The sequence below is a fragment of the Megalobrama amblycephala genome, linkage group LG10 (assembly GCF_018812025.1).
Source record: "Megalobrama amblycephala isolate DHTTF-2021 linkage group LG10, ASM1881202v1, whole genome shotgun sequence".
In the NCBI taxonomy this organism is placed as follows: domain Eukaryota; kingdom Metazoa; phylum Chordata; class Actinopteri; order Cypriniformes; family Xenocyprididae; genus Megalobrama; species Megalobrama amblycephala.
The window spans coordinates 1,979,979-2,124,157 of record NC_063053.1 but is presented as its reverse complement, the minus strand read 5'-3'; the positions used below and the strand labels follow the sequence as shown (position 1 = coordinate 2,124,157).

The 144,179-nt window shown below is 36.0% G+C and overlaps 3 protein-coding genes and 1 long non-coding RNA gene across 9 annotated transcripts in view; 2 read left to right on the top strand and 2 right to left on the bottom strand.

Annotated features, from left to right (window-relative positions):
- foxn2a (forkhead box N2a) overlaps positions 1 to 49,788 on the bottom strand; it is a 73,492-nt gene extending 23,704 nt beyond the window's left edge. For 2 of the 5 annotated variants that reach the window (XM_048203917.1, XM_048203918.1), the window contains exon 1: positions 17,093 to 17,266. The gene's annotated coding sequence lies outside the window, so the exon portion shown is untranslated. Of the gene's footprint in view, positions 1 to 5,957; positions 6,140 to 17,092; positions 17,267 to 49,661 lie in introns of those variants that run through there. The other 3 variants (XM_048203919.1, XM_048203920.1, XM_048203921.1) reach the window with 2 other exon arrangements.
- A 6,420-nt stretch (positions 49,789 to 56,208) lies between these two features.
- fbxo11a (F-box protein 11a) lies at positions 56,209 to 97,799 on the top strand. Its single transcript, XM_048203916.1, has 22 exons — positions 56,209 to 56,533; positions 78,252 to 78,379; positions 80,865 to 80,946; positions 81,032 to 81,176; positions 81,534 to 81,663; positions 81,996 to 82,079; positions 82,337 to 82,469; positions 83,000 to 83,106; positions 83,257 to 83,368; positions 85,204 to 85,310; positions 85,390 to 85,527; positions 88,336 to 88,553; positions 88,642 to 88,822; positions 89,992 to 90,114; positions 90,305 to 90,390; positions 91,210 to 91,286; positions 91,376 to 91,519; positions 92,073 to 92,183; positions 93,580 to 93,687; positions 93,766 to 93,874; positions 93,959 to 94,057; positions 96,483 to 97,799. Exons 1-22 carry the CDS (start codon positions 56,446 to 56,448, stop codon positions 96,610 to 96,612), a joined length of 2,640 nt encoding a protein of 879 aa, XP_048059873.1. The 5' UTR covers positions 56,209 to 56,445; the 3' UTR covers positions 96,613 to 97,799.
- Positions 97,768 to 114,794, bottom strand: msh6 (mutS homolog 6 (E. coli)). Of its 2 annotated transcripts, none has more exons than XM_048203914.1 (10): positions 114,388 to 114,794; positions 113,050 to 113,255; positions 112,782 to 112,957; positions 109,815 to 112,374; positions 107,600 to 107,892; positions 104,457 to 104,574; positions 104,286 to 104,375; positions 104,047 to 104,201; positions 100,753 to 100,952; positions 97,768 to 97,993 (listed from the first exon to the last, which is right to left on the bottom strand). In XM_048203914.1, the coding sequence occupies exons 1-10, from the start codon at positions 114,618 to 114,620 to the stop codon at positions 97,912 to 97,914; spliced, it is 4,113 nt and encodes a 1,370-aa protein (XP_048059871.1). In that variant the 5' UTR covers positions 114,621 to 114,794; the 3' UTR covers positions 97,768 to 97,911. The 2 variants fall into 2 exon arrangements, with proteins under 2 accessions (XP_048059871.1, XP_048059872.1); XM_048203915.1 differs by lacking the exon at positions 114,388 to 114,794 and adding an exon at positions 113,815 to 113,899.
- Positions 114,795 to 127,968: 13,174 nt separating this feature from the next.
- Positions 127,969 to 142,702, top strand: LOC125277645. The gene is made up of 3 exons (XR_007186956.1): positions 127,969 to 128,251; positions 128,773 to 128,849; positions 141,407 to 142,702. It is a non-coding gene; the product is annotated as an uncharacterized LOC125277645 (long non-coding RNA).
- Positions 142,703 to 144,179: the final 1,477 nt, after the last annotated feature.

The window sequence follows — 144,179 nt, the reverse complement described above, 5'->3', positions numbered from 1 at the left end:
TATTTATTTATTTACTTATTTATTTATTCCCCCCCCCCCCCCCCCCTAAGATTTATTTTGAGAATTGGGATGTACATCTTCAAAACATTTTTTTATTTTAATTGATTTTTTACATTTTTTCCTCAAAATAATTTAACTCAATTCTCAAAATAAATCTTAGGGAAAAAAAATAGAAAATGTAAAAAATAAAATAACATAAAATATAATGTATATTCTGAGGATGCACATCCCAATTCTTAAAAAAAAATAAAATAAAATAAAATAAAATTACAATTACAAAAAAATTACAAAAAAAATACTATATTGTTAAATAATAAATAATAAAATGGAACAAAATAAAGTAAGTAAAACAACTTTAAAAAATGAATTAAAAAATAATATAAAATAATACATTAAAAAAAAATACATAAAAAAAGAACATTTATTTTATTTTGTACGTTTCTTCTTTTTTTTCCCCTAAGATTTATTTTGAGAATTGGGATTTGCATCTTCAGAACATATTTATTTTCTTTTGAGGATAGAAAATAAAAAAGTAAAAAATAAAAGTAAAATACAAGGTATATGTTCTAAAGGAAGCACATCCTGAAAAAATAAAACAAAAGAAATACAAAATGCAATAAAAAAAAATAAAAACAAAATATAAAAAAATAAAATATTTAAAATAAAAATACAATTAATAAAATTGCAAAACAAACAAAAATATACTACATTAAATTAAATTTAAAACAAATGATAAAACTGAACAAAAAAATATCTAAAACAAATAAAAAAAAATAAAATATGAAATAAAAAAATTATATAAAACAGAACACTGAGAAATACAACGCAGCTCAGAGTCAAACCTGTGTGTGTGTGTGTGTGTGTGTGTGTGTGTGTGTGTGTGTGTGTGTGTGTGTTTCACCTTTAGGACACGCAGACAGTCAAGCATGCATTACGGTTCAGTTTACTAGACATGTTGATGTGACTCGTTGCCTTCACTGTGTTGTAATTGTGTAAGTACCCTTAACTCACCGCAGTCATTACCATACACACAAGACTGCTCCTGTTAACCCATTAACTTCAATCGCGCTCCGCTCTATAGCCTCTGGGTAGTTCATTAACCCCTATTAGCAACACAAACTCTGACCTAAACCGAGCAGCACAGCCCTAATAATTCCCAGGTGCTGCTGGGTAGTAGCGGGGGAGCCGGTGGCCCATAAAAGCGCAGCACACTTCCTCTACGTTTGAGCACCGCTGTCGAGCAACAAGGGGAAGTGGTTTTTATGTGATTAGCTCATAGTCGATTATCATTGCCGTTGTGATTATCATAATTATCGGTGCTCTTATCAAACGGCATCAAAGCGGCGGTCGGTAATGGCACACTTGTGAGGGAGGGAGAGCGAGCGCTAATGAGGGATGGTTGTAGCGGGGAAGACGACACCGGGGTCTGATCACAGAGATGCCACCGGCTCATCTGCAAGTTAAAATTCCCATTCAGTGCCAAGCCTTTCATTCATGAGAGAGGGAGGCAGGTGCCGGCGACGGGTGCCTTTCAATCTCTTCCATCCTTAAAGCAGCAGCTTGTTTTCTGCAGTGACAGTCTTCAGGAAAATCTTAAAAATTCTATTTTCTTAAAAATAAAGGTTCCAAAAGGGTGTTTTCACAGTGATGTCATAAAAAGAACCTTTCAGTCAACAGTTCTAAAAAGAACCTTTTTTTTCTTGGTGGTGTTAAAAACATTTTTAAAATCTAAAGAATATTTTTCCACTATAAAGAATGTTTTTTTGTGGAATGGAAAGATTCCATGGATGTTAAAGATGTGGGATATTCCCAGTGATGGGGATAACGGCGTTAATTTTTTCAGTAACGAGTAATCAAACTAATTACTTTTTCCACCATTACCGTTACTGACAAAAAAAGTAATGATTATGAATGTGACAAAAACAGTAAGGAGACATTTTAATTGTTTATTAATAAAGTAATGTTTTCTGAATCAGTGTCGGCTGCAAAGATGAAGTTCTCATTGCTGACTCTCATCATCTCCGAGAGAAAATGCATTTTGAGCATTTATTTTCGTTTTGAATTATTTTGTTTAAAAGCTTTCTATAGATATATTTCTCATGTAGTGAGGCAAGTTTCGGTTCATTTAGCCTGTAAGACATGCTCCATTGCACGTGCAAGTGATCGCGCCGGCGCCATGATTATATTTTCTGCTATATTTGCTTCTTATTTATTAAATCCAGACAATTGGTTGATGAAACACTGATTAAAATTAAGATACAATTTTTCAAAAACGAAATTCACTTTAAAGAAAGGCTTTCTACAAAAACAAACGTAATGAAGTGTTTAAAATCATGTCTGACCCACTTCTTGACTCCCGATATATTGCGCATCTTATGATGTTTTCTATCTTACTCATGCTGTTCAGTTTTCATAATCAAATAGATTAATTTAAAACATAACATTAAACAATTTAATTTTAGACATATTTAATATTGGGGGCATCCAAGTTAATTGACATATTTGATTTTTTTTTTTTTTTTTTAAGTAATGCAATAGTTACTTTCCCTGGTAATTAGTTACTTTTATAATGATGTTTTGTGAGAAGTAACTAGTAACTATAACTAATTACTTTTTTAAAGTAACGTGCCCAACACTGGATATTCCTGCATGATATCTCCGACTTGAGGCCATAAAGGTAGGCGCCTATGAAATCAGTTTTATTTTTTCCCAAATTCCATTTTATGTTTAAAATTTTATTTATAGATGTTCTTATTTAAAATATTATTCATATTTTGATGAATTAAGTCAATAGTAAATTTATGACAGATTAAGTTGGAAATTTCATTTTCAGGTCTACGTTAAAAAAGTGAATACATGGATTATAACTACACCGTGAATATAATTTAGTACGATAAAATACAAAATATTAAATAAAAAAAATGATCAATCTAAAATATTTAAAATATTCTGACTGTATTCACTCTTAGAAGAAAAGGTTCTAGAACCTTCAAGGGTTCCGTCAGGTGCTTCATATATAGAACCTTTATGACATAAAGCATTCTTAAAGCTCTATATAGAACCTCACTGAACCTTTTTTATTTCTAATGTGCTTCTAATGAAAATGTTTCAGATATTTCCTTCTATCTTAATGATTGAAGGCATCTCTTGCAATATTTAAAGCCAAACCAAGCCAGCTTTTCCCTCCAATCTGGGAGCATGAGAACAGAACAGATTTTACACAGGAGGAAAACTGATAGCCTGCTCCATAATTCATGAAGGTCCAGCCTTTCTACCCTCTTAATAGCTCGTATATCCTGCGTAAACTGCATTATGTAATTGTTAATTATTGATAACTTGCAATTGAGTAATCAAACAGGTTGGCAGGTGTGTACATTACCACCGAAAACCATTTCTGACCCATGAAAACTCCTGAAGGGCTTCAGTCTGACACATAAATCCAGCTGGCTTTTCCCGCAATGAAACAAGCGCGGGTCACCATCCTGTGACCGCTGTGAAGAATGTGAAAATGAAGCCGATGACCTAAAAAGCCATCAGAAGGAGACCGTTTTATACCTCAGCATCAGGTGGGGTGATGTTTCGCCGAGTAAGATGGAGAGTCTAATGGACAGAGATCAATACGTCCTGGAAACGCTGAGGCCAGCATTACGAGACATCACTGCGCCTCAGTTCTGAGCCCTAAAATAAACTGCATGGGCAAAGAAAGAGGGAAAATATCAACATCTGCAATGGCAAAAGCAAAGGAAAAAGACTTTGCAAGGACAGCAACATACATTTAGAAGACGAGAGTTGTGCCGTTGTGCCCTAGAGGGTGTCACCACACCCTTCATCAGCCGTTTGGACGTGTTAAACCATGTGTCACAATCATGCCTCATTCATGGTTGTCCGTTGACTTGAAGACAAGGCCGTCCCACCTCTATGTCAAACACACACAGGTGTGTCTTAAAGCCCTGTGTAAACACCACTGATGACTTTCAATGTGCTGAAAGTCACAAAGACGTTTCGTTAAGAACATGGACTAATACTCCAGGTATTATGACAAGCGTTCCCACGCCGCTCCGCTGGGAAGCAAAAGTCTTTCACAGAAGTAGGCTAATAAGTTCAGAGAGAGAAAAGCGCTACGGAGGCGAGACTAAAAATACAGCCGTGCATGGAAAATAGTTTGACACTCATTTAACTCTGCCGACAGTGTAAGAGCTGTTGAGGTCAGGTGATGTATTGTCCATACTTATGTCTTAATATAGCATCACACTATCAGCCGCTGATATCAGGGTGACAATTTCCAGGAATTCCATGACTAGAGCAAGACGTGTTGGGGATAAAAAGAAGGAAATCGATCTTTTTTTTTTTTATCTAACACCAACTGTGCTGATTACGATGTTCCTTTATCAGAGAAATTACATGCTTTTTTTTGCCTGTTAACATGATTTCTTGATAATTTACTCACCTCCATGTCATCCAAGATGTTTATGTCTGTCTTTCTTCAGTGGAAAAGAAATGAAGGTTTTTGAGGAAAACATTCCAGGATTTTTCTCCATATAGTGGACTTCACTGGGGTTCAACGGGTTCAAATGTCAGTTTCAGTGCAGCTCTACATGATCCCAGACGAGGAATAAGAGTCTGATCTAGAGAAACCATCGAACATTTTATTAAAAAAAATAAAAATTATACACTTTTTAACCACAAATGCTCGTCTTGCACTGCTCTGTGATGCTCCACGTGCAAGTGATCGCGCCGGCGCCATGATTATATTTTCTGCTATATTTGCTTCTTATTTATTAAATCCAGACAATTGGTTGATGAAACACTGATTAAAATTAAGATGCAATTTTTCCAAAACGAAATTCATTTTAAAGAAAGGCTTTCTACAAAAAAAAAAAAACTTAATGAAGTGTTCAAAATCATGTCTGACCCACTCCATGACTCCCGATATATTGCGCATCTTATTATGTTTTTTATCTTACTCATGCTGTTCAGTTTTCATAATCATAAGAGTCTGATCTAGAGAAACCATCGGACATTTTATTAAAAAAAATAAAAATTATACACTTTTTAACCACAAATGCTCGTCTTGCACTGCTCTGTGATGCTCCACGCATGACGTAATCATGTTGGAAAGGTCACGCGTGACGTAGGGCGTAAAAACACCATCTCATTTTCTCCTCCAACTTCAAAATCGTCCGATATCATTGTTTTAACTTTTTTGTAAAGGCCGTTTGACTTAGTCTTTGCATGTTCGCTTTGTAAACACTTGTGACGTCTACGTCACGCGTGACCTTTCCAACATGATTACGTCATGCGTGGAGCATCACAGAGCAGTGCAAGATGAGCATTTGTGGTTAAAAAGTATATAATTTTTATTTTTTTAGAAAATGAGCAATGGTTTCTCTAGATAAGACTCTTATTCCTCGTCTGGGATCATGTAGAGCTCTTTGAAGCTGCACTGAAACTGACATTTGGACCTTCAACCCGTTGAACCCCAGTGAAGTCCACTATATGGAGAAAAATCCTGGAATGTTTTCCTCAAAAACCTTCATTTCTTTTCCACTGAAGACATAAAAACATCTTGGATGACATGGAGGAGAGTAAATTATCAGGAAATTTTAATTCTGAAGTGAAGCTCTTGTTGATTTTTTATTAGTCATCAGTATTTTGTTGAACATGAACAATGAAACATTTGATTTGTAATGATGCAGAAATTACCTAGTTCAACAGGGAATTTCCAGGAAAATCATAAAATGCAATGTAAATCGCTTTGAATAAAAGCATCTGCTAAATGTAAATGCTGTCAATACTGAAATGAAACCTAACAAAAGCACAGATTCATTGAGTCCTACAATAAGTGAAGAGTGTTCAAAGTCTCTCTAGAAATGAGCCATTTCTTCTAACCGATTGTTTCTCAATCTCAATGTGTTCAGTCGAGAGATGAATCAAGAGGAAATATTATATGATCTCACCTGGTATGAGCCCACTTAAGTTCAATCACAGCAAAACAGCTTTTCTTTTCCCCACAAAGAACGCTCTTACACAGTCATATAATGTGGCGTTTTTTTAATTTAACAAGGTTCAAGTAACTTCCTGAATCTTGTGTGCCATCTATCAGTCGACTTTGTTTTGGAAACATGAATCTACATGTGACTGCACTGTCAAGACAAGCTTCAGTGCAACTACAAGAGGAAGTGACTGTATGTGAACCATTTCACAAACATAATTCTGCTTTGACAGAAGTGAACGTCCACGGCTAAAAGAGTGTGAACTTTATACCATACTTTTCACCCTAGTAGGCAAGATGACCTTAAAATCACCTCAGTGCTCACTTAAATTATCCAGTTTGGCTCAAATTTTTGATTTTTAAAATATTTTTCTGTAGAAAGACAAACATAAATAGTGATGAAAGCCAAAATATTAAATGTCACAGATGTATATTTACTGAGTAATCCACTATATTGTAGAGGGGGGTCAAAATGACCATTGATTTGACTGAGATTTGGAGCCAAATTAGAGGGGTGTAAAAATGACTTTAGAAAGATGGTAGTGTCTTTATTTTGTTTTTACACAGAGATTGGTAGGTCTATCAGTAAAATCTGTCGACTTTATCAATCTTTGTTTTATTATATGTCAACAGTGACAATTCAAAAATGGCAAAATGCACTTCTTGCATGCCTGTAATTTAAGAAGTATTAAAGATATCTTAATATCTTTTTAGATTCTGTTTCTAAACAAACTTTCCTTTTAGTATTTTCATTTTAAAGGCCCTCGATGGTTCATTGCCAGAGAAATGGAGATCTTAATGTGGCTCCATGAGTAAATTGGTCAATTGTACACATTTTCAGTGGTCAAAAACCAAATGTGGGTCACTTTGCATACAGCTGATACTTACTTCTTTTTAGGGTTGTTCCGATTCCGATACTAGTATCGGAAATACCACCGATACCACACAAATTTCTGGCATCGGTATCGGCGAGTATTTAAACTCACGTACCGATCCGATACCATTTTCTTAAACAATACCTAGTTTTGCCCGCTATCTTTGCTTAACGCAGCAAATCGGAAATCAATTCTTCTTCGCGGCTCAGAATGCAAACACAGGAAGTTGTGCTGTGTTGCCACAAGCAACCACTGTTTAGAGCAGCGGAGAAGTGAAAACGCGCTAGCAGTATGTCTGCTGTTTGGCAGTATTTCAGACCAGTAAAACGGCGACATGTCTCATATGCAATGCTGCAATTTCGAGTGGCACAAGTATTGGCAACTTTAACACAAATAACTTAATAAAGCATTTGAAGACGCGTCACCCCGCGCAACACGATGGTTACATAAAGGCTAATGCTGCGTTCACACCAGACGCGAATGAAGCGATAAGCGCGAGTGATTTACATGTTAAGTCAATGCAAAGACGTGAATTGACTCCCTGCGGCGCGATTTGCGTGAATGACGCGGTGCGAATTGAGCGATTCGGGCGTTTGACGCGCTTAAGATGGAGAAGGATGAGGCGTGCCAGCTTCATTCAAACAAAGAGAAAAGCTTTCAAAAGACAATAAAGATAACCGACAAAATTGTCGGGTTTATTGTTCTGGATGACCAGCTGCTGTCAGTCGTCGAAAACGTGAGATTTTTATTTAACAAAATTGTTTCTGGACTTCAAGTTTTAAAGAGATTATTTTCTTATATAGCCTAATTATATTCCTAGATTTATTTGTTGCACTGTTTTTATAGTTATATTGTAAAACTAATATACCTTTTTCAGTTTACAGTGTTAGATTTGTGGCTGCATTTGAAGTTCTTTTTCACTTAAAATAAATAAATAATACTATAACTGACAAATGTAGCCTATGTCAGATAATAAAAATACTCTAGTTCGCTGTATGTTTTTGTTCTTGTTTTATTAAGGGATAAGTCTGAAGCACACCATAAATAATTCTATCAATTCATACAGGGCTAGTAGTATATATATATACAGATACACACCCAGGTATTGGATCGGTACTCGGTATCGGCCGATACCCTGAGCTCAGGTATCGGAATCGGTATCGGGAATTGAAAAGGGGTATCGGAACATCTCTACTTCTTTTAAAGAGGAACATCTGAAGAACAAATAATGTTCTATAACTAGAAATGTATCTCATGTTTTTCTATCAACTCAATTGCATAGAACATACCTGTGCAAAGTGAACCACATTTGGTTTTCGATCACTGAAAATGGGTAAAATTCAATAATTTTTAACATGGAGCTGCTTTGAGATCCCCATATCTATGGAACTGAACTATACAGGGTCTTCAAAATGAAGATTTCAAAAGGAAAGTTTATTAAGAATGAGAATCTAGAAGGATATTAAGATATCTTGAATACTTTTAGAGTTACAGGGATGCATTTATGGCACTCAGAAGGGTATGTTCTATGCAATAGAGTTGATAGAAAAACACAAGATACATTTCTAGTTTTAACATTATTTGTTCTTCAGATATTCCTCTTTAAAAGCAAAAAAATATCAGCTGTTTGCAAAGTGATCCACATTTGGTTTTTGACCACTGAAAATGTGTACAATTGACCAATTTACTCATTAAGATCTCCATTTCTCTGGCATTGAACCATCGAGGGCCTTTAAAATGAAGATACTAAAAGAAAAGTTTGTTAAGAACCAGAATCTAAAAGGATATTAAGCTATCTTTAATACTTCTTGAGTTACAGACATGCAAACTTGAGGCAAAAACACAAGAAGTGCCACTTTTTAGACTTAAAACAGCATAATTATTGACTGGTTGATTGTGACATTTAAGTAAGAACAATTCCTTATGAATCCCATCCCTAAAACTCAGCTCAAACAGCCTGTTTTCTTGCACTGTCGCACAGATAATAAAAACTGTCATCTGCCAATCCGGTAGTTCTTGTTTTTGCGCTGGTGTGTGTGTAATCTAGTCTTGTCCGAGGGTAACATTGCTGTCCTATTGCTATCTCAATTAAACAAACCCCATGTATTGAGCAAGGAGTGACCTACACAAAGGGCCATTGTTACCAGTGACACAAGGCACGTCCAGATCCTCACTTTCTCCCTCGCAATCAGGCCAACGGTCACATTAGCATCGCTTTCAATGGGAGAACAGCCACTAATGGCAGCATGTATCAAATCCCCTGTGCGGAGCCGCGACAGACGCGGAGATCGAAGGGGGAGGGAAACGCGCGACGAGGGCCCGCCACGTGGGATTCTTCGCAAACAACGCCGTTTGCAACCAACTGACGGATGCAGGACGACGAAAGCATCTCTCATCCCAGATAAACAGTCTTAGGAAATTAATGAGCCATGGATGACTCGTCCTAAACCTGCTGGTTAATCCATCAAATGCACTTGTGCTTCCTTCAAGTCATGTCGGAATTATCGCATTTATGAGACGAGCTCACTGAGTGCCACCACAATGTCATAATTATCAGCGGAAAAACTCATTAAGCCCAGACTTTGAGTAAAGGGCGTCAATTAAGGAAAATTATTAATTATAATAAATTATAACTGTGAATATTTACAGGGCCCTATGATATCTGTTTTAATTTTGCTGGATTCCATTTTTTTTTTACTTTTAGTAATCAAAAAGCATGTCTTAGCGATGCTAATGTGAGCATGTCTAACCTAATTAATTGAAATCATTAAACTTATACAATTCAACATCAATTTATTAAAATTTTAACAAAAAATAAATTTTTAGGGCCCTATTAAATACTATGTCTTTATGCTTTATTTTTTACCAAATTCTGTGTTTTCTGTTTTAAGCTTTCTGGACTCCATTTTAATTGTTTAATTAAAATGTAATCATCAAAAAGCATGTCTAATTAATTGAATTCACAAAAACACATTTTTAGGGCCCTTTTTTTCCAGAAATTCTGTTGTGCATTTTCATTTTTCTTGCAATCAAATTAAGAAAACATAAAACATTAATTTATATTTTAATTATGTGAAATTAAACAATTTTTGTCAAAGTGCAGCACAACAGAGCTTTAATGTTAAAATTAAAACATGGAAAAATGATTCCTTAAAAAATAGCTACATTCTACTGTACAATAGTAATATATTTGTCACAATTTCTTCAAGTTGAACCGAACTTTTATTTTGACGGGTTGCCGTGAAGACCTTGTGTGTTTATGATATGACGATAGTTTTTCACAAATGAAACGGTAAAATGCTCACAAAGTGACTCTCAGAGTCTTTTTGCGGCTTAATATTCACAGACACTAGTCTATATCGCGATTTGATTTAAATGCTGACCTACTTTTTATTTATCAAACAATTTGACGAATTCCGTGACATTCTATGTTATACAGTAAATTCTTTTTTTATGACTGGATTCCGCGATTCCGTCCGCGTTTTATGTATTTTCTTGCCTGAAAAGACTTCTTGTTCCATCCATGGACATAGGTTTGTGTGACCAAACTATCATTTTTGGGGATGCACAAAAAAAATAAAAAAAAATAAAATACTTGCACTGTAAATGTATGTTATTAAAAATATGCTAAATAATTAACAAAATTAATATTCACGTAGAAAAGCAATAAAAAATTATTGTAGCCAGAATGCAACAATGCATTGCGTGAATGACTTTTAACAAAACTCAACTGTAAAATGGATTGCTGTGGATTATGGACTATACACTAAAAAATAACCCAAGTTGGGTTAATTACAGACAAACCCAGCAATTGGGTTAAATTTTTGCCCAAATTGCTGGGTAGTTTTATTTAACTGAACTATTGTTTAAAAATTACAGTATTTCTTGCTCAAAATGAACCAAAATAGCATGGAAATTAACATTTATTAATATGTTTTTAACATTTAATAAATAATAATTAAATTATAAACATTTATTAAATTGCATATTAATAAATGTTCACCTTTTGATTATTATTGTTGCCTCTAGTAATTATGTGTCTGATTTTTAATTTCCAACCTATTTTAGGTTCATTTTAAACCAAACATATAGTCATTTTTTAACAACAGTTGAGTTAAACAAAACCGAGTTGCGCAAACATTTAACCCAACCACTGGGTCATAATCAGCCAATCAATGCATTTGTCCATATTTAACCCAACTTAGGTTGTTTTTAGCATTTTTTTTAGAGTGTATGTTCAATGATATGGAGATAAAACAATTTATACTGACTTTAAAGAAAGTTTTGTCTATTCAATGTTTTACTCATTTGGGAACTTTTTAGCTAATAATATTGATATGCAATTAATCTGAATAAATAATTGGCATATTATGAAATTCAGTTATCGATTGACAGCCCTGTGAAATATATAATACGCATGAAGTGTCAACAACATCATTTGCTGTTGCACTACTGTTAAAACGCTTCCTGTCTTTGTCAGGAAGTGAAAACAGAGAGAAAGAAATATGGAACTGCCCCAAGTACCCAATGCATTCTGGCAAAAATCACATCATAATTAATATTTCCAAACTTCTAAATAAGAAACTGCCTTTCTGATGGAGCTCAAGGAAGGTCTGCTCAAGAGGAAAGCACTATTTTTACATTTGCAACCCAGTTTTGGAGCATCCACCTATATTGGATTAGTGCGCATGAGTAACCAAGACAACTGCGGCCTTTGGAGATCTTGGGGTATGTCCCTCCTCCTGATCGGGTGGAAAGAAGAAAACAGATAATAGGGAGGCGGAGGACGAGGAGGGAGGCAACGTCTATCTGATGAGTGACGTGCAGCTGCAGTTGTTACAGACAGTCACCTGCAAACAAAGGCCAGATACTATCAACAGACGAGCGTCAACACGGGCCGTGACTGATTCCAGAAACTGGGCGGATGAGGTGTGACTAGTGATGGTAATTATACATGGAATTCAATGATTTAATGAATCTTTTAATGCTTTTGATGAAGTAAATAATGGAAAACACTCCCAGAAAATTCAGGGTCGTGCACAGGTCTCAAGGTGAAGGACATCTGCTCAATAAACCCACATCAACAATTCAATGTCCATCACTTCTGATGTTGTCAAGTGAGCCACAGCAAAGCTTTCCTGCATCGCTGACTAAACATGCAACCAACATATTCTAGTTTTCAATCATCTTCCGGCTAATTCGTCATTGTTTCAGAGTTAGTTCTCAACATGCATGACATAATTCGCCTGTGGTGAAACATGTCGGACCCAGAGTTTCCCTTGAGTGTTTAGTTCCACGTCTAAGACAGGACATCCCACAATGTCTGCAACACCCATCCGGAGAAATATCCATTCAGCCAATTCACATCCTCATCAGTGAACACTTCCGTTCTCTACAGGCATTCCGGGACGCTTCCAAAGCATTTCAAAAGTGTTTTGCCTCAGTGATGTAGGCGACTGAAAGAAATGAAAGGAGTACTAACTTGAGTGGTCCATTAAAACACACCAGTGAGGGGGTTTATTCACCATTCCCTTGAGTAAGAGGCTCTCAATGGGACAGTAACTTGACATGACGTGAAAAAAAATTCCCAGAATTTATAGATCAGCCCGAGGGCGGACTTCTATCACCAGGTTATCTTATCTCAAAATTTCTGCAGAGGTATTTACAATCAAAACAATCGTAATAGAAGAATGTATTGAATCTATAGAATTACTTCCAAGAAATGAACATGAAACTGTGTTTACTTCTATAAAATGACGTTTTGAGTGAATGGGGGGGGGGATTATGCATCTTAAAGGGATAGTTCACCCAAAAATGAAAATTATCCCATGATTTACTCACTCTCAAGCCATCCAAGGTGTATATGACTATCTTCTTTCAGAGATATATTTAAGAAAAATTCAGGTTCTTCCAAGCTTTATAATGGGAGTGAATGGGGGGCGAGATTTTGAAGCCCAAAAAATGTATCCATCAATCATAAATATAATCCATACGACTTGTCTGGCAGAAGCTAGTTATTATAGTTAACAAAGTTTTAAATATGGATATTTTTCTTACAAAAACCCATCGCTTCTCTTCAGAAGGTCTTTATTAACCCCCTGGAGTCGTATGGATTATATTTATGATGGATGGATGCATCTTTTTGGGCTTCAAAATCTCGCCACTACCATTATAAAGCTTGGAAGAGCCAGAATATTTTTAAATATATCTCCGATTGTGTTCGTCTGAAAGAAGATAGTCACCTAGGATGGCTTGAGGGTGAGTAAATCATGAGATCATTTTGATTTCATGGGTAAACAATCCCTTTAAATTTATGCATAAAGAATTGATCGGATGGTGTCTAATCTCTATGACAGGTGGTTGGAGGGGAGGGGGTCAAAAAATTAGAGGGCTTGGTAATGTCAGCGGAAAAGGAAAGCCGTTTCAGAGGCAGCGCAAATTATTATATTTTAACAAAAGATCATGAAGACAAATTTTTTTTATAATGTGCACTTAGACTCTAAAAAATGCTGAGTTTAAAACAACCCAAGTTGGGTTAAAAATGGACAAACCCAGTGATTGGGTTAAATGTTTGCCAAACCTGCTGGGTAGTTTAATTTAACCCAACTATTGTTTAAAAATTACTGTATTGATCGCTTAAAATGAACCCAAAATAGGTTGGAAATTAACATTTATGAATATGTTTAATAAATAAACAGTTTAATGAATACATTTTTAATTCCCAACCTATTTTGGGTTCATTTTAAGCAATGAATACAGTCATTTTTAAACAATATTTGAGTTAAATAAAACTACCCAGCAGCTTGAGCGAACACTTAACCCAACAACTGGGTTTGTCCAAATTTAACCCAACTTGGGTTGTTTTTAACCCAGCATTTTTTAGAGTGTATGAATCTTTCACATTGAGACCAAAAATGTGTGTTAAGAAAGTAAAAATGTCCATTTTGGTTTCATGTTGACCGAAAACAACGATTTTTTCAGTATTCTTTGCGATTTTTCCATACAGTTTTGAGCTTAATGTCTCTTATGTCTGACTAAATCTTGATGTTACATTAAAGTGCATTGGTTCCTGGCTTCTTTAAAGCACTGGTAGATAAAACTACACAAATAAAAAGTTTTTTTAGGAACTTAAACAGATTTATATACAACCTTTTAGGGTTCTAACTGAAACGTTTAACTTTCAAAAGACTCATTGCAAATTTACAAACTCCTGGGAGTCCGTTCAACTGGCAGTTAAACAACAGGTTGTATCTTTTATCTTCTTGTCGTCTTTGTGTGCTGTTTATCTTGGGTCTTGCTGTCAACAAACAACATCTGTTGAAATTCAAGAATTGACCAACCCTCCACCCTCTTAATAATCTGACTTTAACTCAATTAATAATCTATTTAACATCTAGTGAGGCACTTCTTAAATAGGGCTGAGCTTTATGATAGTACCGTTCAATGAGCAACCAAAAACATTTCATTTGTGGCAAATCTTACATAATATTTTAGGGTTTCTAACATTTCCAGCCGACAATATTTTGCAATTACTACTGGTGTCAAACATTAACCTCTACACAATACATGTGACCACGGCAGGCATCATAAAAACATCTTCTGATAAGATTAGAAGAGAATTCCCACAGCTGTTGACTTTCTTGTGAAGTGATGCCATGCCAAGATTTAAGCTTCAGCATTTAAGGGATTCAAAATCAAGGCTATGAATTGGAGATGTAATCATTGGCATAATAACTTATTGTGACTTGAGCCTTGGGGAAAAGTAGCAAAGGATATTCAATCAATGAGCAGACTTGATCTGAAAGTGATTATCCTGTGAACAGATTGCATCATGTCAATGAGGTCAAGCTTTCAGTGAATGGAGCTCATATGGACGCCACAGCAGGCAACGGACAGGCTGCGAGAATGGCTGGATGTTTCTACCAAGACCTGAGAGGAACTAAGTTATTTATCGAGTAAAGTTAAGTGTCAAAAACATCCCTGACACAGGTGGTATGGCAAGCATGCATGTCGACAGATTTCTGGCAAGTCAAGTGTAGGTGTTATGACTCATATAACCCATGACAGTGACTTACAATGTTTGTAACACATTTTAGTTTCATTTACATTAAAACAGCAATGATCAAACAATATGTTTTTTTAAATAACCAATGCCAATAGCAATATCTAGAAAGGAGGATGGCCAATGCGGATTCACTTATTTACTCATCTAATTCACAAAACAATATTTGACAACAGAAAAGAACCACTGTTAATCTATCATAATTATCGGCCAATGGTGATAATCACAAAATAGCCAAATAATAGTCTTAATCCATCCATCAGTAATAAAATAACTTGTGTCAATAACGTCAATAACGTCTTTGTGTAAACCAATGAAAACCACAAAACATTTCAATTTATTCCAATTAAAAAGATTTAGATATTGGCAAATATCAAACTTTAATACTTCAGTCATGAATGTGGGTAGTTGACATGCTCCATCCAATACTATTTTTTAACATTTCCCGTAAGTATTAGAGCTGGGTAAAAAAATATCAATTTATCGATTCTCATTTTTACGAATCGATATCGATTTTTAAATCACAAAAATCGTTTAGTCTAGTCTGCAGAATAGCAGAATATGTAGCGCCTCTCATCCAATAAATCGCAATAATCTTTGTGCTTTGTTACTTTTGATATGAAGCAAAGTCTCCGATTTCAAATGACGTCCATCTTATTATGAGATTCAAAAAATAAATACCGTTTTGGCGCTGTTTAATGTGGCGTGACAGATCGCTTTAGCGCCTCAGTTAAAGAGAAGCATGTGATCATCCTCTCCTCCGCTTTAATACCAGTTACAGCGCGAAATAAACGTGCATGAACATCTGAAGGTATGTTAAAATATACAGTACAACTTACTGAAATCCGTATCATGTCTCGTGTAATCGCTCAATCAGTGCTTCAACCTCGGAAAGACGTCAATAAAACAGCTTCAATGTCACGAAACGTCACATTTACCTCAGAAAAACATATTCAGTGACCATAAACTCATTAGTCAGCTAGAAAAGTGAACTCTAGAGAGCAGCATTCTGATAAATATAGCTATGCACCATTTTACATTATAATTTTTTAATGTTTTTCAATATTTAATGCATGTTTGAATAAATCCGTTATGACAGCCACGATTTAAATGTTTATATTTCAAAAAACAAATTGGAGTAGAAATATGATTATTTAATTCTAAACTTTATTTATAATAAAAACATCATTGAGTGTAATTTAAGTGTTTGTATATAAATAAGTTCATTTAATCTTCAATATTATTATAGTAGTGCTGACTCTCATGTGTAGTTTACAGCATTAGTTGAGAGATTTTTTTCCTCTAGAAAATTTGTCATGTACTGAAACTGAAATACTACATCCAAAACAATCAAAATCGAATCGAAAGCATGTGAATAGTAATCGAATCGAATCGTGAAAATTGTGTCAATACCCAGCCCTAGTAAGTATTATACATTTTTGACCTCTATTAATTGAGAGACATGAGGTTTAAATGGTCTGACTGAAGTCACTTAAACTAAAAATAAAATAAAAAAATAAACAAAATGGTGACTGGTTATAGCATCTAAAACATACACTTTCCCTCATAAATTCAAATAAATGTAACGTTATGATGTGAACTAGAAAATATATGATCTTTTAGTATGATTAATAATAAAAAGAAACATGTTAAAAAGTTCATATTCAGGTTATTAATCAAATACCCACATACACAAATGTGAACAGACAATAGAATCCAATCACAATCGAATGGAACGTTGAAACATTTTTGGAATCGATTTGTTCACTCAAAGAGTTTCGCGCGAATTCGCTTTCAGTAAGACAAAAGAGTGACGCTCAAAATAATGTACAATATCGGTATTCCACTCAGAAGTGCGCGAGAACACTTGAGCAAGTGTCCTCGATCACAAAAGAAGTTGTTTGCTGGATTCGAGCACATGGCAGAAGCGAAGGAATGCGCGCGTTTAAATGATTCCGATCGCAAGAATGCCGTGAAATTCGACATCTGAACGACAACAAACAAGAGCACTTGAGAAACAATACAGGAACCGAAGCTCAGCCTGATATCCGCCCATGCTTTTCACGTGAACTTGCATGTAGAATGTTAACTTTCTAAGCCAGTCACACGAATATAAACTCCATCGACACCACAGAAAGCGGCAAACTGGATTTCGTTACTCACATTCAAGCACGCGGACCCGTTTTCCGCTGAAGCGCGTCAGTAGTCGGAGTGTTCTGCCTCAAACTGTTTCCTCCATCCGCGCTGCGCACAGATCACGCCGCACAGCAACGCTACCAAACCCCTTTGCCGTTGCCAAGGCAACAGACCCACTTCAGCCAATCATAACCCCTCCCCTTCGATATCCCCTGGCAACTGCTGCAGCGCGCGCGAGCGCTGGTGGTGAATCTTCTTGGCGCGCGCCATTCCACTCTATTTAATGTGTTTTCACCTTAATGTGAATTCTCTTCATATTCTCTGGTGAATCTCAACGGATATGTTTTCTGGTTTTTCCCCATTTAGTTTGTAGTTAAACCTAAATATTTCCAAACTTGGCACTGAGTTTGATACAAAATTAGGTTCTTTTTGGCATAAATTCGAATCTTTCCATTGCACAAAAGCTTCTTTATAGTGGAAAAGGTTCTTCAGATTATTAAAATATTCTTTACACTAAGAAAAAATGGTTATTTTAAAAACTGACTGAGTGAAGGGTTCTTTGGGGAACTAAAAATAGTGGCATCAATCCACTGATATCGATTATTCAGAGTATCAGGGGTTCTGCCTGTTATACCTTCTTTTAAATTAATGATAATTTCATTATAATTAATGATTATATTTTTAATTATTATATTTTGAAAGAAATTCAAATAAAAACTTTATTCTCTCCATTTCATCAACTTGTTTCAGAGTAACTGATATCAGTTATAAATATAAACACTACTCAATATTAACACACATTAACTAAATTCTGAAGATTAAATTAATATTTCTTAACTCTGAATGTTTTTAATTCATATGTTTACTATTAATATTGAACATCAAACTGATTTCTTAGCATTTTCTTTACAAAAAGCACAAATTCAGTCCTTTTTTACAGCCCTCTTTTGATTGACAGGATATATCAACCCTGACTATCGGCTGTTTTTAAACTATACTGATTATTGGCTGATATATCGGTGCATCTCTAATACATATATTATTGGCTGATATATCGGTGCATCTCTAATATATATATTATTGGCAGATATACTGGTGCATCTCTAATATATATATTATTGGCAGATATACCAGTGCATCTCTAATACATATACTATTGGCCGATATATCGGTGCATCTCTAATACATATATTATTGGCTGATATATCGGTGCATCTCTAATATATATATTATTGGCAGATATACTGGTGCATCTCTAATATATATATTATTGGCCGATATATCGGTGCATCTCTAATATATATATTATTGGCCGATATATCGGTGCATCTCTAATACATATATTATTGGCCGATATATCGGTGCATCTCTAATACATATATTATTGGCCGATATATCGGTGCATCTCTAATACATATATTATTGGCCGATATATCGGTGCATCTCTAATACATATATTATTGGCCGATATATCGGTGCATCTCTAATACATATATTATTGGCCGATATATCGGTGCATCTCTAATACATATATTATTGGCCGATATATCGGTGCATCTCTAATACATATATTATTGGCCGATATATCGGTGCATCTCTAATATATATATTATTGGCCGATATATCGGTGTATCTCTAACATATATATATATTATTGGCCGATATATCGGTGCATCTCTAATACATATATTATTGGCCAATATATCGGTGCATCTCTAATACATATATTATTGGCCGATATATCGGTGCATCTCTAATACATATATTATTGGCCGATATATCGGTGCATCTCTAATATATATATTATTGGCCGATATATCGGTGTATCTCTAACATATATATATATTATTGGCCGATATATCGGTGCATCTCTAATACATATATTATTGGCAGATATATCGGTGCATCTCTAATATATATATTATTGGCCGATATATCGGTGTATCTCTAACATATATATATATTATTGGCCGATATATCGGTGCATCTCTAATACATATATTATTGGCCGATATATCGGTGCATCTCTAATACATATATTATTGGCCGATATATCGGTGCATCTCTAATATATATATTATTGGCCGATATATCGGTGTATCTCTAACATATATATATATTATTGGCCGATATATCGGTGCATCTCTAATACATATATTATTGGCCAATATATCGGTGCATCTCTAATATATATATTATTGGCCGATATATCGGTGCATCTCTAATACGTATATTATTGGCCGATATATCGGTGCATCTCTAATACATATATTATTGGCCGATATATCGGTGCATCTCTAATACATATATTATTGGCCGATATATCGGTGCATCTCTAATATATATATTATTGGCCGATATATCGGTGCATCTCTAATATATATATTATTGGCCGATATATCGGTGCATCTCTAACATATATATATATTATTGGCCGATATATCGGTGCATCTCTAACATATATATATATATTATTGGCCGATATATCGGTGCATCTCTAATACATATATTATTGGCCGATATATCGGTGCATCTCTAATATATATATTATTGGCCGATATATCGGTGCATCTCTAATATATATATTATTGGTCGATATATCGGTGTATCTCTAACATATATATATATTATTGGCCGATATATCGGTGCATCTCTAATACATATATTATTGGCCGATATATCGGTGCATCTCTAATACATATATTATTGGCCAATATATCGGTGCATCTCTAATATATATATTATTGGCCGATATATCGGTGTATCTCTAACATATATATATATTATTGGCCGATATATCGGTGCATCTCTAATACATATATTATTGGCCAATATATCGGTGCATCTCTAATATATATATTATTGGCCGATATATCGGTGCATCTCTAATACGTATATTATTGGCCGATATATCGGTGCATCTCTAATACATATATTATTGGCCGATATATCGGTGCATCTCTAATACATATATTATTGGCTGATATATCGGTGCATCTCTAATATATATATTATTGGCCGATATATCGGTGTATCTCTAACATATATATATATTATTGGCCGATATATCGGTGCATCTCTAATACATATATTATTGGCCAATATATCGGTGCATCTCTAATATATATATTATTGGCCGATATATCGGTGCATCTCTAATACATATATTATTGGCCGATATATCGGTGCATCTCTAATACATATATTATTGGCCGATATATCGGTGCATCTCTAATATATATATTATTGGCCGATATATCGGTGTATCTCTAACATATATATATATATTATTGGCCGATATATCGGTGCATCTCTAATACATATATTATTAGCCGATATATCGGTGCATCTCTAATACATATATTATTGGCCGATACATCAGAGCATCTCTAATGCTGCGTCCCAATTCACCTACTTATACTACGTCCTAAAAGTATGTACTGTTTTTGTAAAGAAAAAGTACATACTTTTGAATGTGTAGCAGAAGAGTATGCAAGCTTTGGGACATACTACCTCGTCACAATTGCATTTGCATTTGCACAATTGCACCTTGTCACAATTGACGTTCTGTCGCTTAGTTACGCAACCTGTAACTGTTTAAACTACCCTGTCAATCATCTTGTCACAGTTAAAATCCTCCACATTCAATTAAATTTAATTTCCTACAATTTCGGAGAGAAATGTAGTCGCACGTTGATCTGCCAGTCATGGGTCTTTCATGCAATAACTCTCCTCATCTTTGCATAATGATGCATTTAAAAGTTAATGACCAAACGCATCATTATAAAAGTTCACAATGCTGTTGCAGATGAAATATAATGTGGATAACATTTAATAAATATCTTTTTGTCAGGTTAGATACTGATTATTAATCATTCAAGCCCCTTTATCTTAACCACTCTGCTTAACCGTCGGTCTCGCACATCCGCCATGTTTGTAGTTTTTTAACACTTTTTACTTGTATTAGTAGTTCTAATCAAATCCTTGTCCACAGCGCAATGTGTTATGGGCAATATTAGCGCACATTAGCACATTAGAAGTGTGCACGGATCTGCACTTCGAATTCTAACCGGAAAAAGTAGACCATCCGGGTATCTTTGGAATACTCATTTCAACATACTACGATTTGGGACATACTAATTCTTTTTCAAATACTATTTAGGATGGATAGTATGCGAATTGGGCACAGCATAATATATTTATTATTGGCCGATATATCAGTGCACCTCTTGAAAACACACTTTTAGAACCTATACCTTATTTTTAAGCGAGCATTTAAAAACACAGGGGTAATTTCTATCCTGTGTTAAAGTAATCCTACATTATCTTCTTTCATGTTTTAAACTGGGTTATGGTTAAATAATTAACCCAACATTTTCATTTTCCTCTCAGATGGTGAAACTAAACACAGCATGTGAATATTTTATGATGCAAACAATGTTAAAGTCGGCATGAAACGGAAGTTGCGATTGTCATTTATATTGAGTGAACAGCTTCGCAAACAAGAACAAATGTAGGGCGGGGCTTGATTTTGTCTGTGGGGAATTGATTGGATGGTTGTGGTTTGTTATAGGTGGATCTCATGTGAGTGACAGGCTGCCCCGCCCTCGTCATCAGAGAAGAGATGTCACTGCAAGAGCGAGTTATAAAGTCAGAATTGCGAGTTTATGATAGGCCACCTTCATCCATTGCTCCGTGGTCCAGTTCTGATGCTCACGTCTCCACTGTTAGCTCTTTCGGCGGTGGACAGGGGTCAGCATGGGTATCCTGAAAAAAACTGTGATGCACTGTGTATTCTGACACCTTTCTATCAGAAGCAGTTTATTATTGTTTTGTTTTTTTCTGTTCTTAAACAACTAAATAACATTTATTTAGCGTCACAATTCTCTGTCCGGAGGGTGCACACCCTCTTTTAAAATTACAAGTGTGAAACATTTTACTCATGCTTAGCCCCGGGTTTAATAAGGCAATAACCCAGAAGCACTGTGTAAAATACCTAGTGTGAAAGGTTAAAAGCACTGTTAATGCCTAAAGTGCTCGTTTAATCAACAGCAAATGACTTTATAAAACAGGCAATGTTTTCTAGGGTAAACTGGGAAAATTATTGCATCAACCAGTACATGAGGATTAAGTAATCTAGGCTGGAGGAGACAGTAACAACTTCATGACCTCGTTGCTTGTGTGCATCTGCTCCATCTCACCAAAGTGCTGTTCTCACACACGGTTGCAAAGGCAGTCGCACAAGACTTCTCACTCGGCGAGCGCGCACCTTACCCTAACAACGCCTGAAATGGAAGCAAGACGGCTGGATTTCCTCTATTTGTGCTACAGGCAAAGAAAACCACTGTATTGTTGATTGGATGATTGATGATAAGGAGGTTTCAAGCACCACTAGCCTAGTACTTACGTGCTGTGAAACCCATAGTTTAGTGATAATGCTAGGGGATTTATACCAAGAGGAATTCAGGTCATTGTAACAGTCTGTCTTTATGAAATACGACACTTATCTGGTCGTTTAACTGGACGAGCAGGATTTCTTCAGTCTTTTGCAATGGAAAAGAACCCTTTCTGTTGTTGCCGTCAATGTTAGCCGCTGGTATCCTGAACCGCAGGGATATCAAACACGCCGTCTACAATGTTTTATTATTTGCATTACTGTTAATCGACTAAACACAAGGAGACTGAATCCATTTTATCTCAGTCTCACGTGACAGGACTGCACATGTGGTTCAGTATTTGTGTCTAGACAATGTCAACAACACATTGTCACTTGTAAATTAAATGCGCCATTTGTGGTGAACTGAAAGAGATGAAATTCAACCATTCATTCTTTGATGTGTTGCAGATGAGTTATTGCTTCACTTACTTGCTAAAAAATAAAAGTCCTTTCAGTGACCATGGTTTTATAGGACACGTTCCTGGACATCCTCGTTGGTCCTGGAGCACTATTACAGCATATTATCAGCCAATCAGATTGTAGTGTTTGGTTTAGGCTTAGAGTTCAAATTTTGTCTTTGACATATTTTGTTCCCTATATATATATATATATATATATATGCCTATTAGTGCTGTCAAATCAATTAATTATGATTAATTGCATCTAACATAAAAGTTTATGTTTATATAATATATGTGTGTACATATATATATATATATATATATATAAATTCTATAAACAAACTTTTATGTTGAATGATTTATATATATACAGTATATATATATATATTAAATTCTATTGTGTTATTTAAATAGTTAAGTAGTTTTGTTTTAATTTTAGTTTTAGTATTTTTGTTTTTTTTAATATTGTAATGTAATTTATTTTTTACATTTATGGTTTTTATAATTAATTTATTTATAAAAGTGTAATTTATATTATTATTTATTATTATTTTTTATTTTTTATTATTATTATATATATATTATAATTTATTATTATTTATTTATATTCATTTAGATAATGTTTTATTCATTTTTATTTTTATTTATTTTATTACATCAAGTTAAACTAAATGGAAATGAAAAATGTTGCCTTGGCGACTAGCTGAAATAAAATAAGGTTTTTTTATATTTTATTTCAAATAATGCAAATGGTTTTTAATGGTTTTAGCATCAGTTAACTTTACGACTTCACACCTTTTTTCAATGCAATTCAGTTTGACTGATGAATTATTCCATATTTGCTTTAAAAAATGGTGTTGATCCAGGAACGCACCCTACTAAGCAAAATCAAGGTCACAGAGAAGGAATATTAGCTTTATATCGAGTGTCAGAGGACGTTGAGAACATGGCATCCATTCACCTACGTCATGTCCTTTCAGTCCTTACTGTAGCATCGTGTTCCTGAGCAGAGCTATTCATAGAGCTAAGAGGCACTTTGTGAGATGCCCCGTTCTCCCACAAGCCCTCCCATAATTCCCAGAGATAATGAAGTTGCAGTACCAGCGGTCAGGAGACAAGATATAACAATCAACTCGCCAATGTAGCTGATTGGAGATCAGCCTTTAAAAAGACTTGTACTCAGTGCTGGTCCGTTCTAATCAGATTGAGGAACTATATAAAAGACTTGAAGGAGACCGGCTCTGAGCAATTGAGTTATGAAATGTTTTGGCCTGATTCTCCTAAGGAAGCTTTTGAGCAATCATGTAAATAAATTGGAACGGATTCTTACTTGAGAATAAGAATAAGTGTTTCTTTGTGTTGCTTCTGAGGACAGAGATTGTGTTGAGGAGCCACCTGTTTGCCACTGGGGTTGGTGTTTGACCACCATTTGCCATGCAGGATATGGTCCACAACTGGACATGGTCCTCGAATAACATTTCTATCAAACATCCTCAATGGTTTCACTACTATAACCTAAGCATTTATAATCAGAAGCAAATAATTGGTTGATAAAAATGTTGTTTAAGCTCTTAGACTAACCCTAAAATCTGATTGGTCGATTGGAATGTTGCTCCATGACCAACAAGCATGTTGATCCAAGAACATGTCCTTTAATTCAGAAATACACCAAATTATTTGAGTAAAATAGGTTGTGTGTTGACTTAGGGTGAGTTTACATAACAATGATGTACTAAAAATGGAAACGTTTTTCCAATTGCATTTTGCACGAACAGACGGCAAAGTTGTCAAAACTATCCCGTTCACACAAAATTATTAAAAACACTGTATTATTCATGCCAGGCCAGTAGATGGCGATGTCACTTTGTAAAGAAACACTACGGGCCTATAGACTGAACACGTAATGCACATAACATCACCGTTTTCACAAATTTGCATTTTTGTAGATTACATGGAGACAATAACGGTACCATTTTCAAAAAGTTTCCATTTTCAGGCACCCAAAACGCCATTGTCGTGTAAATGCAATAACTGATTTTTTAAAATTAAGGGTAAGTTTACACAATTATGTACTAAAAACGAAAAGTTTTTCCTTAGCTTTTTTCACGTACAGATGAAACCATTATCACACGTTCACACGGATCCGCAAAAACGACTAAAAAACACTGTATTATTCATGCCAGGCCGGTAGATGGCGATGTCATTTGGTTAAGAAACACTATGTGCCTATAGACTGAACATGTAATGCGCATGATGTCACCGTTTTCACAAATGTGTGTTTTTGTAGTTTATATGGAGGCGATAATGATATCATTTCAAAAACTTGCACTTTGAAACCCGTTTTTAAAAGTTTTCATTTTCAGGCACCCAAAACGCCTAAATGCATAAAATGCATAAAAAGTTTTACGTTTTTAGTTTTGTGTAAACGGTCCTTTAAAGTGTGTTTGAACAGTTGTACAAGTATGAAGGATTAGAAGTCAAAAAACATTTAGCTACTCGTTGCCTTATTGCTATTTGTTCATTGGCTTCTAATCATTTATACTAATCAAAACCACTCAAAACCTTTAGTAGATGCTTTTATCCAAAGCGACTTACAAGAGACGAACAAAAGCCAACATTATTCATGACAAAAATCTTGAATATCTTGGAACTGAAAGTGAACGGAAAGGATGATGGGGAGATGCAGTGAGCCGGGGTTGATCAGTGGATGGTGTGTAAGGGTGTGTCCATGCAGTCTGGGAGTGGACGATGTTCATGTGTGTGTGTGTGTGTGTGTGTGTGTGTGTGTGTGTGCTGGTGTAGTGGTCAGATACCCTGCTGCTTTTATAGCCCATAAATCTGAGCAGGCTAGCGGCTGCTGTAGTCAGCTCACTGAGAGCCTTTCATGCAGAAAATGAATCAGACCATTTGAAAGTAAGCGCAAATGCCTCGCTTCACATCGCACACACACTGCATGTCCGCCCAGCCAATACACAGGCACTCCACTCCATTCCAGGTGGCTCTAAGCTAATAAAACACTCCATTAATGACCAGCATGGTTTGTTCACCAGATACTTCGCTGTGCTATCCATCTCACGTTCTTGCTCTCGCGCAAGCATGGATCGTGCTTGTTGCTGTACTTCATCAAAACGAGCTGTGACATCGTATCTGGAAGTGGAGGGTTATTGAATTAAGGCAGCTCTTTAATGTACTCTAGTCTGCAAACCCATCTCTGCAGTCTTCAATATCGCATTTAAGCCAGACTCCGTTCTGTCAATTTATCATCTCACATGCAAACCTGCTTGACCTGCACACCATCCTGAATAAATGACCAACATTTAGGCTTTTCCTCTTTCTGCATCCACAATACTGAATAAAATCACCTTCATCACCTTCATTGCCAGAGTGTTGCTTTGTAGCTGCATGTGTGTTTCAGAATACCAATCAGCACACGGTTGCTAAGGTGTTGCTATGCAGTTGCTTGGGTGTTTTGGCTGGTTGCCAGATTGTGACTATGGAGTTGCTAGGGTGTTTCAGAATAGCAATCAGCACACAGTTGCTATTGTGTTGTTTTAAGTGTTGCTATGCAGTTGCTTGGGTGTTTTGGGTGGTTGCCAGAGCGTTGCTATGCAGTTGCAAGTGTGTTTTGGGTGGTTGCCAGAGTGATGCTATGCAGTTGCTTGGGTGTTTTAGGTGATTGCCAGAGTGTTGCTATGCAGTTGTTTAGGTTTTGGGTGGTTGCCAGAGTGTTGCTATGCATCTTTGGGTGTTTTAGGTGGTTGGCAGAGTGTTGCTATGCAGTTGCTTGGGTGTTTTAGGTGGTTGCCATAGTGATGCTATGCAGTTGCTTGGGTGTTTTGGATGGTTGCCATAGTGATGATATGCAGTTGCTTGGGTGTTTTGGGTGGTTACCATAGTGATGCTATGCAGTTGCTTGGGTGTTTTAGGTTGTTGCTAGAGTGTTTCTATTCAGTTGCTTGTGTGTTTTAGGTGGTTGCCATAGTGATGCTATGCAGTTGCTTGGGTGTTTTGGATGGTTGCCATAGTGATGCTATGCAGTTGCTTGGGTGTTTTAGGTGGTTGCCAGTGTTGCTATGAAGTTGCTTAGGTTTAAGGTGGTTGCCATAGTGATGCTATGCAGTTGCTTGGGAGTTCTGGGTGGTTGCCAGAGTGTTGCTATGCAGTTGATTAGGTTTTGGGTGGTTGCCAGAGTGTTGCTATGCAGGCTTGGGTGTTTTAGGTGGTTGGCAAAGTGTTGCTATGCAGTTGCTTGGGTGTTTTGGGTGGTTGCTAGAGTGTTGCTATTTAGTTGCTTGTGTGTTTTAGGTGGTTGCCAGTGTTGCTATGAAGTTCCTTAGGTTTAAGGTGGTTGCCATAGTGTTGCTATGCAGTTGTTTGGGAGTTTTGGGTGGTTGCCAGAGTGTTGTTATGCAGTTGATTAGGTTTTGGGTGGTTGCCAGAGTGTTGCTATGCAGTTGCTTGGGTATTTTGGGTTGTTGCTAGAGTGTTGCTATTCAGTTGCTTGTGTGTTTTAGGTGGTTGCCAGTGTTGCTATGATGTTCCTTAGGTTTAAGGTGGTTGCCATAGTGTTGCTATGCAGTTGCTTGGGAGTTTTGGGTGGTTGCCAGAGTGTTGCTATGCAGTTGCTTGGGTATTTTGGGTTGTTGCTAGAGTGTTGCTATTCAGTTGCTTGTGTGTTTTAGGTGGTTGCCAGTGTTGCTATGATGTTCCTTAGGTTTAAGGTGGTTGCCATAGTGTTGCTATGCAGTTGCTTGGGAGTTTTGGGTGGTTGCCAGAGTGTTGCTATGCAGTTGATTAGGTTTTGGGTGGTTGCCAGAGTGTTGCTATGCAGGCTTGGGTGTTTTAGGTGGTTGTTGTCATAGTGTTGCTATGCAGTTGCTTGGGTGTTTTCGGTTGTTGCTAGAGTGTTGCTATTCAGTTGCTTGTGTGTTTTAGGTGGTTTCCATAGTGTTGCTATGCAGTTGCTTGGGTGTTTTAGGTGGTTGTCAAAGTGCTACTATGCAGTTGCTAGGGTGTTTTAAAATACCAATAAGCGCACAGTTGCTAATGTGTTGCTATGCTGTTGCCATATTAAAACATCTCTCAACTTCCTATTTGGGGTTCAGATTCAATGTTTATCAACTGTATGTCAAAATACAAGGTAGGGTGAATTCAAGTTGATTGGGACACTTTTTCCAAGTCATCTCAATGGCAAAAAGTGTCCCAATTATCCTGAATTCACCCTATATGCCTCACAAAATCCTGAAGGCAGCAAAAACACACAAGCCACCGCCTTCACTGTCTGGCAGTTTAAGAGCATTTACATAGATAAAGACGTAAGGTCGGCCAAACCGGGTTAACAAGAACTATTTGCATTCACCTGAGGGCAAGAGCAGACTAACTGTGGCACTCCCATTGGCCATCTGCTTTGTCTTTCTTTTCTTCCTAAAAATAAAAACCATATGATGTCAGTTTTCATCATTTTGTCCCTTAGTGGTGCTATGATTAATGCTTGAAATAGTGTGTAATATAACAAATAAAAAAATTATTGTGGTTGGATGACTTGTGGAAAGAATAATTACTCCTAAAAATGATCTTTTCGAGACATGCACGCGCACACACAAAACAAAGATGCACATGAGTGATACCTATAGAACATAGACTATTAAACACAAGCAGGCGGCGTTTGGACAGACTCTCTGTTCCTCCAGATGTGAAGTGTGGATGGATCTCCACGGGTGGCGTTTGCCTGACACAGAGAGCCTTATTAAACACTGTGACAGTAGAGTGTGTTTGCTTACAGAAGCCCCGTGTTTGACAGGCCTTTGTGTGTGTCAGGCCTTTATGAAATGTGTCAACAGCTCCTGCTTGACTCTTATCTGTGCTGATAGACACATGACGCTAATAAAACACTCGACATGCAGTGCAAAAGGCGCAGAAGCTGCAGTGCAATTGGCCCACAGTCTCTGATTTGGCCTAGATATACAGAATAAATAAACTCTTTTTTTGCCATATTGATTCTGTTTAGTGGGATATTGACTGGCTTTTGAAAGATATCAGTAAAGCAATATAATAGAGTGCAATAGTGTCCGCCCACTTTTCAGCGACTATTTTTTCCATTCTTTTCTCCCATAGGGATTTCAAAAAAGTCTTTGTTAAAGTGTTTTAAGCCATGAACCAAACCAACCAGATACAAGGTGAATCATAGCATTACAAACTTTGATTTGAAGCAAAAAAGTTATTTCCTTCAGCCGAGACACTTCAGATGTGCACTGTTTTGATTGAAAACACATAATACAACAAATACATCCCCTGCACATTGTGACTTGATTAAATACCGCTCCTTTAAGACTTTACGACTCAAACTCGTTCACTTTTCACTTAATTAACTGCCAAAGGTGTTCATTGGCCTGTGTGAAACGACCATTACTGAAGAAAAACAAAATTTACAGAGGCAATAAAACAACTCAGGATCAATAGGATAATCTGATTTGCACCTCCAAACAGTGTATTGTGTTTCAGGCCTGTTTAGAAGGGCTTTTGTTAGATGAACTGGCTGCTGTTCAAGTGAGACACCAAAACAAAAGATCAACACAGGCATTTAAACACAGACACACAAACGATTGTGATTATATGAATCCTTTCTCTTTCTTTGAGACATTTCTCATCTTATTTCAGAGGTAATCGTTTCACAGCCGTCATACCTGTTTAATATGGTAAAATGGGTGAAAGAAACACCATAGTCTTACATTCAAGTATTGTGATCTAGAGACCAGAATATCATAGAGAATTGTGAGTGGGCTCTTTTGACATGAGCTACTAGGCAACCACGCAAAACACCCTAGCAAATGCATAGCAACATGCTAAGAACGCCTTAGCAATGTGGTAAAAAAATCATAATACATTAGCAACCACATAACAATGTCACAGCAACCAGCTTGCACTGTGGCGGCCAGCTAGCAACCTATCAGAATTTCCTTAGCGGCTCGTTGTTACGTCTGAACCAGGAGCTGGGTAACACAAAAACTGCCCAAACACTGGGTTGTTACATCTGACCCAGGATCTAGGTAACACAAAAAATGCCCAAACACTGGGTTGTTACGTCTGACCCAGGAGATGGGTAACACAAAAAATGCCCAAACACTGGGTTGTTACGTCTGACCCAAGATCTGGGTAACACAAAAACTGCCCAAACACTGGGTTGTTACGTCTGACCCAAGATCTGGGTAACACAAAAAATGCCCAAACACTGGGTTGTTACGTCTGACCCAGGAGATGGGTAACACAAAAAATGCCCAAACACTGGGTTGTTACGTCTGACCCAAGATCTGGGTAACACAAAAACTGCCCAAACACTGGGTTGTTACGTCTGACCCAGGATCTGGGTAACACAAAAAATGCCCAAACACTGGGTTGTTACGTCTGACCCAGGATCTGGGTAACACAAAAAATGCCCAAACACTGGGTTGTTACGTCTGACCCAGGAGATGGGTAACACAAAAAATGCCCAAACACTGGGTTGTTACGTCTGACCCAAGATCTGGGTAACACAAAAACTGCCCAAACACTGGGTTGTTACGTCTGACCCAAGATCTGGGTAACACAAAAAATGCCCAAACACTGGGTTGTTACGTCTGACCCAGGAGATGGGTAACACAAAAAATGCCCAAACACTGGGTTGTTACGTCTGACCCAAGATCTGGGTAACACAGAAACTGCCCAAACACTGGGTTGTTACGTCTGACCCAGGATCTGGGTAACACAAAAAATGCCCAAACACTGGGTTGTTACGTCTGACCCAGGATCTGGGTAACACAAAAACTGCCCAAACACTGGGTTGTTACGTCTGACAAAGGATCTGGGTAACACAAAAAATGCCCAAACACTGGGTTGTTACGTCTGACCCAGGATCTGGGTAACACAAAAACTGCCCAAACACTGGGTTGTTACGTCTGACCCAGGATCTGGGTAAGACAAAAACTGCCCAAACACTGGGTTGTTACGTCTGACCCAGGATCTGGGTAACACAAAAAATGCCCAAACACTGGGTTGTTACGTCTGACCCAGGAGATGGGTAACACAAAAAATGCCCAAACACTGGGTTGTTACGTCTGACCCAAGATCTGGGTAACACAAAAACTGCCCAAACACTGGGTTGTTACGTCTGACCCAAGATCTGGGTAACACAAAAACTGCCCAAACACTGGGTTGTTACGTCTGACCCAGGATCTGGGTAACACAAAAAATGCCCAAACACTGGGTTGTTACGTCTGACCCAAGATCTGGGTAACACAAAAACTGCCCAAACACTGGGTTGTTACGTCTGACCCAGGATCTGGGTAACACAAAAAATGCCCAAACACTGGGTTGTTACGTCTGACCCAGGATCTGGGTAACACAAAAAATGCCCAAACACTGGGTTGTTACGTCTGACCCAGGAGATGGGTAACACAAAAAATGCCCAAACACTGGGTTGTTACGTCTGACCCAAGATCTGGGTAACACAAAAACTGCCCAAACACTGGGTTGTTACGTCTGACCCAAGATCTGGGTAACACAAAAAATGCCCAAACACTGGGTTGTTACGTCTGACCCAGGAGATGGGTAACACAAAAAATGCCCAAACACTGGGTTGTTACGTCTGACCCAAGATCTGGGTAACACAGAAACTGCCCAAACACTGGGTTGTTACGTCTGACCCAGGATCTGGGTAACACAAAAAATGCCCAAACACTGGGTTGTTACGTCTGACCCAGGATCTGGGTAACACAAAAACTGCCCAAACACTGGGTTGTTACGTCTGACCCAGGATCTGGGTAACACAAAAAATGCCCAAACACTGGGTTGTTACGTCTGACCCAGGATCTGGGTAACACAAAAACTGCCCAAACACTGGGTTGTTACGTCTGACCCAGGATCTGGGTAAGACAAAAACTGCCCAAACACTGGGTTGTTACGTCTGACCCAGGATCTGGGTAACACAAAAAATGCCCAAACACTGGGTTGTTACGTCTGACCCAGGAGATGGGTAACACAAAAAATGCCCAAACACTGGGTTGTTACGTCTGACCCAAGATCTGGGTAACACAAAAACTGCCCAAACACTGGGTTGTTACGTCTGACCCAAGATCTGGGTAACACAAAAACTGCCCAAACACTGGGTTGTTACGTCTGACCCAGGATCTGGGTAACACAAAAAATGCCCAAACACTGGGTTGTTACGTCTGACCCAGGAGATGGGTAACACAAAAACTGCCCAAACACTGGGTTGTTACGTCTGACCCAAGATCTGGGTAACACAAAAACTGCCCAAACACTGGGTTGTTACGTCTGACCCAAGATCTGGGTAACACAAAAACTGCCCAAACACTGGGTTGTTACGTCTGACCCAGGATCTGAGTAACACAAAAACTACCCAAACACTGGGTTGTTGCAAATTAAAACCTTTTCCATTTTTAGTACATTATCGTGTAACGTACCCTAAAAGATTCTTAGGATTTAAGAATCGATATGGGTTGATAAAAATGAGAACAGATTAAAATCGAGAAATCAATATTTTTTACCCAGCCCTATAGTTAGTAGTGTTTGGTAAAGGAATGCACGCAGTGAAGTCCCTCTTAGCCGAGCCCCTCACCCACAGCCTCAGGCACAAGTGCACTTTTGTCTTGTGGGACAATTGTGATGCTGTCTGCCGCTGTCACTGGCACCATCAGCCCCAGCGTGGGCCGCAGCACATGCTAAAGCTGCCATCATTGTTCTAATGGAGAACTTCACACCACGCAGGACTGATGCATGTAAATATCACGTGTGTACGTGTCTGGATTTGTATCCTGTACATGGGAATGTACAAAGAAAAATCACTAGTGAGAAGTCTTTAATTTCTCAATGTGTTTAAATGCTTTCATTTTATATATATATATATATATATATATATATATATATATATATATATATATATATATATATATATATATATATATATATATACACAATACTTTAATTCAATGTTTAAAATAATTTTATTTCTCTGTCTTTAACAAAGAATATCTTTATTTAGTTTTTGCAAAGAAAAATGTGTATATATATTCAATATTCAAGACATTCTGTACAAATGCTTTGTCTAAACTTCTAAAAACAATAAATAAAGAGTAGAAAAAGTTCTTTCGAGACCAAATAATCAGAGCTGTTATGCAAAACATATAAAAGAATACTTTAAAACGCTTATATAAATTATTTTTTATTCACATACTCTTACTGTATGGCAACAATTGACCAAATTGAGCCTTCATTTTTAAACAAGGTATTATTAAAAATGGCAGATTTGACAAGAAAAACACCTAAACACCTAACCCCTCAAAAAATGTTTATTTTTCTATGGCATTGCTTCAAAAAACACCCTTTTGGAACCTTTATTTTTAAGAGTGTACGAAAAGTTTTATGATTGCATATGCACAAGCTTTACCGAAGGACCAAAGTAATATGCCAGAGACAAAGTTTATATTTAAACTAGATAAAAAAAAAAGTTTGTCAAACTTTGATGTTAGCTTGAGAAAGCAAGTAGCTGGAAGTAGCTTGATGTAGTTTTAACGCTTGATGTTTGAAGGTTTTGAAGGTACAATAATAAAAAGACAGACAGACAAATGATAGATAGATAGATATGTTGCTAGGGTGTTTTAGCACATTGCTACCATGAATTAGCATGTTTTAGCACATTGCTAGCAAGAAGTAGCACTTTGCTAGCATGGTTTAGCATTTTGTTAACATGTTTTAGCTAGTTCTTAGAATGAATTAGCATGTTTCTAGCATGAATTAGCACATTGCTAGCATGAATATGAATGTTACTGGCATTTTTTTTAAACATTCCTAACATGAATTAGCATACATTAGTTAGATACATTGGGTGTTTTTGTGCATTTAACACATTTCTAATAGCTTTTTAATGCGTGCTTGTTTACGGCTTGCACTTTCGCTTTCAAATGAGCTGATGTTCAGCAGATAGCGAGGGAGGGAGGGGGGCACGGTAACTCCTTTGGTGCCACCCCTGCTTTGCTAGTGTGGTTTAGCATTTTTTTTTGCTAATATGTCTTAGCAAGTTGATAGCATGAATTAGCATGTTGTTAGCATGTTTAGCACATTGCTAGCATTAATTAGCATGTTTTAACAAGCAAGACGTAGCACTTTTGCTAGCATGTTTTAGCATTTTGCTAATATGTCTTAGCAAATTGCTAGTATGAATTATCATGTTGCTTGATAACATGTTTTAACACATTGCTAGCATGAATTAGCATGTTGTTAACATGTTTAACACTTTACTAACATGAATTAGCATGTTGTTATCATGTTTAGCACATTGCTAGCATTAATTAGCATGTTTTAACAAGCAAGAAGGAACACTTTTAATAGCATGTTTTAGCAAGTTTGCTAGCATGAATTAACATGTTGCTAGCATTAATTAGCACGTTGCTTGCTAACATGTTTTAACGCATTGCTAGCATGAATTCCCATGTGGTTAACATGTTTTAACACTAGAACTACCAAGGCAGTCATTTTGACCGTTTTAAAGATTTGCAATGTAATAACTTTGTTGAAATAAAACCCATATAACTACAGTTCCATGACTTTTCTTAAATTAATGTAAATTTTATTTTAACATTGTTATTTTATTAAAATTACAAAACACAAAAGAGTTCTGAGTATTTCTACCTTGAATGGCCATAGCGGTCAATTTGACCGCATATATTACAGGCGTTGTATCTCCTCAGCGCTTTTTCCCGCCGTTAAAGATGTGCGTAGCTGTTGCCTAGCAACCTTTCTCTGGCAGTTTTGTATGCTTTTGCTAAGCTAAAACTTAGCTTTACCGTCAAAATGGCAACAAGAAAGAAAATGACTGTCACTGAGGTTTTATCCTTGCTTGAGAACATTGATGATGCAGAGTCTGATGGAGGAGCAGAGAGCGATGTCTCTTGGTCTGTTATGATGTTTATTATCTGTCCTAATATAACAGAACTATTTATTCATTCTAGATTTCATTAGAGGCTGCATAAAATTGCTTCATTTTATATTTGTTGACATTTTGACTTTCAAAAACAACATTTTAACTGCGGTGAAAAACTTTGATCTCCAGCTTGCCGGATGCAAATTGCGGAAAGCAAATTGCGGCATGCACTTTTGTGGGAGGTCTAGTAGCTCTTACACAATAATATCACGAACATATTATATTATGTATGCTTAAATTACCCCACATTTTTCATAAAACATGACCATAGAAGTTTTGAAGTAAATATAACATGACAAAAATGACATTCACTGCTGTCTGGTATGAACAGTCAAAATGACCGCTATTGGCAGTTCTAGTAGTTATAGAATTCCGGTAGTGCTAGTGTTAACACATTGCTAGCATGAATTCTCCTGCCGTTAGCATGTTTTAACACATTGCTAACATGAATTAGCATGTTTAACACATTGCTAGCATTAATTAGCATGTTTTAACAAGCAAGAAGGAACACTTTTGCTAGCATGTTTTAGCAAGTTGCTAGCATGAATTAGCATGTTGCTTGCTAACATGTTTTAACACATTGATAGCATGAATTCCCATGTCGTTAGCATGTTTTATCACATTGCTAACATGAATTAGCATGTTGTTAGCACATTGCTTAATTAGCATTTTTTAAAAAGCAAGAAGGAACACTTTTGCTAGCATGTTTTAGCAAGTTGTTAGCATGAATTAGCATGTTGCTAGCATAAATTAGCATATTGTTAGCATGTCCTGAGGGAGTTGCTAGGCTTTGCTAGTGATAGATACTTGAATACTCTATTAGAGTTATTGTATAAAAGTTTTGACCCACTCAATAAAAGTCTATTAGACTGCAGATCTGAAAATCGTAAGTCGGAGCCATCTGAAGGTCTGAGTTCTAGCAGTTTAAATATAATTTCAGTATGTTAGCTATCTCGAGAGAACTCAAGTCTATCACAGATTCTGAGCAATAAAATGTTTCTCATTAGGAGGAAACTGAAGACTCACAGTAAAGTAAGTGAAATATTGTGATGAGCTTAAATATACAAATCATTTTCTATGCATTTATGTGTGTGTTTTAAGGTGAGGTGCAAATTCAAGTGTGAAAATGTACAGTAGAGTACACACACACACACACACACACACACCGAACGAGGCCGCAGATGTGTGGAAGAGTGTGTTTTCCTCATGGGTGGGTGTGTGTGACCCTTGCCTGCAGGCTCGGTGGATTCTGGGGAACCGGTCTGCGAGTGTGTATGAGTGTGTGTGTGTGTGTGAAGAACGCGTGCTGCCTCGCTCTCGCCGCCTCAGTGAGCAGGGCCTAATGAAGCGAGGAGTGTGTCCGTAGGGCAGAATGGGCCTCGTGTTCCTACGCAACCAGGAGTCATGGGGAGGTGGTGAGACAGCGAAATGGGGCTACGGCTGCAGCTTCTCCTTTCTCGCTTTCCATAACAACACACACACTTCTGCTAACGCATTTACCTTTCTTTATTTCTTCAGCCTTTTCTAGTCCAGTTTCCCTCTTTTTCTTGTTAACGTCTCTCGTCATTTGCATATTTTCTTAGATACTTAATTTGAACAAACTTCTAAATATGCATGCATGATATCTCGCAACACCCTAATGAGCCCTGTATAATGAACTATAATGAACACTCCAGAAACTGCATAGCAATGACCTAAAAACACTCAGAACACCTTAGTGACTGGTTAGCAACTCCCTGGTAACCACTAACAACATCCTGGCATTGTGGTGGGTGTTTTGTATGGGCGAATATCAATCATATTTTCTTATGAAAATCTAAAAGTGCTGTCAAAAACTATCATATTTAATAAATTAACTTTTTATTGACCAGGGTGCAGTGTTGTTATTGTTAACCAAAACTAAAACAATTAAATGAAATTAATAAATTAATTAATAGATAAAACAATTATATAATAAATGAATAAATGTATAAAATAAAAATAATAAAGCAAAACAAATTAATAATTGCAAAAGTAATTAATAAAACAATATTAAATACATAACTAACTAATAAATTACTAAATATATAACTAACCAACTAATGTAAACCCCAAAAAATAAATAAAATAAATAAATAAAAATCTAAAATTTTGTCCTGGCAATTAACTCAAATAAAATAAGTTTAAGATGTAGTACTAAAATTAATAAAACTAAAATAAAAATAAATTTAATTATAATAAAAAAGCCAAATATATAAAGTAAATAGAAATAAATGTATAAAATAAAACAAATTAATAATTGCAAAACTAAAATAAATTACTAAATACATAACTAAATAATAAATTACTAAATATATAACTAACCAACTAACTTAAACCTAACAAATAAATAAATTAAAATTTGAAATTTTGTCCTGGCAACTAACTGAAATAAAATAAGTTGAAGTTAAAGTACTAAAATAAAAAATAAAAAAATAAAGCTAATTAAAATTAAAAAAAAAAAAAAATAAAGCCAAAACTAATAAAAATGACAAAAGCAGTACAAAAATTACTAAAACTTCAACTAAAATAAAAATAAAAACTGAAACTATATAAATAAAATAAAATCCAAAATATATATAAATACTATAATAGCTACTGCCAGGATAATTTCCCAGAATGCAATGTTGTGTACCCAAGCCTCAAAATACCAGTGTGTCACAGTGTTTTCCAAAATTTAGTACCATGACGCATGTGTGCTTCTTTTAATTTGACAGCATCTAATAAAACAAAGCACATGGCATGAGATGCTAAAAACAACTGCTTAAACATCCATGTCTATAATAGACCAACAATTAAACAATTAAAAAGTTTAACAGGAATGCATTGCGATGATGTGTGGAAGTGAATACATTAGCGCGCACATTCAGAACAATATTATTTTTGTATAATAATAGTTCAACATATTTGCTAGCTACTTGGTATCATGACAGTTTAGCTGATATAGAAAAACACATTAAAAAAGTCAGCTGGTGTTTTTAACAGTATTCGGTGACTTATCAATGGCTTCAGCCCAGATCATAGACTCCCATATGCCTTTACTTCACACTCGAGTCTCAAGGGCTTTAGATCAGCATATGTGTCTCTCTCTCCTAAAGTCTGGTACAGTCTGAGAAGGTCAAGAAGTGACCCAGTAATGGCCAGTCTGGTGTATCATGATCCTTATGCTCCAGGCAAAGACCTTAAGGTTAGACGCCATATTGAATTTAACGCGGATGAAAACGAGGCTGCGAGGGACAGACTTACAGTCTTTACAATGCCAACTGTAGCTCTTTTTATAAAGTAACTTTAATATTGTTAGTAATATTTCAGGATGAACACTTACTGGACTGAATAACTCAGGTTTACTTGATTAAAATCATGTTCAAATATGATTATCAGGCTTTTGAGGAAGGTTTATTTGTTCATCATTGCATTGCATTATATGTTTTAAAACTACAGAGATTTAATCATAAAACTGAGCATTTAAATATCATCTTACTAAGACTTATTATTGGCAGATATTAATATTTATATGCATTTTATGTAAGCAGTCTGTTATACTTTTATAAAGATCTCACTGATTTAAATTATAAGCATCAGAAATTCAGTGTTTTGAAATCGACCATCACTAAATAAGTCTTTTAAGTTATACTAATAAGTTTTTTTTTTTGGTGCACCAAAAATATTCTCGTGGCTTTATAATATTAATATTGAACCACTGTACTCACATGAACTGATTTAAATATGTTTTTAGTGCATTAATGGATCTTGAGAGAGGAAATGTCATTGCTCAGGCCTCACTGAGCCATCAGATTTCATCAAAAATATCTTACTTTGTGTTTTGAAGATGTCTTACAGGTGTGCAACAACATGAGGGTGAGTAATAAATGACATTATTTTCATTTTTGGGTGAACTAACCCTTTAACTCTCCAAAAACCCACATTAACAGAAACAGAAACAAAACATTAATCACTACTAAATCTTGCACAAAAAAACTTTATATAACACTTAAATTTAGCATTTACTCTCTCTTTCGAGCGCCATGGGCAAAGCACGCTGAGAAATAGAAATCCCAGTCCAATTTAAGTTAAACTTAAGTTGGTCTAAATTAAAATAAATAAGTTCATTAAACTCAAAACAATGAAACAGTTCAGTTTACTTAAAATATATCAGTTCTGTGAACTTGAAAGAAAAAAAGTGCTAAATACTCATAAAAGTTAACAAATTTGTTTAATTTAAGTTTGTCCTACTCAAACCAATTAATTATTTTGAACATTAGGGTTTACAATCAGCATCTGCACCAAACTGCATTTTGTGTGTGTGTGTTTTTGAGAGTCTGAGCTCAATATTTTATCATATTATATGAGCCATAAAAGCCCCAAAATGATGCAAAACATAAAACACATACAAACTTTATATATATATATATATATTTGTCTAAAGTTTCAATAAACTGTTCTATTTCAAACAATTAGATTTGTTTGTTTGTGAGCAAAAACATTTTACTCTCGGTGCAACTGTGGATCACGGTTACGGTTAAAGGACAAAGTGTCGCAGTGATCTATTCTTAGTGTACGGTGAGGCTCGGGCTGGGCAGGAGAAGGTGCGAGAACCTGCTGCCAGCTCCTACAGTGTTGGATCAAACCGTACCCAGCTGCGGGGCCGACGGGGCCCATCGGCCATCTGTCCCTGAGCATCAGCGCCGGGCACGGCCCTGAGATCAGCAGCGAGGGGCTGCTAACACTAATGCTGAATGGAAGGAGGGCTGTTTTCTGTTTCTCCTAGCAACCGTCGCTTCTTTTACATGTTTTCTTTTTTTCTTTAAGGGGGTGCGGTGTCCTTATGGCGGGTCCGTGCGGCCTCACTCTCTTTCACTGTCCTATTTATGGTAATGAGCCATCTGCCCTTTCTCTGATGCTTGCTTGAGGGGCGGGGTTCTGTGACGGGACAGGCCAGAGGTGGCGGGACGTTCGGCACTGTAGTGCTGGTCTCTTAGCACTTAGCAGACGGACTTGTTGATTCATTGGAAATGGAGGTAAATGGGCCATGACGCTATGCTCGTGTGTCCAGAACTATTCATTTATTTAACTGGAAGCATTTAAAATGCAATTCATGCAATGACTTACACCTCTTTTATTAGGATTTTCACACTCGGAATTTCACTGACCGTTCCATTAATATTGTTTTGTTCATCTTTTTGTGATGATTAGATAAAAGGTTTTAATAGAGACTAGACTTACAAAAGGCTATTTTTAGCTGATGAAATATTTTACAGCTGAGCACAACTAAAAGTACGGAAGAGGATTAGGGCCAAGCAATAATAAAAAATAAAACCAAAAAAATAAAACAATGTGAGATTAAACTCGTTAAATTTTGAGAAAAAAAGTCTAAAAAAATGTTGAGAATAAACTCATAAAATTTTGAGAGTAGTCGTTGCATTTCAAGAAAAAACTCATTACATTTCTAGAAAAAGGTCAAAATAAAATGTTGAGAATAAAATCATTACATTTTGACAATAAAGTCATTGTGTTTCAAGAAAAAACTCATTAAATTTTGAGAAAAAGGTCAAAATAAAATGTTGAGAATAAAATCATTAAATTTCGAGAATAAAGTCGTGCTTTGAGAAAAAACTTGTTAAATTTTGAGAAAAAAGTCTAAAAAATGTTGAGAATAAACTCATAAAATTTTGAGAATAGTCGTTGCGTTTCAAGAAAAAACTCATAAAATTTCGAGAAAAAGGTCAAAATAAAATGTTGAGAATAAAATCATTACATTTTGACAATAAAGTCATTGTGTTTCAAGAAAAAACTCATTAAATTTTGAGAAAAAGGTCAAAATAAAATGTTGAGAATAAAATCATTAAATTTTGACAATAAAGTCGTTGCGTTTCAAGAAAAAACTCATTAAATTTCGAGAAAAAGGTCAAAATAAAATGTTGAGAATAAAATCATTAAATTTTGAGAATAAAGTCGTGCTTTGAGAAAAAACTTGTTAAATTTTGAGAAAAAAGTCTAAAAAAATGTTGAGAATAAACTCATAAAATTTTGAGAATAGTCGTTGCGTTTCAAGAAAAAACTCATTAAATTTTGAGAAAAAGGTCAAAATAAAATGTTGAGAATAAAATCATTAAATTTTGACAATAAAGTCATTGTGTTTCAAGAAAAAACTCATTAAATTTCGAGAAAAAGGTCAAAATAAAATGTTGAGAATAAAATCATTAAATTTTGACAATAAAGTCGTTGCATTTCAAGAAAAAACTCATTAAATTTCGAGAAAAAGGTCAAAATAAAATGTTGAGAATAAAATCATTAAATTTTGAGAATAAAGTCGTGTTTTGAGAAAAAACTTGTTAAATTTTGAGAAAAAAGTCTAAAAAAATGTTGAGAATAAACTCATAAAATTTTGACAATAAAGTCATTGTGTTTCAAGAAAAAAATCATTAAATTTCGAGAAAAAAAGTACTTTTAAAAAGTACTTTTACATTACTTATAATAGCAAAAAATACAATTGCATAAAAATATTATGTCAGACTACATCATGTGTGCGTGACATTTTTTACCATTATATTATTTCTCAAAAAAAAAACTGTTAATAGGTCATAACTCTTAACTTTTTTACCATTAAGACCTTATGTAGCCCCATTTCTGACGTCATTTCAATATGTTTTTAGTACATTAATGGATCTTGAGAGAGGAAATGTCATTGCTGGCTATGCAGGCCTCACTGAGCCATCGGATTTCATCAAAAATATCTTAATTTGTGTTCCGAAGATTAACGAAGGTCTTACAGGTGTAATAAATGACAGAATTTTCATTTTTGGGTGAACTAACCCTTTAACATATGGAATAACTGTTTTATTAAAGCAATAAAAGCATTTTCACATACAATAATTTGAAAACTCCTCTTCTATAATGGATGTTTTAAATTTCTGTATAAAAGTAATTTTGTATATTTTAGGTAAAGTTTGTTCTTGTCATCATCTGAGATTTTCATATTTGTCATTTCCTCAAATAGAGAAGCAGAATCCTTCAGTTACAGCCTCTGACTCCCAGCATGCACCCTGGCTGGAGCGTTGGCATGTGTGTGGGCTGCAGTATGACACACTCGCAGTGTGTGATGGGGAGGTGTGAAGGTAAACTGTGAGATCTCTTACCGCTCGTGTGTATAATCTGAGTGTGTGATGTGGTGGTTATTTGTGGTAAATAAGTGTGTATCAGTGAACCCCAATTATCAATGAAGTTTATTCTCTAGATTCAGATTTTAACATTGACATCAAATAATGACCCAACGCTGTACCAGAATTGTACAAAACTAAAGTTATTTTATAGAGACTGTACTTGCAAAAAGCTGTTTTTAACAAGTAAAATATTTTAGAGCTGAGCATAGCTAGAAAAACTATTGAAATGAAAAAGCTAGAAAATTACATATATACAAACAAATTTACACAGTAAGATACTGTTTTCCATTGAAACAGTAATATACATTTACAATGCATTCTGGGTAATAATATTTGTCGTTTTCGAGAAAGTAACCTATAGGATGCTTTCTCAAAAATGACAAATATTACCCAGAATGCATTGTTTTTCTGTATATTACAATGCATTCTGGGTAATATTTGTCCTTTTCGAGAAAGTAACCTATAGGATGCTTTCTCAAAAATGACAAATATTACCCAGAATGCATTGTTTTTACTGTATATTACAATGCATTCTGGGTAATAATATTTGTCGTTTTCGAGAAAGTAACCTATAGGATGCTTTCTCAAAAATGACAAATATTACCCATAATACATTGTTTTTCCGTATATTATAATGCATTCTGGGTAATAATATTTGTCGTTTTCGAGAAAGTAACCTATAGGACGCTTTCTCAAAAATGACAAATATTACCCAGAATGCATTGTTTTTCCATATATTACAATGCATTCTGGGTAATAATATTTGTAGTTTTCGAGAAAGTAACCTATAGGACGCTTTCTCAAAAATGACAAATATTACCCAGAATGCATTGTTTTTACTGTATATTACAATGCATTCTGGGTAATAATATTTGTCGTTTTCGAGAAAGTAACCTATAGGACGCTTTCTCAAAAATGACAAATATTACCCAGAATGCATTGTTTTTACTGTATATTACAATGCATTCTGGGTAATAATATTTGTAGTTTTCGAGAAAGTAACCTATAGGACGCTTTCTCAAAAATGACAAATATTACCCAGAATGCATTGTTTTTACTGTATATTACAATGCATTCTGGGTAATAATATTTGTCGTTTTCGAGAAAGTAACCTATAGGATGCTTTCTCAAAAATTACAAATATTACCCAGAATGCATTGTTTTTACTGTATATTACAATGATTTCTGGGTAATAATATTTGTCGTTTTCGAGAAAGTAACCTATAGGACGCTTTCTCAAAAATGACAAATATTACCCAGAATGCATTGTTTTTCTGTATATTATAATGCATTCTGGGTAATAATATTTGTCGTTTTCGAGAAAGTAACCTATAGGACGCTTTCTCAAAAATGACAAATATTACCCAGAATGCATTGTTTTTACTGTATATTACAATGCATTCTGGGTAATAATATTTGTCGTTTTCGAGAAAGTAACCTATAGGATGCTTTCTCAAAAATTACAAATATTACCCAGAATGCATTGTTTTTACTGTATATTACTGTTTCATTGGAAAATGTTATCTTACTGTGTAAATTTGTTTAATATTTTTACAGTTTTTTTAGAGTGTATATATATATATATATATATATATATATATATATATATATAGTACCAGAATTGTACAAAATGCCCTTAAAATCAAACAAATAAATATATCAATTATAATAAAATATATAATATAATAAAAATACATGTATTTTGTATGTACAAATAATTAAAAAATATTAATATTACCATGAATTGCATAGGCCCCAAAATTAGCAATTTGCTAATTATTTTTAAGTGACGAATAATGAAGTCTAAGATTATGAGAGAAAAAAATATTTTAAAAAAATACATTTTTTTTTTTAATTATTATAATTATTTTATTTTTTGTTTGCTTATTTTTATTATTTAATTTGCTTTTATTATCTGCATATTTTTATTATATAATATATATATATATATATATACATTTATATAAAAATATAAAAATGATGTTGTCTAATGAATTCAGACATGAGCAGAGGCAAAATGTCCTGATTTCTATCCTCACTAACAGCTCCTCTCAGATGTTGTATGAGAAAGTCTCTTGGCGTCGTGCTGACGCTGAACTCATTACTATGGCAACTGATGTAGATGTAAAGGATGTTGGCTATACTGAACAAACGGATCAGATTTCATCACTAGCAAAATAACAATGTGGACAGTCAGTCCTAAACTCAAAAATGTCATTGAGTTCAGTATATCACCTCTGTGCTCATTATAGTCACTCGTCAGACAATACGTCATTTGGATCCGACAATCAGACAAGTCCGAACACGTCTGTGAGCAGCTGCGCACACATTACTGATTGATTTCTGAAATACAATCAAATTAGTAAATATCAGTCTTGAGACGTCTGTCAAACTAAAAACACATCACACTAGTCCATCTTCATTAAACAAAATGGCTTCCCTGTGACTGAAAAGCACCTTTGTGTCTGTCGCCGCCACTAAGTGAAGCGACTGATGCTCATCTAATGGCTGAACATTACGAAAACAACTTCAGCTATAAATATCCCAATCCCAGTGAAATCTACATGCTGAAACACCTTGTTCATGTATGTTTTAAAAGCTTTTTCACAGCATATGGAATGCTAAATTGTACTACTCTGAATGTCACTGGAATAAATAAATAAATTATTAGTTTTGAACGAGCAAGATTCTTTTGAAAGAAGTTAATGCTTTTATTCATCAAGGATGCATTAAACTGATCAAAATAATCTTGAAAAACTCACAATTTCCACAAAAACTGTTTTCAACATTGATAATAATCAGCATATTAGAATGATTTCTGAAGGATCATGTGACACTGAAGACTGGAGCAATGATGCTGAAAATTCAGCATTGATGACTGGATATAAATTACAGTTTACTATGTATTTACAAAGAAAATAGATATTTTAAATTGTAAAAATATTTCACAATTTTTACTTTAATTTTTAAAGAAGATTTTTTAAAGAATTTAAAGTCAATTTACATTTACTGTAAAGCAAATGTACTGTACGAAACATTTTTTTATTTTATACAATATATATTTTACAAAAGAATTTTTACTCTAAAATTGCTTTAAAATCAAAGCCATAAGTCTAACCAAGTTGTGTTCCAAATTTGAAGTTGTTATCACAAAAATTAAAGTTCCCATGAGATTTCGTTTAGGCGCTATACCAAAAATAGCCACCGGGTGTCATCCATATTTCATTTGCACCCTGGTCTCATAGGAAAGACGTACCTGTGGGAACGTTTTCGTGAGTCGCCAAAATACATACCAATGCGTACATATCACTGCAGTTTCCAGAAATGAACACTAGAGGCAGTAAAACGGCATGTGCTTTTAATCGTTTTCATACACAGTTACGATTACGGGGTCAGATTATGGATTAATATAGGCTCGTTTTCACTTGTCTCCTTGCACAATATTATGATATGACGCTTTTTTATCAAAGTGAACGATTTGTAAACAAATATATTTTGGACTTTGCATTGCTTAACCAGCTCCATATTTTTCGTTTTTCTGCCAAACCAAGCTTGCTCGGTAGCTCAGCTGACACAGCGTTGTACTTAAGACGAGGAAGTCTTGGGTACGAATCCCATGAAAGGCGAGTGACGGTAAAAGAGCTCAAAGAGAGACCTAAACAAGCTAAATTCGTATAAAAACGAACGGCATAAAAATGACCGTATTCACGTTTATCTGTTCCGGCAAAAAAAATTAACACGCTTTTAGCGCCACTCAGTGGACATTTCACATCAAAACTGCAGTGATATGTTCGTATTGGTACGTATTTTGCAACTCGCAAAAATGTTCCCACATGAACGTTTTTCTAATGAGACGGTTTGATGCGTTCTCCTGTAACAAATTAATAAATTCCTGTCACAGTATCATTTCTATCACAAAACAGTCGCCAAACATGGAACCTTGAGTCTCGGACCTTTCCGACAATATGCGTTTTGTCAAGATTAGAAAAAGTTTTGATTATAAAATATTTAAAATAAATTTTGTAATATGATACATGACACTGCCCACTAGGGGGAGCAGCCAGCCAAAAGGATTTAAAGTACCATTTCCATGGTAATGCCATGTCCAATTTCAAAACACTTTTCCCAGGCTGGATTTTGAATTTTAAAGGGTTAGTTCACCCGAACCGCTGATTCGACACGCTGATTCGAAGCTTCATGAAGCAGTGTTTTGAAATCGGCCATCACTATATAAGTCGTTATTTTGTTTTTTTGGCGCACCAAAAATATTCTCGTGGCTTTATAATATTAATATTGAACCACTGTACTCACATGAACTGATTTAAATATGTTTTTAGTACATTAATGGATCTTGAGAGAGAAAATGTCATTGCTGGCTATGGAGGACTCACTGAGCCATCGGATTTCATCAAAAATATCTTAATTTGTGTTCTGAAGATTAACAAAGGTCTTACAGGTGTGGAACGACATGAGGGTGAGTAATTAATGACATTATTTTCATTTTTGGGTGAATTAAAGCGTCCAAATACTTTTTTGCCGTCACTGTATGTTGTTTTTAAGAGGGGAACGACCTCTCAGAGCGGATCAATAACCGCATCAGACTCGACTTATACACCAGATGTGTGAAGTCTCAGATGTTCACAGAGGAAGACGGTGAAGGTGGAAGGACAAAGAAGAGCCGTTTAGGGTTACATAAAGTCAGGTTTGGGGTAAAAACATTAGATTAAGCTGAGTAAAAACACGCTGTCCGGAAGAAGTCGATAACTGTGTCAGTACTGGTTTGAGAGCAATGGCCAGACAGATAGCATCACAAGGGCATGTGATTTTTACATGATACGGTTGTCATGGCAGCGGCCTAGATCACACTCAGCGAGCTAGAGGGAAAAAGACGATTAAGACCAAGAAAAAATACATTCTGACCACTGGCAGCATATTGTATAATAGATTCAGCTATTTGTTAGTATGTTGCTATGCAGTTGCTAGGCTGTTCTGAGTGGTCTCTGTGATTTTTTTTTTTTTCTTTCTTTTTTTTTCATCATCTCCTGGGAGAAAATTATGGTTTACAACAGTGTTTCTCAAATGGTAGGTCATGTGATAAGGGCAACATGGTGAATGTAGTAGATTACATTCATACTATATAGAACATATTTTTTTTAGTGGTTGTGAAGTAATTACTTACTTAAAATAAGTACCCATCAAGAGAGAATGCGATTTCGGATGCAGCCCATGTTTTTTTTTTCTGAATGGGGACTTTTATTTTGAAAGAGGTACGTGAAAACTGTTGACATAAAATGTGTTGTTCCGATTCAGTATCTGCGGCCAGATGAGATGTTGACAGGCTATATGTAAGTGTCATTATTCGAACGTTATTTTCATAAATTGTTATGAAATAATAATAATAAAAAGTCTCTTACCTCAGAAAAACGATCTTTCCTTTCCTGTCAGACAATTGCGCGCGCAAATGCGGCGGCGCGCACTACGAGCACGCAACGTCGTAGTTACGTTGTCAATAAATGAGTCATGAAATTAAAGGCGCAATATGTAATATTTTTGCAGCAAAATATCCAAAAACCACTAGGCCAGTGTTATATATTTTGTTCACTTGAGTATTTACAATATCCCAAATGTTTCCAACTATTTGTAAATCGTGAGAAAATTGTAATTTTAACCAAGGCTCCGGGACGTGTGAGGAGTCGCCTGTCAATGGCGTCATACCCGCGTTACCCTCGGTTTCCGCTTTTATTTTGTAGAAACCATGGAAACACCAAAGACGCTTTATTATTTACATGTTTTAATAGACAAGGGAACAACTGTTTTGATATATTTATAGACAGAAAACTAATTATTATTATTATATAGCTCAACACATTTAGTCTTATTGTTTAAATCTAGTTTTCTTGATTTTTTGCGAGTACCATGCTTTACCATGCCTCAGAGAAAAACACTATTTTGTCAAGTAGCTAACATAGCATAATCAAATGCAGCTTTATTTTTTAGTAACAGTAATACAGCATTTTCTCCATCATACAATACGTTTTAAAAAATTAATTGCATGCCATTTATCAACACAAGCCATCCAGCATTTAATATGATATTGTAAAATCGATCTATCTTACTGCAGTGTGTAACAGTGTCTCACAGCAGCCGCCGAGCGAACGCACAGAGTAACGGAAAAGCGGAAGCGGTGCCGGCGACTGTGTCATAATAAAAGTCCCGCTGCTCGTGAGGCGTGTGTTGATCAATCGCTCCAGCTCCTCGTTCAGCTCCACAACACTCGCTCCTGCTCTGCTTCATACTACAGTAATGTTAATAATCGCATCCATGAACATGATTTCTTGCCGAGTCCAATCCCTATTCTTTTGCACCGTCCAATTAGATGGAGACCACATGTCCCAAGATTCCGCTCTCAAACTTGCCGTCATCAAGCGGCAAGTTTGACATATATATATATATATATATATATATATATATATATATATATATATATTTTTTTTTTGGACTGGCGGCTCATACTAACATACTAACTTTAGGCTATTGTTTTAACAAAAACAAGTTTGGGACTGGTGATTAATAGCCTTACTTTATACTGTTTACAGTCATATTCTTACAATTTATATGTATGTTTAGTGGGATGGTAGGCTAATTGTATGTGTGTCAACCATTTATGTAAAATTAATTTGTATGTATATAATTTTTTAGGAATTAGGTAAAATTTCATGAGAACCACTGGTTTAGAAAAGCACTAGGACAAAAACAACAACAACAAACCTTTATTCTTAGTATTTTTCTAATAAACCTGGCATTGTATATTATTGTATATATACAATATACATTGTATATTTTGTTGGCTTTTTATCAAACTGCTTTTGTTCCACTTTTGTAAGTCGCTTGGTATAAAAGCATCTGCTAAATGCATTAATGTAAATGTATTTCGTGTGTATCAAAAATCTTTTGTGAGTTACACAACAAAGTTTTCATGCTCTTTGTTCAAATAATTATCCCTAAGAATTAATGAAAGTAAAACACCACAAAAATATGATATTTAGACATTCAAATGAGCCTTCGAGACAGTGGCACTATTGTGTTAACTAAAATTAAAACTATTAAAAAAACATTTCCATTAATTAAAATACAGCTAAAATAAAATAGATGAAAAATAAAACTTTAAAAAATCTCAAAGTACAAAAATTACTAAAACTGAAATATATATATTAAAGCTAAATAGAAAAACTACTAAAAATGATAAAAGCACATAAAAAATTAAAATTAAAATGAAAATAAAAATATATATAACCTATTTCAAAATATCAATAAATACTATAATAGTAGTATATAAATAATAATAAACACTACTACTTTCAACTCAAGGTCAAGGGTTTTATTCCCAAGGAACACATCCTGATCTAATGTATCTTGAACCAAGAAGCAACAATTATTGCAGTCGCTCACCTGGTAATGCAAAAAAGCAACACCAAGGTCATGTAGTAAAAAATACCTGAATGCACAATAAAAGAGTCTGATGCAATACATTAATTCAAAAGTTCTATGGCTGAAAGTTAAAAGAGAGTTTTTGCAGTCCTTTTTAATGGAACTGAGAGGCACCAACCTCAGTCAAAGAAATCTCAGTAGATCAGGAGGTGTATTATAGTCTTGCAAAAGTGAGCAGTCTCAGTCCTGGCCTTGACAACAAGCAGTTTCGGTTCCTTTTAGCGCCAACCATAGGGAACTGTGCATTTGTTCAACAGTTGATGTGAGTGACATGCCACATCCTGCTTCACACACACAAACACAAGCAGCTTCCTGTCACTGGCAGCACCAGCTGGAGTTCACTGATAGCCACTCTGCGTGTGCCACACCCTCACACGGGTGCTATCAGCGAGAATTAACAATATTCTCTGACAGCAGGTACACATTTATGCATAAAGCACTAACTGGTTTGTTGTGCAATATATTTTCGGTTTATGATCTATTCTGTGCACAAGAGCTGAGCTTAGAAGGAAGTCATTTGCATGTTCTCAGAACGTTATGGCAAATTTATGAACGCTTTCCAATAGACAACGTTAGCACAAATACATTGATCATGGATTTTTTTAGTTGCACATTCGTCAACTTATAAAGATTTATTTTTTTGCATTTTCGCCTCCCATCCAATAAATCGCAATAATCTTTGTGCTTTGTTACTTTTGATATGAAGCAAAGTCTCAGATTTCAAATGACGTCCATCTTATTATGAGATTCAAAAAAATAAATACCGTTTTAATGTGGCGTGACAGATCGCTTTAGCGCCTCAGTTAAAGAGAAGCATGTGATCATCCTCTCCTCCGCTTTAATACCAGTTACAGCGAAATAAACATGCATGAACATCTGAAGGTATGTTAAAATATACAGTACAACTTACTGAAATCCGTATCATGTCTCGTGTAATCGCTCAATCAGTGCTTCAACCTCAGAAAGACGTCAATAAAACTTAAACAATGTCATGTGACGTCACATTTACCTCAGAAAAACATATTCAGTGACCATAAACTCATTAGTCAGCTAGAAAAGTGACTCTAGAGAGCAGCATTCTGATAAATATAGCTATGCACCGTTTTACATTATATATAAATATACATCTTCAATATTTAATGCATGTTTGAATAAATCAGCCACGATTTAAATGTTTATATTTCAAAAACACGAATTGGAGTAGAAATATGATTATGTAATTCTAAACTTTATTTATAATAAAAACATCATTGAGTGTAATTTAAGTGTTTGTATATAAATAAGTTAATTTAATCTTCAATATTATTATAGTAGTACCAGCTGACTCTCATGTGTAGTTTACAGCATTAGTTGAGAGATTTTACCTGTAGAAAATTTTTCTTGTACTGTAGCTGAAATACTACATCCAAAATAATTGAATCGTGAAAATTGTGTCAATACCCAGCCCTAGTAATAATAGGAACGTTAGCAAAACATTCTTACAACATATTATAGTTTGCTGGGTTCTGCCCCATATTAGAGGAACACTTGAATATAAAAACTCTGAAAAATCTAAAGGAACTCAATAAAAGTTCAAGAGGTCAACCTAAAGCAAACACTAATCACCATGGCAACTTCAAATGAAACATTTTCAGTAGAACACTTCATCACATGCATTACCTTTGTTAATTTTCGAATTGCCATTTAAAGGGTTAGTTCACCCAAAAATGAAAATAATGTCATTAATTACTCACCCTCATGTCGTTCCACACCCGTAAGACCTTCATTCATCTTCAGAACACAAATTAAGATATTTTTGATGAAATCCGATGGCTCAGTGAGGCCTGCATTCACAGCATTTCCTCTCTCAAGATCCATTAATGTACTAAAAACATATTTAAATCAGTTCATGTGAGTACAGTGGTTCAATATTAATATTATAAAGCCACGAAAATGTTTTTGGTGTGCCAAAAAAACAAAATAACGACTTATATAATGATGGCCGATTTCAAAACACTGCTTCGAAACTTTACGAATCGAATCAGTGACTCGGATCTCCTATCAAACAGCTAAACTGCTGAAATCATGTGACTTTGGCGCTCCGAATCACTGATTTGATTTGCAAAGCTCCGAAGCAGTGTTTTGAAATCGGCCCATCACTATATTGATAGTTTTTTTGGCGCACCAAAAATATTCTCATTGCTTTATAATATTAATATTGAACCACTGTACTCACATGAACTGATTTAAATATGTTTTTAGTACATTAATGGATCTTGAGAGAGGAAATGTCATTGCTCAGGCCTCACTGAGCCATCGGATTTCATCAAAAATATCTTAATTTGTGTTCTGAAGATGAACGAAGGTCTTACAGGTGTGGAACGACATGAGGGTGAGTAATAATGACATTATTTTCATTTTTGGGTGAACTAACCCTTTAATATATTCCACTTCCTGTCTTTGAAAAGGTTTGATAAAAGTATATATATAAAAAAGATTCAAATTCCAATTGAACTTGTGTGTTGTGGTTAATTCAATTCACATTCACACCCATTAAAGGGAGCAAATTCTTCGATTTAAATTTTAGCACAACCCTTATGTAAGAAAGAAAATGGCAGATTGCTAATGGTAATTTTATCCAATCCATTCAATCAATTTAATAAATGTGTTTATTGTTTAATTATTATTCATAAAAACTTAATAAATGCATTAAACATATTAATAAATGTTAATTTCCAACACATTTTGGGTTCATTTTAATCAAGCAATACAGTAATTTTTAAACAATAGTTAAGTTAAATAAAACTACCCGGCAGGATGGGTCAAACATTTAACCCAACTGCTGGGTTAAAACAACCCAATTGCATTTTTTAGGAGTCTGCAACCAGAATATCAAGGAGAACTCTTGAACTCCGATCACTCGTGCCAATAAGAAACCACACAGAACAAAAGCACATATATATGAGCAAAAATTAAAGCTGTTCTTCATTTGACTCAGACTAGATCATGTCTAGTTAGTCTGTTGTAACACAGTGGTCTGTAGGGTCATCTAGTGGCCAAACTTTAGAACAACAAGCCAATCAAGGTCAGAAATAGTTCATCCAATCTGTAATATTTTTGTTTGAAAAAATTGAGACAAGTCTATGATTATTTAATTATTTTTTTTGTAGGAGGTTGTCATTGAAAATATTACTCCATATATTAATAGACCACAATTACTAGCTTATCTTGTTTATAATGTTACTTGCATCACTGTCGCACAATTAAATTGATCTTTAAAAGATATATTTATTTATTTAGCTGCGTTGAATGTGTTGCATTCTGAATGTAAAGGCCAAACATTTGTTGTTGATCAAGTTCAAACATCAACAAACATGTTTTTATTTTTAATATGAAGATTGTTGCATTATTAATTTCTCTCAAAACATACAGTAAATGGTTTAATTTTGTGATTATAAATTACTGCTAAGTAACCATCACCTGCTGCGCAAGTGGGGCACAAATGACTGCAACATTAATATTTAATCATTTATGAATAATAAAATGACCATTAGCAATCTGCCATTTTCTTTCTCACATAAGGGTTGTGCTGAATTCATAACTGAAGAATTTGCTCCCTCTAATGGTTTTGAATTTGAATTGAATTGACCACAACACACAGGAAGTTGAATCTGTTTTTTATACTTTTATCCTTTTCAAATAACAAACGGGGATTATGATTGTTAAACACAGCTACAATAAATTCAAGGAGTACACAATTTTCTTTATTATTTTATTTTTTTTAAAGCAAATTTCAAGTAATTTAGTGGTTTTTAAGGCACTATTCTTTTTCAGTTGCTTTCAGGATTATTATAGAATTTGAATCTGAGTGAGAAAAAATGTGAAATATAATAAATGGCAATTCAAAACAAATCAACAAAGGTAATGCATTCTGGGAAATGAAGTGTTATTTTGAAAATGTTTCATTTGGAGTCGCCATTATGATGATCACTCTTGACCTTTTACTTTTGTCTTCTCTGGCTGCTGTAACAGTGTGTTTATACAACACATTTCATTCAGACGTCAAGAATATGTGTGAAAATCAACAAAAAGCTTCATACTGCAATGCATGCTGGGTGTCAGCGTAGTACAAAACTCCTAGCATGCATTGTGTGGCATGAATAAATGATGCAGCTGAACTGTCATGTTATTTCCATTAATATTTGCTTGTATTGTTGCTTTTGTTTTTCTGGTGACTTTTTAGGAGCTTGTTTTATGATGTTCAGAGCTAAATATTGAATATTCTGCTGTTGAGGTTCGTCGTATGATGAGTGTTGATGTCTAAATGTGTCTCAATGCAGTTTCTGTTCAGAAACTGAGATTACTCTATATATAATGATCTTGCTCTTGGCTGACATGTGGCATTGCTTTGGCCTGCTTGTGCTCCAGATCTGGCAAACCGGAGCATACATCATTCCACACGGCATCTGGGCCGGATCATCGTTCCACGCGTATCAGATGTGGGCCGGATCTGGGCCGACACAATCTGTGTCGTAAGCCGAGGTTGAAACTACTGGTGCCAAATGTTTTCTACTGTCTACTTACAATGCTTTTGGGAAATGCAACCCAAAATGAGAACTACACTATTCTTCTTTGTCTTGTCATAAAAAATGACATTCTAACCAGCTGCAACTTGTTAAATTAAAAGAAAAACATGCTTGTCTTCATACTCAGACCACTGTTTTGGTCAAAAATGGTAAAAACCTCCAGCCTACATCAACATCTTATGCTCATTGTTAAAATGTGATTCTTATAGATTGCACAAAATTTTAGTTTATGCACAATATGAAAGTTTATGAAATATCTTAATAATGCATTAGGGTCATTGATGAATAAGGTGTGAAAAAACATAATGGAGATATAATTAATTTTGAAGTTTTATTAAGTGTTAACAATGAGATTATGTGGTTTTTATAATCAATTAACACTGCTTTTGACATTTATTACAAAATTTGTCATTCGGTTTAACCAAAATTTCGGTTTTACCGAATGACGATATTTTCAATCAATGCCAGCAGGCTGATATCTATCAAAAGGACAATCAAACATTTTATATTTAGCACAAGTTTTTAAAATATTACAACAGTTTCCATGTTTTATAGCGGTTGCACCGAATGACCTGATGTTTCGGGACATGCGTATGATCAAGAGAAAACATGAATTTATCAAATAGTTAAGAGAGAGTTAGTTACTTTGCTTCACGACCATGTGGTCCTTTGCAGGTGTCTGAATGATGTCACATCCTGTCACATGATATTGACCGCATGACTTGATCCAAAATGATCACTTTATATTGGTTACTCTGACTGACATCAATGAAATTCATTTTTCCTGACATTCTTTCTCATAACAAAGCAACGACTTCTACACATAATTTTAACACCATTTTGCACTATGTTGATATATGATGTTATAAAATCATGCCAGAATAAAAATATATACATTTATTACATTTTAAGATATTTTAATCACAAATGAACGGTTGGACGGTTAAACCGAATGACACTTCAAAATATCTTTATATGTAGCAAAATATAATTAAAAGCTTTTGGATTCAATAAAAGAGATCTAGTTGCACTACCTTACATACTTTGGATGTCATATCTTTGTTTTTTATTATTATTATCAAGGCCTTTGGACAAAAAAAATGACCAATTCACGTCATTGACCCATTAATCTAAAGACTAAATTACTGAAACTAGTTTTGTAGACGAATATAAATAGTTTATATATGGATGAAGATGCATCTCATGATGTTGCATCATTCACTAGACTAACAAACTAACTTTGTAATGTTTTTATATATACATAATATAAATATATGCACTGCCCTCCAAAAGTCTGGAAACGGCCTAGAAAAGTGGGCTTTTGGACAATATTGGCATGAATCCTTTTTAATTTGTGATAATTTTGCACTGATAAGGGACAACACAAACTATGAAAACATATTTTATTACATAAACAGTTTATTCATAGAATATATTCATTAGCAGCTATCTGACCTAAACTGGGTTCTGATTGGTTCTAAACTTAATTGGCAATCAATTGCTGAAGCTATTAGGGTGTGCTGACCCAAAAATCTTTTACAAACCTGGGCCAAGTTTAAACCAGTAACCAGCATCACAGCTGGCAAAGGGGCATGTCTGACTTTGACATGTATATATTGCCATTATTATGTAATCAAAATGAAAATTATTATTGCTGGTCTTCAATGATAATGTCAAGTTACTTTAATGTATTTGCACCAAAAAATGATAAGGATTTATGCTTACACACTTTGCCAGGGGTGTTTCCAAACCTTTGGAGGGCAGTGCATATATCAATATATAATATTATATATCATATATAATAAAATTGCATCAAAAATATGCCTTTGCCATCAGTTTACCATGCCACATTACAAAACATAGTACTATTTTTTATGGGATTACCATGGTATTTTGGACATGTTATGCTGTTATTCTGTATACCATGGTACACCGGCTTCAGTGTCATGGCACCAATGCTTGCATGCACCATGGCATTTACTATAGCATATGGTAATACTATGGTATTACCATGGTACTTTTTGTAAGAGGAAAATCTACTGTGATTGGTCGTGTGCACCGCCATGTGGTTGTATATGGGAGTGTGTGAGTGTGTGTGTGTAAGTGTGTGTGTGTGTGAGTGTGTGTGTAAATGGCTCCTCCTGCCACTGAAAATCGAAATCGGAGCTCTCGGACCGGAGCGCCTGGACAGTAAAACCTCTTCTCCGGAGCCCAGACCAAGCAGATTCTCAGTGCAATGCACTTTAGGCTTTTATTTACATTTCCCGAGCTCAGCACAGTGTAAGGATACAGAGGAAAGGGCTGCAGCGGTGTGTGTTTTAACCAGAAACCCGTCAAATGAACTCCGTCAGAGCGACTAACCGCAGACCCCGGCGAGTGTCGAGGCCGCGCCCGGTACCGCCGGACAGAAACAACGCAGAAAGGGGTGAATATATCTATAACAAACACTAACCTTGGCTTGATTCACATCAGTCCCTCTTCTTTTTGAAGGCTTGTGTAGATTCCAGCAGCATTCGTGTGGTGATGTTGTATTTTGAGGTTATTTGTGTTAATGTTCATTCGTCAGGAAACACCGAGGCTTCTGATCTCCCCGCAGGCCGCGCTTTGTTCAACGGGGCTTGATTTGCTCTCCTGTCTACTATAAACCCTATTTAACATGTACATTTTGACAATGTGTATTTCAGGATGATTGTAAATCTGACTAGTCTAAATAGTGGCACCGACGATTATATATTTGTGAGAAATGGCAGCGGTCAGTTGTTTTACAGCCCTGTGATGGTTAGCATCTGCTGTTAGCAGCATAACAGCTAAGACAACAAATTATAGCACAAACCTGAGTAAATGTCACTAATCACAATCATTATTTATTAGATTATAACTTAAACTCTTTAATTAGGGCATTTGCAGTGAATACACTTAATAGAACCAGAAGCACCATAGTAATACCATGGTATTTTTTCGAAGTACCATGTAAATACCGTTGTACATGAATATAGTACCGTAATATACACCCATGTACTATAGTGTTTGGACTTGTACCATGGTAATTTCCTTTACAAAGATGTACTATGGCAGTATCATGGTACAGTGATGGTGTGTGTCAAATGATAATACCATGGTACATTGATATATGCCGTGGTACCGGAATAATATGTGTAATATAATCCAAGAATACCTTGGTAGTACCATGGTACAAGAAACTAGATGTAAAACAACATACTTTTGTATGATCACAGTTGTCACAGAGACATTTTTTGGACATTTTCCATTGTAGCAGCATAGTATTCTTGGAGTATCATGTAAATACCATGGTATTTATGAAGTGTACCACAGTATTACCATTATGATACCATAAAAGCACAATGATTCCATTACAATACTCAATTTGTAAGGTCTACACTACTGTTTTGGGTATTTACCATGGTAATTTGTGTTTGGACTAGTGTCATGGTGCACTTTAAAGTATGTAAACTATGATACTCCAATGTACTTCCATAGTAAATATCCAAAAACATGGTATTACTCTTGCAAAGGCTTCCTGTTTACTTTTTCCCCTTGGTTTAATTAGTCAGCTGTGCTGGAAATTGTAAACTTGACGCCCTCATTGACTCGTTTATTGTTGTTGGGGGTCGATTGGCTTGTTGATGAGTTGTAATGACTAGTAAACAGTTTTGGTTGATAGTTGGGTCATGAGCCCTTCTGATTAACAGTGTTGTGTTGCATGTAATCATTGATTGGTTATATTATGGTTATGATAGATTAATTTGACCATCCAAATGTTTTCAAAGGTTGTCCAAACTAGTCCTTTTGGCCACCCAGTCCAACAGCTGTAATAGTTTGGTAATTTGCCATGCAAATCTAACAGCAGGACACCTTGTTTGGGATTCAGGCAATCAAACTCGAGAGCTGGTTGTACTAACCACATCTTAACTTCTAATTAGAGTGTTGTCATGGGACTAGAGCGAGACTGAAATTGAAGGATGGTTTCGGCACATAGAGCAGCTCTGGGTATGTAAATGAATGGCTGTCAGCTTATGGGAATGTTCTGTAATCAGGGTTGTGAGACAGGTGTTGCATTGAAAACATGGCCTTCTTCATGCTGTTGTTGAGTTGAGCTACATTTTTGTTAAGATGAGAATGTCATTTCATATACAATATATGCTGCTCGGCCCAAAACAAGTCGCAGTTTGCATTTAAATAGACAAATGCATTTTTATTGCAGTGATTATTATGTTTCTACCATGTTTGGCAACAGTTCTTCTAACCCCAGTTGGAGTGTGTAGCTTTTCATTTCTTAAAGGGTTAGTTCACCCAAAAATGAAAATAATGTCATTTATTACTCACTCTCATGTCGTTTCACACCCGTAAGCCCTTCGTTAATCTTCTGAACGCAAATTAAGATATTTTTGTTGAAATCCGATTGGCTCAGTGAGGCCTGCATAGCCAGCAATGACATTTCCTCTCTCAAGATCCATTAATGTACTAAAAACATATTTAAATCAGTTCATGTGAGTACAGTGGTTCAGTATTAATATTATAAAGTGACGAGAATATTTTTGGTGCACCAAAAAACAACAAAAAAAAACGACTTATATAGTGATGGCCGATTTCAAAACACTGCTTCAGGAAGCTTCGGAGCGTTATGAATCTTTTGTGTCGAATCATGATTCGGATCGTGTGTCAAACTGCTGAAATCACATGACTTTGGCACTCCGAACCGCTGATTCGACACACTGATTCATAACACTCCGAAGCTTCCTGAAGCAGTGTTTTGAAATCGGCCATCACTAAATAAGTCGTTATTTTGTTTTTTTTGGTGCACCAAAAATATTCTCGTCGCTTTATGAGGGCATGAGGGTGAGTAATTAATGACATTATTTTCATTTTTGGGTGAACCAACTCTTTAAACAGCCATGTAGGAAGACACATCATGGCCATATTACAGCCTTCAGGACGACAATGTCAAGATTCATCAGGTTTAAATTGTGAAAGAATGGTTGGGAGAAAGCATGAAGAATCATTTTCCTTAAATGCATTGAAAGTTTTTGGGATGTGCTGGAGGAGACTTTACAGAGTGCTCACCTCTTGCATTGTCAATACAAGATCTTGACCAATTTTTGCCCTAGTTGTGAATGAAGTACTTCCCGTTTTTTGTCTCGCATGTTAGTCAATCATCGCAGTTTCTTATTCAGTCGCACATTTAAATACGGTTGTCAATCCAGAAACTTTGCAGTGTACTTGGCAGAATGAAAAACTAAACTTGTACTCAGATTGTAAATGGGTAATAAACAAAAAGCAAGAAAAACTTATTTTGGGTGAATTATGCACAATACATATTGTCACTATCCATGGTATGATATTGTTGCATTTTTGTATTGCGACATATTGTGACACAATATATTGTTAAGCCCCTACTGAAAATACAATGCATTGAAATGCAAGCATTGGTAATGCTATGCATTTTTTTCAGTTAGTGCAATTCAACAAGCTTTTTTTGTTTTGTTTTGTTTCAAAGACATTAGTCATTATTTTACTTCCATACCCTAGCTCTAGGGGCCTGTTTCAGGAAGGAGGTTAAGTGAAAACTCTGAGTATGTTAGCCCTGAATTGAGGGAAACTCTGGGTTTTCCGTTTCAGAATGGGAGGTATGTCAAACCAGAGAAAGCAGGGTAACTCAAAGAGAGGTAACTTATACCAAAGACTATAGAATAACACAAGACGTGTCACTCGTATTGTTTTGAATGGGAGAAAGTGTAACGCGCAATATGGCGGAATGAGTCCCGCCTTCTAAATAAGAGCCAATCGCCGACTGGTAAAGTCATCGCGTCACTTCAGCGGCCGTTAGAATCACCGGTTTCTATAGAAACAGTCATACGTATGCATACATTTAGGTCTGCGCATGCGCGTTAGCTTGATCCAGCCTGAAAAATAGTTTTTTTTTTTTGTCATGATTCGAGCGTTTAGAAACTAAATTTATGAGACAGTTGTTGTTAGATTTCATTGGTGATTTCACATATATAAAATTCAATCGAAAGGTTGGCGAACGGTTTTGGAGAATTTGATATTTCCCCATTCAAAGAGATTGCATGATGCCCAGGATGCCCGAGAGGCATTTCAAAGATGGCCGCTGAGTGAAATGACTTGTCTTAAAGGGACTTTGCTTATACTCAGAGTCAGTTACCATGGTAACTTACTCTGTGAACCTAACCTGGTCAGGAGCAGGTTTTCTTTGGTAAACCCAGAGTTTCTTTTGGTTTCCTCCCCCTTTTTAAAGTGCAAGTGATGTTTAAATAGTTAACTCATTCATTCATGCTGCAAAAATGCTTTTCGTATTTTTTGTCCCATTTCAAGTACAAATATCTAAAAATTCTTACATCAAGATGGATTTTCTATGTAAGAAACTGATATAAGATATTTAGACATGTTTCCTGGGGGATCTAAATTAAGTGCATTTTACTTGAGTAAAATTATCAATATCTGCCAGTGTGGTAATAAAAATAATCTTAATGCAGACGGAAAACAAGATTATTCGGAGTGTCTGTTACTAAGTGCAAATTTACAGTAGCCCCGCCCACCAATGTCACACAAGGTTATGAACGCATGTGAATAATGACTTCAGTGGTGTAAGCAGTAGAGTGTTGGGCGCGGAGAATTACATTGTGACGCGAATGACTGGGTTCGAATCCGCCTTCCGTCGAGCTCGCTCTTTTCCCTTTTCCTTTATCCTATCACATCAGAAAGGCATTTATTCTCGATTAAAAATGAAGAAAATGTTCTTAAAGTGGAAGTAAATTGCCTAACGAGTGTTTAATAGTGATAATCATTTACACTTTGTTATTGAATTCTGTTAATTTACAATAGCCTACTGAGGTGCAAATAGTATGTATACTATTTGCGATTTCGTTTGCGATTTCATAATCGCTAGGACTGGGTTAAAAGTAGGGCTGGGCGATATATCGCATGGGATTGTCACGCGCATTTCGTCAGTAAAGCCGGTTCCCTGATTACCGCGAAATCGCCATCACCTGCTTTCAAATGGAGCGCCATTTAATAGACAGAGCCGTAGATCACTGACAAGCTACGCAATATCGCGTTCATTATCGAAGGCAATTCATCTGTAATATGAACGTGATATTGCGTAGCTTGTCAATAAATATCGCCCAGCCCTAGTTAAAAGTACATTTCACGATTCGATTTCAGTTCACAAGCTTGCAATTCGATTAATTTCTATTTCAATTCAATTCTTTGTTAACGTTAGTTAATAAAAATCCAGCTGTTCATTGTTAATGTAAACAAATACAACTCTTGATTTTAATAATGTATTGGTAAATGTTGTAGAAGTGCAGTTCATTATTAGTTCGTTAACTAACTAACTTAACTAATGAACCTTATTGTAAAGTGTTATTTTAATATTTATACCGTTTTGGCGCTCGTGACAGAGAAGTGGCTTTGCGAAGAGCACGTAAACCAATCATCTTTTCTGCTTTACTACTAGTTAAAGCACAAAATAAATGTGAATGCACATCAGAAGGTATTTTGAAAGATATTGTACAACTTACTAAAATACATAATTAGCTAGAGGAACATTTTGCTAAATATATGCACTATATTTCATATTCATTATATTTATTTAGCATGTTATGTAATGTAAGTTTGAATAAACCAGTCATGAAAATAGCCATCATTTAAATGTTTATATTTTAAAAAAAATTCTGTTTAGAAACAGAATTATCTCAGTTATTATTATAAAAACTTTGTTAATCGGAATTGATGAATCTCACACTTGTGAATCAAAATCAAGTGAAATTTGTCAATCAATACCCAGCCCTAATAATCGCACAAACCATATTGCAATTTTGCTTTTATTTTGATTATTTTTGCAGCCCTAGTTTTCCCATTTTTGAGTCTTCTATAAAATGTGGCAACAGGTGGCATGATATAATGTAGCTCGGTCCTAATGTCCCATAATTCCCATATCTTACCCCTATAATCCAAAACATTGAGATGATTAACAGAAGGTCTTCATAACAGGTGCTTCACCTTCTAGAGTACTTCCTGGAAAAGCTGAATTTACTGTCATGCTAATGCTCTAGGTCTAGGATGTATGTTTTTTTGTCAGATGTTTATTGCATTGGTGGTGTTCTGCAGTTCGCCCCGAACACATCTTTGGGGTTTGTGAGTAATAGCAATGATGCTACAGGAACTCTCACAAGGCATGTTAAGGTGAGTCTGGCATGTATTTTTATTTGGTCGGCTCCACTGGGGCACTGCAAGGGAATGTTTGGAAATAAGCTGGAATGTATCTTTCTTACGAAAACTGGGTCAAACGGCAGAGCTTTAAAACAGGATGGGCCAGAATTGGACTGAGAAATACCCATAACTTAGAGGATATATGTGGTGTTTAGTGACAGCGAGGTTTGCAACCGGCGTTCATGATTTCTTGCTTAAATTGGGGCATAAAGTTGACTCTAGGGGCTTGGTGACTAGATGTTCTTCTGTTTCCCAGTGGTAATCTTTTGTGTTTCTACTGTTGCTCGATTCCTAGGGAATGCATGAACTGATCACATGTATAGTTTCAATGCAATAAATGTTTATCAAAAACCTTAATTTCCATACAGACTCATAACAATGATGAACTGCTGCTGTAATGAACCAGTGACGCTCACAAGCTTCATTAAGTCGAATACCTTGAGCTGATAACATCTAAATCTGTGTCCTGTAGGGGGTCATGTATGTCTTTGAAGATTAGTGGCTGTAGTCTGAAAAGAATATTAATGAAAGGTGGGGCGATCCAGTATTGTGATTCAGATGTTACAGATAGTTTAAACGCTATTCAGTGAAGCTTAACATGCTGTCAGGCGTACTCCCAGCGTGAGACTTTCTCAAGAAAATGGACTTTGATAGAAGCTCTTTTAGTCAGTAGGTTAAGTGGGATTTATTAGATTACTTTGTTTTTTCCTTCTGGTTTTGGATGAATGGATTTAAACTATAAAATGTGGCTCAAATAGCTAAAAGCAACAAATTATTTTATTAAAATCAAATTGGCTTTTGATTTAGCCAAAATTTTTGTAACTTTTCAACACCTGATCATGTTGTAGAATTTGCTTAATCTGACTTTTTCCATGTTTAAGTGCTATAATCGGGTCCCCGGTGCATCTACCAACCCAGAAAACGTGAAAAAGGACAACTAGGGCTCTATAATTTCCGCGATCACGGAATCGTGGAATCCATTCATAAAAACGGAATTTACTATATAACATGGAATGTCACGGAATTTGTCAAATTTTTGATGAATGAATTAAAAGCAGGTCAGTACACGTAAATTAAATCACGATATAAACTAGTGACTGAATATTAAACTGCAAAAAGTCTATTTAAACATGAATCCTGCATGCCTGTGTGACTCTGAAATGAATGATGCGGAAGTTCAGTTTAATTTACGTGCACGTGCGACGCTCGCGGTGTTTTCGTCCTCTGTCGCCTCACTGTATGAACGCACAAATTCATCTCCAGAGCTGCTCTGAAAGTCACTTCATCAGCATTTAACCGCTTCGTTTGAGAAAACTACCGTCATAAACACAGAGAAACTCAAAGCTCTAGGCAAACCGTCAAAATAAAAGTTTGATTTAACTTGACAGAAACACATTACTGTTGTACAGTAGACTTTAGATAAATTAATTTAACAATGGCATTAATTTCCAACCAATTAATTATTTTTTTTATTCAAAAACAGAAATGACAGTGCAAATTCACAGTGCAAAAAATCCTCAGAACATGCAAAAACAGGTTGCTCTTTTAACATCCCCGAGCTGTTAAAGTAATAAAAAAAAAAATGGACTAACACAAAAAACATACACATGTATGCTTTACATCTGCCAAATATATAGTTTTTTTTTTTAAATAAAGTGCACAAAAAGATGTATATTTTTGTTTAGCTTAAGATGACCAAGTGCAATAAAAAAAACATTTAAAATGAAATTTAAAAAGTACAACACAAATATATTTGTCAACAATAACCGATTTGGGACAAAGCACAGAATATATACATGACAACAGATCAGTGTTAATTTTGACAGCAAATTTTGATTTAGTTTTAGTCATAGTCTTTGAAAAACATAGTCTGGATTTTCACTTTCGCGATCAAAGTGTATGCCACTGATAAGCATTGTAAATGCAGTATTACAGTATACACATACCAATTAAACGCGCAGTTCTCCTCTCGTGCGTCCTCCTCACTGGACGAGGCAATATCACTTTCGTTTCGCTTTCAGATATCTATTTTATAGATGCCATCAATGCTTTTATCTTTCTAGATGTAATTACCAAAATCAAAACGAAAACTTCAGTCAAGCCAGCTCGCGCGTCAACCTGAGAGATCAGCCTCCTTACCTTAAAAAGTGTCAAATTTCTCGGTTTCTGAATGGACTGTTTGGCTTGATTGACAAACGTTAGCACGCTTTAATCGATGGTTTGGAGATCGCGTGTTTCTCCGTTCGAGAGCGCATTTCCTGTTCACATCCGCGACAAAACAGTTGATGATTTATGAACGAAAGCTCACAGAAACGTGAAAATGGTCTCATTTGAAAGAAAATATCCAAAGCTAAAAGATGATATAGTGTGACTGATTGAAGCAGCCGGAAGCAGCCCGTATCAAAAGTGCGGGGGTTGATTTCTGTCTTATCAAAACTGCGCGGGTCCTGACCCCTCTGTCCCCCGTGCCAACGGCGCGCCTGTTCAGAACAACGTTACGGGTCTCTCCGATGGTATTTCCTCCACCTCCGCTCTGCTATTTATTTATTTATTTTTGCTCCGCTCTGCTTCGCACTCAATTGCGCTTTTTTATACTCAAACATCTCCGCGTCTTATTGAGAGGCGTAATAGTCGCGCGACACAACGAATCGATAATGAAATTCGTTGCCAACTCTTTTAATAATCGAATTTTATCGATTTTATCGATTCGTTGTTGCAGCCCTAATTTTTTTTAATTAATTAATATTGTTGTTTTTAAGAATTGAATTAATTAGACATGCTTTTTGATTATTAAAATGGAATTAAACCATTAAAATGGAATCCAGAAAACAGAATTTGGTAAAAATAAAATTTGAGGGGAAAGAATAAAACGTAGGGACCTAAAAAAAAAATTTTTTTTTGTTAAACTTTTATTAAATTGTTGGTAAATTGGACAAGATGAGACATGCATTTTGATTACTAAAATTTAATTTAACCATTTAAAATGGAGTCAAAAAATAAATAAAACGGAATCCAGAAAAATTTAAACGGAAAAAACGGAATTTGGGAAAAAATAAAACGGAATTTGGGAAAAAATAAAACAGATTTTATAAGGCCCTAGACAACCCAGTAACTTAGTTTTGGCCTTTCTCTGCAAGCATGTGAAAAAACGAGCCACTGAGATTTTGCTCCCCTTGTGACGTCGGAAGGGGATCTTATTATAATATTACCGCCCCTTAATCTGCACGTTTCCACCCACAGCACCGCCATTTTGTTTTCATAAGCAAAACGGTGTACCAGTTCTAACGCCATGGCAAAAGTTCAAGCAAAGCATGCTAACTGTTCTGTCATTGGCTGCACAGACGAGCACTGAACACTATTTAGAGCCTCATTAGCTTGGATAGCCTGAAAGTTGACCCTGACAAGCTCGATTGCTAAAAAAGGAGCGTTTCTGTCCAAGCAATATTTTGGAAAAAATATTAGACCATTCACAGCATTTGATAGCAATCATAAACGTTAGCCTTTTGAGTATGATTCTGTTTGGCAAACAGGTACACTATGTATAGTGGGCGTCCATATGGGTTTTGCACAAAAGATGAACATAACGGCACATGCTAGTGGATGAGTTGAATCAACTCCACAGCAACTACATCAATTTATCCACTAACCATTCAGAAACGTCTAAAAGTTGTAACTTCTTCCTGAGTCTCTCCATCAGTGTCGACTCCAGTTTGAACAATGTAAGGCTGAACGCTTTCGTCATTTTGGCTGCGTGAGATTCTCCAGCTTTGTTGTTGTTGAGCTGTTAAAGCTCCGCCCTCTTCTGGAAAGGGGAGCTCATTTGCATTTAAAGGGACACACACAAAAATGCCGTGTTTTTGCTCACGCCCAAATAGGGGCAAATTTGACAAGCTATAATAAATGATCTGTGGGGTATTTTGAGCTGAAACTTCACAGACACATTCTGGAGACACCAGAGACTTATATTACATCTTGTGAAAAGTGGCATAATAGGTCCTCTTTAAATGTGATATAAAATCAAAATTTCTTTTTATGTAGTCTCTTAATTAATTTGAGGTCTTCAAATGACATGGTAATGATAAATTATGAAAAATGTTAGATGCTGTGCAAGTGTGCAGGACACCGCTCGATGTCAAAATCAAAAGATTTTATTCAGTAATGTATGTTTTCACAGAATGAAAACACTTTTTAAATGCCTGAGTGTGGATGATCTTTGTTTGGAGACGACATGCTGTCTGTTGTGTTAAACTAGTTGATGGGACACCGTGTTTGTAGTGGTTACTGGACTAGTAGCCCTGGAGAGCCCCCGGTGCAACCAGAGCAACAGCGCTGCGTTAGCAGGATGTGTCTCATTCACGGATGATCCTCCGTGCAGAATGGCATCCTACTCACCTGAAGGTAAACTAGACTAACTACAGATTATAATGCTTTATTTATAACATCCTCCCACAACGTGCTTAGTGTGATAAAGAGCGTGCCGTGTTTGGTGGCAATCTTGTGGTAATTTGAAATGTGGCATTTGGATGACCATGACTGTGACTTTCACCGTTTGATGCCTCTGAGGGATCTTTAATCAGCAGTTTCACTAGAAATATTAGTGGCTAATATTAGTATCGCTTTAGAAAACAGCCTAAAGCATCTGTCACGTTTATTATTATTGAACCACACTGCATGTATGATAGCTACAGATTCGAGATGTCGGCCTGTCTTGGTGTTATTGATGAGAATGATGCTAAATTTGAGTGAATCGCTTTGTATCTCAATCCTGACCTTTGTCCCGACGCTCATCTCAGTGTATTGAGTTTCAAGTGCCGCTGTTGGGTTTGTAGGCTGCTAATAGCTGATAGTTAAACAGCATGTTTATTGTCTGAATGCACTTAGAGCTGAAAACTGAACTTGGCAATCCACAGTGCAAATTTAGAAATGCATTATGTGGTGATGTGATGTAAATCTGTGCTAATTGGGGTTGTTTTAGGTTTTGGGTGGTGTTACTTTTTGCTTAAATGCAGCTTTACAGAGCCTGACTTTTGAATACTGGTATAAAGTCTTGAATGCATGAGGCACTTTCATGGAAATTTCATTGTTACTTCTTATCAGTTGCGTTCATTAGGGTTTTATGTTGTTAAACTAATGTGTATTGTATTATTTTAGTGTCGAGTATGTTATCATGATGGTGTTTTGTGCACCTTTTTATATTAGTGTTTACCTCGGCTTCAGGAAAGAAACACTTGTGAACTTTGATTCATCATGTGACTTTCTCTTTACCACCTGTGTTTTTAAGGTGATTGTCAGTGTATTTTAATGGTCAAAAAACAAATTTTAGTAAGTTGGTATAATTTTAAGTCAATAAGTGCAGTTACTTATAACATTGTTTGTTTATTGGACATTTAACAGAAAAGCACTGAGTTTTAACTGATATCTAAAATTTAAGCTTTTATTAACAACAGTAATGTGCAAAAACCAACATTTTTATATGGAGAAATGTCTAAATATTCTACTGAATTGACCGACAGCTGCAGTGATTATAAAATGAGTGCTGTTTAATTGCTTTCTGTGTAATTCAGTCACAATTTGAAGAAAAGTTTTTGTTTTTCATGAGACTTCATGACTTAAGACTATTTTTCCATATATTAGGGAGTGGAAATGGCTAATAAGTGCTCCTCTGCTGCCATCTACTGGTTATTTTGGTAATTCCATGTGTTTTTTTAAAAAAAAAAAGTTTGTTTGCCACAAAGCATTAGTTTTCCTTCATCTTTTAACCTTTACTTTTACAAATCACATTAAAAATAACATTAAAATTAAAGCTTTGAAGTGCTGGGAAAAAGTGTAAACCACTTTAAAAGTCATTAAAGTGCTTAAATTTCACTCTCGAAAGTTTGCATGAACCCTGAAATGAATAATTTAAACTATTCGACTATTTCTGTGACCATGGTTACAGTAAGCTAGGGGTGTAACGGTACACAAACCTGACAATTTGGTACCTAGCTTGGGTTTGAAGTCACGGTTCGGTACAGCAGGGGGAAAAAACTAAACAAAGTTGCTTTAAAAAAAATAAATAAATAAACAGTAGTTTACTGTACAAATTGTTTCTCTGTCTTTAAATGAATTTAAAAGATTCTTAAGGATAAAAAAATTATCTCTGCTAATGCTCTGTGAACTATATAGGGAGCCCTTACTTGTTATATTATCGTAATAATATATTATTTGCACATTACTATAATAATAATAATAAAGGTTCAGAGCCCAAACCGTTAGCCTAAATACAGTTGCTACTTATTTTTAGATATAATAATCAACACTCAAATAACACATTGTATGCAAACTACCTCATGTAAACTGCACATTTTTAGTATTAACTTCTAAATCTGATTATAAAATTACGTTTTTACTCCAATTCGTTGTAGAAATATAATCATTTACACAGTGGCTGTCATTTTCATGACTGATTTATTTAAAATCTGTTGTGGGCGGGGCGCGTTTGGTACACCATGAGAGCATTGCGATACTTGTGGTGTATCGTGGTTTTTACACCCCTACAGCAAGCGTTACTACATTAAATCCATGGTGATTGTTGGTTATTTTTTGTGTGTGTGTAATGAAGAGTCTTATGTAACTCGTTCAATCATGGCACAATATTTCTCCTGGTTTCCACATCAGTGCCGTTTGATCTGATATCTGTAGATTATTACAGAGAATACTCTCCCAGCGCTCTATAGTAACCGTATCGAGTGATCGAGATCGAGCCTATTCTGTGCTCGTGCTGCAGTTCAGTGTTTATTATTGTCTGAGCTTAAAACTGGTCCACGCTTTGCAGCTCAAATGAGTAACACGGTTTCGTTCTGCTTTGGTTTCGTTTGCCATTTGATGTTTATGTGCAACAGAAATGGCAGCTCTCATCAGTTGGGCAATGTGGTGGTTGCACCAGTGTGACTTCTAACAATTTAGTCTACAGGAAAAAAAGTTGCAGTCTGGAGCCCTGCAATGAAATATGCATTTTTTTTTTTTTTTTTTTTTTAATTTAAAGGATTAGTTCACTTTCAAAAAATTTTTTCCTGATAATTTCCTCACCCCATGTCATCCAAGATGTTCATGTCTTTCTTTCTTCAGTTGAAAAGAAATGAAGGTTTTTGATGAAAACATTCCAGGATTTTTCTCCTTATAGTAGACTTGAAGGTCAAAATGTCAGTTTCAGTGCAGCTTCAAAGAGCTCTACATGATCCCAGACGAGGAATAAGAGTCTTATCTAGAGAAACCATTGGTCATTTTCTAAAAAAATACAACTGTATATGCTTTATATAAACAAATGATCGCCTTGCACATGCTTCCGCCAAAACTGCACTTTCATATTCTTAAAAAAAGCTTAGGCTGCACTGAAACTGTCATTTTGACCGTTTGGAGGCCATTGAAGTCCACTATAAGGAGAATAATCCTGGAATGTTTTCATCAAAAAACTTAATTTCTTTTCGACTGAAGAAAGAAAGACATGAACATCTTGGATGACGTGGGGGTGAGTAAATTAGAAGGAAAATTTAATTTGAAAGTGAACTAATCCTTTAAGTTGAATCTGTTAAAGGTGCCCTAGAATTAAAAATTGAATTTACCTCGGCATAGTTGAATAACAAGAGTTCAGTACATGGAAATGACATACAGTGAGTCTCAAACTCCATTGTTTCCTCCTTCTTATATAAATCTCATTTGTTTAAAAGACCTCCGATGAACAGGCGAATCTCAACATAACACTGACTGTTACGTAACAGTCGGGATCATTAATATGTACACCCCCAATATTTGCATATGCCAGCTCATGTTCAAGGCATTAGACAAGGGCAGCCAGTATTAACGTTTGGATCTGTGCACAGCTGAATCAACAGACTAGGTAAGCAAGCAAGAGCAATAGCGAAAAATGGCAGATGGAGCAATAATAACTGACATGATCCATGATATCATGATATTTTTAGTGATATTTGTAAACTGTCTTTCTAAATGTTTCGTTAGCATGTTGCTAATGTACTATTAAATGTGGTTAAAGTTACCATCGTTTCTTACTGTATTCACGGAGACAAGAGCCGTCGTTATTTTCATTTTTAAACACTTGCAGTCTGTATAATTCATAAACACAACTTTATTCTTTATAAATCTCTCCATCAGTGTGTAATGTTAGCTTTAGCCACGGAGCACTATCAAACTCATTCAGAATCAAATGTAAACATCCAAATAAATACCATACTTGCGCGATTAGACATGCTGCATGACGAACACTTTGTAAAGATCCATTTTGAGGGTTATATTAACTGTGTAAACTTTGTTAATGCACTGTTTAAGGCAAGCGCGAGCTCCGTGGGTGGGGAGCGTGAGATTTAAAGGGGCCGCAGCCTGAATCGGCGCATAGTTAATGATGCCCCAAAATAGGCAGTTAAAAAAATTAATTAAAAAAAATCTATGGGGTATTTTGAGCTGAAACTTCACAGACACATTCAGGGGACCCCTTAGACTTATATTACATCTTTTAAAAAGACATTCTACGGCACCTTTTAAAGAATTGATTTCATTGTAAAATGACCCTAGAAATATTTAGCAAATCCAGTAGGCCTATTAAGCTCTTTCTTGAAAATGCATGTTGTACACTGGTAAATTGTAAACTCAACCAATTACTGTTACTCAGATTGATGTTTGCATTTTTGATAAGGCTCATTTTTTGTGTCCGATACTCATAAGTTGACAGTCTGTCAACAGAGATTTAATTAAAAAGTGTCTTCGGCTATAATTTTTCCTGTTTTCCCAGAGTTGTTGAGGTGTAGGATGCTGGATTGTTCTTGGTTTCGAAGCTGTCGGTTGTCTTCATGATTTGAGGAAGCTCTTTTATATGTCATATTATAGCACGTGATGTGGTCTAGAGACTTATTTGCTACATGACATTGTGATGATATGAGTTTGAAGCCCCTTGTTAGTCTAATCATCCGTTTGATGTGATTAATGTTAAATGTTCTGCTTTCGATTTCTTCACAACAGCAGTTAGTTTCACTTTCAGTTCAGGGGAAACCTCATTTTGTGAGATTAAAGACGTGAAGGAAGCTCGAAGACCGTCCAGAAGGCTTCAGCAGTCTAACAAACACTCAAGTCTGCTTCGTTCAAAGTTATTATCAGGGTTTGAAGACATTAAACCAGTCTTTTTTTTCTTGCTAAAGTCGGTTAGACACTAATAACTTGATGGTGATTAGTCATTTATGGCATTCTGCAGTCTGCATTTTTGTAATGTCTGCTAAACTGTATAATCGACAGATCAAGTTTCATGTCTCTTGCTCTCTTTTGATGGAATAGAAACAGCTCCAATCAGTATCTTACAATCTCTTGTTGCAGTTTTTGTGCAGTTTCATTTGACCTGAAATCTGTCAAAAGATCCTGGTTTTTGTCTTCTGTACAAGTCAATGCTATAATTGAAGAATAAATGGAGATGCTGCAGAGATGCTGTCCTGTATGTGACCTCCATCAGATGGGGAGGGTTACCATAGCAATGACCATTGAGAATATTACTGCAATATTTTGCTGTTGCAAGTGAGTGTATTGTCAGATGTGCCCTTTAGAGATCCCATCAGTTATGAAGCTTTTTCTCCTGAGGATTTGGACAATTAAACGACTAGTTCACCCAAAAATCAGCATTTACTCAGCCTCATCTTGAAGCAAAACTGTATGACTTGTGGGGAACGCAGAAAGAGATGTTTAGTACAATGTTTATGTTGCATTTTCTCCTCGTACAGTGATGGTGACCATAACTGTGAGACTCCAAAAACAACAAAATTCATAGAAAAATTAGATAAAACATTTGTGCGACTTGTGCACTATATCCCAAGAAAGACTTGAATACAAGTCAACATTCTTTTTGGTCTTTTATTTCAGAATCTGAATAAAAGTTTTGGTTTTTTTGTGCTGCCAAGAGTACCAACGGCCACTCTGCAAAGTTTCTGAAGTGACATTCACATATAAATGTGGGATTCACTCTCAACATTGCAGTATTAACAAAGTGATAACCATAGCTATGTATGTATGGGAAATATGATATGCCAAAAAATACATGTGCATCAAGCAATATAAATGCAGACTAAGAGATTAATAGAAAAATATTCAATTTTTTCTATTAAAAGTATTTATGAAATGCTTTTGCAATTATTTGTAAATAAATTACTTGTAAATTTTATAATCTTGTAAATCTAATTATCAGATATCTGATTATCGGAAATTAACGGGGCTTGAAAATTAATATAATTTGAGATATGGGCGCAAAAATGCCCCTGTATGAGTTTTTGTTTTTAGTATTTATAATATATGATATAGTTAAGCAATATCACATGAGCTAGACTGCTATTTTCCCTAAATATCAGCATGATTGCAAATGTTGATTTTATACCACAGTTCAATAAACAAGAAGTTAATATTAAGTGACTTACATTTTAGACACGGTATTGTCTGATTGTGCTCCGTTTCATCAACGATAGGGCTGACCGATATATCGCATGCGATTGTCACGTGCATTTCGTCAGTAAAGCCGGTTCCCTGATTACCGCTAAATCGCCATCACCTGCTTTCAAATGGAGCGGCATTTAATAGACAGAGCCGTAGTTCACTGACAAGCTACGCAATATCGCGTTCATTATCGAAGGCGATTCATCTGCGATATGAACGCGATATTGCATAGCTTATCAGTGAACTACGGCTCTGACAGGTGATGGCGATTTGGCGGTAATCAGGGAACCGGCTTTACTGACGAAATGCGCGTGACAATCGCATGCGATATATCGGTCAGCCCTAATCAACGATAATATTTCCATACAAAGTCACAGCTGAGCTGCTATGCTTCAAGCTAAACACAGCTGTTTCTTGTTGATAAATGAATCTGCCTTTTTGAACGAATCAGGCGAGTCAATGATTCAATGACTCATTCATAAAGACAGTCACTTGCTTCGTTCCTGAATGAATCAGTTGTTTTGAATGAATGATTCCATGACAAAGACAGTAACATGCCGCCACCTACTAGTTTATAAATATAATTTTAAGAATTTTAAAGATTAAATATTTAATAAGGTTAGAAAAAATGACCATAAAAAGGTTAAAAAAAAGGAGAATTTAAGGAGTCAGATGTCACCCTGTAATGGAAAGGTTAATTTCTGTCATTGATCAGAAGGTGCTCTTACATTTCTTTTTAGGATTTAAAATATTTAAGTGTAGAGCCCTGATGGATGCATACTTTGAATATAGTATGTCATAATTTTTCCCCATTCAATCTAGTGTTGTCACGGTACCAAAATTCCAGTAGTCGGTACCGATACCATGAAAATTTTACGGTTCTCTGTACCAATTTCGGTACCACAGCAAAATCTGTTGGAACTATTTTACTATTTTATATAGCCAATTTTAAAAACATTAAATATGATTTGGAGCATGTGTGTATGTTTGTGTGTGTATAGGCTGCCTCAATGAAATAAATTTTGAAATATAAAAAATAAATAAATAATTGGTATGTTATGAAGCTCGTATGCTGGTTTGAGCTGGTGTATGCTGGTCAAGTGCTGGTCCATGCTGGTCCTAAGCTGGTCCTGGAGCAGCATGGTCCAGCATAGGACCAGCATAATCCAGCTCGAACCAGCATACCAGCTTCAAAACCTACCTTACCAACATATGCTCGTTTTTTCAACAGGGGTAACAAACGTGCGTGTTTATTTTAGCTATTCCGTCAGTGAAACAATATACTAGCCTGTAAATCTATGAAATAAATATAAGTAAATAATGGTAACCTAAATAATAAGAAAGTTAAATATTATTTTAAAAAACATTCGTTTTTTATTTCCACACAAAGATGCGTCATATAGCCAATGTCCCGTTATTATAGGCTTTGATATAACCTACCACTCTGCGCTTTGAGAGGGATGAGGACACGAGCAGGAAAGAGACCATTTCCCTTTAATAATATCTTCATGTTATCTCCTGATGTTACAAACAACGGACACTTGTTGTAAAAGGTCTGAAGAGCGAGTTTTATCCTCCGCAGGGGCAAGACATTCAGGCTATGTTGGATTTAGCGCTGCCAGAGAAAGCGAAAGTAAAAATCACCGGCGTGTGTGAAACGCGCTATACAAATAAACTTGACGCGCCTAGACTTTAAGTCTAATAACAAGCGCAAACTGTGTTAAATAGAAATTGACGTGCAAGCAAAAAGGTTTCTGTCCTACGGTGTTTTTCTACTTTACCACAGTAAAGAATGCGAATAGCCTATAATAGGCCTAAATGCGAACGAAAGGAACGTTTATAATCCCCTGCGTGAGTGAAGATTTGGGAAAAGAAACGGAGATTCCATGTGGAATAACTAATGGAATATTGTTAATATTGTGGAATAACTAATGGAATTCTCTGCTAAGCAGGAGACCAGATCGCGATTCGCAAAACAGAATACAAAGCTTAAATTTATGGACTCACGTACCTCTGTCATTCTGCATGAACCAATATGTTTCCATGGTTGCGATGTCACATTTAATTGCTAACCTATTATTTCTTTTGTAGCTAAACAAAGCTTTGTGCTTCACTCATGTCATATTCAAGTAAATACTGCCAACAGCCTTATCAGTGGGTACCGAATATACCCAGAATCTCGGTACTACAGAAATGCGGGTATCGTCACATTTTCAAAATTTCAGTACCGACTTGGTACCGAAGTACCGGTACTTTTGACAACACTAATTCAATCTTTAATGCTTTTATTATGTGGGATGCTGTAATTCTAAGTTTGCATACTGTATATAGAACAGATAGCACAAAATGTGGCTTGTAAACTTCAGGTAATGAATAGTTTCTACTGATCAGTGGTGCTTCTTAGGAATGTGACAAACAAATGGTGTATGCGACATGTTTGTCACACATATGTTGACCATCAGCATAAAATTTAGTCCTCGTTGCATTTTTTTCTTTTAACCAAGAAGGTGGCATAAGATGCAGTTTAAGTGTGAAGTACGTCTTCACATTTCTTAGAGTCAGACTAAAAAATATTGAGATCACCATATTTATTTTAGTAACTAGGCTAATACCGCTGTGATGTCTACTGTTACCTATTTCTGAATGAACTTGGCTTTTATGTTCTATCAGCATTCTCCGAAACGAATCTAACGTTTCTATTTGAAGAGGTGCCGTTCGACCTGCTGGAGTCTGGAGAGGAAATACGGTATATGTTTGGGCTGCGGCGGCGGGGCGGCTCCGTCTCGGGTTTCAGGAGTGTCATCAAAGGGATGCCGCACGGCTAATTCACCCCGGATGGGTGTTATGGCGGCCCATTCAACCTCTGCCTCTTTTGACCCGCGTGTGGCGTCACCTGCTCCGTTAGCTACAGCTGCCGAGGAGATCAGCCTTGTGTTTTTTTGGAGGAGGTCACGGCCTCTCCGCGGCTTTCCTTCCCAACTGTTTTGGCACTGCCTTACAAGTGTGTCGTACAGTGCCTTAATGAGATTTCAATATGCTGTTAAACTCTGAAGTCCAAGTTGTTCCACCTTTTGCTGATCTGAGCATTTATCTCTGGAAGTGTGTCAGGACGAGGACCGCAGTGTCCTTAATCTTTCATTTGCCTTAAATGATTATTGTCACTATTGTTTGAGCTGCAATCAAAGACACTTTGGATGTCTGATTACAGGGAAAACATTAGAGTTATGCAAATATTGATTATCCATTGGTGTCTTGGATGTGTTTGAGTGCAGAGGAAATACATTCTGGAGCATTGAGGCAAGACTCTGGGAATTGATTCAGTAGAGTGCATTATTCCTAATGATAGTCTTGTATTAGTGAAAGAACACAGCTGAATTTTTGAAACAGCCTATTGGATTTTGGATGATTATTACCTTGGCTGTTTGTGATCATCGTGCCTGCCATTAGTTTTACCTCAGTTCGCACTAGGGCTGGGTATTGACACAATTTTCACGATTCGATTCGATTACTATTCACATGCATTTGATTCGATAATGATTATTTTGCATGTAGTATTTCAGTTACAGTACATTAAAAGTTTTCTAGAGGAAAAAAATCTCTCAACTGATGCTGTAAACTACACATGAGAGTCAGCTGGTACTATTATAATATTGATGGTTAAATTAACTTATTTGTATACAAACACTTAAATTACACTCAATGATGTTTTTATTATAAATAAAGTTTAGAATTACATATATATATATTTATCAGAATGCTGCTCTCTAGAGTCACTTTTCTAGCTGACTAATGAGTTTATGGTCACTGAATATGTTTTTCTGAGGTAAATGTGACGTCACGTGACATTGTTTACAAGCTGTTTTATTGACGTCTTTCCGAGGTTGAAACACTGATTGAGCGATTACATGAGACATGATACGGATTTCAGTAAGTTGTACTGTATATTTTAACATACCTTCAGATGTTCATGCACGTTTATTTCGCGCTGTAACTGGTATTAAAGCGGAGGAGAGGATGATCACATGCTTCTCTTTAACTGAGGCGCTAAAGCGATCTGTCACGCCACATTAAACAGCGCCAAAACGGTATTTAGTTTTGAATCTCATAATAAGATGGACGTCATTTGAAATCTGAGACTTTGCTTCATATCAAAAGTAACAAAGCACAAAGATTTCAGTTGATAAATGAGCAGAATATGTAAACAGACTAGACTAATCAATTCTTGGGATTTAAGAATCGATATCGGTTCATAAAATTGAGAATCGATTAAAATCAAGAAATCAATATTTTTTTACCCAGCCCTAGTTCGCACACTTTCAAGTGCAAAAAGTATATTAATGAGGCTATTTATTGGTGGAAGGAAAAAAAATAGATTTCCCACTTTCAATGCTTTATTATCTGGTATGATCCTAATTTTGCATAATATATACAGTAGGGGTGTGACGCAGGAGTTCACAAAAACAAGAAGATTTGTACACAGTATTTTTAAGAAATCCTCAGTGACGAAATGCATGACTAGAAAAATAGTCTGCATGTGCATTTGAAATGTTTTAACTAATCATCTTGTAATGAATGTCATTTCAGTTCACTTTCTGAGTATGAATTATCATATGCAGTAAAAGACAACAATACTCTCAAGCACTGCCACAAACTCAGCTGACTGGCTTTCAAAATGCAGGGTTTGAATGCATGCTCATGTTTTACTTCCACTTTCGCAATCGCACATACTCTGTGAATAGGGAATGGCGGTGCTGAGCATGAATGAGACATTTGTCCAATGCTTTTAGGCTCTGTTGTGCAACGAATCCTCCGCCATGGTCTCGTCAGTCATCTCGTCACTTACTCTCGTCACGTGATCAGTGAACTCTGATTCCTGCTGCACTACGTACGACTCTGCAGCTCCTGTTGGATGAGCTGGATGGAATTGAACTGACCGTTATCCAACTGAATTAAATGGTTTTTATTAGTTAAAAAAAGCAAAACGGCAGTGGAGGCATGTTGTAACCGTAGCGTTGGCATATTCTATCCTAATTTCATCCTCACACTCCATCAAGGCAATATCACGAGACGGCTTTTGACCTCTGAGAAATCTCGTCACGTTTTAATCTCACGAGATCTCATCACACCCCTAATAGATTGTGAATTAAAATGCCACTCAGGCTTCAGTCAAGAAATGTTTTTAAAAAATTATATTATTTTGTCTATCAAAGATATAAGCAGTTTTTCCTAAAAACATGACTGTCAAGTTAGAGATGCTTTAATGTGCATGAATTCCCACTTTATGCGTGTGCTTGGAACTTTTTTCTTTATCCAGTGTGACCTTTCGGTGTTGGTGTTAAATATAAAGGTTATTGAGGTTATTAATATGCTATATTATTCAGAAACAAGTTTTTTTTTTTTAATGCAATGTATATTTAATTTTTTATTTTTTACAGATGAGGCAGATCCTGCCGAGATGGTTGCAGAAGAATCCGGTCAAGGTGCTCAAAATAGTCCGTACCAACTTCGAAGAAAATCTCTGTTACCGAAGAGAACAGCTTGTCCAACAAAGACTAACATGGAGGTGTGTAAATGCTGCTCAACATCAAATTAGCATGTTAGGAAGTGGGGATGCACCGAAATGAAAATTCTTGGCCGAAACCGAAAACCAAAAAAGAGGAAACCAAGGCCGAAAACCGAAAGAAATTATGCCAATTATTAGTGCATTTATGGCTATGACTGTGTAGGGTTGCAAAATTCCAGGAATTTTCAAAGCTGGAAACTTTCCATGGGAATTAACGGGAATAAATGGGAATTAACGGGAATATATGGGAATTAACGGGAATATATGGGAATTAACGGGAATTAATGGGAATAAACAGGGAATTTGCAAAACTGCAGGTTAGCCTATAACAGGGTACTTAAATGTAGTTGAAAAAAACATCTTGCACCATATTTAATGCAATTTTAGTTTAATTTTTTACCATTCACATTCCTCACACGGCACACTGCAGGGCTATTGAGGCCACACCCCCTGCGTGTACTGTGCTTCCCCCAGTCCATAACATGCACATTTGATCAAAAATACAGAAAAAAATTGTAATATCGTGAAACATAACTACAATTTAAAATAATGGTATAATAATTGATATACATAAAAATATAATTTATTTCTGTGATCAAAGCTGAATTTTAAGCATCATTTCTCCATCCTTCAGTGTCACATGATCCTTCAGATATCATTCTAACATGCCAACACAACTGTTTCCAACAATGATAATAACAAATAAGTATCAAATCAGCTAAATTAGACTGATTTCTGAAGGATCATGTGACACTGAAATAAATAACACATAACAATTGCTGCAATAAAAATATATTTACATATTTACTAAATTAAGATTAATTAAATGCAAAAAATAAATAACTGTTATTTCATGTTATGACCAAACAAAATGTTTATATTTGTTTTTATATGATACATTTTATATAAATATTATAAATCTGTATAAATTTCCCAAAATTTCCAATTAATTCCCATAAATTCGCATAAATTCCTGTCAAGTTTCCAAATTGGAATATTTCCAAAATTCCCCAGGTTAAGTTCCCATGGAAAGTTTCCGGAAAGTTTCCGGAAATTTACCGGAAACTTTCCGCCCCTTTGCAACCCTATGACTGTGTACTAACTTTACTAAAATCAAGGCATTGCAATTGCGTAAATTAATATTAAAGTTTCAAAGAATAAATCAATTACAAATTATGCAAATATTTATTTAGCACATTGCAACAATGCACAGTATAAAATAAAATTCAAACTAAAGAAATATAGTTTGATAATGTCCTGTACATTCTCCGTCTCCACGCGGGTTCTCCGCATCCACTCCGGCCTGGATCGTTTCTCGTGCGCGCTGCTTTATTTCCGCATCAAAGTAATGGTCTTTATAACGCGGATCAATTACAGTCGCGATGAAGTGCAGAGGATCCGAATAGATCTCAGTGAAACGTGTGTTGACAGACTCTAAGAGTGTACTTTTCATTGTTTTCACTCTGTGGTCCGTCTCAACCACTTAGCTTAGGAGACGCTTTAGTGTTTTTCTGTTTGCGTCATCACAACTTTTCGGCCGTATTGTTTCGGTGATAAAAGTCTTTCGGCCGAAAAACAAAAATGCACTTTTGGGCCATTTTCGGCCAAAAATTTTTGGTGGCCGAATATTCGGTGCATACCTATTAGGAAGTGTAGTATGCATAAAAATTGTCTGCAATATTAATTTAGGCTGAAAAGATAACAACAGTTTTAATGCAATGTTTTATTTTTTCCCAAATTCCATTTTTTTTGTTTTTATGGTTAAAATAATCTTTATTAATCAAAAAGCATGTCTAATTACAATAATTAATTAGTTATAATGAAGGTTATACAACCGTTTTGTTTTCAATTTTAATTTTAATTTTAATTATTTTAATGGTTTTAGTAATAAAATGTGTCTAACCAATTGAATTCATAAAACTTTTTTTTTTTTTTTTTTTTTTTTTTATACAATAAAAGGGCCTTGTGGAATGTTTTTATTTTTCGCTTTAATATTCACAGACACTAGTCCATATCGCGATTCAGCCCTACTTTTGATTAATTCATCCAAAATTTGCCAAATTCCATGACATTCCACATTATACTGTTAATTCCGTTTTTAAGACTGGATTCTGTGATTCCCTTCGGGTTTTCTGCATGAAATACAGGCATGCAGGATTCATGTTTAAATAGTCTTTTTGCGGTTTAATATTCAGACACTAGTTTGTATCGCAATTTAATTTAAGTGCACTGACCTGCTTTTAATTCATTCATCAAAAATTTGACAAATTCCGTGACATTCCGCGTTATGTAGTAAATTCCGTTTTTATGATTCCGTGATCGCGGAAATTATAGGGCCCTACATTCCACATTATACTGTTAATTCCATTTTTAAGACTGGATTCTGTGATTCCCTTCGGATTTTCTGTGTGAAATAAAAAGAGTTGAGCATGAATGTGTTTTGTATGTGCCATAACTAACAGATGCAAACTCTTCTTGTTCAAAGGGTGCTTCCACGTCAACAACAGAAAACTTTGGGCATCGGGCAAAACGTGCCAGAGTGTCGGGAAAATCACAAGATTTGCCTGGTAACGGACATTAGACATGATGTTGCCTACAGTTGATATCAGCTTTAGATGACTTTCCTTTAACGCTGGTTCTCTTCCGCTCCAGTCACCCCGGCGGAGCAGTACCTGCAGGTCAAGCTTCCGGACGAGGTGGTCCTAAAAATCTTCTCCTATCTGTTGGAGCAGGACCTGTGTCGAGCGGCCTGTGTGTGTAAACGATTTAGTGAATTAGCCAATGACCCCATCCTCTGGTAAGTTAGGCATTTGGACTAAAATGTGTGTGTTTTTTTTAAGTTTTCTCAATCAACAAATCAGCCTTTTTAGCCAAAAAGATTAAAAATGTTTAGAGAGAAAAAAGTTTTCGAACCTTCTAGTGGTTCCCATCATGGGATCATATTTATTTTTTTGTTTTGATCAAATTTTATTAATTAAAAAGCTCGTAAACATACTTTATGACTAGAAAAATCATTTAAAACATTATATTGGCATTCAAATGGTTCTTTAAAATTGATCTATATCAAACCCATCAATACTGAACCTTTTTTCAAAGAGTGTAGTGTTTTTGTACGGATCATTGATCTTGATTCTTGATCTAATCTGGTCTGCAGGAAGAGACTCTACATGGAGGTTTTCGAGTACACGCGTCCCATGATGCACCCCGAGTCTGGAAAGTTCTACCAGATCAACCCAGAGGAGTATGAACAGCCCAATCCCTGGAAGGAGAGCTTCCAGCAACTGGTACTGATCCCCATTTATGATGCTAAAAATCATAATTTAGTATTTTTTCCATGCTCTCTCTGTCCTTTTACTATTATACGAGCTATTTTTGTCATTCTCATTTGACTGCGAGTGCTTGTGTATTGTGTGTTTAATAGCCTCAGAGCAAGCATAAGAGTACTAATCTGAGAAATGAGTGATTTAGTCTTTTCCCCCTGAACCCAAAAGCGGACAGATGGTGTCGTAATGTGATAATTAGAGAGTTCTTGACATGTCGGTAATCATTAGTTTCATCAGTGAGCTTTACAAGAGCATATTACTGACTGACGGATCGCTGACCTTTGTGTTTGCAGTATAAAGGTGCTCATGTGAAGCCTGGCTTCGCAGAACATTTCTACAGTAACCCGGCCAGATACAAGGGACGAGAAAACATGCTGGTGAGTTCTGTAGATGGATTATATGCTTTGATTATTCATTATATGGATGTTGTTAAGCATCAAGCATCAACAAGTTGCTGGCTGCACTTCACCTAACGGCCACCGGTGTCGCTAATAACAAGGGTTTCTGAATTCTACATATCGCCTCTTTAATATTCAGTGCTAGGAGTTGCTTCAGCTGCTTCAAATGTGTCTCAGTCTTTATTTTGTAATTTCGAGTCGGAAAGATTTTTGTAATTTTGCAACTCTTTCCTCAGTATTATGACACCATTGAAGACGCTCTGGGAGGGGTTCAGGAAGCCCACTTTGACGGTTTGATATTTGTCCACTCTGGCATCTACACAGATGAATGGATCTACATCGAGTCGCCCATCACGATGATTGGTGCTGGTATGAGAATATATGTGAAGATTTTCTGTTCAAAAGTTTGGGGTCAATAAGATTTCTTAATCTTCTTAAAAGAAGTCTCTTCTGCTCACCAAGGCTTCATTTGTTTGATCAAAATTACAGTAAAAACGGTAATATTATGAAATATTATTACAATTTATAATTTTTGTATGGGAATATATTGTAAACTGCATTTTCAGCATCATTACTCCAGTCTTCAGTGTCACATGATCCTTCAGAAATCATTCTAATATGATGATTTGCTGCTCAAGAAACATTTCTGATTATTATCAATGTTGAAAACAGTTGTGCTGCTTCATATGTTTGTGGAAACTGATTTTTTTTAAGATTCTTTCATAAATAGAAAGTATAAAAGAACAACATTTATTTGAAATAGAAATCTTTTTAACAATATAAATGTTTTTACTGTCACTTTTGATCAATTTAATGCGTCCTCGCTGAATATAAACATTAATTTCTTAAAAATTATTAGATTTTCCTCCTAAATATTAATCTTACATGTGCTTTTGCAGCTCCGGGGAAAGTAGCGGATAAAGTCATCATCGAGAACACTAGAGATTCAACGTTTGTGTTCATGGAGGGGTCAGAGGACGCGTATGTAGGATATATGACAATAAAGGTGAGTTTCTTCAGTAAAAGAAGGTTGACCTAAATATGAAAATCCTGTAATCATTTACTCACCTTCATGTCGTCCCAAACCTGTATGTTCTTCATGCACGGGAAAACAAAATGGTGGTTTTTTTTGTAAGATGTGCATTATCTGTTGCAGTTCAATCCTGATGACAAATCAGCTCAACATCACAACGCTCATCACTGCCTGGAGATCACCGTCAACTGCAGCCCCATCATTGACCACTGCATCATCCGCAGTACCTGCACAGGTAGCCACAGCTTGCTGCTTTCTTTTCTCTCCATTTATATTAAGGTTTTACTATCGTCATAGTATGCTGTACCCTGTACATAAGTACAATGAAACTCTTACTTGGAAGCTTCTCGGAGAGCAAGAAAACATACAATGTGCAAAAATTAACAGTTAAAGGGTTAGTTCACCCAAAAATGAATTACGTTCCACACACGTAAGACCTTCATTCATCTTCAGAACACAAATTAAGATATTTTTGATGAAATCCGATGGCTCAGTGAAGATAATTAACACTTTCAGTGCCCAGAAAGCAACTAAAAACATATTTAAAACAGATCATGTGACTACAGTGGTTCAACATTAATGTTATGAAGTGACGAGAATAATTTTTGTGTGGCAAAAAAAACAAATAACGTCTTTATTCAACAATATCTAGTGATGGGCGATTTCAAAACACTGAGATCTTTACGAATCTTTTGTTTCGAATCAGTGGTTCGGAGCGTGCATCAAACTGCCAAAGTCACGCCCCCCCAGTGGTGAACCATTGAAATTTCGAAACACTTATGACGTAACGAAGCCTTGTTTACTGAAATCACATGACTTTGGCAGTTTGGTACATGCTCGGAATCACTGATTCGAAACAAAAGATTCGTAAAGATCTCAGTGTTTTGAAATCGTCCATCACTAGATATTGTTGAATAAAGTCGTTATTTATTTATTTTTGTACAAACAAAGCACTCGCGTCACTTCATAAAATTGAGGTTAAACCACTGGAGTCACATGGAGTACTTTAATGATGTCTTTACTACTTTTCTGGGGCTTGAAAGTGGTAGTTCATCAAAAAGATCTTAATTTCTGTTCCGAAGATGAACGAAGGTTTTAAGGATGTGGAAGAGCACAAGGGTAAATAGTGCTGTATCTACAAGAATGTATAATTTATGTCTTTAAAACATACTACTAGAGCTGCATGATTATGGGTAAATTGAGAATCACTACTTTTTTAAAAATAGAAATCACAATTCTCCCACGATTCTGAATAGACCACTAAAACAAAACGTCATTTACTAGAGTTTTTTTAAATCGGTTGAATGAATGATTCAATGACTCACTCATAAAGACTCCTTGTTTTATTACTGGATGAATCAGTGTTTTTGAACAAATCTCGTGAATGAGTGATTCAATGACAAATACATTCTCTTGTCGCCACCTACTGGTGTAACGGTGTAATTGATACAATCTGTATTTGATGCATCAAGTTGCTTTCAAAAAGTTAATATACTCTATTTTGATCACTACAGTAGACATCAGTGTATAAACTTTTACCCCATTTGTGATCATTTGAATGATTGTAACACACAAATAATGATACTGTGTGGTTGAAAAGACTGTTTGTGAAGTTGTTTCATACTCATACATGACAACTGCTCTCTCTGGGTCAGCAGCAGCGCCAGCGCAGATCTGAATCGGTGTGATCATACTTGTCAAAGGTTTAATAGACATAGCTGAATCTTTAGGAATAAAATCGCATGGGTGTTTGAATTGAGATTGATTAATCGTGCAGCTTTACTTACTACTACCACTACTCATAATAATATATTGCATGTTTGTTGTAGTGCTCAATAGTGAATGTCCAGAAGTCAAGCATCGTCATTACTGTGGCTCATAATTGTGGTTAGGTATTTAAATCAGCACGATTTGTCCACTGCACTGCTTATTAATTGCTTTTCCTGAGTAAACAAAACATGCATATGACCTCAAATCATGTGTATTTAGAGATTTTTGAATTGCATTTTCATTTCTGAATCCCTTCTGTTGAGTGTGTGATGCTAACGGCCGTGTGTTATCTGTGTGCAGTGGGCTCTGCGGTGTGTGTCAGCGGCCAGGGAGCGTCACCCACCATCAAACACTGTAACATCAGTGACTGTGAGAATGTAGGGCTCTATATCACGGACCACGCGCAGGTAACATGAAGCTCTGTCCCCAGTATACCGTCAGATTGGTCCTCTGTAGCAGACGAATCACTCTCTGTTTGCTCTGCAGGGCATTTACGAAGACAACGAGATATCCAATAATGCTCTAGCAGGGATCTGGGTGAAAAACCACGGCAATCCCATCATCAGACGGAACCACATCCATCACGGCAGAGATGTCGGGGTGTTCACGTTTGACCATGGCATGGTAAAAACGCTTTGTGTCTCTGCACACTGTTTGTGTCTGCGAGTTAAGAGTCTTAGTGGTTGTTTTTTTCTCTTAATCATCCATGGACTGATGATATATGAGTCATGAGGGATATTCAGAATTAACATTTTAGTCTTAATTATATATTAATATAATTTAAATATGTAATTTTTTAAGTTTTCCTTTTATTTTTAGTTTTCCTGCTGTTATTAGTAGTTTATGTGCTTTGTCAATTTCTTTTTAGCTTTTATTTATTTATTTTAAATTTTGGTACTTCAGTTTATTTTATTTCAGTTAGTTGACAAGGAAACATTTAAAAAAATTATCATCTAATATTTATATTTTAGCTCTATTTTCAATTAATGAAATATTATTTTTTTGTTATTTTAGTTATTTATATACTATATAGTATTATAAATATTTTGAATTGGCTTTTATTTTATATTTTCTGTTATTTAAATTTTAACTTATTTGTTATTTGTGTTTGTCATTTTTATTAGTTTTTTAGTATTTCTATTTAGCTTTAATTCATTTTTATTTCTGTTTTAGTTTTAGTACTTCAGCTCAGTTAGTTGCCAAGGCAACATTTCTAATTTGCTTGTTTTTTAAATTTATCATTAATATTTCAATTTTATTTCAGCTCTATTTTCGATTAATACAATTTATTCCTTTTTTTGTTGTTATTTATATGCTATATAGTATTCATTAATATTTGAATTGGCTTTTATTTTATATTTTCAGTTTTCACTTACATTTTTAATTTATTTATTATTTATATACTATTATAGGATTTATTGGGTTTTTATTTATATCCCTTGTGCAACCTTATGGACATTTTTGTCCATTTCAGTTTTGTTTTTTGTTATAAGTGTGCCTTTGTTAATGCCAACTACATGAATTTTGGCTCAGGTGTTTGTTTTTATTGGAATTTTAATATTTGACCCTCATTTCCTTCAAAAAAAACAATTTTACCCTCTGTACAAAAAATACTCACACTCAGGACCTTAAGGACAAAAATGTCCACATTGAAACCCATTAAAACTGCAATTTTTTAACCCAGGGCCATTTGACTATAAAAATGATACAATATTTGCAAATAGGCATTCATTCTATCGGCAAGGCTTCAAATTTTACATTTTTACCATTTTTTTACTAGATTGTGCCATATTTTCAAATCTGGCATATAAAAGAATTACTCGCTTTATTTGTGTTTTCTGCTTATGCATATTATAGAGTCAATTTGAAAAATAATGCAGCTATAATTGTGTGGGTATGTTGGTAAGGATGTCAGAGTGTAGTTTGCATGTGTTTACTGAAAATTTAATGTGTGTATTTAGTTTGAAAGAAATTATATTGTACTGGCAATCAAAAATCCCACTCCATGAATGAGTCAAACCCTTGGCAGGGTCATAGGGCCATGTGAAAACTATGAAAAAGGTCAAAGAAGGGTAATGAGCTTTGAGGTTTTTCTTTTTCGACCAAACACGCATCTTAACCCTTGATTGCACTTTTTCACTTGTTATTGTTTTTGTACGGAGATAAAAGGTACGCTTGAATTTGAAGTAGAAGTTCAGAAGCCCCTAAACACATTGTTTTAGTTTTCGCCACAAGAAAATGCTGATTGTTTAGTCTGGTAGATTTTATACAAAGTTTGAGTTCACACAGGTGTTCTCACAGCCAAACCTATAAATATGTGGTGCTTGAGGGGTTGATCATTTCATTGTTTGCAAGGTGAAGAGACGTTAGTCAGCAGAGGAGCTAGTGTTGCCCACTGACAGTGAGCACACAGGTGCATTAGAAGCTGAGGATGTAAAGAAACCGATTTGTAAAGCTTTAAAATTCTGAAAATGAATGAATGTTTGGTAATTATGAATAGAAGAGATGCTGATTTAAAAAAAAAAAGAGTCAGTGGAAGTGGAAAAAATATTAATATATCATATTTCTATGACAGTTTTTTGGCATGGACATTTTTGTCCATTGTCCATTATGTCCATTATAACTAACACCCAAGTGTTAAAAAAAAATCTGACACTACATAAAAAATATAAATGCCTCAAAATTAATGTTGTTCTTCATTGACCCACCCAAGAATCTAATAAGCAAAGAATAAAATTCTGCTTAGCATTTAGTTTATGAAAATAAACTACTGTTTTTAATTTTTTCATAAAAAAACACCTATGGCATTATGTAAACAAACCAGCATTTTAAGGGTTACAGTTCTTAAAATGAATGAATATTTGGTATCTATGGATAGAACAGATGCTGGTTAAAAAATTGACATCAGTGAAAGTGGGAAAAAAAATTAATAAATCATATTTCTATGACAGTTTTTTGGCATGGACATTTTTTGTCCATTTTGCACCTATGTGTAACTTTTTTTTTTTTTTTTTTTTTTTTTTTTTTTTTTTTTTGAATGCACAAGGGATATTTTTAGTTTTCACTTAAATTTTAGTTTATGTATTTGTTATTTGCGTTTGTCGTTTTTATTCGTTATTTAGTATTTCTATTTAGTTTTAATTTATTTTTATTTCTGACTCGCATTCTAAATTATGATGCAATACATGCTATAAAGTATATACTGCATTCCACATTCTATTTATTATGTTTTAAATGATATATATAAAACAATAACCATGTTAAACTGTTCATTTTTGCCTTTTTTTGCTCAAAATATCCTTGTTTTGTAGTTTACAGAAAACTTGTATACTTGCACCGCATACTGCATTTCAAGTGAGAGTAGTATGTAATTCTGAACGTGGCAAAAACACTGCGAGTCTGGTTTTCGTGACTCTCTGGCTCCCTCTGCAGGGCTACTTTGAAAGCTGCAACATCCACAGGAACCGGATAGCAGGTTTCGAGGTGAAGGCGTATGCTAACCCTACAGTAGTGCGCTGCGAGATCCATCACGGACAGACGGGCGGCATCTACGTGCACGAGAAGGGCCGAGGCCAGTTCATCGAGAACAAGATCTATGCAAACAACTTTGCGGGTGTGTGGATTACCTCAAACAGCGACCCCACGATCAGGTGATTTAATAGACATAAGTATATGATTTCTGATGTCTAATCATATCAGGATCTGTACAGTGATAACCTCTCGTCCGATCAATCGCAGGGGTAACGCCATATTTAATGGCAACCAGGGTGGTGTTTACATATTCGGCGACGGCCGAGGTCTCATCGAAGGGAACGACATCTATGGCAACGCTTTAGCTGGAATCCAGATCCGGACCAACAGCTGTCCGATCGTCCGGCACAACAAGATCCACGACGGACAGCATGGAGGCATCTATGTGGTGAGAGAACAGACGAAAAGACATATTATTATTCAGAGAATCACAAACTTATTTTGTAAGTCACATGACACACGTAATCTTTTTTAGGAAATGTTTTACGTTTTTATCTCTTATGCTCACCGATGCTGCATTTATTTGCTCAATAAAAACAGTAATATTGCAAAATATTATTACATATATTATGGTCACACTTTAGATTAGGGTCCAGTTCTCACTATAAATAACTATTAACTATGACTTCCCTCAATAAACTCCTAATTTGCTGCTTTTTAATATTAAGTTAAGTTCAGGTATTGGGAAGTTTTAAGGGATGTAGAATATGATCATGCAGAATAAGGCATTAATATCTGCTTTATAAGTACTAATAAACAGCCAATATCATAGTAATATGCATGATAATAAGCAACTAGTTCATAGTGAGAATTGGATCCTAAATTAAAGTGTTACTATATTATTAAATATATATGATATATTATTAAATATATATGATATATTATTAAATAAAATGACATATTATTGTCATTTTTGATTAATTTAATGCATCCTTGCTGAATAAAGTATAAAAATAAACACTACTCAAAGTATTATTAACACACATTAACTAAATTCTGAAGATTACATTAATATTTAATTTTTAATTCATATTATTACTGTTAATATTGAACATCAAACTGGTTTCTTAGCATTTTCTTTACACAAAGCACAAATTCGGTGCATTTTCCTGCCCTCTTTTGATTGACAGGATATATCAGCCCTGACTATCGGCTGTTTTTAAACTATCAGCAATATGATTATTGGCCGATTGCATGAAACTGAAGTTGTGATAGTCTTTTCTTCTCTATTGTGTCGTATATCCAAGTGAAACTGCTTCTCAAACAAGAAAAAATGTAGGGCGGGGCTTGATTTTGCCTGTGAGGAATTGATTGGATGGTTGTGGTTTGCTATTGGTGGATCTCATGTGAGTGACGGGTTGCCCCGCCCTCATCATCAGAGAAGAGGAAGGGGAAGTTATTCTGATTCAAAGGGCATATGAATTAAAAAAAATAATGACGTGCACGTATAAATCATTTATTATAAATGCTGCAATATTCTGTTCTAGTCGTAATAACCAGGTTGTTCACTAAATCATCAGTGTAGACTGATTTCCCATCTCTCTCTCTGGTTTGCAGCATGAGAAGGGTCAGGGTGTGATCGAGGAGAACGAGGTGTACAGCAACACGCTGGCCGGTGTGTGGGTGACCACGGGCAGCACACCTGTGCTCCGCAGAAACAGGATACACAGTGGAAAACAGGTGCGTACACTTCCGATCTGCATTCAGTCTGTGTGACCTGCTTCCAAATGTTTCCCATTTGGCATTTTATGGCTCAAAAGACCAAACTTGGCATAAGCATGACTGCATGGGTGGCATTTGGGATGGGCTACTCCAGATCGAAGTCTCTTGATCTTCTTGAGGTGATGCATTCAATGTGTTTTTGTCGCAGGTGGGCGTTTATTTCTATGATAATGGTCACGGGGTGCTAGAAGACAACGACATCTATAACCACATGTACTCTGGAGTTCAGATCAGGTCAGTGGCGTCATTTTCAGGTTTAAGAGACTTCAAGAACTATCATGTCGGGCTGGGCGATACTTCAGTTATGAATTTTATTTTCATTTATTATTTTGGCTTTAAACTAATATGACCGTGGTAAAATGATTGTTGTGCCACATTGCGTTTTGCAATAACCACAATTGTGCAATAACAATTATAAATAAAAATAAAATATAAATAAAATAAATAATTGTAAATAAAATAAATTATTTTATTATTATTATTTTTTTTTTTTTCAAAAATTCATTACATAAAAATACACAGGAAAAAAGTAGAAAAAAAGTTGCTCATATTTAACCCTTTTTTGGTTCTGTGTATTTTTATGTAATGAATTTTTGTAAAAAAAAAAAAAAAAAAGTAATTTATTTTATAATTATTTATATTTTATTTTTATTTATAATTGTTATTGCACAACGGAATGTGGCACAACAATCATTTTACCACGGTCATATTAATTGAATATGATCATATTAAAATTATCTAATTTATTTTATTTATAATTTTATATATATATATATATATATATATATATATATATATATATATATATATATATATATATATATATATATATAATTTGTATTATTTTTATTTTATTATTATATTTTTCAAAATACTACTGTTAAAAAGACAAGTTTGTTTTATAATTTTAATAAATGCATGATATTTCCAAAATAAATGAGTAAAATAATTGTGATTATGATCACGATGAGCTCTTAAAAAAAAAAAAAAAAAAAAAAAAAAAAAAAAAAGTAGTGACATAAAATTTAATCTTTTTTTCTTTTCTTTTTGTAGAACTGGCAGCAATCCCAAAATTAGGAGGAATAAGATCTGGGGTGGACAAAATGGAGGAATTCTTGTTTACAATTCAGGTAATGTTTCCTTTTGATGTCTCGATTGATATAAAGGCTCATATTTCTGTTTTGGTCAGAAAAATAAGAGCCTCTGAATCTCTTCTCAGGTTTAGGCTTTATTGAAGACAACGAGATCTTTGACAACGCCATGGCTGGGGTTTGGATTAAGACCGACAGCAATCCCACACTCCGCAGGAACAAGATCCACGACGGGAGGGACGGAGGAATCTGTATATTCAATGGAGGACGAGGTGATGGTCTTATTCATGCTCCATTATGTCTCATGTAATCTCGTACCCCTTTTCCACCAACACAGTTCCAGAGCAGGTTCCCGGCTTGTGTCCGGGCCAGAAAGCTCAGTTCAACTCCGGCCCTAAAATCTTATGGAGCTGAGGATGTCTTGTTGAATGATTGCACTACATTGCTCTTTATATCTAAATATATAAAACTATGCTCGCTAGAGAGCGAGTGAATCAGCAGTTTCAGTTTCATTTCATTTCTGAAAAGGACAGATGAGAGCACTGGGTGTTTATGCCAGCTGCCGGTTCGCTAGAATCACTCCCAGTAAATAAGACATCTGTATTGCAAACCCTTCCATATTGCAGTTGTTTTTAGCGAATACTCCCCAATGCAACGTCATCGCAAAAGAAACCAATGCAGATATTCTGGAAATCTTAAGAGCGGCAAGATCTGAACAGTTGTGATGCTCAGTGTGGACAATCACTTATATCAGACGCAAATAATGGGATCTGCTGAGCAGGTGTGTGCACTTCAGCATCATGATGTTGAATTTGAATGTTGTAGGGTTGCTGGAAGAGAACGATATCTTCAGGAACGCCCAGGCGGGAGTCCTCATTAGCACTAACAGTCACCCTGTGCTGCGCAAGAACAGGATATTCGACGGATTTGCTGCTGGTAAAGTCATTTGTTTTAACAGGAAGTTTTTAGAAGTATATAATTAGGTGTTTTCTAAACATCAACTGAACTTTTTATTTAATTTTTAAAGGTTTTTCCATTTCTGTATTAGCAAATATGCACATTTTAAAAAATAGGGATGCAGGATATATCGGCCACCATATCGGTACCATACTGAAATATATTATCGTTATCGGTCTGATAAGAAAGTTTGGCCGATATATTAAAACCGATAAATAATGGATTATTTCCTCAAGCTGAGACACTTCAGATGTGCACTGTTCACCATGATGGTTATGAATTGCTTGAAATATGATTGAAAATCACTTCAAAAAGGAAAATACAGTAAATGCAACATGTGCAGCGCAAGTCTGTCATATAGATTATATAATATTATAATGAGAACATTATAATTGTGTGCTTGGGACACGGCTTTTAATGCTGAGACTTTAGTTTTAGTAATTACGCTCTCAAAAATTATATAAAATTTGGATTTAGATTTATCGGCCAATATATCGGTTATCGGCTTTCAAATATAAAGAATTATCGGTTATCGGTATAAGCCAAAATGTTCATATTGGTGCATCCCTTGTTAAAAAACATTTCTAAGAACAGTGAGTACAAAATGACTTGTAAGTGCATTTGGAAGTATACATGATAGTATTTATTGTACTGCCATTAATTTATTCTGTAAATGTAAAACAAATGATGACATCAAGTGAACAGGAAGCATGTGGATAAACAAATATCGCTTATGTTTTGTTAGGATTGTCAGCCCTGTTATTATGATTTTCAATAGTAAACATTTTTTGTCTTTTTGTGCAGATTTGTGTGGGCATATATTAATATTTATTAGAGATGCACCGATATATCGGCCAATAATCGGTATTGGCCAATAAAAGCAAATTATATAGTTTAAAAACAGCCGATAGTCAGGGCCGATATATCCTGTCAATCAAAAGAGGGCAGGAAAATGCACTGAATTTGTGCTTTGTGTAAAGAAAATGCTAAGAAACCAGTTAGATGTTCAATATTAATAGTAATATGAATTGAAAACATTCAGAAATCTTCAGAATTTAGTTAATGTGTTAATATTAATTTGAGGAATGTGTTTTTATTTGCATTTCTTTCAAAATATAATACAATAATTAAAATTATAATGATTAATTATTAATCATAATGATATTATTATTAATTTAAAAGAAGGTATAAAAGGCAGAACCCCCAAACTATCGGTATCGGCAGATATCATTCTGAATAATCGGCTATCGGTGGAGAATTGATTTAGCTTGAAATGACACAATGAAATTGATCTGAACTGTTAAAAACTGAAAATGCTTTTTCATACAATCACACAGATTAGATATTCATTATATGCAAAAATTGCTGTTTGCAGGTATTGAGATCACAAATCATGCAACGGCGACTTTAGAAGGCAATCAGATTTTCAACAACCGCTTCGGTGGGTTGTTTCTCGCATCTGGCGTCAACGTCACAATGAAAGGTAAACTGAGAACATTTTGAATTTGCTGACTTTAACGAACTTGAAATGAACCGCGTTCCCCTTTAATCTTCTTTACAGACAACAAAATCATGAACAATCAGGATGCCATTGAGAAAGCGGTGAGCAGAGGTCAGTGCCTGTACAAGATTTCCAGTTACACCAGCTATCCAATGCACGATTTTTACAGGTAACGCTCCTCAGGAATGTCCATTTGAACTCTATGCGTGTAACTTCAGCGGCTGCTTTCTCACTGCTCTGTTTTTCCGTGCAGGTGTCACACCTGTAACACCACAGACCGCAACGCCATCTGTGTGAACTGCATCAAGAAATGCCATCAAGGGCACGACGTAGAATTTATTAGACATGATAGGTCAGTCATGCCCTCCAAATGTTATGATGAGTTTGCTTTGCATTTATTACTAAAAATATTTTGCATTAAAGAAAATAAAGCCTATTTTTAAGGACTTTTTAGATTTATTTTTTTAGAAGAAAATTGCATTAATGTGGGGAAAAAAGACATTTCTAAGAACAATGAGTACAAAAAAAAAAAAAAAAAAAAAAAAAAAAAAAAAAAAAAATATATATATATATATATATATATATATATATATATATATATATATATATATATATATATATATATATATAAAAAATATTTGGAAGTATACATCATGATGGTATTTGTTGCCGATAATTTATGCTGATTTAAAAAAAAAAAAAAATCCAATATTATGTCCAAAAAATATTACTGTTATTGATGTTTTTGCATTATGATGACAGTTGGAGAGAAAATGTGCTCAAGTTTCAAGCAAATGTCACAATTAAAAAAATATATAATGGCCCTTTTTATTATTTAATTTATGAAGATATATGAGCAATATCACACTTGTAGCCATGCAATATGGCTGTATATCAGCACGGCTGTGATTCGGCCATAGGTAATCACAGTGCTCATATACAGCCATATCGCTCGGCTACGAGTGTGATATTGCATTTATACAACAGTTCGACGGCACGAGTGTGTAAATAAATAAGAACAACAACAGATTGTCTTTAAAAACCCTCTTTTGTGAGGAACTACTTCCTTCCGACACAATTATATCTCAATTTGACATTTTAACAGTTGAGCCCAAGATCCATTACTAATTCTAAAACGCCACTTTAGAACTCGTAACGATGGAATGTTGAGTCGCTTCATTGAAATTCACTGTAATATTAGAGTATTATGAGAGAAAGATCACCTGAGTGAGTGCATTACCTGCATCTAGCTGATTTTCTTCAGATCAATCTTATATTCATAATCACAAAATCAGTTTGAATGTCCGCTGTGGAAAGCGATATCTTTGTCCTTTTAACATATATGAGGATTTCCCATGACAGCGCTAGTCAATGCAGTTATCAGTTTTGTCTCGTAAAATGTTGTTTAAAGTAAAAACAACGTCCTTGCTTCAGTCCATTTCAATATAAAAGTCTTTGCGACTGACTCACTCGTAAAGACAGTCTTTGCCGCCATCTAATGGTGTATTAATGTAACTTTCACTGAAGTCGAAATCACTAACAGACTCTTTCTCAATACCAAAAAATATGGCATGTTATTTATTTATTGAACAATATTATTTAAATGAACAACAATAGCCATTATAACAGTATAAGAAGTAAAATAGGAAAAAAACAAGCAAACAGTTCAGTCAAACGTACAAAAGCAGTGCTCTAGTTAGTACAGGATTTAATTTCAATGTAAATAAAGTTATGAAACTTAATATAGCCCTTTAGCCAATTAGCTCTGGAACAAGTAATAGATTAATAAGAGCAAAGATTGCTCTGAAAACGAATTATACCTCATGTTTAAACACTATCTACGTAAGAGCCAGTGGCAAATTCCCGAAGCACTGGCCGAGATGAAGCTGTTCTCGGCGGGTACTCGAGCACAGAATGGTCACTGACGGTCTGGAGCTCACATCTCCAAAAGCGTCTAAACAAATTTTCAAATAGGCGCTATATGTTTACATATGAATCGCATATCTCCGTTACAAAATAACAGCAGTATCTATAAAAATATGTCTGCCATGACACTCGCTGTGAGATTGTGATTCAAACGGTGAAACTGTCACCGGGACATACTGGAAGAATATCGCATTGCTGGAAAAACCTCTCAGCCAATCAGATTCGAGAACCAGAAAGAACTGTTGTATAAAACAGTTACATTATATATATATATATATATATATATATAATTGTTTAAAAATTAAATTACTAATTAAAAAAACTAATCATTTTGTGTAAAATATGATCCAGACATTTTTTTGTTGTTTTTAAAATTTGTTTTTGGCTAATTATCATAACTATCTTGCTTATAAGTAAAATAAGTACAGATTGATTTGTTTATATTTTTGTATTCATCATGACAGTATACATTTATACGCAGTTTTTTTTGTTTTGTTTTTTTTGTTTTTTTTCAAAAATGATTCAATACTGTATTATAGATATTTTAAATTTGGGAATATAAATTGAAGTCTCTTCTCATCAAGGCTGCATTTACTTGATCAAAAATACAGTAAAAATATTGAAATATTACAATTTAAAATAAGTGTTTTCTATGTGAATATATAGTAAAGTGTAATTTATATCCAGTGATCAAAGCTGCATTTTCAGCATCATTACTCCAGTCTTCAGTGTCACATGATCCTTCAGAAATCATTCTAATATGCTGATTTGCTGCTTAGGAAACATTTCTGATTATCATCAGTGTTGAAAACAGTTTTTATAGTGTACTAATTGAATGTGTTTGTCTGCAGGTTTTTCTGTGACTGCGGCGCAGGGACGTTGTCAAACCCGTGCACACTAGCCGGAGAGCCGACTCACGACACAGACACGCTGTACGATTCGGCCCCTCCTATAGAGTCCAACACGCTGCAGCACAACTGAAGCAGAGCGCCGGCCCGTCCCGACCTACAGACTCTGTGTGCTCAGTCCAGTGCAGATGAGATTACACGCTAGAAATAATTCAATTTTATTAAAAAAGAAAAAAAGAAGAAACTCTTTAAAAAAAGAAAGCATTGTGTAAACGTGGACAGAGGAAACATTTCTATTTAACAAATGCAAACACACAGTCGCTCTGCGATCCTGTTTCTCCCTACTGTTGTTTGCAAGCGGTTGCGATGCTCTCGGATCACGCGCCGGGATTCGGGAAGGTGGCGACTCAGGATTTGTGGGATGACGGATGGTAAACGAGGACGGTGAAGCGTGTGGCTTGAGCCACGCACGAGAGAAACGGACCTAGAGCGAATAGACTCACAATGCTTCCCATGATGCACCTGTTCTCCAAGCAGCCGTCACCGCACTCTTGTATATGTACGGGGAAAAAAAATGACCCAGCACTTCAGTTTTGGTTGTTTTTTTTAAAGACGTTATTGAGGTTTGATTTTAATGCTTTCTCATGTAGTTTTGTATTTTCAAGCAAAAATCTTAAATGTACTTGAATGTCTTTTTATTTTATTAAGTATATTAATTTTGGGGTTGTTTATACCTTAGATTGCTGTATTTGTTCTCATGTCGCAGGATGTATGTTCTTTCTGTGAAAGAGATTTGAGGATGAAAAAAAAAAAAGAGAAAGAAACACTAAGTATTCTCCAGCAATGTGTTGAGTGTGAAAGGAAAGCGTCCAAGTGGGAATGATTTGGCCCAAGTGATTTAAATGTTAATCCCCGCCCCTTTATCCTGATTGGATGACATCAGGATAGATTCAAAAAAGGTTACGCAAGACACCAGACTTGTGAAAGCATAGCGTTCTCGCGCCATTTCACTCCGAGTGAGTTGACGTGCGAGAGGAAGTGACATTGCTGGAGATTTTTAAGAGGCTTCTTGCTTATTTGAAGCTCTGAGGAATATCTGTACAGCTTTTTTTGTGCTTTCCCCCCCCCTCCATCCAACTGTATTTGGTGACCGTGGGTTCTCATACAGCCTGAATTGTATGCATGTTCCATGACATCTAGACTTAATATATTGTGAAGTACTCAATAACCATTATGTAGCTGGTAGTAATTAATCAAAAGTTTAATTTCCTAGTCAAAGAGGAACGTGTTACATTTTTAAAAATAAACTTTATTAGATCATTTCAGTAGTGAGATGCTTGCTTGCTTGCTTGCTTTCTATGTGGCAAAAAAATAACTCATGGAATTACTAGAACAGAAATACTCAAAACAAACAAAAACGAAACGTTTTCCATCACAGGCTGCCGATCATCTGAACCAGTGTGGCGAACTGCTCTCGATCTGCGGAGGAGTCTTCAGCGAATGAGCACAATTTCCTGTTTAAAAGAAATAACACTGTAAATAAATTCAATTCTCCAATGCATACTAGTATTCAAAGGGTTTGGAAAATGCATCAATATTAACAACAATACAGTCAAAACATTGAAATAACTTTTTTTCCCTACAATTTTAAGCAGCCACGACTCTAGAGTCGACTAGGAAAACCTTAAAATATTTTTAATGTGCTGCTTTGGTACTTGAGAAACTTTTCACATTATCACAGTTTAAAATGATTGTCATTAAGTTTTGCCTCTTTGTCGCCATCTCTGTTAGAAACCTGCAATTGCAGTTATTTGTGGAATTATTATCTTTATGCGGGTTGAGCCTCAGCGCGGATGAATCTAATGTATGTCAGTCAACGCACCAGTGTGGAAATTCACTGTACTTCAGAATTACAGATACGTCGTCTTGGAATATGATTATCGTTGGAATCTTTGGCTCAAGGTGGATAGATGCATGTCTCGGATTCGCTCTTGGCAAAATTTTCGGGTATTTTGGATTTTTTTTGAAAAACCTACTTTTGCGAACTTGTCCTAGGTTTTCGAACTGATCAGAACCAAACCAGTGCAGCGAGATTCTCTGAAGTCTGATTGTCAGTAATTATCAAAAAAAAGTTGAAATTTCGATTCACGGTCCCTAGGGGCCGCCAAAACGTTCAAAGTGGGTGGAGCCACTTACTAAAATGGCTAAAACTCATGAACAGAATGAGATATTTTCACCAAACTTGGCACACCTATGTAAGAGCTCATTCTGTGGTCGTGTGAAAAAGGACGCAGCGACTGGCCACTTGGTGGTGCTATAATAGGTAGTAAACATAAAAATGACAATAAATACTTCACCGTTAGTCTGATCAACTTAAATTGGCATGCAGTGTCTTCGTTCGAGGTGCAATGACGGTCTATGAGGACGTTGACGTATCTCGAAAAACATGTCTGTCATCGGCCAATAGGAACGAAACTTGAGAAATTCAAAAGAAATTGTCCACAGGGGGGCGCCTTCACGTTTTTCATGTGCGTAAAGCATTGTGTATCGCGTGATTTTTTTGCACACGCCCTCAACATTCGTACCACATGGTAGAACTCCTCATTCTGAGCAACTTTCCCTCTAGGACCGCCTCTATCCATCAAATTGTTCGTTAAATATTGGAGATTATTTCAAAAACCAACTTTGGCAAACTAGTCCTAGGTTTTTGGCTCAACTTGTTAAAAAGCTTTAAAAACGACATATTTCCTATGATAAATTATCTGTATTTGCTGTAAATGGTCTTTTCCATCTATGATGGAGATGGTTATGGGCTTGCTAATTAAAACCTTTATGGTGCGTTCACACCAGACGCGAATGAAGCGAGAGTGATTTACGTTAAGACAACAGACATCCTGTGGTGCGAATTGAGCGTTTGACATGCGTAAGGCGTGATTCGCATGAGTTGAAAAATTTGAACTTTGCCGAATATTCATGCCGCATTAACCAATCAGGAGCTTGCTCTAGCAGTGACGCGATTACGACATAGCGAGCGGAGGCGGAAATCCGAAACGACAATGGAGGACAAAATCATCATCGCTGTACGATACATATTTGTACTTTTATAGAAACAGGAATAAAAAGGATCTTGCTTGGATGAAAGCGACTGAGGAGGTCGGACAATCTGGTAAGTTGTAAAAAACGCTCTTTACTCAATTTGAGCTATATATATACACATATTGAGACTACAAGCTAGCTAAAGCTGGCAAATTGAGCTTATTCGCTGTATTTTACAACTACTTTCCCACTGACGAGTTGATGTGTTTATTCAGAGGAAGTGTGCAGAAAGAAGTGGAAGAGTCTGAAGCCCCTCCCATGACGTGAATTTGCGTCTGTTGTCAAGTGAATTTCATGCGCGAATGAAGCAAGTAAACTCAAAATGTTCAAGCGTCCAACTAAGTGCGATTTATTCGTGCAAGTCGCGTCTGGTGTGAACGCCCCATTATACCTTTTTACACATGCTTTAAGGCCTTGAAACGCTTGAACCCCAATAATTGCTGCTCGCAGCTATATTTATTATTGTTATACTTTGTTCTCAAATTGTTAATGTTAACAACATCATTATGTGACTATGTGTAGGCCTATTTAGTGTGTATTAGCGTTACCCATAAATTTCAATTTCTGTACAGTCGAAGCGTTATTCCATTCAAATTTATTTGAAAGATATTGTTCGTTTAACCTCAAAAAGCAATTAAATGTTCATTAGAACTCGTTCTCTTTGAAATACAAATATTTTGTAAGTACCGTGTAATCCCACGTATCTGGAATGTAATTCATTTCCGTCACTCTGAAGTCTTTTGTGTTTTACTGCTGGTGATTCACCAGTTGTCAGTGATGATTGTCGTTTTGAACTTTCTTGATTACAAGTCACCATCAAAATGACAAATTTAATTATTCCAGCCACACACTCGATATAGCCTACTAGCCGGGACTCCTTTATCCAGACGTTAATGACGCAAAGACGAACGGCGGCAAACTCGTATTTCCCACAGAAACCAACCCGAATCACTCAAATTGGAAAACATTATTACAAGCTTACCATTAGATAGTTTTGAGCACTGATTGGTTATGTACTTGCTTAATTGATTTTTGGATCATTTTTAACCAAAAAAAGTTACTGAAGTGTGCCCAGACAGATTATATTGATCATTTTGGGGGAAAATGTGCTTAATTGTCATGAAAACGTCACAACGCAAAATGATCCAATCTGAACACGGTTCATAAAGTGTCTTACTTGAATATCCTGAGAGACACGGTGCTCCTCTCAAACTCACGGGCCTTCTTATGTCCGGACTGGATGACTTCCTCCGGGATGTTTGCCAAGCGGGCTGCGTTGAAGCCGTAACTTTTGGGACACGCGCCACCGATGAACTTGTAGAGGAAAGTGATGGTCTCCTGACTGGGGTCCTCACATTCATTCTCCACCATACAGGCCTGAGACAGAAACAAATGTAAACACAATCACTTATTTCACAGTGCTTTGCTGTTTCTTATCGAATCAGAGGCTTGGGGAAGCAAATTATAGGTGAAACCAAATCAAATCTAATAAATAAGGTCAATTTTTGATTTCATGTCAACTTTATTCCGAATAAAGTGCAAGACCTTTCTTGGTTACGAAGGGTCAGTGAAATATAAACATAAAGGCCTGGTTTCACAGACATGGCTTAGATTAAGCCAGGATTAGGCATTAATTTAAGTAGCTTTTTTAAACATACCCTAGAAAAAACATTACTGGTGTGCATCTTGAGACAAAACAATGGCATTGACATATTTTAAGATATATCAGTACAAGTTACTTCTAGTTAAAAAAGCTCAAACATGCATTTTAGTCTGGGACTAGCTTAAGCCTTGTCTGAGAAACCGGGGGAAAATGTCTTAAGTGCACCTTTAAAGGCACAATATGTAATTTTTCACCACTAGAGGTCGCTTATTCAAAACAAAGGCGTAGCTTGATGATGCCGAGATTGAGCACGGATTTTGGGAGATGTTGATCAGACAACTGCGTTTTATTATGATGCGGTCGCCACTTCCGCTTCTTCCTGTCAAGCGCATGTGGGGTAAAGCAGTGCTGTTTATCATATTAGATACATTTGAGTGTGTTGAAAATTATGTTATAACGTTACTCTGAGTATTCGCTCGGCAGCTGCTATGAGAAAGATAGATCGATATTAGGCATGGTAAAACATGGTACTCACGGTAAATCAAGAAAACGAGATTTAAAGGATAGGACTTGCTGTGTTGAGCTATATAACATGATTAATTTTCTGTCAATGAATGTATCCAAACAGTTGTTCCCTTGTCTAATAAAACAGTATATTAAAGCATCTTTGGTGTTTCCATGGTTTCTACAAAATAAAACCGGAAATCGTGGGTAACGCGGGTATGATATCATTGATAGGCGACACACGGACATGATCCGTGTCCTGGTCAAAATTGCTTCTTTCTCTGGATTTAAACATTCTTGGAAACATCTGGGATAATGCAAGTACACAAGTCAACAAAATATATAACATTGTTTTTGAATATTTTAATCAAAAAATCCTACATATTGTGCCTTTAACTAAACGCTGGTGTGAATTGACTCTGTCTGGTCTGTCAATTACCAAAAACATTTCTCATCCCTCACTTTGAGAGAAGAAAACCGTGCTAATGAACTTACAGTAGAGGTCTATGGGGAACATGTACTGGATTTAAAACCGAAAACATGAAGAAATTCTTCTGTACAAAAAAGTGTGTTTGAGTTGTAAATATATCTAGAACATTGTTTTAGCAATGGGAGTAATGTTTTGGATGGACAAACTTTTGGTTGACCAGGGCTCGACAGTAAGGACTGTGAATGACGCTCGGGATAGTAGACTGAACGGTCACTGTAGGGTGTGTGAAATGTATCGTCTATGATATCGTAATTGTTGATTTAACGATCTAAAATTATCGAGTATGTCCTTCACTTTACAAAAAACAAACAAACACACCCATTGAGTGCACGCATGCAGTACGTGACATAGTGTAGTAGGTTAGACTAGTGCGTGTGCATATTTGGAGTGCACGATTTCACTGCGTGATTTAGTCTCCTAAAATGCCTTTAGAATGACCCAGAATTCAAGATAAGTGGCAAAATGCCCCTGTATAAATTTTATATTTATATAATATAATTAACCAACATTACACAAAGAGCGCAGTTTTTCTCCAAATATCAGCACGATTACAAATGCGATATTGATTTTATACAACGTACAGTTTAATGAACAAGAACTTAATATCAAGTGACTTACATTTTCTTACATTCTCTTCCTGAATGAATCAGCCGTTTGAATGAATCGGTTGAATCTCAATGACTCGGTCATTAACAGTGATTTGCTGCCACCTACTGGCGGGTTTAATTTCATGTTTAAAGTCAAGTCAAGTCAAGTCAAATTTATTTATATAGCGCTTTTACAATTGGTAATTGTTTCAAAGCAGCTTTACATATTAGAAGCACAGAAAAAAGGGAAGTGGTTAAAAATTAGCTGTACAAACAAGCGTGGTAATATGTAACATATACAAGATGGTGCTACATTAAGCCAATGTCGGCTGACTCCCAGGGGTGGGAAAAAAAAAAAGGGTCTTTTCATTTTTAAAATAAGTTTCAAATAACAGTATTTAACGTTTTTTATTTTTCAACATTTCAAAACATTTATGCATCTGTAACTGCTCTTGACTGATTAACTTTAATAAAGTTTAATCTATTCTATAGTTATATAGCTATACATTATATAACAATTTCTGTACCTGTAAATCTCCTGTTTAATCCTTCATGAAAAACTTGAAAAGCACCGTTTATTTCATTTATACTTTTGTTCTGTTGTATTTATTTTTGCTATTACTCATAATTTGATTATTTGTTACTATTTTATTACTTACTGTTTATTTGTCTAACAACATTTAAAATTCAAGTGAGTTAATCTAGTAGCTTTTGGTGTCATAACCATATTTATTAAGGTTACATGTATCAAAAACAATAACTAGGCTTTTTTTATAGGCCCATTTTCTTTTCTTTTACTTTATAAATTTTTTGTTGTGAGGCAAGTACAAATTTTAACCACAAAAGAAAAAATCTTCAGCATTGAGCCCTGTTGACAGCTGAAAAACTGGATATAAATCTAGACAAAGTGGTTATTTTTGTTTTGTTTTTGCTTACAAAAAGTATTTTTGTCTCTTCATAACATTAAGGTTGAACCACTGCAGTCACATGACTGTTTTAACGATATCTTTAGTACCTTTCTGGACCTTGAGAGTGTTGATTATATTGCCGTCTATGGACGAGTCATATACCTCTCGGATTTCATCAAAAATATCTTAATTTGTGTTCTGAAGATGAATGAAGGTCTTACGGGTGTGGAACGGCATGAGGGTGAGTAATTAATGACAAAATTTTCATTTTTGGGTGATCTAACCCTTTAAACCCTTCTGGATGTATTTCTGCATTATGTATTTTCTTTGGTCAGTTAAGTGATACTTTCTATAGGAAGAAGACGATGCTGAAACTGACCATGTGTCCGAGTCTCACAGCAGGGTCCTGGACGTGGTCCTCCACCAGTGAGTGGTAATGAGTGGAGAACAGGGTACGGCAGCAGATCTTCTCCGACAGCTCCTTCACCACTGCGCTCGCAATGGCTGTGCCGTCATACGTGGCCGTACCTCTGCCTGCAGTTCAAGCAGAACACTTATTCAGTTTACACCGAGATATTCTCTCATAACTGTTTAATGTGAGATGAACAGATCATTTACCCAGTTCATCAAGCAGGACGAGGGAGTGGTTGGTGGCGTGCAAAAGTATGCTAGCAGTCTCGCTGAGCTCCACAAAGAACGTACTTTCACCTAGAAAACAAGGTAGATTGAGTATTCAGAGTAAAGCGCACACGTGAATGCTGAACGGGAAAGAAGTAAGCAGCAACTTACCTGACATTATACGATCAGACGCGCCAAGACGAGTGAACACTCGGTCCACGGGAGTGAGACGCAAACTCTCAGCAGGCACGTAACAGCCCAGCTGGGCCAAGATCACCACCAGACCACACTGAAAGACATGGGCGTATAAAGAATCTGCACATTACTTTATTTCTATTTAACAGGGAGTTCATTAAAGGGGTCCTATGATGCATTTTTACATCTTCATATTTCTTTAGTGTGTAATGTTGCTGTTTGAGCATGAAAAAGTCCCTCCAGCGGGAGTTCTTCTCTATATAAGTGTCAGTGTTTCTGAACATCTTGAGTTTTCTTCACAATATTCCTCATTTAAATAATTCATATGCAGAATAAAGGGGCGGGGCCTGGTTGAGTTAGTTAGTAGTGTGTTGAAACTGGCAGTTATGGTAAGGGGCGGGACATTTCCCAAACACCAATCACAACACACTGCTCCAGCCGACCAATCAGAGCACATTGTGCTTTTCAGAAGGAGGGGCTTCATAGAGACAGGAACTAAACAGAGCGTTACTGACAGACTGGGAAGAGAGGAGCTGCAACAATATGAGGAGAATAATCAACATTCAAGCAGGAAAACCTGTTCTAGTAGAGCCAAAAAACAACATCAAGACTTCAATAGTCCTTCAGTGAGAGAAATGAATCCCTAAAAGTATAAATATTCTATATAGTCTCTCAATTAATAGGTCATAAATTCAGTTGGTGTAGATTTCACACTCCTTTTGAGTGTGCCTTTACTAAAACAACTTAAATAATATAAAAATGCCCAAGACTTTTCCATGATTTTTGAAGATTTCATTAACACTCTGAGGTCTAAAAACGCGCCGGCGCGTTTTGCAGGTTTTTTTTCACATTGCAGCAAAACAGACTTAAAATACTCTGTCATTTTTTGTCATAGAGACATAAGTAATACATCAATTTAAACTATAGAATATCTCCTTTTATTTGTATACACTCAGAGTAAAAACAAAATGTTGTGCTTTTTGTAAAATAAAGAAAACTAACATGATGCGTGATCTCTCATCTCCCTCTGAACGAAGTCCAATCTGATAGTTCTTAGAAAATGAAGTGTAACTTAGTGAATACTAATCACAAAAAATTCATACTTATGTCTAACAAAACGTTGAAATGTCAGGTTTTAAATCGTGCAAGTCAAATCGAAAACAAACATTCTGTGTTTATGTAATCTGTATGAAAAGAGAGCCATGTCAGAAGTCCGTGATTCAGCTCATTACCCACTAATGCGGCCACGCCCACGGAGGGAGCGCTATTCACAGGCAAATTCAGAGACAACACATGCATTCATCATCTCAATCGTGTATTTATTGCCTTGAAAATTGTTTATCTGGATGAAAAAGCCATGGTTAGCGATCTCTGGAAGACATTCAGTAAATTCCTGTTTGTTTTCTTCTATTGATAAGTTTTAAGTGAGTTTTTGTTTCTTTGGTAAACACCATTCATGGAATATCGTCTTCTTCTTTGAAATTGTGAATTTGTGGACTAAAATGCACAGAGCGCCCTCCGGCTGCAGTATGAATTGCAAACACCAGCGCTCATAGAGATAACAATGAATATTAAATAAAAAATAACTCCTCTGTATAGAAAATTGACATAAACATATGAGAATCCTATATTTCTCCAAATGTGCATGCTTTTAAACTAAAAGCCTATATTCAGACTCTTTGCATCACAGAAATACATTATATTTTAAAGTATAATATAAAACCATTATTTTATATTGTAATAAAATTTTTCTGTATGTTTCATATATCATGATGAGCTTGAGACATCACAGAAGTTTTTTTTCACAGCCTACCTGACTGAAATGCCTCATTAATATGCAAGTCTTTTCAGGTCATTACTATTCAATTCTTTTGTCTTCACAGGTGAGAATGAGCCATTATTCATGGAGATTCACGCCTCCTCGCATACCGTGTTTCTTGGCAAAAAGTGTCTTACAAAAACTAAATCAGTATATTGTTATAAATGAAAGAGTAGTCAGCATAATTTTTACATAATTTTGAAGCAAAAACTCTAGTCTACAACCTTCAATACCCAAAAGTCTTGTGAACACAGATTTAATATACTTTTATTGGCCTTATATCAGTGACTTAAGTTTTTTGTTTTTTCAGTAACCACGCATAAACGTTATTCCTTCAAAAACACAAACATGTACACACATGTTCCTCACATATTATGGTAGCCTAGTTTGTGCTGAATACAGTGTAATGACACTTGTGTCATTAATATGTTTATGAACAACTGAAAAAAGCACAAATGTCAGGGCATGTCAAAACTTCTCCAGGCCCCAAATCAGCCTCAGACTCCGGAGGGTTAATATTATGTTCATTGACAGAATTTCCAGTCATAAACAACTAAACATTCTGAAAACATGATGTAGAAACCTGCATTTCCAGAAATAGGAGCTCAGACCACATCCTTCTTCCTGCCTGAACAGCTGCTGAACACATTATGGGGCGAAGTTTGCCTAAATGTTTCTTGACTACATTCTAAATCATTATTCAATGATTAGGGATGTAAGGGTGAAAATATTCACTCCAATAAAGATTCGATTACAATTCTTTGCTACATGCACAATGAAATCTGAAATTTGGTCATGATTCATCTTAAATCAGTTATTTTGCATAATTATTTTAAAACATGAGCCGAAGACACAACGTAACATTTCATCTACTCCCTTTACAACACTGAAAGTCACATCAGACTAGATTGGAGATCTGGATTTAGTGGATTTTTAAAACTGAAAATAAATTAAGGATTGTATTTCTTTAGTTGAAACAGTAAAGCATGGAAACACCAAGGTCAAGGGTTCAATTCCCAAGAATTCATAAACTCATAAAATGTATTTTATGAGAGCATGAATTCTTAGGAATTGCTTTGAATAAAAGCATCTGTCACAATCATAAATGTAAAATGTATTTTGGACAAGAAATGAATGCGCAACACTAGTTTTAGTGACTAGCTTTTATTTCAGTTTTATTCATTTGAATTAGGTTTTTTATAGTTTTCACCCAAAAAACAATTCTCCCTTTCATTAACATTTAATTAACACACCATGAACATTGTGTTTGTCATCTTGAAAACTGATTACTGACACTCACCTGTCTCATTAGGGTGGACTTGCCTCCCATGTTCGGCCCGGTGACTAACACACATGGGGCAAGTGCTTTACCATTATCTTGACCCTCTTCTTCTTCACCGCTAGGGCAAGCGATGAAGACGTCATTGGGAATGAAGTCATCACCGAAGAAGGTCTTGGTGACACAAGGGTGACGGGACCCTCGCAGATCCAGGAAGGGGGGCGACTGAGACCCGTCACCCGGAAGAACCATCTCTGGTCTCACCATGGGCCCGTCGCCGCTCTGACTGTACCGGGACATGCTCAACAGCACATCTGGTGGTGAGAACAACAGAAATGTATCATTTTACCAATTATTATTCTAGTACCAATTTTTTTAAGCAAGCATATCATTTTTTTTATTGAAAATGTTTTACTTTTGGAGCATTTTCTGTGATCCAAAACAATCCACAATTCAATTCTGGAATAAAAAGTCAAACTAGTCTAATATAAAAAACAGCTTATTTTCAGCTAGGAGTTGAAAAGATATAAATGAATACAGCATTACTGATGTAAAGTATGGTAACAGGGTAGGGCTGGGCGATACAGCTAAAAAATGTATCACGATATAATGTTTCATATTGTTCGGTATCGATAATTATTGAAGAATTTTTAATAACCTTTAAAAAAAAAAAGATGTTTGAATTTAACCAATGTATTTTTAATTAAGGCAAACAACAAAGAATTTTAAAACAATGCAAAATAAAATGTAAACAAATCTTAGTGCTGCACAATTCTGGATAAATTGAGAACATTTTTTTGTTTGTTTCAAACTAAGATCACGAATCTGAATGACTAAATGAACTAAATGAAATATGTTATTTACTAGAGGTTCTGACAAAATATTAATTGCTGCATTCTGATTAATTGCTGCTATTTTACAAATTTAAAATTTATTTGAATTAATTATTTTTAAAAATTCTGTTTGGATGTATGATTCAGTGACTCGCTCATAAATTCTCTTGTTCCATTACTGGATGAAATCAGTGTGTTTGAAAGAATATGATGAAGATTCAACGTCAAATACATTTTTAACAGTCACTTGTCGCCACCTGGTGGCGAAACAATGTAATCGATAAATGCGTCGTTTTCAGCGCTAAGTTTCTTTCAAAACCTGATTTGTTCTATTTTTAACAGTAACATAGACATTAGTGTTTTTATATGAGCTATAAACTTTATCTCAGCACAGAAATAAAGATACTGTGTGGTTGAAAACACTGTGCAGCTTTTTTACCGACACGACAACTGCTCTCTCAAGATGAACTGAAGTAGATCAACTGTAAGACGTAAGGAAGCCATGAAACTGCCACACTGACGAGCTGATATGTGCTTTTTTATTCACAATCTCTTCGTCGCCGGCAGGTACAGCACTCATATTCATTTGTTTGTGTGTTCTGATTTCACGTGGCAACTGCACAACTGAACTCCACAGCAACTTGTTTGCTTGTCACTCATAGTGCGTCTGTTTGTGACGGAGCGAGCTTGAGAGCTGTTCATGCAACCAAACTTCACGTCTGTTTACATTTTAATGCATTTAAGTGAAACTATATCAAGAGTTATATCGGACATTTTTTTATCGTTACCGATTAAGACGTACCGTCAATAAATATCGATATAGTTTTATTGCCCAGACCTAGTACAGGGCTTAACATTAACACCCGCCAACCCACCAAATGCAGGTTGTGTGCTCACACCCTCTCAGTAGTAAATTGAGTTCTTTTTCGCTGCTTATTGTGCTTAAACAGTCAAATACATACAAAATAATGTCAAAATGCCGGTCTTGGTGAGTATTCACGTAAACACAGTCAGTTATGTTTTAAGTGAATGTTAACAGTTGACAAAGAAAACGCATGTGTAACAGTATAATGGATCTGTGCGTCAGGTCTTAAAGTGACAGCAGCCTAATATATCTGCTGCCAAATTATGAGATAATATTAAAAATATCTATAATGACAGTTTTTCCCCCTGGTATCAAAGTCAAAATTGTGGCCAGCGAAAATGCTAAATGGATATGCAACTTTGGAAAACCACTAGCCACAGTGGCTGAGGAGCAAAAAAGTTAATGTCAAGACCTGATATGTTATATATGATATTCTGTATGAAATAATTTGATGAAAAACAAAAACAAGTTTTCCTCTAAACACATTTATACCAACATTTTGAAAGTTTAAATAGAAAGTAGAGTTTATTTTTCTTACCAAGTACTGCCATGCACTCAACAGCTGTCTGCCAGTCTTTGTAATTCTTGTCGAAATTGTAGAAGAGTCTTCTCATGCAATCCTTCAGAGCTGCGTCTCTTTTGTCTTCCCAGCTCTGTATCTCTGAAAACAGCTGCTCGATCTCTTTGGTAGAGTACCGCTTCCAGCCCTTCTTAGTGGACCTCACCTCGTACTCCTCTGGCACGCTCCTCTCGGAAACACTATCCGGAACTTCGAGCTGGTAGCGGTTCCTTCCCGTTCCCCAGTAGGATAGATTCTTACAGCCCAATCTCTTCTTCTGTCGGTCCAGGTATTCCTGCAGGCCTCTCTCGCAGTCTTTAATTCCGTTTAGGGCTTGGTCGTACTCCGGATCAAAGCCAGCTTTTGGAGTTATGACACCTGTAGTGCGAGCTTTCTGATGGTCGAAAGCAGTGTCCCAACGTTTGAGCTCTGGCGAAAGGTCTGGGAAAAGCCCATCATCGTTTTCTGTCTTGAGGAGCACCACTTGGCGCATCAGTTTCGATCGGAAGCCTTCAGCGACAGGCTCCATGATCGACACGATTTCGTTCATAACTTTAAATCCCTCAAGTGCTGCGAGAAAGTCAGCGATCTTACGTTTGCTGTAGACGACCTCCTCGTACAGAATTGCTCGGGAGTCCGGGTGGTCCTGTCCTTTTAAAGGAGTACCCATGCTGTGAATCTTGCTAAGTAGCCTTTCAAGATCCGGAAGCTTCTTTAGTAGGTCAGTGACTTCAGTCGCTTGGGACGGAGCGCCCATCAGGTCCTCCAGAGCATCTAAGCGATCACCAATGGAGGATGGATTACAAAGCGGGGCGCAGAGCCATTGCTTCAACAACCTTTTGCCGAAGGGAGTGCAGCACGTGTCCAATCGTTCAAGTAGGGTTCCCTCAGGACCGCCAGTCGAGCTATTCTGAAGGATCTCAAGGTTAGCAAGGGTCACTCCATCCAAAACCATTCTTTGACGGGTCTGGGCAAAAAAACAAGATGCTCCTCCAGCTTGCTCCATCTCCACGTCGACAGGAACATACTCCTCGAAGTTGCCCATGGAAAGAAGCTCCTGGTCCACTAGACATTTCTTGAGGTAGAACATGCAGCCGCCAAGGGCAGAAAGAGCGAGTTCATAACCCGTCTTTGGAGTGAGACTTAGAGCATCACATTCGGATGTCATAGCTTTGAGAGTTGGAGGCAGCACTGATCCCTTTTCATCATCAGTTGATGCTTTGCTTTCTTTGAAGTAGTCTTCCTCAGCAAGGACCTTTAGGGTCTTCTGGGCATCCCAAAACTGCGAACCAGCATTGAGGCCTTCTTGTAAAGTGGACGATAAGAGGGCCTTAAAGATTTTCAGCGTCTCAGCTGACGGGTTGCCCTTCTCGAAAAGAACCTGGGCCGGAGAATAGTGTGCCACCAGGGTACGCAAACGAGAACAATGCCGGTCATCCTGGAATTGACCGACATGGAAGTGTCCCACCGAGGTGTCAATGAAACAAACCCCGTAGATGTGGCCATGGCCTGCGCTGTCCTCCTCGCTCTTCTCTTTAATGCTCAACAGATATTTACTTTGAGTTTCAGAAGGGGCGCCATCAAGCACGCTGTACGTCTGAGTACCTCGCGTGATGATTCGGCAAACCTCTCGCTTGACGACGCGGTCAAATTTGGTGGGACGCGCCAATTTCTTGCATCGTGCTTCCATCATCTCAGGCGTCTCGGTTTGTTCCACACGAGCCACTTTGTAGCCCTTTTGCACGAGTACGTCTGAGAAGCGTCCAAAGCCAATCTCGGGGAAGCCAGAATGGGCCCAAGTACCTTTCATGAAGGTAAGGCCGAGTTCGTTGACGCCAATCACTGCGTCCATATGGTAGAGCTCGTAAAACTTTCCGACTTTGTAGAACAGAACAGTATCAAACATCTCAGACTTCAGCTGCCACCAACGGCGCATTCCCGGCGTAGTCCTGTTCAGGAAATCATCAGGAACGTATAGAGTTGTGGGGTCGTAGTTTTCATCAGATTGTCGTTTACGCTGTGCGTCCTTTCTCTTGCCGTCCTGCAGCCAGTCGAGTTTCTCATGGTCCCACACAGTAGATCCTCCATCTGTCCCATTTGCACTGCTACTCTGACTTTCGAAGTTATCCGGGGCGGAGAAAGCAGAAAGTCGAGATTTGGTGTCGGACGCCACGGATGGAAGAGTTGCAGGTGCTCGTTTTGGGGTATCTGGTTTGCTCTTTGATTTAGCAGGCTTCTCTAAAGGACGTTTGCGCTTGACCGGTTTCACAGGGCTGTCTGGTTCGGGCTCCGGCTCGCTTTCTTCTTCCTCAGCCCCGCTACTCACTCCCTCCTCGTCTTCCTCGTCGCTGCTTCCTCCTGCTTGATCAGGTTTGAACTCTTCGCCGGAGTCGTCGCTGTCAGATGCCACCACAATGCGCCTACGCTTCGACTTCTGACTCTTTTCAGCTGCAGCACGAGATGAACGTCGGCTGGGCTTCTTCTTTTCTTCAGCCTCTTCCTCAGACATTTCCACATCCGATATGGTTGATTTCTCAACCTACAATAAAATATTACATGATGAAATTAAGATGGTTGCAAAAATAAATGTAAAAAATGTTTGGATAATGTTAATGTATGCACACTGACATCTTTTCAGTAAATACTGACTTTAATTTCGGTCTGTTCCTCGCGCAAAGCTACTGCTTGACTTAAGAAGAGTTGGAATACAGCAATAAATCATATGAACTACTTTTATGGTTCTTTTTTGTGTTGTTTTTGCCTGTAGATGCTACATTCTGCCTGGTAATATTCTTCAAAATCATGGAAGAAAGAAAGTCATACAGGTTTGGAAAGACTAAGACAAGTAAATAATGAGAGAAATTACATTTTTGGTTGAACTATCCACTTAAAATGAAATGTATCTTTCATGTAAATATTAATTTACTTTGTCTAGTGTTTGCTCACCTCCATATCCTCTTCATTCTCCTCTTCTTCATCTGAGGGATCCATGCACATGGACATTTTCAGTCTCTGCTCAGGACTCTGCTTCATTGCAGCATCTGCCAGCTCCATTGCTTTACGTATCACAGGCTTACCGCTGAAGAACATGCCTCCGGATTTGGCGTCTGCGCTATCAGAGCCTTGAAAGGATATCAAGAAATTATGTCAGGTCAGAATGAAGTATTATACCCACTTGAATAATATTTTACATTCTAATTACCATGTTGCTCACCTTGGTACTCTCTTATGTATTTTGTGTTAACCCAACCACGGGTTGGCGGTTCATCGAAAAAGTGAACGTGAAGCCTTTGGTCTCGGCCACGGCCCCTCATCTGCTGTCCGGTGAGAGGTTGAGGAACAACCATACAGGGCCACCAGGGATGTCCTTCCATCTTGGCCCATACCAGAGTGCCAGCACTAAACATGGATGACTGTTCTCTGGAGAGAAATGAAATGCAATGCTGATTCATAACGCTCCGAAGCTTCCTGAAGCAGTGTTTTGAAATCGGCTATCACTAAATGAGTCGTTATTTTGTTTTCTCGTCACTTTATAATATTAATATTGAACCACTGTACTCACATGAACTGATTTAAATATGTTTTTAGTTCATTTATGGATCTTGAGAGAGGAAATGTCATTGCTGGCTATGCAGGCCTCACTGAGCCATCGGATTTCAACAGAAACATCTTAATTTATGTTCCGATGATAAACAAAGGTCTTACAGGCATGAGGGTGAGTAATAAATGACATTATTTTCATTTTTGGGTGAACTAACCCTTTAAAACAATGATCGACCTGTTAATACAAGCATTAAATATAACATTTTAAAGAATACAGAACAATCCATATGCTTAATATATATATAAAAAAAGCAACTGGTAACAGTTTATGCTCCAATACTACAGTTTTTAACAATAAAATAAAATTAACTTGGTATTAATAGCCACCACTGTCATAAAAATAAATAAATAAATAACATGCTTTAAGAAATCTTACACTCTTTTCTTCCCCATATTGTATATATCGATCTAAAATGTATGTATGTATGTATGTATTATTTTAAACTAGCGATAACTGAAGTAACGGCTTTTAAGTAACGGACAGTTGCTGTGGAGAATTTAAAATCCCTAAAGGCGCAATGAAATTTGATCCGCCTCCTCCACACAGACTCCCGCCAAACAGGCAAAAGTACCACGTGGGCTCATATTTAAGGAGTTTGATGTGGTGCTCTTGGTACATATATATGACAAGAAAACCGAAAGAACATTTAAATATAACTAAGGAAAAAAATAAAATAAAATAAATAATAATGTTGTATAGCCTACACGATGATAAAACCATGGTACATGTCCAAATAACTATGGTGCTTATTTGTAAATAGAATTTTAGTGCTATTATATATATATATATATATATATATATATATATATATATATATATATATATATATTTATTATATATGTATATATATATAAAATGTACCATGATATTGCCATCACATGATTCCATTACTGTACCATATAATAATAATATGGTGTCACCATGGTAACCAGTACAATATCACTGTACCTCTCCTTTGCAGTATCTGCTTTCTCTCCGAACAGTTTCGCATGTCCAGCTTTAGCTTGAGATTTGGCAGGTTTTAATGGTGTTTTCCTGCTGTTGACTTTGGCCTCTTCTTTAGGGGAGGTGTTGGATCTGCTCACTGCATCTGCCTCCACTGGAGAAGGGTTTGATTTGGCCTTCACAGCCAGAGGAGGCGACTTGGTGAAAAAGTTAAAAAGGGAGCTTTGCTTCGCCATGTCTCCCAGAGGGTGTTGTGCGATATGGAGTTCAATTATTCAAAAGAAGAATTCATATATATATATTCCATTCCAGCAGATCTAGAACTGTCCTGCTCAGATGAGAGTTCGCGGGAAAATGCTGCTGCTGGCGGCTCACGGAAAGGGAAGAGGAGGGTCATGTGACGCCGCGAGAATATGGACCAATAGGAGCCTCTGTGTATCCTTTTACACTACCCACGTGGCTGATAACGCGTATATGTATTATTTTTTTTAGAATATTTTAGAATATATCCCATTGTTTTTATATGTTAACGAAGTATTTGATAAGTAACAAAAAATAAGTAATTAATACAATAAATATAAATGTAAAAAATAGGGAAAAGTCGCGTGTTTAGCGTGTTTGTTACTTATGGAATTCCAAAACTGCCGAAATAATAAATAGATACATAAATATATATAAAGAAATGTTAAAAACATTTTATTTATACTTTTATTTCCTTATTTATGTATAACTGTATTTTTTACAATATTTTTTTACTTTGTCACGTCCGTAATGATTTAAAGATTAAGTTTAGGCCTGTATTGTATAATAATTATTAATACAAATAATGTGAAAATTTATGTAAAAAAATCCAAAATATGTCTCATTACCATATGGACAAAGAAATGTTGAAATAAATGTGAAAATAAATAAATGTGGAAATAAATACATATGTGAATAAATAAAAGGGGGAAAAAAAACAATTATACATAAGTAATATTTTTATTGATAATTATTTAATATTTTAATAAAATATTTATTTTTAATAATTATAATTCCATACTTTATTTTTTTATTTTTTTTATTTTATTTATTGCTTATTAGACGTTATTATGCTTATTATTTTTGCTCTAGAACGAAATATAATTGTTTATATAAAATAAAATATTTTATATTTTCAAATATTACACGTGTATGTATGTATATGTATTTTTAATCCTTGTCCTGGAATCAGGATAGAATTATGATTTAGTCCGGTGTGAACAGCGCGGAGAAATGTACTGTTACTTTTCTCCGCGCTGTCAGGATGGACCAATCACAGTCGTTTATCGTGACCGCTTCTATCAGGGTTTACAGCTGATAGTGACACTGAAAAACTTTATTATATTATTATTATTATTATTATATTATTTATTATATTAATTTATTCATTAGATCCGCAGTTTTAAGTTCGTCATGAGGGGACTCTGAGGTCTGCGTACGTATGATATTTATTTATTTATTTATTTGATGTATGAGAGAAGGCAGCATTTTAGTTTGAAAGAGATATAATGGATTCGGACTAGAAAGATTGTTATCACATGTAGTTTTCCTGTTACGTCAGCAGAGTGCAGTGTTAGCCCTTTTATAACATCCCATATCAAATTAGCATGACCACACAGCAAATATAGATATAATTTGTTAAAAATGTTAATTATTTTGTAAAAATGAGATTCTGCAACATCTAGGTGACGAATCAAATGTAAGTTTGTTCTCCTATTTTGTAATGTGAAAACGAGTATAAAATGAGTCGTAATGCAAAATAGCAGCATCTTTCAGTGTCTCTCAGACTTGTATAGTGTATAAACTGCATGGATATGAATGGCATATGCAATACAGAAACAACAGGATGGGTTAGAAGCTGTTAATTGTGTTGATTTGTAAAAAAAAAAATGTATGGTCTCATTATTTTCTTTATGTGTTTTGGATGGGTCGGTCTTGATTTTGTTATCACCATCCTACTAAAAGCATTCTGTAAGTTTGTGACTTTGAGGTCCTGTTAATTGTGGTAGTTTTAATAATTTTTAATAGAGGGTATGCATTGACGTCACTTTCCCGCCGGCGCGCTTCCTCAGCTGGACTGAGTGGCAGAAGAACCTGCTGCATGACTGGATTTAATAGAGGAAACTAAGAAAACACGAGAAAAACAAACGATTACACTAAAGGTTGGGCTCGAAAGTGCTCCTTATGACATGTCAAAGAAACCTAATCCATGGATATTGACATGCAGCCAGGAATCGTGTTTCCTGACATTTATATGTGCCTGATTTCGACGCCGGGGAAATACATAAAGCAAATCTGCCTGTGAATATTTTATATAACTACAACATAGGTAGGTTTAAATCGGAGTGATATCATTTATATCAATGTTATATCGTCATATTGTCCAGCCCTAAAACTTGTATAGTTTTTGTCAGTGTTTATTTTAAAACACCCAATTATGCAGAATATAAGATGGTAAATATTTAATTGATGAGTTGTCAACACAGTATATAACAATACAATATATACGGTATGATTTTAGCCCAAAATCCAACATTTTGACACAAAATGAAAACTGCAAAACATGTTTCTCTGCCTGGAGTCCAGTTGTTTCTGTGAATTGCAATGACCTATTTGCTTCTTTTTTTTCTGTAGCTTTCAGCAGTCTGTAAAAATAGACCTCAGATTTTGTGTCAAAGCTATTTGTACAGTCAATCGCAAAGCTCTTTCCCGTTTTGGATGTGTTTTGTGTGTTTTTCACACTGAAAACCAATGCTGCCACTCAGTGGGCGTAACTGCAGTCATAACGGTCGTCGGTGACGTCACGTGCATACCCTCTATTGCTTTTACAAATATGCCATTTTTGTGTGTGTCCCTTTAAATGCAAATGAGCTGCTGCTCCAACTTTCCAGAAGAGGGCGGAGCTTTAACAGCTCAACAACAACAAAGCTGGAGAATCTCACGCAGCCAAAATGACGAAAGTTTTCAGCCTTACATTGTTCAAACCGGAGTCGACACTGATGGAGAGACTCAGGAAGAAGTTACAACTTTTAGACGTTTCTGAATGGTTAGCGGATAAATTGATGTAGTTGCTGTGGAGTTGATTCAACTCATCCACTAGCATGTGCCGTCATGTTCATCTTTTGTGTTGAATTGACCCTCGTTTGTGAATCAGTCCGCCGTAAAATGACGGCATGTCAACAACACTCTACTACAACAACTCTTCCTCTTCTCTAAAGCAGCTCAACATGGCCCCGCCCCCTTTGTTGCATGTTCTCGGGGGCGGGGTTTATGTAAATTTTTAATGTAAATGTCACCAACCTTGGAAGAAGCTCATTGTAGTCCCTACCAGTCCTTAAAAAGCGACTTCTGTAAAAGAAAATATCTCCTTTTGCATTGAACTCTGAGCGTTGTAACTTTGCAGAAGTTGTTTATGATCAAACAGCAACATTACACACTAACTAAAGTTAAAAAAGTGAAATCATAATCAAGGACCCCTTTAAGCAATTGCAGAGGTGTTTGTAAGACTCCTGTGTATTTCTATGGGAGGAAGAGGTGTAGGTTTCATCTTCATGACTTTCCGTGTGTTCGGTAACACTGATTATTAAATCTGACAGACTGAAGTATAATAGCACAGTGACTTGGTAGCAAGCAACACTTTCTCAGCTGCACGCTGTCATTTGTTTAGTCAGGATAATTTCCAATCTCTGTTGGCTCTCTCATTAAGTCGTCTGCGGTGGTTACGGCTCCATATTCTGACTATTCTTAGCATCTAAGGTGTTTATCTGTTATGAGGCATTGCATGTTTTTTGTTTAACCTTGACACTTTCATAGAGAACAACTCGATACAGCACCTTTTAGCACCCGTAATGTTCCATTTGGCAAATTAATAATTGATCAAATTAGTGTATGCGAGGAAAAGCAGGTCCAATAACAAAAGTCCAAAGAGCTCTTTGGCATATGGATATGAAAACCGCTATAAGATTTACAACAACACAAGCCATGATGAGTCATAATTTATAGCCTGAATCAGCATCGAATCACAGCATATTTCTGCTTTTGCTTTCTCCGCTCATTATATTGCATGTCAAGATGTGCATGTGTTTTTATTAGGTATTCTTATACGCTCACTGATGATGTTATTATCTTTGTACCCTGCCAACAGTAATAATAATTATTACAGTTATGAGGGAGTATTTAATTTGACCTTGCTTTATAATACTCTCCTCTCTCAAATGGATTTGTCTGGCATCATTGAAGCTTAATTGCTGTTTGTTTAATAGGTTTCCCTGTAGCAGTCAAAATGACACACAGCGTCTGGCCATGGTTGAGAGAGAGTTTCCTTCTTCCTCCAGATCGTTCTGCTTCTCAGCCTTTTGGCAGATGCTTCAGCCAGAATGACTTCCAGTACACTAATTGCAGAGAATATAATTATGGAGCAAACTGTAGTTAAGTACTTGACTCCAGGTCTCGGTCATGATGGAGTATTGCAGCTATCTCAGTTTCTGGGTGAATGCAGCACCTTTGTGTTTCTGGCCCAGATCCTATTCTAAGGTAAGGCACATTTATCACGAAATTCTGACTTTATAACTCACAATTCTGACTTTATATCACAAAATTCTGACTTTATAACTCACAATTCTGACTTTATATCACGAAATTCTGACTTTATAACTCACAATTCTGACTTTATATCACGCAAGTCTGCCTTTATATCACACAATTCTGACTTTATATCGTAATTCTGACTTTATATCACACAATTCTGACTTTATATCACGAAATTCTGACTATATAACTCACAATTCTGACTTTATATCACTCAATTCTGACTTTATATCACACAATTCTGACTTTATATGGTAATTCTGACTTTATATCACTCAATTCTGACTTTATAACTCACAATTCTGACTTTATATCGTAATTCTGACTTTATATCACTCAATTCTGACTTTATATCACACAATTCTGACTTTATATCACACAATTCTGACTTTATATCTCACAATTCTGACTTTATAACTCGCAATTCTGACTTTATATCACGCAATTCTGACTATATCTCGCAATTCTGACTTTATATCGTAATTCTGACTTTATATCACGCAATTCTGACTTTATATCTCGCAATTCTGACTTTATATCACACAATTCTGACTTTATATCTCACAATTCTGACTTTATAACTCGCAATTCTGACTTTATATCACGCAATTCTGACTTTATATCTCACAATTCTGACTTTATAACTCGCAATTCTGACTTTATATCACGCAATTCTGACTTTATATCTCGCAATTCTGACTTTATATCGTAATTCTGACTTTATATCACGCAATTCTGACTTTATATCTCGCAATTCTGACTTTATATCACAATTCTGACTTTATATCTCGCAATTCTGACTTTATATCACTCAATTCTGACTTTATAACTCACAATTCTGACTTTATATCACTCAATTCTGACTTTATAACTCACAATTCTGACTTTATATCTCGCAATTCTGACTTTATATCTCGCAATTCTGACTTTATATCACACAATTCTGACTTTATATCTCACAATTCTGACTTTATAACTCACAATTCTGACTTTATATCACACAATTCTGACTTTATATCTCACAATTCTGACTTTATAACTCGCAATTCTGACTTTATATCACGCAATTCTGACTTTATATCTCGCAATTCTGACTTTATATCGTAATTCTGACTTTATATCACGCAATTCTGACTTTATATCTCGCAATTCTGACTTTATATCGTAATTCTGACTTTATATCTCGCAATTCTGACTTTATATCACTCAATTCTGACTTTATAACTCACAATTCTGACTTTATATCACTCAATTCTGACTTTATAACTCACAATTCTGACTTTATATCTCGCAATTCTGACTTTATATCTCGCAATTCTGACTTTATATCGTAATTCTGACTTTATATCTCGCAATTCTGACTTTATATCACTCAATTCTGACTTTATAACTCACAATTCTGACTTTATATCACTCAATTCTGACTTTATAACTCGCAATTCTGACTTTATATCTCGCAATTCTGACTTTATATCGTCATTCTGACTTTATATCTCGCAATTCTGACTTTATATCTCGCAATTCTGACTTTATATCACGCAATTCTGACTTTATATCACGCAATTCTGACTTTATATCTCGCTATTCTGACTTTATATCGTAATCCTGACTTTATATCATGCAATTCTGACTTTATATCGTAATTCTGACTTTATATCTCGCAATTCTGACTTTATATCTCGCAATTCTGACTTTATAACTCGCAATTCTGACTTTATATCACGCAATTCTGACTTTATATCTCGCAATTCTGACTTTATAACTCGCAATTCTGACTTTATATCACGCAATTCTGACTTTATATCACGCAATTCTGACTTTATATCTCGCAATTCTGACTTTATATCACGCAATTCTGACTTTATATCTCGCTATTCTGACTTTATATCGTAATCCTGACTTTATATCATGCAATTCTGACTTTATATCGTAATTCGGACTTTATATCTCGCAATTCTGACTTTATATCACGCAATTCTGACTTTATATCACGCAATTCTGACTTTATAACTCGCAATTCTGACTTTATATCATGCAATTCTGACTTTATATCTCGCAATTCTGACTTTATAACTCGCAATTCTGACTTTATATCATGCAACTCTGACTTTATAACTCGCAATTCTGACTTTATATCACGCAATTCTGACTTTATATCTCGCAATTCTGACTTTATAACTCGCAATTCTGACTTTATATCACGCAATTCTGACTTTATATCACGCAATTCTGACTTTATTTCTCGCTATTCTGACTTTATATCGTAATCCTGACTTTATATCATGCAATTCTGACTTTATATCGTAATTCTGACTTTATATCTCGCAATTCTGACTTTATATCACGCAATTCTGACTTTATAACTCGCAATTCTGACTTTATATCTCGCAATTCTGACTTTATATCACGCAATTCTGACTTTATATCTCGCAATTCTGACTTTATATCACGCAATTCTGACTTTATATCTCGCAATTCTTACTTTATATCGTAATTCTGACTTTATAACTCGCAATTCTGACTTTATAACTCGCAATTCTGACTTTATAACTTGCAATTCTGACTTTATATCACGCAATTCTGACTTTATATCTCGCAATTCTGACTTTATATCACGCAATTCTGACTTTATATCTCGCAATTTGACTTTATATCACGCAATTCTGACTTTATATCTCGCTATTTTGACTTTATATCGTAATCCTGACTTTATATCAAAAAATGTAATTTTGTAAGATATAAACTCACAACTGCAAGAAAAAAGTTGTGAGTATATATAAACATAACTTGACTTTTCTAAACTTTTGTTGTAAAGGAAAGGGCATCATAAACATTTAGTCATTCGCATGAGAAAGTAACTGGTACAGAACGGATGAATAAATGAGCAAACTCATCTTTAAGCAGCTTATCTTAAAGTCTTCATAATTAATTATAATTAAGTGTTCAGAATTTCAATAGCATTCAGGGTTTACCAAGCATGAATGTGCATGTCTCAGACAGCTTCATCATCTCACTGTCTGGAGTGTAAACAGTTCTCGATCCACACAGCCCACTGCCTGCTGGGAAGAAATTTCAAAGAGAGATAGACTGAAAGGACAGGGCGACGAGAGCTAATCTGAGCATTAATTGGAGATCTGAGACTTGGACGTCTCAGCAGAAAGAAGGTAATTAGAAATCAGCACCTGTGGACGAGGAGGCTCTTTTAACCTGGTCCAGCATCACGCTGACCTTCGGCAACATTAAATTCATCTTCGCTGAGTTTATGTCAGAGGTTTAGCTCATTTTCTTTTATGAGATTTGCTTTATAGTTGATATTTACCAAGCGCTTTCACCCAAGGTGACTTGTAGTATGCTAATTTCAGGGATAGACCTCTTGGAGCAAGCTGAGGTTAAGTGCTTTGTTCAAGGGTAGCAGCAGCTGTTATCTCAATTACTCTGGTTTCTAGGTCAACCCGGTTTGTGATTAACATTGCAACCTTAACAAAAAAACAAACAATGCTATCTGCACGCTGAATAAAGATTTTGACTAAAACGGTTCTGGCAAAGATGTGTTATTTTAAAATTTGCATTGTGAAAAAAGTAGAAGGAGAAACTTGATCAGATGCTTTCTTATAGTTGCTTGTTAAATTAAGTTTTGGTCTTATTGTTTTGCATAGTGAAAAAAAGTGCAAAGTACAGTGATGTAAAAACAGACTGACACAAGCAATGTTTCAGCACATAACTTTCTTCAGAACGCTGAATTAATGTTTGTTAGACTAAGTGCAACAATACTCACTATTTTGCACAAACCTTCAGAAGGCCTTTATTAACCCCCTGGAGTCGTATGGATTACTTTTATGATGGATGGATGGGCTTTTTTGGGCTTCAAAATCTCACCCCCCATTCACTCCCTTTATAAAGCTTGGAAGAGCCAGGATATTTTTAAATATATCTCCGATTGTGTTCGTCTGAAAGAAGATTAATAAAGGTTAAGGTGAACAAATCATAGGATAATTTTTTTATTTTTGAGTGAACTATCACTTTAACGTCAGTCAGATTTGTACAGAGCCCCACACATGACATGCAGGAAAACAAATAGTTGGCTAAATCGTATGCACGATTTATAAATCGAAGCAACAAATTAGCAAAACATGCGCAGGATTTACTTTTTTTCCTGCATGTCATGTTGTCACGATTGGATTGCAGTAGGGCTGGGCAAAAAAATATTGATTTCTTGATTTTAACCGATTCTCATTTTTACAAACCGATATCGATTCTTAAATCCCAAGAATCGATTAGTCTGTTTTCAGTGTATGAATGAGCAGAATATGTAGCGCCTCCCATCCAATAAATCACAATAATCTTTGTTACTTTTGATATGAAGCAAAGTCTCCGATTTCAAATGACGTCCATCTTATTATGAGATTCAAAAAATAAATACCGTTTTGGCGCTGTTTAATGTGGCGTGACAGATCGCTTTAGCGCCTCAGTTAAAGAGAAGCATGTGATCATCCTCTCCTCCGCTTTAATACCAGTTACAGCGCAAAATAAACGTGCATGAACATCTGAAGGTATGTTAAAATATACAGTACAACTTACTGAAATCCGTATCATGTCTCGTGTAATCGCTCAATCAGTGCTTCAACCTCAGAAAGATGTCAATAAAACTTAAACAATGTCATGTAACGTCACATTTACCTCAGAAAAACATATTCAGTGACCATAAACTCATTAGTCAGCTAGAAAAGTGAACTCTAGAGAGCAGCATTCTGATAAATATAGATATGCACCGTCACATATTCATTATAATTTTTAATGTTCTTCAATATTTAATGCATGTTTGAATAAATCAATTATGACAGCCACGATTTAAATGTTTATATTTTAAAAAAACAAATTGGAGTAGAAATATGATTATGTAATTCTAAACTTTATTTATAATAAAAACATCATTAAGTGTTTGTATATAAATAAGCTAATTTAACCTTCAATATTATTATAGTAGTACCAACTGACTCTCATGTGTAGTTTACAGCATTAGTTGAGAGATTTTTTTCCTCTAGAAAATTTGCCATGTACTATAACTGAAATACTACATCCAAAATAATCGAAATCGAATCGTAATTGAATCGAATGCATGTGAATTGTGTCAATACCCAGCCCTAATTTGCAGTATTCGAACGCATGACGAAAGAGATATCTTCAAGAACTTTTAATAGAGTAATCCAAACAAGGAACAGGGGAAATAACCTAGAAAACAAACTACAAACACCATATAATATTAAACAAAGCTTGACCAAGAACAGACATAAACTTAGGGCTTATATACATGGAAAACAGAGGAGCTAATGAGACTAATTAACAAGACACACCTGAACTAAGGACACTAATCAAATCCGTAACCTAGGAGACAAACAGGTGGAAAACGAGGATAACTGAACTAATTAACAACCTAGAAGATTAATAAAGAAAACTCAGAATGGAAACTCAAAACATGACACACGTGTGGGGCTCCATAGATTTGTTTTCTCATCTGAAGGTGATAGTCAGATTTCTTAGCAGCACTTTACATAAAAACTAATTTTAATTGAAAAATAACACAATTTACCTTTAATCTACACCTTAATCTGTTCAGGGATTCATCCGACTGTTCTTTTCTCCCTCGACATGTTTAATGCAGACACACGCTCTAGGACTCACATCATTGCCATTTGATCTGGTAAATGACTCCCTGTAGGAGTGCTGGATTATATGGTTATCACTGCGGTAATCCTCGGTTTTAACCTGCGCTTACACCTTCCCTCAAGAGTCAGCGTATAATTAGCTGTTTCAGCCACACCACACTTGATCCTTCAGCCTGAAATACACAATCTGTCACAATAGTCATAAAGATGGCAAAAGGTCAGTGATATAACATACTCCTCACTCACTCTTAGACGAAAATTAGATTAAGATTTTCACAAGATGTAATATAAGATCCCCAGAATGTGTCTGTGAAGTTTCAGCTCAAAATCCCCCACAGATCATTTATTATAGCTTGTCAAATTTGCCCCTATTTGGGTGTGAGCCATTTTTGTGTGTGTCCCTTTAAATGCAAATGAGCTGCTGCTCCCCACCCCCTTTCCAGAAGAGGGCGGAGCTTTAACAGCTCAACAACAACAAAGCTGGAGAATCTCACGCAGCCAAAATGACAAAAGTTTTCAGCCTTACATTGTTCAATCCAGTCCCCTATTTGTCCCCTTTAATAGTGAAAAATAGTGAAAGAAGGAGAGAGTTTAGACTATTGAAATTGGAAGAATATGGGATGTAAAACTACATGAAAGTGGTCTGGATGCTAAAATCTGATCTGATATGTTTTTTGATTGTTTTTTTTGGTTTTTTTGCACGCAAAATGAAATTCGTTGAAATGTGACCTATGATATTCTCATGTTCCTGCAATTTGTTTTTTTCTCTCATTTATTCATCACTTAGTAAATTACCAGCAGACCTCTGTATGATAAGTCACGATTTGAGGAATCATTCCTGTCTCTACTAACAGAATCACAAATAGTTTAAGACAAGTTGCATCTAATACATAGTTTTAGGGGTTTGTTCAGATCACTAACCCGACGTTTGAACAACAGCTGTAGCCTTGCCTTTTCCTCCACAGGAGAAAATTAGAGTAACAGAACGATAGAAAATGGAGTGAGAGCTCCAGCCGAGCTCTGCGGCTTTGATGATGTCTCTGTTCTCGGGATGTAGTGGTGCTTCACTCGTCTATAGAGTCGCTGAATCATCTTTATGTTCCACGGAGGCTGATGCGGCTCCGGCGCTGCGGGATGCAGCAGTGAGGTTATTATAGTTTGATTTATTCTGAGAATTGAGACGCTCTGCATGTACAGCAGCCAAATGTGCCACTAGAAGCTTTTAATTAGCCAGAGCCGGCGTAAATGAGCACATACAAACTGTCCGGACGCTCATTAGAACAATGTTTGTTTGTCAGCAGGTTTTGTGCTGAAATCTATATTCTTCTCCATTGAATTTTCTTGAATGGACGGAACTGGCATGGGTTTGGAAAAGCTGAGATACTAATAACAGTGACTAAATAGTCATTTTACTATTGTATATTAACTATTGTGTTGTTGTTTCAGATCAAATTATATTTTGATTAAAAATTGGATAGATAGATAGATAGATAGATAGATAAATGGATGGATAGATGGACGGACCGACCATACGAATAAACGATTTATAGATAGATAGATGGATGGATGGATGGATGGATGGATGGATAGATGGATGGACAGACCGACCATACGAATGAACGATAGATAGATAGATAGATGGATGGATGGATGGATGGATGGATAGATGGATGGATGGATGGATGGATGGACGGACCGACCATACGAACGAACGATAGATAGATAGATAGATAGATAGATAGATAGATAGATAGATAGATAGATGGATGGATAGATGGACGGACCGACCATACGAATAAACGATTTATAGATAGATAGATGGATGGATGGATGGATGGATGGATAGATGGATGGACAGACCGACCATACGAATGAACGATAGATAGATAGATAGATGGATGGATGGATGGATGGATGGATAGATGGATGGATAGATGGATGGATGGATGGATGGACGGACCGACCATACGAACGAACGAACGAACGATAGATAGATAGATAGATAGATAGATAGATAGATAGATAGATAGATGGATGGATAGATGAATGGATGGATGGATGGATAGATGGATGGATGGATGGATGGATGGACGGACCGACCATACGAACGAACGATAGATGGATAGATGGATGGATGGATGGATGGATAGATAGATAGATGGATAGATGGATGGATGGATGGATGGACGGACCGACCATACGAACGAACGATAGATAGATAGATAGATAGATGGATGGATGGATAGATGGATGGATAGATGGATGGATGGATGGATGGATAGATGGATGGATGGATGGATGGATGGACGGACCGACCATACAAATGAACGAACGATAGATAGATAGAACGATGGATGGATGGATGGATGGACCGACCATACGAACGAACGATAGATAGATGGATGGATGGATGGATGGATAGATGGATGGATGGATGGATGGACGGACCGACCATACGAACGAACGATAGATAGATAGATAGATAGATAGATAGATAGATAGATAGATAGATAGATAGATAGAACAAATGAATGATGGATGGATGGATGGATGGATGGACCGACTGAACGAACGAACGAACGATAGATAGATGGATGGATGGATGGATGGATGGACCGACCATACGAACGAACAAACGAACGATAGATAGATGGATGGATGAATAGATGGATGGATGGATGGATGGATGGATGGACGGACCGACCATACGAACGAACGATAGATAGATAGATAGATAGAACAAATGAATGATGGATGGATGGATGGATGGATGGACCGACTGAACGAACGAACGAACGATAGATGGATGGATGGATGGATGGATGGGCCGACCATACGAATGAACGAACGAACGATAGATAGATAGATAGATAGATAGATAGATAGATAGATAGATAGATAGATAGATAGATAGATAGATAGAACGATCGATGGATGGATGGATGGATGGATGGATGGATGGACGGACCGGCCATACGAACGATAGATAGATAGATAGATAGATAGATAGATAGATAGATAGAACGATGGATGGATAGATGGATGGATGGACCGACCATACGAACGAACAAACGAACGATAGATAGATAGATGGATGGATGGATAGATGGATAGATAGATAGATAGATAGATAGATAGATAGATAGATAGATAGATAGATAGATAGATGGATGGATGGATGGATGGATGGATGGATGGACCGACCATATGAACAAACAAACGAATGATAGATAGATAGATAGATAGATAGATAGAACATTGTAATGGACAAACAAATGAATGAACGAATGCTGTTCATTAAGCCTAACTTTTCCTTTATGTTAGTTTCTCTCATATAATTATCATCATGTATGTATTCCTCTTTTCTCACTCTGTAATATCTCTGCTCTCATCCTCATAGCTGAAGGTGTTCATTTAAAGATCGATCCGAGTGAATCGACTGACTGAATATGACAGTAACTGATGTAGACGAGCAGATTCCTCCTCAAGTGTGCTGAGATTGATCCGCGTCTCTCCGTGAGCGATGGCCATGTGTTCGGCAGGAGGAGGGTCTGTTCCACTGACACCAGCAGAGATTGAAAGATCTGCACAATAGGGTAAAAAAGAGCTTTCTTGTTAGTATAAGGATTAGTGATTGATGTTCCCCTCCCCTGTTATCCCGCACTGCAGACATCAGCAGTGTCATCATGTGTAGATCGGCGATCCTGGATGAATTATTCATGAGGTTCTCCCACCTAAACAGTCACACATATTGAATATAATATATAATAAGTCCATTTACACTACCGTTCAGAAGTCTTTACTGTCACTTTTGATCAGATTAATGCCTTCTAGCTGAATAAAAGTGTTCATTTATTTAAAATAAAAATCTATTGAATGGTAGTGTATGGTGCATAATTACTGCAAGTGTTCAGAGTATCTCCCATACTTCATTCAGAGGGATTTGTTCTCATTTTGTGACCTTAACTGTTTTCGTCCTCTGAGATCGTGTCTTGTTCTGTTCCAACACATCCGGTTCCTATATGCAGAAGATCAATGAGACTCCGCTCAGACTGTTCAAAGGGAAGCGTCCGCCAAGGTTTAACTTTGAAATATACTTTATGATTTTGTATTCAAGGGCGCAGCTGCAGAAATGAGAACTGGACTGAAGACTGGCTCCATGATTTCTAGGAACACAAGCTGTATCAGCAAACAGTGAGTTTTAAAACATATTCATTAGTGGTGTTTGCTAAGGTCAGCACTATTGCTATCGCTCGAATCATATTTAGGCCTAAAAACATGATTTATGTACTTGAAATGCATATAAAATTTCAATCCATATTTTTCAGTCATGCATAAATGAATTGTCTAAGATTTCTGCACTCAAAAAAGCATGGCATAGTTTATTATTAACTATTTGCATGGTTGATTTTTGTTTAAATCATATTTTCGAAATGCATTTTTTCATATTGCTTCGAATCAGGATGAATCTGATCATTGTGAAAATAATTAATTCATTGGAGTTGGTTAAAATACAGCTAGTTGTGGAACAAGAAATATTACATTAGATAAAATGTATGAAAATAAAAAAATTGGATTTAATGATGATAAATATTAGTGCTGCAAACGATTAATCACGATAATCACATTCCAAAATAAAAGTTTGTTTTTACATAATATATGTGTGTACTATGTATATTTATTATGTATAAAAATTCAAGAAAAATGTGTTATATTTATATAAAAAATATTTATATTTATATATAATATACATTTTATAAATATAAATATAGTATATACATCCAGATATTTCATAAATATATACATGCATGTGTGTGTATTTATATATACATGATAGATAGATGCATGGATGGATTGATTGATGGATGGACCATTAGAACGAACAAATAGATAGATAGATAGATAGATAGATAGATAGATAGATAGACGGACGGACAGATGATTAGAATCAACAAATGATGGATGGATGGATGGATGGATGGATGGATAGGACAGACGGACAGATGGACCATTAGAATGATAGATAGATAGATAGACCATTAGAATGAACAAACGATAGATAGATAGATAGATAGATAGATAGATAGATAGATAGATAGATAGACGGACGAACAGACGATTAGAATCAACAAATGATGGATGGATGGATGGATGGATGGATGATGGATAGACAGACAGACAGATAGATGGATGGATGGATGGATGGATGGATGGATGGATGATGGATAGACAGACAGACAGATGGATGGATGGATGGATGGATGGATGGATGGATGATGGATAGACAGACAGACAGATAGATGGATGGATGGATGGATGGATGGATAGACAGACAGACAGATAGATGGATGGATGGATGGATGGATGGATGATGGATAGACAGACAGACAGATAGATGGATGGATGGATGGATGGATGGATGATGGATAGACAGACAGACAGATAGATGGATGGATGGATAGATGGATGGATGGACCATTAGATAGATAGATAGATAGATAGATAGATAGATAGACCCAGTGATTGGGTTGTTTTGACTCAGTGGTTGGGTTAAATGTTTGGGTTAAAACGTGCTGGGCAGTTTTATTTAACTCAACTATTGTTTAGAAATTACTGTATTTCTTGCTTAAAATGAACCCAAAATTTGTTGGAAATTAAAAATCAGACACATAATTACTAGAGGCAGCAATAATAATCAAAAGGTGAACATTTATCAATAAGCAATTTAATAAATGTTTATTATTTAATTAATTTAAAAATATTAATAAATGTTAATTTCCAACCTATTTTGGGTTCATTTTAAGCAAGAAATACAGTCATTTCTAACAATAGTTGAGTTAAATAAAACTACCCAACCGCTGGGTTTGTCCATATTTAACCCAACTCAGGTTCTTTTTAGAGTGAGTAGTAGGTAGTAAATAGGCAGTGTATATTGTCTTATTATAATGTAGTTTTAGTGTCACTCACACTCGTTTGGCTCTTCATGGAAGTGTTTCCTATTAAAAATGCATTGCCAATAATTACACATTGACAGACCTGGTGGTATTTCACTTAGGATTGTCCTTCTATAGTTTTTTGTAGAAACAGGTATTAAATTGTGCTGTTTGTGTCATGTGTTATCGACAGTGAGCACATTCCCATTGATCCACGGACTGACTGCACCTTCAGATCAATGCATTGCATTAAACGTGTTTGTGACGCTGTGGTGGGAAAGACATCACTGTGACGTTTCAGTCTGAAAACAGAAATAATCGCCAATTTGCTTTGAAGCACTTAATCGTTAACATGACGCATTGTAACGGATAACACTTCATTTCCAATCGCAGCTTGTATTGACTGAAAAGCCAGTCGAAGTCACTCGTACAGACATTTGCAGTTTCACTTCAGTCATCCCTGGAAGATATTAGTGGATTATCATCACAGCACTCACTTTTATGATAATCCTCCGCTGTCGGAGTGCTCATCTTCAGTTATTTCTTACTGACAGAATGAGCAAATGTATGATGCTGTCTGGAGAGATATTTTCACAGACCACAGCTGAGGTTCCAGGAGAAGAGATCGAACACTTTTGTTAATGAATCTGGTCGACAGAAAATGGGAAGCTCAATAAACGGAGGTTAATTTGCGTCAGTCAAATAGTTTTTTAGGTGTAAGCTGGTCTTTTGCTTCTTAAAGTGAGAAATGATTTTTAAAACGAACTCATTATGTAAATGACGTAAATGAGGGAGTGTGTAATCAGATGCTTCAGGTCTGCCAATGGGAGTTGAACCACTGTAAGAATGCTGTCCTCATGATTAAATTAATACAATATAATTCATTAATCATGTAATTTAATATGTATATATATATATATATATATATAATTATATATAGGTTAAATTTTTAAAAAATATTTTATTTTTATTTATTACACCATCTTGGATGGTATCTATGTATAAATTATAATTTTAGATATTATGTATAAATTTTACACCATCGTGGACCATAGTAAATAGGAAAGAATATTGTCCTCATGGTTAAATTGATTCAATATAATATTAAATTATATACATAATTTAAAATATATAGGTTCAAAAAATTTAAAAAGACTTTAGTTATTTTAATTTATTTATTACACCATCTTGGATGGTATAAATAATTAAATTTGAGATATTTTGTATACATTTTTACACCATATTTTACCACAGTAAATATGAAAGAATGTTGTCCTCATGGTTAAACTAACACAATATAATATTAAATAAATTATATCTGAATTTTAATATATAAAAATATACAAACAACATTCTGCCTTCTTCCTATAAATGAATATATAGGTTTAAAATTTTTGAAAATACTTTATTTATTTTAATTTATTTATTATATCATCTTGGATGGTATTGATTAATTAATTATTTAATTAATTTGAGATATTATGTATACATTTTAAACCATCTTATACCACAGTAAACATGGAAGAATGTTGTGCCCATGGTTAAATTAATACAATATTATATATATATATATATATATATATATATATATATATATATATATATATATAGGTTTAAAAATATTTATGTATTTATTTATTGCACCTTCTTCTATAAATAAACAAATAAATACATTTTAGATATTATGTATACATTCTACATTATCTTGGACCACAATAAATATGAAAGCATGTTGTCCTCATGGTTAATTAATAAAATATAATATGAAATTATATACATAATTTAATATATAAATATACGTAATTCACTATATATATATATATATATATATATATATATATATATATATATATAGTTTGTACAGTATAAAAATCTATGGAAAGTCCCCATAAAATTTAGGTTGGGTTGTTTTAACCCAGAGATTGGGTTGTTTTAACCCAGCAAATGGGTTGTTTTAACCCAGCGATTGGGTTGTTTTTACCCAGCGATTGGGTTGTTTTAACCCAGAGATTGGGTTGTTTTAACCCAGCAAATGGGTTGTTTTAACCCAGCAATTGGGTTGTTTTAACCCAGAGATTGGGTTGTTTTAACCCAGCAAATGGGTTGTTTTAACCCAGAGATTGGGTTGTTTTAACCCAGCAAATGGGTTGTTTTAACCCAGCAATTGGGTTGTTTTAACCCAGAGATTGGGTTGTTTTAACCCAGCAAATGGGTTGTTTTAACCCAGCAAATGGGTTGTTTTTACCCAGCGATTGGGTTGTTTCAAAAGTCCTAATAAAATATGAAAACCCAACGTGTGCATGTGTGTGTCTTATTAAAACCTTTCTACGCACACTTTTTAAAGTGCTTATGTTCTTTAATCATTTTTCATTAATGAACTGCAGTGGGGAAGGATTTTAAGACTTTAATGCTTTAATCTGAGTGTTTTGGCTTCCAACATTCTGCCTTCACGAAGAATTAACATTTAAATCAATGCACATTCCTGCATAAAGCACTTCAGGACAATGATTTGATTTGTTCATGCTCTCAGCAGTTGTGTTTCAGCACCTCAGATGATGTTTTGCAATCTCAAATCAAGTCTTCATGACTTAAATATTCATAGATGAGAAATACACCAAAGAATAGCAGACCAATTTTCATTTAATTGTCGCCGCTTCTTTAGAAATCCCAGACTTCATTTTAATTTCCACACTTGTTTGTGTATTTGTTGTGCAGGTTTCAAGGGGCCAATCCCTAATGGAAATGTCTCTTTCTGAGTTACAGTGGCCATAAAAGCGCTCTGTCTCGGCCCTTTCTAACCATTTTATGGGTCGCTGAAATTCACAGATGAAATATTTGGATGCAAATTACAAAAATGTTCCATCTGATCGAGGAAACATTTTCTTGTTAAACCTGACCAAATGTTAAAATCAGTCCAAAATGAATGTGAAATGACTTTTGCAATACATTTTATTTCAATAATGTGGTGCAAATGTTCAAATGGCTGAGATTTCATTTGTATCCATTAGGAATTGATTGGAATTGAAAGGACAGTCAGATTTTATTGTTCTGTATTAGTGTAGAAGAGCAACTTCTGAGCGAGTTCAAATGGTCCTCTTATCAGGTCTGAACCTGTGCCGGTTAGCTGTTTATTTATTGTGCTCCGGTCAGGGATGTTGGAAAATCATTAACACACTTTGTTTTCTTGACTTGAATTGATATCTGTCTTAATTCAAGTCTCTATGGCTATAAACTTCCACAGAAAGTTGTGAAAGCTGGATTAACCAGTCCAATTTACAGATAATATGGTATCTCTTCTCAATAAATTGTCCTGGAATTACTTCAGTCGAATTCTAATTTGCTCTTAGAGAAAAAGTGCTTTGTGAAGCTTTTGTTTGCAGTGCTGCAGTCTGAGAAACATAAGCTCTGTTCCAAATATGTGCTGCCTATCTAGACAGCATTTTAAGGCATCATAGGCCAACTCCTGATGCATAAATACACTGCCTTATACTTTCTTTTGGCCCAATTCTAAGGCAATCACTGCAGTAATCAAAGTGAAAAATTCTACCCAAGATGGCAGATGAGTTATAATTATACACTCTAATAAATGCTGGGTTAAAGCGATTGGATTGTTTTAACCCAGCAATTGGGTTGTTTTTACCCAGCAGTTGGGTTGTTGTTTAAACCAAGCGATTGGATTGTTTTAACCCAGTGGTTGGGTTGTTTTTACCCAGCGATTGGATTGTTTTAACCCAGTGGTTGGGTTGTTGTTTTAACTCAGCAATTAGGTTGTTTTTACCCAGCGGTTTGGGTTGTTGTTTTAACCCAGCGATTGGGTTGTTTTAACCCAGCGATTGGGTTGTTTTTACCCAGCGGTTGGGTTGTTATAGCCCAGAGATTGGGTTGTTTTAACCAAGAGATTGGGTTTTTACCCAGCGGTTGGGTTGTTTTAACCCAGCAGTTTGGTTGTTGTTTTAACCCAGCAATTGGGTTGTTTTAACCCAGTGGTTGGGTTGTTGTTTTAACCCAGTGGTTGGGTTGTTGTTTTAACCCAGCAGTTTGGTTGTTGTTTTAACCCAGCAACTGGGTTGTTTTTACCCAGCGGTTGGATTGTTTTAACCCAGTGGTTGGGTTGTTGTTTTAACCCAGCAATTGGGTTGTTTTAACCCAGTGGTTGGGTTGTTGTTTTAACCCAGCAATTGGGTTGTTTTAACCCAGCAATTGGGTTGTTTTAACCCAGTGGTTGGGTTGTTGTTTTAACCCAGCAGTTTGGTTGTTGTTTTAACCCAGCAACTGGGTTGTTTTTACCCAGCGGTTGGATTGTTTTAACCCAGTGGTTGGGTTGTTGTTTTAACCCAGCAATTGGGTTGTTTTAACCCAGTGGTTGGGTTGTTGTTTTAACCCAGCAATTAGGTTGTTTTTACCCAGCGGTTTGGGTTGTTGTTTTAACCCAGCGATTGGGTTGTTTTTTTACCCAGCGGTTGGGTTGTTATAGCCCAGAGATTGGGTTGTTTTAACCAAGAGATTGGGTTTTTACCCAGCGATTGGATTGTTTTAACCCAGCGGTTGGGTTGTTGTTTTAACCCAGCAATTTGGTTGTTTTTACCCAGCGGTTGGATTGTTTTAACCCAGTGGTTGGGTTGTTGTTTTAACCCAGCAGTTGGGTTGTTGTTTTAACCCAGCAACTGGGTTGTTTTTACCCAGCGGTTGGATTGTTTTAACCCAGTGGTTGGGTTGTTGTTTTAACCCAGTGGTTGGGTTGTTGTTTTAACCCAGCAATTGGGTTGTTTTTACCCAGCGGTTTGGGTTGTTGTTTTAACCCAGCGATTGGGTTGTTTTTTTACCCAGCGGTTGGGTTGTTATAGCCCAGAGATTGGGTTGTTTTAACCAAGAGATTGGGTTTTTACCCAGCGATTGGATTGTTTTAACCCAGCGGTTGGGTTGTTGTTTTAACCCAGCAATTTGGTTGTTTTTACCCAGCGGTTGGATTGTTTTAACCCAGTGGTTGGGTTGTTGTTTTAACCCAGCAGTTGGGTTGTTGTTTTAACCCAGCAACTGGGTTGTTTTTACCCAGCGGTTGGATTGTTTTAACCCAGTGGTTGGGTTGTTGTTTTAACCCAGTGGTTGGGTTGTTGTTTTAACCCAGCAATTGGGTTGTTTTTACCCAGCGGTTTGGGTTGTTGTTTTAACCCAGCGATTGGGTTGTTTTTACCCAGCGGTTGGGTTGTTATAGCCCAGAGATTGGGTTGTTTTAACCAAGAAATTGGGTTTTTACCCAGCGGTTGGGTTGTTGTTTTAACCCAGCAATTGGGTTGTTTTTACCCAGCGGTTGGGTTGTTGTTTTAACCCAGCGATTGGATTGTTTTAACCCAGCGGTTGGGTTGTTGTTTTAACCCAGCGATTGGGTTGTTTTTACCCAGCGGTTGGGTTGTTATAGTCCAGAGATTGGGTTGTTTTTAACCAGCGATTGGGTTGTTTTTATCCAGCGATTGGGTTGTTTTAACACAGCGGTTGGGTTGTTTTAACCCAGAGATTGGGTTGTTTTAACCCAGATACTGGGTTGTTTTAACCCAGCGGTTGGGTTGTTTTTACCCAGCGATTGGATTGTTTAAACCCAGCGGTTGGGTTGTTTTAACCCAGAGGTTGGGTTGTTTTTACCCAGCGGTTGGGTTGTTTTTACCCAGCGGTTTGGGTTGTTGTTTTAACCCAGCGATTGGGTTGTTTTTACCCAGCGGTTGGGTTGTTATAGCCCAGAGATTGGGTTGTTTTAACCAAGAAATTTGGTTTTTACCCAGCGGTTGGGTTGTTTTAACCCAGCAGTTGGGTTGTTGTTTTAACCCAGCAATTGGGTTGTTTTAACCCAGCAATTGGGTTGTTTTTACCCAGCGGTTGGGTTGTTGTTTTAACCCAGCGATTGGATTGTTTTAACCCAGCGGTTGGGTTGTTGTTTTAACCCAGCGATTGGGTTGTTTTTACCCAGCGGTTGGGTTGTTATAGTCCAGAGATTGGGTTGTTTTTATCCAGCGATTGGGTTGTTTTTATCCAGCGATTGGGTTGTTTTAACACAGCGGTTGGGTTGTTTTAACCCAGAGATTGGGTTGTTTTAACCCAGATACTGGGTTGTTTTAACCCAGCGGTTGGGTTGTTTTTACCCAGCGATTGGATTGTTTAAACCCAGCGGTTGGGTTGTTTTAACCCAGAGGTTGGGTTGTTTTTACCCAGCGGTTGGGTTGTTTTTACCCAGAGGTTGGGTTGTTTTAACCCAGCAATTGGGTTGTTTTTACCCAGAGGTTGGGTTGTTTTTACCCAGCGGTTGGGTTATTATAGCCCAGAGATTGGGTTGTTTTTATCCAGCGATTGGGTTGTTTTAACACATCGGTTGTGTTGTTTTAACCCAGAGATTGGGTTGTTTTAACCCAGCGGTTGGGTTGTTATAGCCCAGAGATTGGGTTGTTTTTATCCAGCGATTGGGTTGTTTTAACACAGCGGTTGGGTTGTTGTTTTAACCCAGCGATTGGGTTGTTTTTACCCAGCGGTTGGGTTGTTATAGCCCAGAGATTGGGTTGTTTTCTATCCAGCGATTGGGTTGTTTTAACCCAGATATTGGGTTGTTTTAACCCAGCGGTTGGGTTGTTTTAACCCAGAGGTTGGGTTGTTTTTACCCAGTGATTGGATTGTTTAAACCCAGCGGTTGGGTTGTTTTTACCCAGAGGTTGGGTTGTTTAAACCCAGCAGTTGGGTTGTTTTTACGCAGAGGTTGGGTTGTTTTAACCCAGCAATTGGGTTGTTTAACACAGCGGTTGGGTTGTTTTAACTCAATGATTGGGTTGTTTTAACCCAGCGGTTGGGTTGTTTTTACCCAGAGATTGGGTTGTTTTTATCCAGCGATTGGGTTGTTTTAACCCAGCGATTGGGTTGTTTTAACCCAGAGATTGGGTAGTTTTAACACAGCGGTTGGGTTGTTTTAACCCAGAGATTGGGTTGTTGTCACCCAGCGGTTGGGTTAAATATTTGCCCAACCTGCTGGGTAGTTTTATTTAACTCAACTATTGTTTAAAAATTACTATATGGCTGGCTTAAAATTGTGTTGTGATTGGTGAAGCGCTTCGAGTGAGTTTTGGAAATGTACCGCCCCTTACCATAACCGCCAGTTTCAACACACTACTAACTAACTCAACCAGGCCCCGCCCCTTTATTCTGCATATGAATTATTTCAATGAGGAATATTGTGAAGAAGAACTCAAGACTACAATGGAGGCGTTTCAGAGAGTTCAGAAACACTGACACTGATATAGAGAAGAACTCCTGCTGGAGGGACTTTGTAAACCTTTTTCATGCTCAAACAGCAACATTACACACTAAAGACAGATGAAATGGAAAAAAGCACAATAGGAAAGTTGAAAAGTTCTATGAAGAGAATCACACACCAAAAATTATTGAACATTTCCAGAACCATCAATCTTTTAGGTTCAGCTGCAGTCATTGGAGACTTAAAATATTTGTATTGATTCTTTTTTTTTTTTTTTTTTTATAAATAAGATTAGTTTGTTGTAAACAAGAAAGAATTTTTGACAATCCCATTCATCATTTTAGATCCAGGAGTCAGTTTATGTTGGATACTGGTAGTATATCTGTATTTTTCAACTACTGAAGTCTTTTTCTCAGGAAAAACATTTGAGAAACATTCAGCAAAGCCTCCATTTGATCTGATTGGTATCTAGGAGAAATATTAAAGAAATATCCTTTGTTATTTTTCTTTCCCACAGACTACAAATGCCCCCAACCACAAGAGATCCAGTCTAAACAATTGCACTAAAATCTTAATATGTTATGATTGCTCAGTTGTGACACATTGTTTTTCAAGTAATAAAAATATGTTTATTAGTGGCAGCGGATCAGTAATTATTTTTACCACCTGATCAATGATATTTATATAACAGTTTGAGTATTTACTGGCAGATTAATTGTATAGAGACATCTGTTTTCTTCATTTTGCATCATTAAGTCAGTGTTAACTCACAGTCTCATTCATTTGGTTGGCTTTCTCATTTCGGATGCTGTATTAAAAATGTGTTGCACAGCCTGATTAATGATGTCGTTTTCATGCTGAACGTATTGTACAAACAAGTAAATAACGACAGTAATACATCAGTCCAAGGGTTATAGTAAAAATAAGGACATAAAAAGAAATTCACATATGTGACTGCTGTCTCTGAAGGGCCGTTGGCATTTCTGATGGCATTAATAAACCATAATGATCCTTTCATGACACTAGTGACCAATGGGATGCAGTTAAACTGCATTTATTTCCAGTAAGAGGCATTTATGAGACATTACTGTAACTCAAGACTACAGTTTTAACGCTTTCTCTATCGTTGGTTTCCTTGTGTTTAAGGTGGCCGTTATTTAAAATCTTCTCCCACTGTTGATTGATGCCTTTAAAATAGTTTGGTTAATAACATTAAATCACATTTACTACTGCTATTTCCCTGCTGTCCTGAAATAAAAAAAAAACAACACTTTGGTTGCATGGGTTAGGTTTCAGATAAAGTTGGGAAATATTTTGAGGTCCTGACCAATACTGTGAGGCATTACAACGGTAAATCACACTAAAGCTCATTATATGGGTGATGCATTGAGTCACCAAATTATTCATGAAAAAATCATCTGGGTCAATGAAATTGTAGTTGATTGCAGCATCTTTAATAATACTGTGTGGGTGAATCTCAAGAACATGTCATATACCTATATACTGAGGTCATATACCTTAAAATCATTTGCATTGATACATGCTTACATGCATCTTTCCAAACTGTCTCAAAAACTGTGTGTGCATATATATATATATATATATATACACACTGCCCTCCAAAAGTTTGGAAACGCCCTAGAAAAGTGAGGTTTTGGACAATATTGGCATGAATCCTTTTTAATTTGTGATAATTTTGCACTGATAAGGGACAACACAAACTATGAAAACATATTTTATTACATAAACAGTTTACACATAGAAAAATAACTTTCAATTCATCATAATATCCACCATTAGCTATCTGACCTAAACTGGGTTCTGATTGGTTCATTGTATTCTAAACTTAATTGGCAATCAATTGCTGAAGCTATTAGGGTGTGCTGACCCAAAAATCTTTTACAAACCTGGGCCAAGTTTAAACCAGTAACCAGCATCACAGCTGGCAAAGGGGCATGTCTGACTTTGACATGTATGTAATCAAAATGAAAATTATTATTGCTGGTCTTCAATGATAATGTCAAGTTACGTTAATGTACACTGTGTGCAGAATTATTAGGCAAGTTGATTTTCTGATCATATTTTTTTTCTAAGCACATTTTACCAATTCCAATCCACATCAATCTTAATAACTACTATTAATATTGTTTTTAATCATTTATAAGTGATATATAATTGTTCATGAAGGCTGGAAATGAAAAATGCCTTACATTCAGGTGTGCAGAATTATTAGGCAGGTTTGCTTTTACAGGCAAAATGAGCCAAAAAAGAGATTTAACTCAGACTGAAAAGTCAAAAATTATTAAATACTCATGAGAAGGATGCAATACTAATGCAATACTAGAAATTGCAAAGTTAAAGCATGACCAAGGGAAAGCAAAATGCTCATTGGGTCAGCGGGGTCAGACAAAAACAGGTGGAAAAGAAAAGACACATGTTAACTGCAAAAGAGTTAAGAATTAAGGTGAAGAATTAAGTGTGAAACCATCAGGAACCCTTTAGTCTCCAGCGCCACCATTTTCCAGAACTGCAACCTACCTGGAGTCTTCAGAAGTGCAAGGTGTCAAGATCTCAGAGACTTAGGTTAGCTAAATAATCCTAAAAAATGACCCACACTTAATAAGAATCACAAGCTGAAGTGTTGTGAAATACATGAAGACTGGGTTTTTATAGGCTTTATAGACAGACTGCTTGAGAGTGACTCCTGAAGGACCAGCACCACATCCTCTTGTACCACTGTTTGAAGAATTTATCTTCCAGAATCTGGCAGTAAAGTGTGGGACTTAATTCTTCACCTTAATTCTTAACTCTTTGCAGTTAACATGTGTCTTTTCTTTTCCACCTGTTTTTGTATGACCCCGCTGACCCAATGAGCATTTTGCTGTCCATTGGTCATGCTTTAACTTTGCAATTTCTAGTATTGCATTAGTATTGCGTCCTTCTTGTGAGTATTTAATAATTTTTGACTTTTCAGTCTGAGTTAAATCTCTTTTTTGGCTCATTTTGCCTGTAAAAGCAAACCTGCCTAATAATTCTGCACACCTGAATATAAAGCGTTTTTCATTTCCAGCCTTCATGAACAATTATATATCACTTATAAATGATTAAAAACATTATTAATAGTAGTTATTAAGATTGATGTGGATTGAAATTGGTAAAATGTGCTTGGAAAAAAAATATGATTAGAAAGTCAGCTTGCCTAATAATTCTGCACACAGTGTATTTGCACCAAAAAATGATAAGGATTTATGCTGATTTCGTCCAAAACCACACTTTGCCAGGGGTGTTTCCAAACTTTGGAGGGCATTGTATATATATATATACCACTGTTCTTCCTTGGACCACTTTTGATAGATACTGACCACTCAACACCGGGAACACCCCACAAGAGCTGCAGTTTTGGAGATGCTCTGACCCAGTCGTCTAGCCATCACAATTTGGTCCTTGTCAAACTCGCTCAAATCCTTATGCTTGCCCATTTTCCCTGCTTCTAACACTTCTATCAACTTTGAGGACAAAATGTTCACTTGCTGCCTAATATGTTGTATATATATATTCAAACACACACATTTTTTGTCTATTTCTTTTAGATTTTATGGTGAAACGTGACCTGCACTTGTTTTCGTGAGATTCACCCAGTGAACTTTCATCTGAAGACATCCAGGTGGAAGAACATCCCCTTAATATGCTTTATTTTAAAGCTTTCATCACTGCAAGAAAAAGGGCACATTCTGTCCATTCCCAGGCATTGGATATGCCTCGAGTGTCCCCAGCCGTCAGGAAGAGGGCCATTGGCATGCTGCAGGCAAAGCATGTCAGGTGCCAACATAGCCAGACATTATGGAATAAATCATTCCACTGCGTCCCAACTGGCTTCAGCAGAGCTGATGACCTTCCAAGATCCGATCAACCTCCAGTTACCAAACCAGAGCAGACCAACAAATCAGAACGCTTCATCTCTGAGGTTTCAGTCTTCCTTACTGCGGCAGAAACCATGCGGTCAGGGTTTAGCTGGTTAGTCCCTGATGCTGTAAAACTATGGGGGGAAAACTGATGGACATGCAACATTGCAGAGTGTTCTGTTATCAAATACAGACACTAATACAGACACCCAGCATGACTATCTGAGAGATGCATGCTTTGTTTGTGTTTGTGTGATGTATGACAGAACTTTTAATGCATCTCCTACATTTTCATCAGTGAATTGCCAAACATATTAAATTAGCGATGATGAATATGCTGTAAATGATCAAGCTGACAGAGAGAGGTGTTTGTAATTCTGTAAAACAGATTCATTCTGCCTCATTAGTGCTGTTTGCTTAGCAACCATCACTGCTACTGTTGCTCAGTGATTTGTCCTACAGACTGAATGATATCTCAAGTCATGTGACTTCTTGTAGGCAACCCCCGGGAACACCCTAGCAACGCCCTGGATTCTGGAATCATGGTGGTGAGTTTCACACACACATTTTCTTCAGAAAATTAAAAAAATCACCAATGAGCATTGAGGCAAATGATTTACGTGCTTATATTTATTATGTTTCTGATGTTATGTGCCTCACAAGTGTTTCCCATCTTGGCTTTTTGAATTATACATTTAATCTAAAAGTATCTTTGAGTACACAGTTTACCATAATCATAGCACTTGTTCCAACTGTCCCTGAGGTAAAATTATAAACGAGTGTCCACTCCAGAGCCGCTCTGAGATGCAGAGATCTGAGAGAAAGTACACAGATACATTTATGTATGTTTTCATGCATTATTTATATATTACAGCAGAGAGTAAAGATGGGCACAATGTGAAGGTGTTACATGATGGAGAAGCTTCTATCTATCTATCTATCTATCTATCTATCTATCTATCTATCTATCTATCTATCTATCTATCTATCTATCTATCTGTCTATCTATCTATCTATCTATCTATCTATCTATCTATCTATCTATCTATCTATCTGTCTGTCTGTCTGTCTGTCTATCTATCTGTCATTCTATCTATCTATCTATCTGTCTGTCATTCTATCTATCTGTCTGTCTGTCTGTTAGTCTATCTATCTATCTATCTGTCTGTTAGTCTATCTATCTATCTATCTGTCTGTCTGTCTGTCTGTCATTCTATCTATCTATCTGTCTGTCTGTCTGTCAAATTGATTGATTTGTTGATTGTTTGATTGACTGTCTGTCATTCTATCTATCTATCTATCGATCTATCGATCTATCTATCTATCTATCTATCTATCTATCTATCTATCTATCTATCTATCTATCTATCTATCGATCTATCTATCTATCTATCTATCTATCTATCTATCTATCTATCTATCTATCTATGTCTGTCTGTCATTCTATCTATCTATCTATCTGTCTATCTATCTATCTATCTATCTATCTATCTATCTATCTATCTGTCATTCTATCTATCTATCTGTCTATCTATCTATCTATCTATCTATCTATCTATCTATCTGTCATTCTATCTATCTATCTGTCTATCTATGTCTGTCTGTCATTCTATCTATCTATCTATCTATCTGTCTATCTATCTATCTATCTATCTATCTATCTATCTATCTATCTATCTATCTATCTATCTATCTATCTGTCTGTCATTCTATCTGTCTGTCTGTTAGTCTATCTATCTATCTGTCTATCTGTCTGTCATTCTATCTATCTATCTATCTATCTGTCTGTCTATCTATCTATCTATCTATCTATCTATCTATCTATCTATCTATCTATCTGTCATTCTATCTATCTATCTGTCTATCTATGTCTGTCTGTCATTCTATCTATCTATCTATCTGTCTATCTATCTATCTATCTATCTATCTATCTATCTATCTATCTATCTATCTATCTATCTATCTGTCTGTCATTCTATCTGTCTGTCTGTTAGTCTATCTATCTATCTGTCTATCTGTCTGTCATTCTATCTATCTATCTATCTATCTATCTATCTGTCTGTCTGTCTATCTATCTGTCTGTCTGTCTGTCATTCTATCTATCTATCTATCTATCTATCTATCTATCTATCTATCTATCTGTCATTCTATCTATCTATCTGTCTATCTATGTCTGTCTGTCATTCTATCTATCTATCTATCTATCTATCTATCTATCTATCTATCTATCTATCTATCTGTCTGTCTGTCTGTCATTCTATCTATCTATCTATCTATCTATCTATCTATCTATCTGTCATTCTATCTATCTATCTGTCTATCTATGTCTGTCTGTCATTCTATCTATCTATCTATCTATCTATCTATCTATCTGTCTATCTATCTATCTATCTATCTATCTGTCTGTCATTCTATCTGTCTGTCTGTTAGTCTATCTATCTATCTGTCTATCTGTCTGTCA

Coding starts and splice junctions, on each gene's coding strand:
- msh6 (XM_048203914.1), bottom strand. CDS start 114,620: ATGGCGAAGCAAAGCTCCCTTTTTAACTTTTTCACCAAGTCGCCTCCT. Junction 113,256..114,387: donor GCAGATACTGCAAAGGAGAG/GTACAGTGATAT, acceptor ATTTCTCTCCAG/AGAACAGTCATCCATGTTTA. Junction 100,953..104,046: donor CTGTGAGACTCGGACACATG/GTCAGTTTCAGC, acceptor TTTCTGTCTCAG/GCCTGTATGGTGGAGAATGA.
- fbxo11a (XM_048203916.1), top strand. CDS start 56,446: ATGAACTCCGTCAGAGCGACTAACCGCAGACCCCGGCGAGTGTCGAGG. Junction 91,520..92,072: donor TATATTCAATGGAGGACGAG/GTGATGGTCTTA, acceptor TGAATGTTGTAG/GGTTGCTGGAAGAGAACGAT. Junction 93,875..93,958: donor CCAATGCACGATTTTTACAG/GTAACGCTCCTC, acceptor TTTTCCGTGCAG/GTGTCACACCTGTAACACCA.